At 42.2% G+C, this 101,180-nt stretch overlaps 13 protein-coding genes across 13 annotated transcripts; 2 read left to right on the plus strand and 11 right to left on the minus strand.

Moving 5' to 3' along the window:
* Positions 1–7,171: 7,171 nt before the first annotated feature.
* On the minus strand, positions 7,172–8,776 carry LOC122613490 (solute carrier family 25 member 46). Its single transcript, XM_043787691.1, has one exon. It carries the CDS (start codon positions 8,646–8,648, stop codon positions 7,296–7,298), a length of 1,353 nt encoding a protein of 450 aa, XP_043643626.1. The 5' UTR covers positions 8,649–8,776; the 3' UTR covers positions 7,172–7,295.
* Positions 8,777–13,023: 4,247 nt separating this feature from the next.
* On the plus strand, positions 13,024–14,669 carry LOC122614246. The gene is made up of 2 exons (XM_043788779.1): positions 13,024–13,992; positions 14,238–14,669. Exons 1-2 carry the CDS (start codon positions 13,223–13,225, stop codon positions 14,593–14,595), a joined length of 1,128 nt encoding a protein of 375 aa, XP_043644714.1. The 5' UTR covers positions 13,024–13,222; the 3' UTR covers positions 14,596–14,669.
* A 4,273-nt stretch (positions 14,670–18,942) lies between these two features.
* LOC122613968 (protein croquemort) lies at positions 18,943–21,420 on the minus strand. The gene is made up of 4 exons (XM_043788411.1): positions 20,992–21,420; positions 19,952–20,748; positions 19,633–19,726; positions 18,943–19,577 (listed from the first exon to the last, which is right to left on the minus strand). The coding sequence occupies exons 1-4, from the start codon at positions 21,418–21,420 to the stop codon at positions 19,422–19,424; spliced, it is 1,476 nt and encodes a 491-aa protein (XP_043644346.1). The 3' UTR covers positions 18,943–19,421.
* A 1,259-nt stretch (positions 21,421–22,679) lies between these two features.
* Positions 22,680–24,620, minus strand: LOC122613654 (protein croquemort). The gene is made up of 5 exons (XM_043787936.1): positions 24,455–24,620; positions 24,093–24,395; positions 23,225–24,036; positions 23,073–23,163; positions 22,680–23,002 (listed from the first exon to the last, which is right to left on the minus strand). The coding sequence occupies exons 1-5, from the start codon at positions 24,581–24,583 to the stop codon at positions 22,805–22,807; spliced, it is 1,533 nt and encodes a 510-aa protein (XP_043643871.1). The 5' UTR covers positions 24,584–24,620; the 3' UTR covers positions 22,680–22,804.
* A 1,587-nt stretch (positions 24,621–26,207) lies between these two features.
* On the minus strand, positions 26,208–28,431 carry LOC122614220 (phosrestin-2). Its single transcript, XM_043788749.1, has 4 exons — positions 28,323–28,431; positions 26,598–27,405; positions 26,316–26,445; positions 26,208–26,255 (listed from the first exon to the last, which is right to left on the minus strand). The coding sequence occupies exons 1-4, from the start codon at positions 28,429–28,431 to the stop codon at positions 26,208–26,210; spliced, it is 1,095 nt and encodes a 364-aa protein (XP_043644684.1).
* Positions 28,432–36,498: 8,067 nt separating this feature from the next.
* On the minus strand, positions 36,499–86,842 carry LOC122613140 (insulin-like growth factor-binding protein complex acid labile subunit). Its single transcript, XM_043787170.1, has 15 exons — positions 86,172–86,842; positions 72,322–72,368; positions 65,204–65,224; positions 46,113–46,245; positions 44,256–44,456; positions 42,861–42,988; positions 41,978–42,121; positions 41,786–41,890; positions 41,589–41,715; positions 41,288–41,484; positions 41,015–41,170; positions 39,817–39,963; positions 39,512–39,674; positions 38,925–39,056; positions 36,499–37,951 (listed from the first exon to the last, which is right to left on the minus strand). Exons 4-15 carry the CDS (start codon positions 46,243–46,245, stop codon positions 37,347–37,349), a joined length of 2,238 nt encoding a protein of 745 aa, XP_043643105.1. The 5' UTR covers positions 65,204–65,224; positions 72,322–72,368; positions 86,172–86,842; the 3' UTR covers positions 36,499–37,346.
* On the minus strand, positions 48,183–48,738 carry LOC122614409. The gene is made up of 2 exons (XM_043788977.1): positions 48,654–48,738; positions 48,183–48,591 (listed from the first exon to the last, which is right to left on the minus strand). Exons 1-2 carry the CDS (start codon positions 48,680–48,682, stop codon positions 48,183–48,185), a joined length of 438 nt encoding a protein of 145 aa, XP_043644912.1. The 5' UTR covers positions 48,683–48,738.
* A 1,887-nt stretch (positions 86,843–88,729) lies between the features above and the next one.
* LOC122612702 (LON peptidase N-terminal domain and RING finger protein 3) lies at positions 88,730–90,930 on the plus strand. Its single transcript, XM_043786483.1, has 4 exons — positions 88,730–88,970; positions 89,031–89,144; positions 89,232–89,306; positions 89,377–90,930. Exons 1-4 carry the CDS (start codon positions 88,860–88,862, stop codon positions 89,782–89,784), a joined length of 708 nt encoding a protein of 235 aa, XP_043642418.1. The 5' UTR covers positions 88,730–88,859; the 3' UTR covers positions 89,785–90,930.
* On the minus strand, positions 90,593–91,004 carry LOC122612707 (male-specific sperm protein Mst84Dd). Its single transcript, XM_043786487.1, is given in 1 exon segment — positions 90,593–91,004. A coding segment is annotated over 1 exon segment (177 nt). The 3' UTR covers positions 90,593–90,827.
* Positions 91,005–91,246: 242 nt separating this feature from the next.
* On the minus strand, positions 91,247–91,905 carry LOC122612703. The gene has a single exon (XM_043786484.1). The coding sequence runs from the start codon at positions 91,766–91,768 to the stop codon at positions 91,370–91,372; it is 399 nt and encodes a 132-aa protein (XP_043642419.1). The 5' UTR covers positions 91,769–91,905; the 3' UTR covers positions 91,247–91,369.
* Positions 91,858–92,206, minus strand: LOC122612705. The gene has a single exon (XM_043786485.1). It carries the CDS (start codon positions 92,200–92,202, stop codon positions 91,858–91,860), a length of 345 nt encoding a protein of 114 aa, XP_043642420.1. The 5' UTR covers positions 92,203–92,206.
* A 145-nt stretch (positions 92,207–92,351) lies between these two features.
* On the minus strand, positions 92,352–92,861 carry LOC122612708. The gene is made up of 2 exons (XM_043786489.1): positions 92,720–92,861; positions 92,352–92,665 (listed from the first exon to the last, which is right to left on the minus strand). Exon 2 carries the CDS (start codon positions 92,643–92,645, stop codon positions 92,496–92,498), a length of 150 nt encoding a protein of 49 aa, XP_043642424.1. The 5' UTR covers positions 92,646–92,665; positions 92,720–92,861; the 3' UTR covers positions 92,352–92,495.
* LOC122612706 lies at positions 92,828–93,448 on the minus strand. The gene is made up of 2 exons (XM_043786486.1): positions 93,055–93,448; positions 92,828–92,944 (listed from the first exon to the last, which is right to left on the minus strand). Exon 1 carries the CDS (start codon positions 93,299–93,301, stop codon positions 93,083–93,085), a length of 219 nt encoding a protein of 72 aa, XP_043642421.1. The 5' UTR covers positions 93,302–93,448; the 3' UTR covers positions 92,828–92,944; positions 93,055–93,082.
* Between the last annotated feature and the right edge of the window lie 7,732 nt (positions 93,449–101,180).

A 101,180-nucleotide genomic window follows, 5' to 3' on the forward strand; every position in this document is an offset into this window, starting at 1 on the left:
TTTGTTGAATACATTAAATTAAAATATTAAATATTAATATGAAAATATATATGAAATACAGTCTAATAAGATTAAATTGTAATTCTACAACCATATAAATAATAAAGAATAAGTTGCAAAGTATTGTTAATATTTAATTTATCTGAGACTCACCAAAGAATCTTTCTTTTAACTCTGAATGGAGCAAACATATATATATTAATTTTTTTGCAGCATTAAGAGATTCCTTTTGTCTTTTTCCAGTGCAAAGCCGCTAGTAGTGTGTTTCTAAAGAGTGAGACAGGAAGACAGCTTTTAATTGCGAGCGCTTTGGCAAATGCACTGCAGGTCGCAGGTTAAATGTAGCACGTTGCAGGTTGCAGGTTGCTGGTTGGCGGATACCCACCGAAACCCGGTGACTGATTCAAAGTTTTATTTGGCAGCAAGTGCTGCGCTTAACCAACCCGAAAGCAAACCCCAGCAGCGGTGCCGAGCATTAAAGCCAAGTGCAAACATGACAATGACAGGCAACAGGCGACGACGGCAGCAGGGGAGGGGAGGGGAGGGGATCAAGGATGCCGGGGATCCTGTGAAGGAGGCGACAAGCGGCAACAGCCAAAGATTATTCCTGGTGCTTAAATTTGAACGTCAGGCTGGCTGGAGACGTGAGTGAGATGCGTGTCATGCTCTAATGCTCATTGCGCAATCAGTTGGCCTGAGCTTCTTAACTTGGCTTGGAGCGATGCGAGCGTGACACACAAACACGCCTTGATTCGAGGCTATTGGTTTAGGCAAAATCTGTTGATTGCGGTGGGTGGGAATGGGGGTGGTAACCTTATTTGCCACCAAATAAATACATTGCACAATATTTAATCTTAATTTGACTGTGTAATTTAACATTCCTTTTTAGGAGAAATATTTCCTTTACATTAACTGTAATAAGAATTAGTATTTTATTAGCCCCTTTCTTGATGGAACATGCTTGTTTATTTACATAAAATGGATAACATTAGATAATTATAATTGAATTGAAAACTTAGTAAGCCTTATCACAATCTATTACAATTTTCTTACCCCTGCTCCAAGTCGCATTCGATGCCTGCAGTTGCAACTCGATATCAAAACAATTAACAAACTTTACAAACATCGAAGTGATAACTTATTGAGATTTAAGTGATAGATTAGATGGTTATATTTATGCCACTTTCTGCGTAATCATAGTAAGTGCTTGCAAAGTGCAAAACACGTATAAGTAGGTCATAATTGTGCCTAAAACTGAACTGTTCTGTCTGAAAGCACCGAAGTGGCTATGCCCCAGCTTTAAGCCAGCCTCGCAATCAATCATGGCACACGAAATCAATGCCACGTGCAATAATTTTGCATGCGATGAGGCAAGATGTGTGCTCGAAATTATTTGTGGTAATTGTGGGTATGTGGGTTTGTTGGGTGAAAAGAGTTCTGCCAGTTTTAGGTAACATTAATGCGCATTTAGCATTCGTTTTGGCCTGGCATAAATGCTGATTTGTTGGCACCGGGGGCGGTAAAGTCGTTGATGCTCGTCTAACGTGCCTGGAAATTTGAATGAGCGAATATAAATATTTGGGCGGCATTGAAAATCAGTTTCGTGTTCAACACATGTTTAGAATATTAGGGCTTAAAGCAAAACGAAAGTCAAATTACATATGAACTTTTTGGAAAATGCGATGAGTTGTTACGTTGGCCGAAACATATTTAACATCGTTAAAATGGGTATTTCTCTTATCATTCTATATTAATTATTTTCTGATTTTTTATTTAGGAAGGAAAAGTACTCTCATTAGGGTCAATCATTAGGATCAACATAACTGATCTGAACATGATAATCGCAATATTTAATTCGTAGATTTGTATATATTTTAATATAATTTGAATTTAATCATAGAGAAGCTTATGAATATGGTATCTACTTGATGCATCCTATAGTTTGGCTAACCTTTTCTAGACACATACGGCACTAACGAAGGCTTCAATTCAGCGTCTTATTAGCATGAAAATGTATCTAAATGGCAGTTGATTATTATTCATTGTCTGCTCATTTTGGCTGACTTTATTCCCTTTATATTTCTGGATTCTCTACCTCCAGCAAACCGAGCACGGGGCGTCAATTATGCTAACAACCTCAAACACTCATAATCACTCCACAGGCAATCGTTTAGATAAGAGCGCGCCCGTCGCGTTAAGTAAACGCTGCGGGATATGCGATGGCATTAGGGAAAAACTCCGGTCGGAAAAGCGGGAAAAGTCTAGGCGCAGCATTGGGAAACAAAAGCACGATAAGTGCCATAAACAAGGGCGAAACTTTCGCCAAAGGAGGAAAAGAGGCAAAAGTCCAATAAAAGTCACGCAGTCCACGATACAGAAGAGTCAGCAGAAAAGTCGGACAAGTCCGATTCGCCGGACAGGAGTTTATAAAATAAAATGTAGCAGCAAAACTGCGTGATACAATAATTGCTTCAAGGAAACCCTTGCGTACAATTTGCAACTAGGTGGCAACACCAAGTCGCTTTTCCAGCTTTTCCTGTTTTTTCCCGCTCCGTCCGTTTTGCTCAACCGGTAACAACTCTCTGAGGACGAGATTTATGCGATTGCCGATAAGGACACTCGGCCAAGGAGTCGTCGAGTCAAGTCCTTTGTCGTGTAATGGCATTCGTAAGCGTTCCCAGCGGCAGCTCCTTGAGGCAATCGCATTGTCCTTATTACTCCTTATTACACTCCCCGATTTTCCATTGTACCGCTTGGCTAGTTGCAAAATTTCCATTGCCATGGCGAGTTTTTCCTCAAATTTATTGTTGCTTAAGTGCTGATTTTAATTAACATTAACATTGAAAAGCAAACAAAAACTCGTGTTTATATTAATTATTCAGTAACAGTCTCGACAGACCAGCCCAGTACACTGCTTTTTGTTTTCGCACTTACAGAGTAGCTTTTTAATTGGCCTATTTCGATTGTTTTTTCCAGTAACATATTTATGATAATGTCCTTAGTCGCGTATAAAAAAGGAGGCATAAATTGTGGGGCGTGAGAAGTGGACGTCTGTACGCGGCGAAAATACATATTTATGAAAGTTTAAGTTTACGAGTTGCCATGATATTAGCTTTTATCGATAAAGTTATTTTTGACATTGTCTAGACAAGGATATTTTTGCATTGATTTGCATTGCATTAACTTAAGTAAAATTCTATACGGTGAGCTCTACACTTTTGCGTTATAAATGAGAGGGAATTCTTTGCAAAATCTGTATTCGTTTATCTGGGTCATTTATAATATAGCTGAAAATCGCTCAAAAAAGCGATTGGTTGAAAAGTTTCTCGCATAATTCACAACTATGCTCTACTTAGCATTCCCATTAAGATCTCGCAGCCAACCTGTGCTGACCCGTGGTAGCGAGTAGGGAAACTTCACGGTGCCCAAGTTAATGCGGCTACAAATTCGCGCTATCATCGCGAAGTGCTATCGGCGTCATTCATCATGCGCTGCCAAACAATTGACAACAAGGACGAAGACGACGAAGAAACCGAAGAGGACGGAGAGCCGCCGGGACACTAAAATCCTCCGAGTAAATCCAGCATTTACCTGCAAATGAAACTTTTGAATTTTGATTGCGTTGGCGTTCGTATCGCGTCGGTGCTGGAGTTCATTGTTATGTTAAAGTGCTCTCTTTTTATCTGCTGCTCTGCTGGGCCAACTCGAACTGGGTCGACAGCTGTGATGGAAAAGGTTACTGCTAAATCAGTATACAAAATGTTCTATGGAACCTAGGGAAGTGGTCTGTATGGCCTTCAACGGCAGTATACTTGTATATATTTAGAAAATAATTTATGTTCAGGAATCGTAATTGACTAGCTTGTCAAGCTGAAAAATAAAATGTATATTAGTGATTTTTATTTTCTAAAACTCATTTTTTAAAATGAAAAGTACAACTTTTAGTGGAACGAATTAACGAATTCTTAACATGTCCTCAAAACTTTCATCTCCAATAGTCAGTGGGACAGGGGGTGAGCTGTCAGCTCAGGCACTTCATATGCAAAGTATGATCCACCTAATGCGATTTATAGCACTACTTCTTCGTTTAAGCTGGCTCGGAAGGGGTGCAAGTAAATATATATTGGGCAAAGAGTGCTGAGTAAACGAGATGGGAGTGGGTCTGCAACAGCTGCGAGCCGGGTACGTCTCCATATACGTCGGGCTCGTTTGTTCCGCCTGTCATGCCCATCATCTCCGGGCATCCAGCCATACTACCATCCTACCATCCTACTATCCTACTATCCTACTATCCTGCCATCCTGTCAAGCGTCAACGCTGTCGCCCCCGTCCTTTGCCTTCGATGATGCTGCGCTTTCGGTTGGGGCGATTATGCCGAGTATGCCATTGTTGCCGCAGCCTCGGGAAATCCATTTGGAATCCCCAGTTTAGTGTGAATATATACGAAGAAAATTCGCTGTTCTGTGTTTGTCTCTGTTTTTTTATCTGCTTCAGCTGCCCTTTTTATGCTCTTGCTTACCTCATAAAGTCGCTATATTTCGCTGTTTAATTTAACGCCAGAGGAAGAGAGCTGGTGGAGTTGAAAATCACCTTCTTCGAATATTCCCCATTTCCCTATTTTTACCGCCGCCATTGTAACATAATTGTGCAGGAAAGCTTCCATTTAAAGCAGATTTCCCTTTTTTCGGACCTCAATTCGATGGCTGAAGCCCTGGACGACGGCCAAAGCAAACTCGGGCACCCGTGTCGTATGCGTAATATTGTTAGCCATTGTTCCTCGCTCCTGTATTCCCCATCCCCGGAGAGTTTTTACTGACGAGTGACGAGTCCTTCCGCGGAGGGAAAAAGTGATGAAGAATGGCTGCGTTATGCAAGCATATTTAAACACGAGTGCCGGCAAATGCTCTGCAGTTCGAGCGCGGAATAAACATTAAACATTTTTAGGTTTAACTATTAAAGCCATTATTATCTGTCCTTAGCTATGCTTTACTTTATTATTGTGCACTTAGAATGAGCAGTCCAATTAATAAAGCAATCCAGCTGTCGTCAGAATGTCTTTACAATTTAGAGAAAAAGATCTGATTCAAGTATGAAACTAAGCGTTGGCGTAAGAAAATGGTCTCTTCAAAGTTGGCCGCCTGCAAGTTAGCGACTCATTAGCAGCTACTTAAAAACTACTCAAGTAACAGCTGTCAGGTATTCGCACTCACACTCGCGATTCAACCCTTGCCACATTCTCAACTCGAGAAAATTGGCTGCCTGGTTATATTCAGAATGTCGCATGACGGTGCCAACATGTCAACCGAACTCCATCCAGGTAAACTGACAACTTGGGTCTCCGGGGTCCAACAACTCGGCTTCCCGGTTCTCTGGCGGTTAATTAAAAAATGGAATACTGCCTGGGCGCACACATAGGGAAAAGTGTTGAGGTCTCACTGCTGGGAATAGCGAGATTTTTGCTTAAAGCTGATGATAAATATGGCATGTGCTTTGCTTTAGTGGAGACATACACTTCATTTAGTCCTGGCTCACTTCGCTTTCTTGCTCAGCAGTTCTGCACCTGTCAATGAGCTCATTAAATTGCCAGAAGATGGTGTAGAGGAAATGGAGCTTGTGCTCGCTGATTACCAGCCAGTGCTTAAAGTACCTACTTTTATTTTTCTTTCGCTTCCAAAGCGAAGTTGAACTGCATTTATAATTAAATGTGCCTGAAGTTTCACTTACTTTACGGTTCTGACACTTTTTGTAGATTATTTTTTTAAGTCTGGGGAATTATTTCTGTGAAATGGTTAACTGATTATGGTGATAGGAACGTGGTCTGTAATAGATAAGAAGTTGGCAAACTTTTTAATTTAAATACAGTTGCAATTCCATTAGGAAATGGTGTGATATGATACTAATTGTGAAAGGTAGTTCGAAAAGAGTGGATTATATGTATACTTCAGGTTTTAATAATTATAGACGAATTAATATTGGTGCAGAACGTTGAAATGAGTATGGAAAAACAGCTTTAAATTGGTGAAAAACTCTTCAAATTTTCAGTTGAAGTCCAGCATTTAAAAAGCAATATTCATTCTCTTTCGTTTCTGATATATAATTTCCTGACAGACCAATAAAATTGTCACATTTCGCAACGTGTCCCTGACAGTTGTTTGTGGCCAGAAGCTTCGTCTCCATCTTCTTCTGAGCCCGGCTCAAACTGTTTGGTGGGTTTTGGCCTTATTGTTTGGCGGGACGGGTGGGCACCGCCCGGTCGATGTTGTTTTTGGGGTGCATCATGCATCATTGAAATATGTTTTTCGTTTACAGCTGCTGCAGAACAAGCCGAGGCCGACTGCAAAAATATTTTAGCAGCAGGGGCAACGGCATCATTCTGCGGTCCAACCACCATACCGCAGCAGGCGGCCGAGCCGAAACCAAACATTCATAAAAAAGGCGAACACCAGAGGCAAAACCTTCATTAATCTTATTCAATGTCCGGCACATACTTTAACCCATTCCGGCCAGCATACTATACATACATACATACATATATGTTGTGTGTTTTTCGGCCGCAGAGGGGTCGCAGAATAAACAATTTGCACATTTTAAGTTGATTTCTTTGGCATCCTTCGACTCACATCCTTGGATCCTGGCAGCAGTCACGCGTTGCATACGTGTGTATTAAGTATACGCCGTGTGGTGTCCTGCGAATTGGCTTTACGGCTTCTGGGGCACGAAGCAGCAACTTTATGTGCATTACGTGCACACAAACAACACATAAAAACGCAATCCTAGCGATTTCGAGTATCTGCAGCACATCATTGCAAATTGTAATTTTAAATTATCGTGGCAAGTTCTACTGCCCTTCTGAGTGTGGGCCAAACAACAAACAATCGGAGCATTTTGGGAAATCCAATTGTCCAGGACATATACGTAGATAAATAATAGTTGAAAGCCTCTCGGAGTCAATAGTGCAGTGGCTGCACATAAATTAGCATAGGTGAGGCCTCAATACGCCTTCAAAGTATTTTGCCAATATTGACATTTGCATACCAAGTGCGGACCAGCTGCGTGAGCTTAGATTGGCCGGGAAATACTCACAATGATTTAATAAACCGAAGTTAGTTTAATAGCAAATGACTACTTAATCTTGTTTAGTTTTCAACTTTGTTTAAATGGCAAATACCAATCACTTGAGAAATTGTAAATTTAATTAGCCATCATTTCAAAGGTGTTTCTTATGGTTTATCGCACAGTTTGCTAGTAAACAATATAAGTGATTAAAAATATTTTTCAAAATTACAAACAGAGGTTTACTCATCTAGTGAATACTTTCCTAGGCTCGTCAGATCTACATCAATGCTGGAAATGCTGGGCGATAATGTTGTAGAGCTCTTGTTGCAGGAAAGGCCATCGAAACTATAGGGCTGTACTGTGCGGCACGTTGGACGATTCAATATACCAGCAGATATTTGATCTGCAGTCCACTTGGCCAGTTTAATTATAGCAACTTGGGCCACGAATTGCAGGATCATAGCTCCGAAGCCTTTGTACAGTCCAGCAGCTCCCTCTGAAATCACTGTTACCGTGTAGCAATCGAAAACTCCACGATAGTCTGTCAAAACCGGGACAACCGAATTTCCAGTATCGAGATTATCTATTATTGTCCGGGTACCCTGCAATTCTAGGCGATGCAGTATGGTTTCGAGGGGGAAGAATACGACCTCAGTGGTAAGCGTGGCTATAAGTCCCGCATAAGTTTCTGCATTTTGGTGTTCCAGCTTAATGTCGCAGTTCTTTTTATACCGATTCTCTTGCACTCTCCTCTGCATCATTCGAGTGGAAACGCCATGTATTAGCAAGTTGAAGAGATACTTTGTGATGCCAATCGAAACACTAGGACCGATTAATGCCCAAGTCGGTAGCATTCGAGTATTTTGTGGGGACCTCCACGAGAACAGACGAGCCCCTCCTTCCCGAAGGACATCAAGAAGTCCTGTTTTTTCGCTGGCGATTTCGCTTTGCACTGCCTTCACCAAGGAAACGGCGCGGAAGGGTGAAACCAGAGCGATGCTTACACATTTCAGAAGGACATGCTGGCCAAATCGCTTTAAGGTCGTTCGACTATCCAATTCCTTGGGCCAACTGCTGAGTTTCGATATTACATCGTCAATGGCGCAGGACATTCCACGCACAAGCAGGCAACTGCCCATTCCCTTCCACAGTGTCGTTAGTCCCTGGCGTCTGTGCAAGTGGACAATACAGGGCAGCAGGGTGAAAGGATGCAAGTGGTAACACTTGGAGGCATTATAAACCTGACACTGCCAACGCAATACCAGAAACGGATGGCTCAGCACATGTTCCGAAAGCAGGGAAACCCAATGAACTCCGACGACCAGATACTTGCGAAGTGATGCATCCTGCTCCTGATTATGTAAATACTTATCCAGCTTGGCGTGTTCTAAACTGAGATATTGGATTTTGGCAATGGCGTCTTGGTCTGCATTTATGTTTTCCACAATTGACTTCTCGCGGCAATCGATGATGTTTTCCAAGGGATTTCTAGGGCTCCAAGATGGGGATAGCTTGGATGTTTGCTGTTCCTTTTCAATTTCCTTATCTATTTGTTCATTATCCGTATCGAGTCTTTGGTCCTTGCCTTCCATTTTATTAAGGATTAAGTATTTATGTATATATTATCTTCTGGGTAAGGCTGATGTACGTGTTAGACATACTTAAATATAAAGCACAATTTTTGTTTGAAATTGAGTGTGTAATGACAGATGATGGTGAGACTTCTACTTCCCTTTTATATTAATCAGCTAGTAAAAAGGGATGTGCAGCAAAACATAAAAGTAGTGAAGAGTTGGAAATGCATGCTCCTTTAAAAGGCTACACATAGAAGAACCCTAATTCTGTGTGCATCATATTTCATCTCTTCTGGAGGCACCCGCGCGGAATTTAAATCATTCCCCCTTAAAGCGGTGTGTATTGCTTTCAAATCATCCTCAATCTTGTGGCTTGCGGTTGGCTTTTAGTCTGCGGAAATCAAAGGACACATTGTGCGCCGCCTGGCATCAAGTGCATCATGTGGCAAGCAAAGCCGGCAACAATGTCATTGTCTCCACCAGGGACTAAGGGGAATGAGTAGGGGGGCAAGATTGTCATGCACATTATGCGGGTGTAGGGCTTCGAATGAGGGGGAAGGAGCTGGGTTGGCGCCCAACTCCGAAGTCGCAAAGTCAATTCATTGCTTCTGCAGACGACGCACATAAATAAGCCAGGCCGAGCAAAGTTGGCCCAGAAAAAGGCTTTGACGAATGGGTGGCTGGCAAAAGTGGTTTTTGGTGGCGCAGTCCGCTAGTTGATTGCGCATTAATTTGCGAGCCACGCTCTGGAATCCCTTAACCATTACCTCTAGGTTGTCTGACTTATTATTTGCTTAAAGTTTCCTCCACCCAGCTGGGAAATGCACAAACGCAGAGACTTCGAGATGCACTGAGAGCGGGGGGAAACTTTGAAAAGTAATAACAATGGCCAACAGACAGAAAGTTTAATACAATGATGATGTTGATGGCTGCCTTGCATTAAATTAAATATAAAGGAAAAGAAAGCAATTCGAATCAACAACGAGCGTTGCTTTCGCCTGCTTTATTTGCATGCAGTTTCTAGTTTGTTTTCCGGCTCTTGTCAACATCATCCGGCAACACTGATATATATAAAGCGAGTTCTAAGCGTGTTCCCCAGTACGCATTTTCCATTGCGGGAAATCAAACTGGTTTCAAATGAGCAGAATATTTCGAAATAAAATAAAGGTAGCTACTGAGTAGCCTCATACTATTTTCCTCCTCTATTTAAAGTACAGAGCTTTCGATTAAAGTACATATGTGGTATGTGGTTTGGGGCAAGTTCAAGTTCAGATGCCATCGCGCCCCATAAAGTGCGCAACATAAATTTCCAAGACCCGAAATTCCTTCCCAGAACGTATCCTTTCGTTTGTTGCGCTCTTAATGCGATTGCATTTAAATTTATAGCGCCACCAACAAAAGTGATGCATACTCCTGCATATTTTTTCAGTTTTTCCCTCTTTTTGGCACTGCAATCAGAATCAGAAGTGTTTGAGTGCCGGAAACAACTCGTTTTTCTTGACGGCAGCAGGGAGCAACACGTCGCTGTTTCGCTGCCTATCTGCGCGGCATGTTGATACTGTGTGCTGCTGTTGTTGTGTTGCAATTGTTGTTGCCGTTGCAAGTTGCATGCATTTGCACTTGATAAGCAAACACGAAGAAGCGGGCTGGCAAGAAAAATCAACACGGTCCGGGAAATATGCATGTTCTTGTTACCGGTAGATTTCCATTTTAGATGGCAAAGTCGTCGCCGTGGCGTTGTTTATATTTATGATTGGGGCGTGGCCAGCCCTTCTGCCAGGGATGACGAGTTTCCGTGCCGGCTGCGCATTATGCAAGCCAATCGAATGTCACTTAATTGGCTTTTTATGCGGCATATTTTAGTGATAGATCAGGCGGTGGCACAAAAACTGCAAATGCACTTTGCAGTTGCAAGGACATTGTCACAATAGTTGTATGCCACCGCCATTAAACTAAAAAGTCAACAGCAATAAAACGAGGAAGGAACTTGTTTCTCTGACTCTGTCGGAAACTCTGTCGAAACAAACATTCAAATGCAGGGGAAATAATATAAAATGGCTTTGAATTGATAGTAAATATTCAAAATAAATATAAACTCACGTCGGCACTTGTAGTTTAATGTCGTTTGCGACTCCAGCCCACTTCTGCAATTTCCCCATACATCTTGAGCCCATACAACAAAACAAGTTGTTGATCACATAAAGCTGGCTTCAGTCGAGAACAGAGCACGGAAACAAGGAGCTGAGCCAAGAGCCTCAGCCCGAACCGAAACTGAACAGGCGTCACATCTTGTTTTTGTGCCGGGGGCTCAAAGGTAACGCAAATGGGCACGACATGCAACCAGGGGCGGATAGGGGCGAGCAGGGAGGCGTGGTTGTGGGTCGAAGGTGGCCAGGACCGGCAGGACCGCCAGGCCGCCAACAACTAAAACAAAACATTGACATAAATACGTGAGCGCTGCTGTGGCTGCGGTTACAACAAAAGTTTGTGTTTTCCTTGCTTTTTTCCTCTTTTTTGGCTGGCGAAATGCCCTTGGAAAGTAGGTATTACAAATTGCTGATGAAGTCTGCCGGGAATATATGGCTGAGTGAGTGGGTATGCAGGATTGGAGTGAAGTTTTTCTGGTGTCCTCGGGTACGGTTATAAAACTTATTTAAGTGTTTTGGGGTCGGTGGGTGAAATGGTCTAGATTTTCGAGAAAACTTTTTCAGAAATTATTGGAATAAACTTTTGATTTTATTTTAAATGATTTGTTGCAAGAACATACAATTCCGCTCAAATTTGGTTGCTTAAAATATCCGACAACAAAATTTCACAAAATATATGTTTTCGAAAAGAAGCTTGAAAAATAGCAGCACCCTTTTATATGAAAAAAAATTAACTAAAGGCTAATTCATAAAAACCGCAGCTTATCGAAATAATATTAACTTAACAGATGAGAAAAACTACGAAAAAGTTAAACCAAAAATAAACAAGAAGTTTGATAAATATTAAGTAAAGAGCACACCCTGTTCAGGAATAACCCTGGTAACTTTTCGTCTTTTATATTTTCCATTTTCCTTTCCGCAAACTACGTTAGTTTGCTCACTTTTTCCACATTGTTTTTGCTTATTAGTACATAGTTTTCATTTTTATGCGACGGCTGCACGAGCTTTTTTGTATTTTCATATTTATTTCTTTTGAAGGTTGCCTGCCGGCTGGCTTTGTTTTAAACTGGGCTTGTACTTGGGCCATACATTTTTAAAACTTGATCGCGAATGTGTGCCATGGTGGGCATTGTTGCTGTTCTTGCCGCACTCGCAGGCCTAGAAATGCAGAGCTGAAAACTCGCTGCGAACCATTTTCCCGGTGTTTTATGATATTTTTTGTCGCTGTTGATATGTTAATCGCGCTGTGCATGCAATTTTAGTATTACCTGGCCATTTGTTTAATTTTAACGCCACCTCGGCAGTATTTTTTGTCACATGATATGCGTAAAGCATTAAAGCAAATTTAATAGATTTTGCAGGAGCCTTTGAATTATATAATAATTATAGGGCGGGTAGAAAAAATGGTATCCTATGGCGCAATTATGTATGATGTAAATTGGTAGCTGGGGGCAGCACCACACATGCTCCCCACCTCTTTAACACAATCAAAGGTATGCTCATATAAATGCCTCGAATTTTATTGTTTTACGTGCGCTGAGGTCCTTTTCGTTGCGTGAGTGTGGGTGTGAGACCTCATAAGTGTTGTAGGGGGCCATAAACGCCTCTCGACCTTTATCATAAAATGTGCGTAAAACTTCCTTGTGGCATTTATTGATAAAACGTTTGGGCAATGAATTCCTATTTGAAAAGAAGGCTTAAAGCCGAAGAGAATAAATGTTATCTGCTTGAGGGTGAGGGTATAACTGGAAGATTGCATGCATACCTGGCATGCCTTGCCGCGCAGTATTTATTCGATAATTATTACCTATTTGGTGGGGGAAAATAAAATGGGTTGAGGGGAAAAGTCCTTGGAGAGGGGTAAATATAATTTAAGATATACAAGATAATATACATTAATAATAAATTAAAAATTAAAATAAAAGTCAAGCTCAACTTGATTAACTTTAATTTGTACGAATTTACAAAAGTGTGGCCCAGTTTGTAACTGCATCTTCTGTCATTAGACCGACGGACACGGCTTAATTCATGGAATCTTCTATACCTTTCTACTCTACGAGTACGCCTTTATAAGTTGTTGATTCAATTCCTTTGTTAACTATATTCCAAATACAGACGGTACATTTAGTTAAAATATTTAGAAGAAGAAGTATTACTAAGTTGCTTAGTAATGAAGTTCGAGATATTTTTAGCTCTTTACGCTGAAACAGCGTAGTTTGCGCTGCTTTCGTTCACCAAAAATTTCATAACCACGACATGGAACTGCCAGGGACGCATCGCTGTCCAAATACTTTATCGCCGGCAAACATCTTTGGGGTCTTATCGGCGAGTGTCAATGGCAGTTATCTGCCGATGGATACAATTGCTCTCAGAAACTGATATAAAAGCGCTGTTCAGCGAAAATTTCCCAATCGAAGCGCGTACCCCCCATCGAATTGGACCGAAATGGATTTTCCCCTGCTGGTGATTGCACTCGTGCTTGCACCAGTTTTTACACCTGTCCACTGCCAGGTGGCCTGCAATGCGAGGAGCGGCCCCGTCCGCCAGAAACGCATCGTTCTCAGCAGCCCGGGAACAGGTGCGCTGGCCGAGTTGGACACTTGCCAGTACCGCGTGGCGCCGTGGAGCGGCCAGGTGTGTCAGGTGCGCGTTGATTTCGAGCGCTTGGAGCTGCCGCAGCCGCAGCTGAATGCCAATTCCGGAGTGCTGGAGTGCGTCGATTTTCTGCAGATACAGCGTTTCCGGCTGTGCGGTCGCAACAGTGGTCAGCACTTGTACTTCCCCATTCGGCAGGGTCAGGAGCTGAAACTTCTCTTCCGACTGGCCACGTCCCTCGGCAGGCAGTCCACCTGGCAGGTGACTCTCACCCAACTGGAGTGCCCCGCGGACTCCGCCAGAGATGTAAGTAGAAGGCAGCTGGAGGTGCAGACACCAACCGTGCGACCGATTATGCCCTTTTTGGGCAACTTCCTGCCGCGGACCATCTTCGGTGGACCATCTGGAATCGGCTCGGGCTCCGGTCCCGCTGCCCAGCTCATCCAATCCCTCACATCGCCTTCCATTGCGGATCTGGAGATGCTGGCTCCGCTGGGCTGTGATCAGTACTACAGGACCGCCACTGGCGGCATAGTGAGCTTCAATTTCGCAGGTGGCGTCTACATGCCCAACATGAAATACTCAATTTGTGTCAAGGGAGCGCCAGACAACGAGATAAGGTGAGTGAGTCAGGCCACCTCAAGTATATTGTGGGTATTTCACACGGTATTCATTGTGTTCTAGTCAACATGTTTTATAATTGGTGTTTATTGCTGAGTACCAATGGTTTTTGCATTTAAAATGTTTCACCAAATGTGAGTAATTTTACATCAATATTGAACTGGTATTTGCACGCGAGAAATTCTTATTAATATCTAAATAAATTATATAAGCGTTGCCTAACAAAACTTTGACCCCCAAACAGCTACAAGATCGCTCACTTCGAGCTCTCCAAGGCGAACTCCGAGCAGCCAGGACCCGCCTATGACACCGATTGCCGGAGTACAGTGCTGACCCCGTTGCGCGTATCCGACTACGTGAGCATTCCCGATGCGTACATGGTCGGCAGGCCGGAGCTGCAGGCCACCTACTACTGTGGCAATGGATTGGCTGACCAGGAGCTCGTGGCCCGGCCGCCTTTTGTCCTGCGATTCGCCAGTGATTCGCAGTCCAGTGGATCTGAAACGGGCTTCCAGCTGACCTACACGGTCCGCCGGTCACAGGATTCCCCAGTGTCCACAGATCTGTTAATTGGCATAAATAAAGCCGGCAGTCTTAACTAAATCAACGCACACGAGTCAGTTGGAATTGACATTATTAAATGCAGCAGTGATACTGTGAGGCTGGCACTGTGAACCAGGACATTCCCTGGCCACGGATTTGCCTTAATTAAATGCCCGGCTCCGGCATTAAGTCACATGTATCTATATATGCAAATAAATTATGGAAAGCCCAGTGGCATAAATGGCATGTGGTTGACAATTATGGCAAAGTGTGTACGGCAAACGGGTTCAATGGAATGCGGATAGAATTTCATAGTTGATTATTTTGAGATATGCTTAACAATGCGAAGCTGGAGCAATTCATTGTTCTGCTCTCGAGCTGTGTAAGAGAAAATAATGCGGAATGGATATTGTCTTGGCGCAGGGCTCGAATTGCATGAATGTGTGCAGATATTTAATTGAGAAATTTAATGGGCGTGCCATTTGACGAGTATCTGATATGTTGCTATTTGTAACATAATTCCTATATAACTTTCCAGCTTGTCAGTTTTAACGAAATTTAAATGGAATGTCGCTGCTTTAATAGAGGGTTTTATTAGATAGTAAGATGAGTAAGATGCTTTTATTAGTAAGATATTCTTATAGCTTAGGTATTGTGCAGCAACATATCAAACATAGCTGTTTGAAAACTAAGGTTTACATTCCCAACACTCTTCGAAATATTTCTGGATCTCCTTTGGAAACTTTAAATAAAATAGCACCGACAACCACACGGATATTTACATTTATAATTGCAAACCGGTGTAACTTGCTTGGATATTCCGGTGGAGGGACAGCCATTCGCCACCCCCTCAAACTTTTTGCACACGGCTGCAGATGCACGGATGCAAAAGCTGTTCGGGGGAATGGGCTCCGGAACGCAGTGACATTTTGATGCCGACACAGCTGCCACAATTGCCAGTCCATGTATTTTTAATGAAAATTTAACAAAATTTCTGCGGTTTAAGTGCGAAAATTGTCGAAAGCGCGCAGAGCAGGTGGCTGATCGATACGCATATACGAGTATGCATATATATTCGGCGGAAACGAACGCGGAAGTGCGAATTTTTGCGATTCAGTGGATGGAACACATATGCAAGCTGCTGCAAAATGTTGAGCAAATAGGGCCTTAGGCCAAACGGATATGAAAGGGATAAATTCAGCATTAAAGGGGGGACATTGTTAAGTGTCTGGTAAACAGAATGAAATTGCATTTGCATCGATGACCAGAACACTGGGGAAATTGCCTTTCAAATATGCATAGTCATATGCTCCGACACGATGCCAAACAATGTGAGCCAGCTCTTTTGGACCGACATCGACGTCGACATCGACATCGACATCGCCTTCGACTACTTTCCCTCTCGAATTTATGTAGTCTCCTTTGCTCTGGCCAACACTTTTGCTCGCTTAACGTTTCTATCCTGGGGCAAATTGTTTTTACCCGACCGACCAGTCGACAAAGATGCTGCAGCATCTTGGACCATCTTCCTTGGGGCCACCTTTTGCCCCTGGCTTTCTGCCAGCTAAAGAGTGAACTTTAAGCCTGGCCATAACCCAAACTGAAAAACTGAAAAGCCAGCTGGGGAATGGAGCCTCCGTTTCATATGGCACTCGGGCTTAATGGTCACTTCATAAATGCAGGCAATTTGGACGCTCGGCACACACTGCGTATGCGTACTGAAACTTTGTTGATGCAAAAAGCCATGATTGTTGGCCAGGCGTAGTTTTAATTGCGGAATTTTTAGAAGGCAGTGAATAACTGCGAAATTTCATTATAAATTGGCTTCTAGCTAAGTAGCCGCATATTTGATTACATGCTGTTTTTCAATTAACACACATCTGCTATCAGTTTACAAACTTTATATTTATTTTAAAACTGAACTAGTTGGTTCTTTTTCACGTTCGGATATGTTAGCCCACGGAAAACTATAAGCATAAATTGTTTGGTTGCCACGCCAACCATGGCCAATTTTGGGAACACGGGGAGGGAGGTAAATTCCAGAATGTTTTTTAGATTGAATTTTTAAATTTTTTCCCCCAGCACACATTCAGACATTTTTTCTCTGTTGTTTTGGTGTTAGCCCGAAATGGTCTATGTTTATTTAAGCATTTTCTCACTGCAGATTTCCCCCTCTGATGCTGTCAACTTTGTAACATCTGACCCAACGCCGAAGGCCCAATGCAATTTACGCTGCTAACAAAACATAAAAAAGAACACAATTCGTGGCACATGGCATAGAAAATTGTAACAAACATTCCCCAAAATAAAAATGCCAGATGCGGTTTCAACATTGTAGTTACAATGTCACAAATTATTAATTGCTAACGAATTTATTTATTGGTGGGCTGGCAGCTAAATTTAACATACATTTTTCACAATGCTTTCATAAACTACTTTGGGGCTTGCGAAGCTCTATGAAAACGGAGCCATATTTTATGCAGTCACTTCTATAGCAATAAGCTGTGAATATTTGATGCAATTGTGTACTGATTACTTAAAGAATATTTAAAAAGGGTCAAATATTAATTTAATGTTTGCCTCATTGCGGCTTGAAACGCAAGCATTTTCACAAACTTAAATGCCAATTAAGTAACATTAAATTGTGCGAAAAACGAACGACACAGAACACGTCCTTGAGCCGAGAGAGACTGTCAACAATGAAAAAGGAAAAAATTAAGCAGCTAAACAGGGTTTTATGGACGGCCGGCAGAAATAAACAAACAAGTCGCTGCCAATGGAAGCTCCGGAAAATCTGTAAGCCACGGCAACATGACACTGGCCAGCTCACACCCTAAAACACACTTGGACTTGTCCCTCATACAAAGGACCATGCCCAAGCCCAAGCCCAAGCCAAAGCCAGAGCCAACAACATAATCTACGGGTTGTCAGCAGCCCAAAAGACCATAAAGGCAAGGCAAACGAGCTGAAGGTCGCCGGACGGGAGGGGGAACAGTCAACCCACCCAAGTGGGTGGAAGGGGAGGAACAAACAAATTAGTATGCAAGTCAGGCAGCCGATTAGGACACCGAAGTTTTCGCGACATAAACGGACGGCAGGCCACAATGGAAACATCCCATTCCATCCCATCCCATCACTTCATGCCTTTCAAGTTATTTTTTTTGGTTTTTCGGACTTGGCCAAAATAATGAAGTCGGTCACTGACGCGATCTGTTGCTTGTTATGCCTAGAGAAAAACCGCAGAAGCATTAAAAATGTTATGGCCAACACAGGTGAGTTTTGAATTTATGATACCCAAGTCCCCAATCTCCACAAAGTATTCCTAGTACATTTTTGTTATTATAGTTTAAAATACAATTAATTTATTTTTACAGTAAAATAATACATTGATGATTGCTGATAACATGACGTTATCAAAAATAAAACTCCCAAGGAACGCTTATTATACCGTAGGTATCATAGGCATTAAAAAAGTATTAAAATGTCAGAAAGTCTGCGCACCTTGACAACCAATTTCCAAAATTAAATGTTCTTGTTGCTGGTCACCATTTCTTTAGCTGAAAGACTGCCCTTTTTTTGTGTTATTTCGGGTTCTCTGTCGCTTTTGGGCGTTGGTTAAATATTTCATTAAAAATTCCACGCACAATTGCACATTGCTGTGGTTTCTTGACCAAGCATAGAACAACCAAAGTGGAATTAGTCCTTATTCAACCTTTAAAATGACTGCGGCCAGAGAATGTTACTGAATTTAAACGGAATTACTGCCAGAATATGGCAACTGTATGGCATTCAATGTCAAAAGAAAATGTTCATACGAAGAATGTAGTTTATTGGGTAAAAGTTTCACACTTGCGTAGATAAATAATAAACGACACAAGCTTAGCTGTAAATCAAATGCTTAACAACAATTTAAAATAGATAATCTAATAGAATGGCACATTCTAAGGCCGAGAACAGAATTGATATGCTACGTTTGCTGTACAGTAAATTTTAATAAAAATGCTGTGAATCCTTTCATTTAACCTCTGTCAATTTGTCAACACATTTTTAAATTAAAATGCGCACGCATTTCAAAATGTTTTATTACTAAAAAGAAAGTATGTTGTGCGAGCATAAATTTCACTTAAAAGGTAATTCTTACTTGTGCTCAATGTACAGATATTAGAAAAGAGTAAGGATAATTTATTGAATTAATTTAAGGTAATTTTATTGATATGATGCTGGATAAGATATGCCATATAAGCACTTAAAACAAATTTCAAATGTTTGTTTTGGTTTTTATATTATCATGGAAGCAGTCATATTGAAGCACGCTCTTTATTACCTTCTTGCCCCGACTGAGATTTTGTTAAAGTTATGGCCGACACATACTGGCAGTCATATAATTTTCATATTTTCATACATTGTTTAACTTGTTCCTTCGCCCTCTTCGTGGGCCACAAACAATGTGTGTGCAAAACGTAAGTTTGCGTGCTTGGTGCATATAAATTAGTCGCTTATAATATTCTTTTGGCATTTTTCAAATTTCCAGTTCGGTATTTGCCGGCTCTGCCTGGTGAAAGAGTTCGTACGCCATAAAGTATGCAGCTTACGTGCTCAAGGATTTCTCCCTTCCCGCCTTCTTTGCATAGCATGAAGGAACAGCAAAAAACAATTATTAACATATTAATAAATTTTAGCATATTTGAAAGGCCATAATTTAGTGTAATTCTAGATGCCTGCAGCTGGGCAACACCTGGGGGAAATTGGATAATCCTGCCGAGCACGTAATTTGCATTTTTTATGACCAGGCCTTAAAGAGCCCTGACTGATTATGGCCTTAAACAATGCCAACATTTTCGTAGTGATTAGCGAATTTATTGCTTTGTTAGCCTCAACAGTCTTATCAGGTTTGAGTGCACTGGACTTGTTTGTCGGGCCTTTGTTCGTTGTGCCATTTGTTATTTTTTGTGATGAATATGCCAATTACGACTATCAAAATTCCTAAAAGAACTAAGCCAATTCCTGTATACATTCCTATATTGGCAGCATTCAGCGCAAGCTATTGAATAGGGTATTTAATTTTGTTATTCATAGATACTTTCCAGCCATCCTACCTTCAAAAGTCTTGTGAGCCCTTCGTCTAATTCCGCATGCATTCTCATTGTGAAAAGGGGTGCATAATGATCGAAGGCCACGTCCTTGAACAAGCTAGAAAAGAAAAATTACATATTATTAAAAGATATTTGATATTTAATACTTCGCTATACATTGTTATCACTGATTTCTTTGTCTTTAACCTGATACCAAATTAACCTAGAGAAAGTTACATAGGTACAAGAAGGTACATATTTACTGACAGTTCCTTTAAAAGCTAAACTATTTGTGATGCTACAATTGCTTTTGAGACTCTGCAGCGTCGAATAAAAAACTCACTCAATTGCCTCGTCGCGCACAACTTTGGTGCTAATCATGAGCTGCCCCCTGAGGCTCAGTGGAATTCCAAGAGTGGGCTCCATTATCACATACATGCCGTGCTGGGACTCCACGGGTTGCAGGCCGGTGGTGTTCTCCCTGTACAGTGGATCTGTGAGGTAAAAGTGCGGATGCGACATGTAGAACGGGCCATTGAAGGCGGGAGGACCGTAATCCAGGACTCCGTTGCGCGGACACTCGCGATTCTCGAGGCAAAAGCACTCAGTGTCCGGCGACAACTGGCCATTGTCGAGGGTATGATTGGTGGACTCAAAGCGCCACACATCTATGCCGTCGATGGTGAGGTTTTCCTTGGGAAACAGGTTCAAGTACCGCGAAGCATCTGGCAGGAAAATGGTGGTTGGCTGATCCCACGTCCTGTACGGCGACCAGAGCTCCCCCGTGCTGCCATTCACCTTGCCGCATTCGCCGGGATAAAAGCCGGTGGTGTTCCTTCCATTCCACAGGAGCAGATCTCCCAGCTGGCTGAGATCCCCACGGCCAGTGTGCACTGTGAAGTTTCCCTCCGCCGTCTTGGAGTTGTTCCTCTCATAGAACCAGCCAAAGGTGTTGCTGTAAACCGGGAGCAGAGGCGAATGCAGCTGCTCCACGAAGTCAAGCAGATGGTCGTAGTAGCCATCGAAGAGCCATTGGCCAGCTGTGTGGGTCATGTGGGTGGCGCCGCCCTCGCGATTGAGGGTAAAGTTCATGACCTTGCGCAGGGTGCGGCGCAAGTGGCGCGAGTACAAAGCAGCTGTCTAAAGCGGATAGCGGGATTAGCGGGGATTACTGGATGTGGCGACAGATATTCGGTCAGAGATTCGGAATGAAACAACAGGATTCCTTTCAAGCAGAACAGCAACATTTCGTTAAAAGAGGTGATGACAACATTATTCCTTGACTCCAAATAGAATGGAGGATTATTTGTCAATTATTCACATAAATAATTGAGTTAGAGTTTATTTTGTGGAATGTCATATTTTATTTTTATTCAGACTTACCAAAGATGGAAAGTGTGGGGCTATAACTACATCCTCCAGCGATCCATTTGACTTATCCGGCAGAAAGTGCCAGGTGCGTTTGCCGAAATAGGTCACCTGTGGCTGATTCCACTCCAAATCCTCCTTGACCTTAAAGTCGCTGAAAGTGTAAGGCCCCAGCTGCTCAAAGTGCGGCTTAACGCCCTCTGTGTTCAAGTCCTCCGGATTAGTCCAGTTGAAGAGGAAAACGGTGCTATATAGCGGCATGGGCGTGGTCACCCAGCGATTGTAGATAAAGGAGTTGGGAGCCAAGGGCAAAAGACTACGAATCCATTGCCGAGATATCGCGGGCCAGGCTGAGGCCAGAAAAATCCCAACAGCCAGGATCAGGCCCCCCATGGAGAAAACCCAGATCTTCTGCTGGCGCACACTGCAACAACCACAACACATCGCCCCCGCTCGATTTTGCTACTGGTACTTCAAGAAATGTAAAAGGTCGTATTTATAGGCGAGCCCACTGTTGGGATACATTGATGTTCAATAATGGAAATGCAAGATTAGATTTCAAGACCAAACTGTATTTAGACCGTAAGTATACTAGATTCGTTGAAAGTATGTAACAGCAGAAGAAGCGTTCCGACATATAAAGTATATATTCTTGATCAGGATCAGTAGCCGAGTCGATTTGGCCATGTCCGTCTGTCCGTCCGTCTGTCTGTCTGTCTGTCCGTCTGTCCGTCTGTCTGTCCGTCCGTATGAACGTCGAGATCTCAGGAACTACAAAAGCTAGAAAGTTGAGATTAAACATACGGACTCCAGAGACATAGACGCAGCGCAAGTTTGTTGATTCATGTTGCCACGCCCACTCTAACGCCCACAAACCGCATAAAACTGCCACGCCCACACTTTTGAAAAATGTTTTTAATTTTTTCATTTTTGTATTAGTCTTGTAAATTTCTATCGATTTGCCAAAAAACTTTTTGCCACGCCCACTCTAACGCCCACAAACCGCCCAAAACTGCCACGCCCACAATTTTGAAAAATGTTTTGATATTTTTTCATTTTTGTATTTGATTTGTAAATTTCTATCGATGTGCCAAAAAACTTTTTGCCACGCCCACTCTAACGCCCTCAAACCGAAGAAAACTGTCAGTGTTGAAGACTCGCCTTCGCACTTCCACTAGCTGAGTAACGGGTATCAGATAGTCGGGGAACACGACTATAGCGTTCTCTCTTGTTTTATATTTGTTTTGAAATGTCCACTTGGAACGCTCCTGATAGGCTAATCTGCAAAGCTTTTCACAATACGCTTTCAAGAGGCTTGTTTTAGGAGCTGAGTTAAATATTAATGAGTATTTTAGTTTTCTCATTACTTTTCGTTTCACTCATTTGATACACTGTAGAAAAGGAAGTACAATATATACTTTCCTTAATATAACTGAATTACGAATTCGTTTTTATTACACTATAAATAGTATACTAAACAATTTTGTTATTTTTGAAAGTCAATTATAAATTTGAATTAAATAAAACTTTTACCTAGAGTTCTTCAAATTTTCTTTTTATTTTGTGAATAATTTTGTATGAAAACTTTGTAACTTAATAATAAAACCCACATAGAAAAATATAAACGGCTAATTAATACTGGTGAACATTTCATTATTATAAAATCAAGACATACATTTTATTTTAGGGTTCATGTTTTATTTATTTTTTATTTATTTTTAAGATTTATTATATTTTAAAGCTAGAACAAAAAGATATGTACATTTTATCACATAACGGTTTTTGAAAAATTGTGTGCTGCCCATCAGTGAAAAATGTAATTAATATATTACAAGTTTCGTCCAACCACATTGGCAGCTATTTCCGGAGTTTCCTCGTTGTCCTTGAGGGCCAGTTTGTCCATCTCTGCCTGACCATACCACTTCCTTTTGATGGTCAGTAACACGCCAACTGCTATAAGAATGCAGCCCAGGCACAGGAATCCCACTCCAGTATATCTCCCTATAGCGGGCAGATTCAGTGCCAACTAAAAAGGTACATTAAATATTTAAAATTAAAATGACAGTGGTTCAACAATGATGTGCTTGAAAACATACCCTGAGTTCTGAGGCGAGGGCTTCGTCGATTTCGGCTCGACTAGCAGTGGTGAAAAGGGGAGCATAGAAACTCGGAAGGCCCTTCAGTATGCTAAGGGAAAATAAATAAAATTTCTTAAATACTGTATACAACGATTATTGAAAGTTATTACTCTATAATGCTGTCTGGCTGTATGTACAAGGTAATCATCACGTTGGCATTGACCTTCAGCGGCACTCCCATCTTGCGCTCCATGATCATATAAAAGTTATTCTGATCATAATTGGGATTGAAGCCGTTAATCGTGCTGCCATAGCTCTCGTCCGCGTACATGAAGTGATCCGCAGATAGGTACATGGGAACTCCACTGGCACAGGGTCCTAGGTCAGTGGCTCCGCTGGCAGGGCAATTATCTGGCTGGCTTTCCAAAGGACACCAGCACTTCGCGTTGCCATCGAGCTGTCCATTGTCGAAAGTGCTCGGTGTTATCTCGTACTTCCAGCCCGTGATGCCCTGGATCGTTTCGCTCTGGCCTGTAAACTCGAGATTTATGATCCGACAAGTGTCCGGGATGAAGATGGTCAAAGCCTTCTCCTTGGGCTCATCGGGCACAAAAAGGTCTGTTGTGCTGCCATTGAGACGTCCACATTCTCCTTCGTACCAGCCCGTGTGGTTCTGCCCCTTCCAATACTTAATCTCGCCCATCTCCTTGATGTCACCCACTCCGGTGTGAACGGTGAAGGGACCCTCGAAGTCCTTTGACCCATTACGGTTGAGGAACCAGGCAAACTCGTTCGACTCGATTTCTGGGGCCAATGGGTTATTCAGATTCATGGAGTAATTCAGAAACTCGTCGAAGAAACCTTCGAACAGCCATTCAGATGCCGTGTGGGTCACAAAGAGATGTCCCCCATTCGCGTTTAGAGCCTCGTTGAACATGACTTTCAGGAAGACGTTGCTATTCCGCATTTGGTTTGAAGCAGCCTGTGAAAATTTAAAATACATAAGCAAATTATTTTTAAAAACTATTTATTGCTTACCAATGAAGGCAAGTGCGGGGCCGTAATTAAATCTGTTGGTTTTCCGCCGGAGAGCTCCTCCTCCCAGAACCAAGTTCTCCTGGGGTTAAAGGTCACTGTTCCATTGTCGTGCCACTCAAGATCCATCTTCTTTCTCTCCTCTCGATAGACATAGGGTCCTAGTTGCGCGAAAGTAGGCTTAACTCCATTAGCCTGCACATCTGCGGCATTGGTCCAGTTCCAAAGATACATGTAGACATACACCGGAATGGGCAGCTCCTCCCATTTTTCAAACGTCTTTGAGGTGGGTGTCAACGGCAAGGCCTTTTTAATAAATCGATTAGTACTCCTTAGTTATTTTATTATTACACACCGCCTCTCACCTTCATAATCTCCGAGTCTATAAAGCCCGGCCAGCATATTATTGCCAGGAGACCGAAGACCGCGAAAAAGGTTCCCAGGCCGAAGACCCAGACCTTTTGTTGGGTCACCCCACAGCAGCTGCAGCACATATTGAGACGACACAAAGGCTTTCGAGCGACTGCGAAGTGGAAAAATAGCACCAGTGTTTATATTCATGCACCGCCTAATAGATTATCCACTAGTAAATAAAGCAGCGGCTAATCAGCATGTTTATTCTAGTAGTTAGCTTGGTTCGCTTTGCTCAACTGATAGGGAATTAAGTGTGTGTTTGGAGTACCGAAAATCCTGATAAATGCAAAACGCTGCACTTAGTTTATTATTCTAGCTATTGGGTCTAGCTAATCAGCCAGACTAACGGTAGTAGCTACTTCAGGCTGCCACATACTTGGTATATATCACCTGGTAACTAAATCAGATTTAGAGATACATGGTACAAGGTGTTAAGGAGTATCCAAAATCTAATATCCGAACTTCAATGAAGACTTTTAGATAAATTAATTACATTTTTCTTGTATTTTAGAGATTAAGTTTAGTAAATGAGTTTATAAGTATTTAATGGAATTACAGAGTGTGTTACTTAATTCGCCCTATAAATTACTTTAAACTAGCTTATTGAAGCGTTTAAATAATCATTTTTATTTTAGAGATTAAGTTTAGTTAATGAGTTTATAAGTATTTAGTGGAATTACAGAGTGCCGTTTAATTCGCCCTATAAATTACTTGAAACTAGCTGATTAAACTATTAAAGCGGTCAACTATTTTTCCGTTGACTCTCGCCATCTTATCGGTTATATAGCATGTATGCTTAAGTAGCAATGCAATTTTATTGTCAACCACTATAAAAGATCAGTTCCCAAGACGGCAATCTAATCTGCCTACATAAAGTTCGATTAATCCCCATACTCAACACCATTTTGACTAATCAACCATCTGGTGTTCTGAAATGTTGTCAGCGTGATTAGCACACAAAATTTACCCTGACTCTTGCAAAATAGCGAATGGCGTTATCGTAAATATTAGCGCCTAATTAAAAGTGTCACAAAGCATTTGACTGCAAAAATGACCAAATTAAATGGTGGCTGCTCAAGTGTGTTTGCTTAAATTTAACACTCTCAAAATCCAGCCAATAACTCACCATATTATATCAAATTGTCCATTTTGCCCACTCGAGTTTAGTTCACTAGGCTTCCTCCAGCATAGTTGCCAAGTATTAATTAGTCTGCTTCTCGGCTTCTCAGCAATAATTGGAATTACTAAGCCACAAAAGCAAGACCCACTATTAGTAATTGAATAGATTGCACTGGCTTCTGTTGATTTCCCCATTGCACTTCGAAGTACATAATCAGCAGACATTGCCAGATATCAAATAGTAGGAAATGCCTTGGTAAGCACATTATTAAATATTTAGTGCGCATTCCAGCCAAACTTTCAATGCACCAAGGTTTTGAGCTGGAACATTTCAAATATGCCGTGCTAAATGCAATACAATACTCAAAAATACATACATAAACTCTGTTCATATTTAATTGTTAGTTGAGTTATAAATATAGTACACATACACACATATATGAATATTGGATTTGCTATATAGGAAAAGTACGACGACTGCAGTTCAGAACATTTCAGCAACATCAGCATTTTTTAAGATCTACAAAATTCGGTTGGACTTGTAGAAATACGCCATTTTTTCGTTGGTTGAGGTAGCCTTTCAGTTTAGGCCTCAATGGAGCCCTCGGCTTCCAGTTGGGCCTTGCGACTTGGCTGCAAAGGATTGAAAGCCTTTCATTAATGTCTCAAATATTTGGACAGACCTCTTATTACCTTCGGGTGCATCAGAATAAATGGCAGCTCGGCACAGAGCTCGCCGCCCAAGGCGCCCAGGAAAAGCTTGACCTTCACAGCATATGAAACAATTATGCCAAAGGCGTCCCTCGCGTCCTGACTGGCAATACTGAAATGAATTCAAAAATATTCATTTTTCCCTCATTATTCGTGTTGTGATGTATAGGAAATTGAACACAACTTTAGCTAACGAATTGTTAGTCAATATATAGTAGTGATAGTAAATAGAATATCAATTTATTGCTTTTCTATACTACTCACAGTGTGGTCGAGGCCAGAGCCGTGTCCTTGCGCTTAATATCCCCCTCAACGGCGATGCCCGCGCGATCACAATTGGCCACCAGAGTGGGCACCAGGTACATGACCTTCTGCAGGCTGGATCCCGGGTTCAGTGGACATCCCTCGCTCGTCTCCATGAAGGCGATCGTGTTGCGGAACTGGCCGTTCTGGAACAGGACCACATCGACGCCCTGCTGCACCATGGCCTTGATCTTCTTGACCACCTTGTTGGAGTTGTTGCGCACGCAGATGTTCACCGAGATCTTCTCGCCGTGGTGGTACAGCTGCTTGTCGAGGGTGACCTCCAGTTCGAGCTCCCCGGGCGACAGAAGGAAGTCCTTGCGGACGACGGTGCAGGGCTGGATGCCCTGCTTGGTGGGTGCATACTGCACCTTGCGGATACCCAGGTTAATGGTGCTCCTGCGATGCGATCGGTCGCAGTCACTGTCCCCGGTGAAGATCTTGACGAAGTACTGGACTCCGCAGGGCTGGCTCTCGTCACTGGCCTTCTGCTGGAGAACCACCGAGGCCGGCGAGCTGGGCGGCATCTGCATCACGAAAGGATAGGCATTGGAGCCGAGCTTCTTCAGCAGGCGCTCCTGCATCTTGGTCAGCTGGATGTCCTGCTTCTGGGGCGGGCACACCTGCTGCGAGACCAGGGTCAGTTCCTTCTGGAACCGCAGGCCGATCATCTCGTCGTCCTCGCGTCCGTAGCGGAAATTGCAGACCAACTGTACGAAGATCTTGCGGTTCTGGCGCACGTACTCATCGTCCAGCACAACAATTCCATCTGCAAGAGGATGCTAATTAATTGGAGATTATTGTACACAAATGCCCAGCCTCGTGGATGGTTTGCTCACGTAACCGATACACCTGATTAGCTGCTAGTGCAGCCGACTTACGCTGCTTAAATTGCACCTGAATTCAATATCCAAAGGAAGTGTAGTTTTTATACCCGTTACTCGTAAAGCAAAATGGTATACTAGATACGTTGAAGAGTATGTAACAGGTGGAAGGTATGTAACATATAATGTACTTATATTCTTGCTCAGGATTAGCAGCGGAGTCGATTTGGACATATCCCGCTGTCCGTCCGTTTGTCCGTCCGTATAAGCGGCGAGTTCTCTAGTTTCCCAGATTAGATAAGCATTCCATATTCCAGAGACATACGAGTAGACGCGGCGCAAGTTTGTTTTCTGATGTTGCCATGTACACTTTAAAGCCCACAAACCGCCCAAAACTGTCTCGACCAAACTTTTAAAAAGTGCGCTGAATTTTTTAATTTTAATTTTTGTCTTTCCAGTTTCAATTGATCTGCAAAATATTGTTGCCACGTCTATTCTATCGCCAAAAAACCGCCCAAAGCTCCCACGCCCACACTTTTGAACACACACACTTTTCTATCTAGATACTATTTTAGAGTTGATTTGATTTCACTTTCTAGACCATGTTTAAAGAAATGTTTCAGAAAATGTCTTCAGGTTAAAATTAAAATGGGTTTTCAACAAAATCAGTTTTCCTCAGTCTTTTAACTTTCGTGTCACTATTTAAATCCAATTTAATAAGTTGGAACTGATGTTACACAACATTTCCAAGCTGTAAGATAGTTCAATCCAATTTTGGTGTTTCCTATGCGAATTACTTCTTTGAATGGACTTCCTCCTTCGTAAATCCCATTCCACAAGGGTTTCGATCTGTGACACCTACCAATGGGCTCCACCTGAGTCACGGAATCCACAAAATCACGCCTGTTCATGTAGAGCGTGATCATGTTGTTCGGAGAACACTTCTTGAACACCTTGAAGTTGACCACCATTTTGAAGCTGTTTATCTGAAGCTGTCCGGAAATAGTTTAAATTTTAGATGTGACTTTAACGTTTCGCGCTCGTTCTCGATGGGATACGCCGCGTTGCGTGGTCCACTAGGCTATTAATTAGCGCTCTTTGGCAATCCGGCATTTATACCTGGCATTGTGGCACCTGCCGCCCCTCTAAATTCAATTAGCCGCACAGCAGAAATTCAGCAAATGCACGGCGGAAACTGCTACGGCTTCTGCAACCTTGCTGTGCGCAGTGTCTTTGATATTGACATTGTAGCACGACATCGACATCGATGGCTCAAACATTAAATAACGAGCGAGCAACACGGCGTATTAGCAATGCAGGACAGGCAAAAGTTCAGAAATAGCTCGAGAAATCGATTTGGTGTGCGTATTTTGGTTTGTTGTTTTCCGCTTAGGATGACGTATATGAACACAAATATTACGTGGTGTGTTTTCCTCTTCCATTTACGTAATTGTTTTTAATTTAATTGAGTCTTAAGACATCCACGGCTTAGTACTGCTAACTGGGTCTTTTTTATGGCATTTACAATAGCTTTATTTTGAATAGACAACTACGAGTTAAAAAAGCGCTTTAATATATATATGTATACCCTTTACAGAAACCAAAAATGTATATAAAGGTTTATTTGCTTTGAGGCTGTTCTAAATAATCATCTGCTTTAATTTATCAAAGCGTACAATATATATTAAAATAGTATTAACAGAGTACGTTGAATCATAAATATATAAACAAATCTTTGCCAAACAAATCTAGACGTTATGTGTATATAATGACACATAAGCACTTAAACTTCACCAGTAAATGTCAGTTGAAAGACCTGCACATTCAATTATGGAAAAATATTCTATGCAAAGCTGCTGGCCCTCTCACCATTTGCCGTTTCCATTTTATGCTATGAAATCACATTAGCATAAAGTAGCCTACTTAACAAAGTCAATGAACGTAATAATTATACTCCTGACATTAAAAATATGAACAAAGTTGTGTGAAATATATTGTTCTTTATTGTGTGGTTGGGGGCCGGACAGTCGGGAAAAAGGGGCAGAGTTTTCCCAAACTACACTCCCCCTATTCGTGTGTGAAAATGTGGAAAGTGCGGGAAAGTCCCGGAAAGTGCGGGAGAGTGCCGGCGGACAGTCGCCAAGGGTCCAACAAAACCGACAATGAGGCCCTTAATAATAGCAAAACTTTCGCACTCACGACGTGTGAGCCAGCAGGAAAACGGCGCTGGTTATGGGCTTGTGTCTCATTTAAATACATTACAAGTGAACTTTCCGGGCGGCATGGACACGGTGTTGTCCTGAAGAACTGGCAATATGTTGTTAAATGAGTAGTGCTTAAGATTCTGTTAGAAAAGCGTTAGGAGCTTTAAAATTCAATCAACCAGTAGCGTCAGAATTAAACCAGGAATCTTTGAGCACTTGTCTTGCAACGTAAATTATGGAAAAATCAAGTAAAACAATGTTGCACGTATTTAATCCAAAACCTGATTACTCGGACACTTTGGAAACCCATCACTATCTAAAAATCCATCTGTGGTCTGTAGAAGCATACTTTATATGTCAGGTTATAGCCATGCAATACAATTGCTAACGACCGCCAAAGGTTGGCTTTATTATTTGTGCGCAATTGAGCTAGCTGCGGGTGGTATTGACCCATTTTCAAAAGAGTGCCTTTCAGACCTCCACACTTTCCGAATTCTCCTTAAAGCCGGAGCGATTTAAACAGCCACGGAAGCAGTTTGCCACCATTCTTCTCTCTCGGCCCACTCGAGAGCTAATTTGGGCAATTCAATTGCCTGACCAAGGCGAGACAAAGTCGTCGTCCAAATTGCATTGCACAATCAGCGCGATTGCCACGGTCCAAACTGCGGAGTTTGGCCAAGAGCCCAGAACAGGCATAGAATCCAGTGCAATTGTCGTTTGGCAAAATCGACGGCCAACTGGAGCCAGACTTTTGGCCAGAGTCAGACTGCAAGAAAAGCGACCAACTAGAAAGCATTCTAAACTTTAGAAAATATATTTTCCCAAAAAGCGAAACAAGCAAGTATTAAGGTAACTTAATATACATATACTTACAGATCCTACATATCGCATGTGAATGCATTCTACTGGCAATAAAGGACGCAAAATCTTTCTTACTGTGTCGCATTCTGAAACGAAAAGCTAAGCCAACAACTTCAGGTGGTAACTTGGCCCGCACCACCTTGATGCATGGCCGACATCTGCCATTGAAACGTGCGCTCGGGTAGCCACAAAGTTTTAGGCCAACTGTGGGTGGCGGCAAGTGCTGGGTGACTCATCAACCCGATCAGGTCCAATAGCACGGAAAATTGCAGCGAAACCGAAATTGTTGTCTTATGAAAAGTAAAAGCAAACAGAATTGGCGCCCAGCCTTGGCGCGAGTTGCTGCCATTTCCAGTTACCATTAGCCGGAGGAAGGACATGTCGCACCCCCTGCGAGGGCGTGCAAAAAGCGTAGGAAAAACTGGAGAAATACACAGGTCCTGTGCTGCATGAGCGGACTTGGCAGCGATGTCGTCGCCGTCTGACGATGTGCAAACTGGCGAAGTGACAGCAAATGGCGCGGAAACAGTGTGTGCGCCAACGTCAACTAATCGTGGGTGAACGAATTTTTGTATATACCGCCGTACCCATATATAGATATACCCATGGAGTCAGAGGACTTCGATACCTGGGCTCCCGGACAGGTAGCCGTTGTTGTTGACGCCACTAGATTGCAGGTGCCCCGCCTGTGGGTATTCAGTACGGCGCACCCTGATTTGCTTTGACATCTGCATCGGCGATGTGTTTAGTGCAATAGTGACTCCGCCAAATGGCAACAGTTTTATTTAATTGGGTGAGAACTAAGATGATAGATAGCTGTTTTGATCCGCATTAATCACTGGACTATATATTTATGTATATATCAATGTCGTAAATTGATTTTAGCTTAAACGAATTTATTTGAAGAGACCCAAGGGATAATATAAAAATTTATATTTGCTTTATTTATTTATCTTGTTTTATTTCTTTTGCACACTAGATATTAAGTATCAAACTCTTGTGAATTGTTTTCAAACTAAAATAGGTATTAAAGCAATAATAAAGCCGCTAGGGAGAAGTAAACCGCACCAATTTGGGAGTACCAAGCCACCAAAGCCCCGAGGTGTATCACCCGCCCACCATAAGTGCAATGGCAAGACATTCGAGTGCATCGGATGCAAAGAAAGTGGTCGGAAAGTGCGAAAATATGCTTTCCAGCGGGCCAATTCGTTCCGAATGTTCGTTCCATAAGCTCTGCTGTTGGCGTTGTCCGAAAAATACCACTATTGCCGGCTAATTTCCCAGGTGCATGCTTGCTTGTTAAATTGATGTATAGCTTATGGCATATAGCGCCGTAGCAGGCCAAGTCCGAACCCAAGTCCATGTCAGGGGCGTGCGGCAAGAGGGGCGGCAGAGGGGCAGACAGGCAACGTGGCAAAAAGGGTGTTGTAAAGGGGGGTCGGGAGGGTAGGAGCATAACTGAAAATATTGTGAAAACGGCATTGGCCTCCGCACACAACAATGGCTGCCATGGAGGCACCTGTACAGGTCCCCTCCTCAGGACCAACATCCAGGTCCTGTATTTGCGGTCGGGTTTTTGACACAAATTTTGCCGATGACATGTTCAATACACAAAGCTGCGTGCTTAAGTTCGCTCATCCGTATTGTTGTACCATGGAGCCCCGACAGCATGTAGTCCTCGATATTTGCAGCCAGCACGTGTTTAGGGTTGCCACAGCGCCGTTGTACTCTGTGTGCGAGCTGGTGGCGTGGGAGTGGGAGTGGGTTGCCTACTTGTCTGCTTGTGAGCCAACAGTGGGAATGCTTTCTATATTTTTGTGAAGTGGGAGCCTTTCAATTTTAAAGTTCAAAACTCAATTTTATTATGTGTGTATGGTGAGGGTTCAATTGGTAATGCTAATATTAATCTTATATATAATGATGATATTTGAGTTAAAATACTCTTAGTATTGTGGCAATGGTGTAGCAATGCAGAATGACTTATCTAAGCTAACGACGAGGAGGAGGAAGTTACTACGAGGCATGCCTGGAAAGACGAAAAAACGATAGAGAGGTTGTCCCATGAGAAAGTAGAAGACTTCCACCATATTTTACAATATTTGCAATTATATTGCATTATTTATTTATAAAACTATTTATACTGATTTGACCAAGATTTGCAGGCACTGTTGTGACTACTCTGTGCACAGAGCTCTCAACTTCATTAATCACGTTCAGAGCAATGAAACAAAAGCCTCACTTTTCCGATGCTGTCTCCTCCATTTAAAGTACTCTGGGCGGTTTAAACTTGCGTTTCAGGCTGTCAGCGGGTGTCAAATAAATTTGAGAATATACACTTTTTCCCATTGCCTATTTCCGTAAGCCACATTATCCTATTAAGGGATTTAATGGAGTCACACACGCGCGCAACTTTGTCTCATCATAAATCTGAGAAGCCAGCACAGCGGGTAATTCTCCCTGAAGCGTGAAAAATGCCGGAGGACAGAAGGACAGAGGGACAGAGGAGAAGATGGAAGCCACAGCATTGTTTGATATATTTACCTCATATCGGATATTTATGCCTTTCACTTACCAGGTAGCGTATGGATTTATGCCACAGCGATTATGGCCAATGGCCAAAGTTGCCACACAGCCAACTTACCAAAATCCCTCAAATTAGCCGAAAGCTTAAGGAGCGCTCGGGCTATACGTATGGCGTTTAAATTATTTTATCTGCACCGCAAAAATTTATGAATTTGCAAAACTTTGTAATAACACCCAAGGGACCGCTTTTGGCCGCGCTGCCAGTGAAAATATATTGCCGGCCATTCGGCAAACAAACTGTTTTGCCTCCTCGAGCCATCCAAATATTGACGTCTCATCGTGTTTGGGCTCCTCTAGAAATGAATTGGCCTAAAGTAGAGTTTTGTAAGTTTTATGTTTTTTTTCTGAGTAAGAAAGTTGGCTCCTATATCGGTGGGAATCGAGCGGCCATCAGACTTTGCGTAACTCCTATTTAAGTCGGCTCGAACTTCAACCACTTGAGACGCTTTAATTGGTTGTGCCACAGTTGCTGTCTCTTCTCTCCATTTAACCCCCGACTCCTTAACCCCTTAATACATCCCAGGGCCATCACATTCCATAGCCACCATCCTTTTTCTGTTCGGCTTGCTGTGCATAGTTTTGCATGTCGGCTCACCGCAAAAAAGTCTTTTCGATTTCGAATTTTAGTTTTCTTTTCCCTGGAGTGCTAAAACACAGCGAAAAAAATGTGGATCGTTCATAAAAACTTATTTTAAAGAGCATAACAAAATGGATTTTATGAACTAAAACAGTAAACGCTTTTTGTTAATCATTACCGATATATATTCGTGTTATTCAGCAATATAAGGCCCGTTGTTTGCTATAAGATAATATAATTCGGCATCTGCCCTTGTGTTCATGCCACATCCATTTCCTCTGCATAGCAGCAACAGTTCTGCCATAATAAAATTCGTGTTCTGACATTTCTCAGCAGGCCTGTCACACGTGTCGAAGCGTTGCAGAAATCTCGGCACCCCTCTGGTTCTATTTCCCCTTTTTTATGCCGAGCCCCGTGGACAATTCAAATTGTTCATTTGCGCTCTCTATGCAAGCGGCGTCCTCCTCGTTTTTATTCCAGGCTGTCAGAGGTTAAAGCCTAATGGTTTTTGCTTTGAAACTTTTGCAAATGCTTTGAAAAGCAATTAGTACTGACAAATGCGAGCCTTGACATTGCTGAACTGAAGACAGTGCCTGTCAATGCGTTCAAACGATTTGTCATGACAGAGAGGCAAAAGTTTAATAGCCGGACAAAGTAGTGATTGATGGGCTTCAGAGCAAACGACTGACAAATAGTTTAAACAGATTAATTGTGGAAAAATAATCAGATTATTTATATTTGATTTAAAAGTTATACATTCTAAGAAATCTAAGTCTGATTACATTGGAGAAGAAGCATTTACCAAGCCACAGAAATTATTTTGCCACGCTGATCATGTTGTCAGCTAAGAAGGGCTGGTTAACCTGGCTGAAATTTAATTTAATTTCGACGTTTTTGCGCACTCAAGCTAAGTAAACCAATAAAGCGAGAGGCAGGTGAGAAGGAGCCGGCTGAGACAGAGGCGCAGGATCCAAGGATCCAAAGGTTCCCCTTCTCCTTGCTGCACTGCACCAAAGTTGAGTACGCTGACTGATTAAATTTACACATCGAACCGCAACTGTTGCACACTGGCATACGAAAAAGTAATAAAAAAGCAAGGAGCCGGAACAAATTTTATATCCCCGCCAGCAGCGGGGAACAAAGCTGAGGAAGTCGAGTCTGGGCTTCTGTGCATTAAAGTAGGAAATCAATTGATGGTTGCCGAGCAGATGGGAGCCGTTTTCCTTCGCCAATTGCTTGTAAGTGGGTGGTTGTAAAAGTTTTTATATCCCAGCCGGAGTGCACACTGCGTATGAGCAATGCCAGCTGCTTCGGGCTTAAGGGCCCCCGATGCACCGAATTAAGAAAGATTGAAAATGGTCAAACTTCATAGCGTCCAAATCGAATATCTCCAGTGGCAATTTAGGATTTTTCTATGGCCTATCCAAAGGAGGATCGCTCACTTCAAATGTTAATCAGAACCGGACAGGACCCTTCTCCTGCGTCCTCTTACATCCCCTCTCAATGTGTCAAGTGTAGCAATATTGATGTGCAATCTCGAGAGCTGCAACCGCACTGCTCAATTTGCATGCGCCTGGCCACTCGACTGCTGTGCAATTTGAAATGCATTTTCAATGCTCCAGCCGCCCTTCCGAGTGGCCGAGTGGGAACTCCGGTTGCCGGAGTGGAATGGAGGGGCTTTTACAAGCCCTATGCATAAATTCAAATGTTTTCCCGGCCAATATATGGAAGCGGACTCGCCCTGGACATTGTCTCTAAGATATATGAATCGGCAAACAAATGGCAAGCAATTTTTCACAGCGCCGCATAATGCATCGAGTGGTTTGCGATCAATAAGCTCAGTTTGCATCTTGGCTGAGCGCATTGGATGTGGCACATACTGTGCAAAGAGTTTATTAAAGTAATCCTAAATTGAATATTGACAAGGCCCTTTGAATTAGTCGATCAATTCTAATAAATAACTTAAATTAATCATTTTGTAGATTTAATAACCTTTAACATTGCTTTCCGTAATAACAAGAATTAATTGGGAAAATAAAGAAAATATTCTTTAGAAAATTCTTCATTTGTCGGTGCTATAAATTTTTACACTTCGATCTCTTTAAATTCTCTTAAAATTATCTAGCAACAAAAGAAAAATCGAATTTCTACCCATGCTTCCTATTGCCATTCCACATTTTTAACTCTAAGCCGTGACTCTAATACAGCGACTGAATTTACCAAATGCATTCATGTTATGCCAAAAATTGGACTAAATTAATCGATTTTAGTGCCACTTCAATTACTTTTAAAGGGATCTACACATCCAACCCCCAACCCCCGACCCCTTCGGCCAAATCAGGGTAAACTGATGCAGCGGCAGCTTGTTCACAATGCAATCAGCAACAATAGCAATCCGAGTGCCGTATCCTAGCCACCGCGGAAACGGAAGCAATTTTCATTTGCGTTGAGTTTGGTTTTAGCCTGGTGTCGTCCTTGCGGTCGCTTAGGAAGCGCTGCTCCGTCTCGGCGGAAAATGGAGGGGCGGAAAATGGGCGGAGATGGTCGGGTGGGGTCGGAAAAGCCAGCACATGCTCGGCGACATGTTACCAACATAATTTCAGATGCCACACAATGGGATAAGATAGATGGGGTGGCGCAGGGCCAAGAACGGAAAACCGCAAATGATGCAAGTGTGCAGTGCAGTAAATGTGAATTTTTATTAAATAAATTGCTCGCAGGAAGACCTTACCATTTTTGCGGATTCCGTTTTCGGTTTCAAGAATGACACGTATCTCCTTTGGTTTCATAAACAGTCACACTTTATTATGGATTACGGTTATTGCTGTGTAAAATAAATACAATTTTCCGACTTAAGGATACGTGAAAATGCCAAGTTCTGTTATTGATTCGAGGGGAGAACCGAAAATCGTTTGGGCTTCTAGTTGGGTTTCATTCAAATGATTGCCGACCTTTGCTTCTTTTGCTTCTTCTGCTGTTGGGTTTGAACAATATACTTTGACATGCCTTACGTTCTAGTTCTATATAGGTTTTGTATGTGTCTTGGAAATCTATGCCACTAACTACGTGCTATATTAATGTTTACTTTTAAATTCTCAAACAGCGGCTGCTCAATTTTGAATCGCATTGGCCAAATATACAAGTTGTCTTATGTCTTTTATCGCTTACAGATTTTACACTTAGTTTTTACGGTTCGCTTGCCTTAATACTTATTTACAGAATACGCTCGGTTTTATCACATTTGAAATGTGTCGAAATGAATCGTGTGTTATACTTTACCTAAATTTAGATTTAAATTTAGACCAATTTTATATACAGATGCGCATATAAAAACATTAAAAGTAAGTTACAAGTATCTTAGTGAAACACTGGTAAAGTTCGTTAATTGTGAAAATGGCAGTATGGAATATTGGCGTGTTCCTTTGGGGAAAGGCCGAATTTGATGATGATCGTCTGGAGTGATTAATGAACTTAATTGCGAACTCAAATCCTAATTACTGCACTTCAATGTGACCCCGCATGGCCATTAATTATACGCCCCGTCGACCGTTGCAAACTGCAAATCCAACTCTCCGGCGGCTTACGTCGGTGTCGTGCCAACTGTTTGCTGGGCAAACTTCGTGGCTGATGAGGACGCGGTGGCTCCCGATGGGCCCCTGGGTCAGTTAACGCTGACCAGCGGCTCCAGCGTGCTGCTCAGATGGACCAGCTGCTGCTGCACCTCCCGCAAGCTGGCCAGGCTGCCGTCCATCTGGTGGTGGTGCTGTTGTGGTGGCAGCGGTGGCGGGGGCAGGACCACAACCACAGCCTCGGCGGGAGTGGGAATGGGTGTGGGCGTGGGCATGGGCGAGTGGGAGTGGGAGGGGGCTCCTGGCGGGGTAACAGTCGCCGCCGCCGCCCCAGCTGCCAGGGTTGTAGCCGAGCTCGGCGAGTGGGACACACTGTACATCAGGCTGCCCATGCTGGGATGCGGATGCTGCTGCGGAGGTGGTGGTGGAGGTGGCAGCAGCTCGTCAATGGTGCAGACGCGATCGTCCACGGGAAAGGTGAAGTTGATTTCCTTGCCCTGGTCCTCGGGGATTCCGTGAACGGGCGTGCTGCCGTTGGCAGGACTTAAGCTCAGACCCTGTCCATTCGTCTTCGGACCATTTGGTGCCGCCGGGGAGGCGGCCAGGGTCAGCGTGGTCGTCGTGGTGGGCGAGTTGCCATTGCCCAGCGTTGTAATCGTGGTCGCCTCCAGATTTTTTTCCAGGCACTTGCTCTCGCCTGGGGAAGGAAGAGTAAAGGGAAACGGAGGAGAAACAAATGAGAACCAGCTATGGAATGTCGGTTCCTATCCAGATGCACTTCAAAAGCAAAATTGCTACATATATAATTATCAAAGTTCCTATATACTCGATCAAATTTTAAAAGGTATTACCCATTAGTATATTGAATCACACTTTTTTAAAATTTTCATAAAGTTTAGTAATATTTTAGTTTCAACAACCAATGATTTTTATTAATTTTTTTGCAGTGCCAGTGTGCAAACTAGGACAGCGAGAGGCTCCGGCGGCGTCATAGTTTGCACATTTTTCTGAATTCTGAGGACTCCACGGGATGTATGGGTAGGGCTAGGAGTTTTTGTCAGCTACCAGCTGAAATTTTTGACTATTTTTTCCCTGTTTTGCCTGCCCGTTTATCGTGGGAATCGAATTTTTGTGTGCGGCAAAAAGTTTTCGTTGTGGCTGGGCGACTGGCTCTAAGGCCATTTTATTGTTTGTGCAGATATGCTACAATTGCGTAAACTCAGAAGTTGGGCTTTGTTTTCTTTTTGCCGGCCCTCTGGTCCTCTTGCCCCTTTATTTCGGTAAGGTATCCCTCGAGTGCGTTCTGCTGAATGGCGGATGCCCGAAGGCCAACTTCAGAACTTCAGGTGAGCACAAACATTAGCGCGGGCGGAACTTGGTCAGTGTGAAATTTATTTATTCCCCCATTACGCTGGGGGGAGTGGAAAGCATGGGTCTCGGCATAATGAAGCACGTCCTTGTAATTAATTAAGTGCGGCGACTTTTTCCTTTGTTTTTAATTTGGTGAATCATGCGCGTGCCAGTATCCGGCACATAAATTTCCGGATGTCGTTTTTCCCATTTTTACTTCTGCGCCTGTACTTGGCAATTTTCCCGGAGTTCGGGGCTTAAGACACCTCATCCTCGCGAACTGCAATTAAATTTAAATTCAGGTACTAATCTGTACTTACTGCCATTCAGGTGGTCCTCCCTCGTGTAGTAGCGAGCCCGGTTTTTCGAAAAGCAGGCAACCAAGGACAGGATAATGACGGCAATTAGCACAAAGATGATGCCACCCAGAATGGCCAGAGTATTGAGACCACCTGTCGGTTAATTAACAGAGATTTAAATGTTAACGTAACTGCGTCTGCATTTTGAATACTCTTTTTAATTGTAATAAAGACAACAAGAGGGAACGCTGAAGTCGACTATCAGATACCTGTATCTGATACCCGCACTCCCTGCTGGGGAGATGGAGATACGCAAATCCACTGTTTCTGAGAATGAACAAAAACTCCACCTGGCGGAGGTAATTGAATTGCTTTCAACTGTTTTACAAATGGATAGTGATGCATTTGCCAGTAACGGATATAAGTAACACTCACGACGAGATATTATTTAAGAAATTAATCTACTTTTTGGTAGCAAGACCTTTTCAAATTTCTATCTCGATTATTTACATATTTACTTCTAGGTGCTTTGTGAAAGTGTTTTATTTTGGTACTTGCACCAAATTAATTTTATACCATGAAATATGTACTCTGTACTATGACCTTACCGTGCTCAAGAAAGTTATATGATGTGCTGGCTGCGTTCTGCTCCTCGTCGGTGATGAAAGTCAAGCACGTGTGCAGCCCGTTGATGTCCAAATTATTTATTTCTGCGCCTCGTAGGCTCTTCGGCAGGAAGCAAATGGGGTAGGTATCCCACTTCCACTGCAGCTGCAAGGATGAAAACGAAAGGGATTGAACTCATGGTGGTGTTTTAAGGCGTCATCAATCAGCAACTACTTCGAAAACTAATTGAAATTGAATTTTCCCTGCCGAAGGCATTTATTTTGTTTGCAACTGCATTCTCACTTACTTGGCGCACGACATCTATTAATTTCCCCATGTGACACTCGTCGCATATCAAAGGATTGTTGTCGAGCCGCACGTTGCGTATGCCTTGGATCCTGAGGGCCGTGTCCTCGCTGATGCCGTGTAATTGATTCCGAGATAAGTCCAAAAACTGTTGGCGAACAGGGCCGGGAAAATGGCCAGAAAAGTTCAATTAAAAGTGCATTTCATGTGGATGGACAGAGGGGAGTGGTTGGTAAACAAAAGTTTAATTTTTATTGGAAAACTCTTCTGTTCAAATGACAATTAGCTTAGGAACACGTATGGCAACACTCAGAGATTAAGCCTGCAGCTAATTTTCATTTTTGTATACCAATTGCATATTAATAATTATTAAGATCTCTAGAAACTAATTGTATTTTAATACCGTCATCTTTAAGCTCTTAAAAAATCCATTTTTAAATTTAAACTAGTTCACCCAATGCGAGAAATTATTTATTCGTGTGTAGAAGACTCTGAGAATCAAGCAAAACAATTTGGAAATTTTTGGCCAGCCACAATAACAGTACCCAAATGGCTTGAGTGAAGTGTATACACAATTAAATTCAATTAAAATGAAAGGCTTAATGGCTATAAAATGATTGTTGTTGCCCGGGCTGTTGATGCTCCTGCAGCTTTTGTTGTTGCCCAATACATTGCCATAGAAAACGGCAACAATAACAGAAAATTCGATGGCAGCAGGACTGTGGCAACAATGGATCCCCAGCACGGCACCGAAAACAATCCGCAAGCAGAGTGCAAGGACACCACCAGTTGGTTGGATATAAATTGGGGTGTAAAAAAGGAGCTAAAGAAGAGGGGCTGACTGACTGACATGGGGCACGTACAAAAACCAGGGTGACACACAGACGGATGGGGCATGATCCTCCTGGCTGGTAAACGGAATAAGGCCACGGCTTTGGCCCGTTGTCAGAAATGTATAAACAGAAACGGCAAACGCTAACGAAAACTGCAAATATCTCTTTCACCACCCTCCATTCCAGAGACGGTACCTGGCTGCACGAGCTTCCCTCAATGCTTTACAATGAAATATTCTACAAATTGGCCAGAAGGAATCAACAGTCCAGGATGCAGGACAATAGATCTCGGGGACAAATGTGTGCGGCATTCCGGGCTGAATTATTACCTAGGTCCAGGTCCTGCAACTCCTGTGACTGACTTACCTCCAGTTCTCGACACGGATCGATGACCTCCAATGCCGTGTTGTTCAAGGAATTGCCGGAGATATTGAGATATCTCAGCTGCTTGAAGGGATGCAGCAGGCCAACGGGCATTGTGCCCATGTCCGCAATCGCCAGGTGAGTTAGCTGGGGAATGAGCTGGAAAAATAGTTTGGAGCAGGTATAGAAAATAATAAATCAATTGCCTATGCATGGAATCTTTCCGGACTATGAAATAAATATTTTAATCTGTAACCACTTGAAAGGCCACCTCACCTCAAAGGTCTCCCTCATCTCCCTGAGATCCATCAGCACATTGCCACTTATGTTGAGCGTCAGTAGGTTGCTCAGACTTCTAATGGACTGCGGCTCCAGCCGAACCAGTTTGTTGTAGGACAAGTCCAGGAAGGTCAAGTTGGTCAGCTGCAGGAACGAGTCATTGGGTACTTTGGCCAACCGATTGTACGACAAATCTAAAGTGGTTTAAGCAAAGGAACCCAAGAAAAAAAGGCAAATAGAAAGCAATTTAGAGTTTTTAAAAGACCGTCGCGGAGGAAGTATGATGTCAATGACGCACCCAAATGATTAAGACTCTTCTGCATGCGAAAGAGTTGGTCCACCACCACGGACAATTGATTGCCGTCCAGCAAAACTTTGGTCAGTCGCTTCACATCACGGAATTCATCCTTGTCGAGAAACTTGAACTGCGTGAAAGGAAAAAATAATTGGAAAAACTCTTTTGCGAGGGAAAAAATAAATGTGGCCGAGACAAACCTCGTTGCGTCCCAAGTCCAATTCGCTTAAAAGCGGCAATAAATTGTACATCTGCGGATTGATTTTTTTCAACTGGCAATTGCGACACTTGAGCATTTTGAGTTCCTGCGACAAAACAAATCATCAAAACAAATCATCAAGTTTCGCTGCCATAACAAAAGACTCAAACATTTGTATTTGCAGACAACTCACCGGCACATCGCGAAACACATCCGGCTGTAAATCCTGCAGCGGATTTCCGCTAAGGTCCAGATACTTGAGTCTGCTCAGCATAAAGAAGTTGCGCTGCACGAGCTCCACAATCGAGTTGTCGGCCAAATTAAGGCGACGCAGATCCTTTTCGGTTAAGAGAAGCAATTTCGCAAGTTTATTACGGCACGCACTGAATTAATAATGTTTTATGATCAGGCACTGCAGCTACGGCTAATAATTCATAAATCAGGCAAATATTACCGGGTCCCGGAAACTGCCAAAAAAGTTAAAAACACAGTTGCTGCACTGGCTTTTCCGGGCATGGGGCGGTGTGGGAAAGCGGAAAGTGGAAAAGGGAAAAGGCGGGAGAGGAAGTAGCCAGGGCGCAGTGCGCAGTGCAAAACAAAATCGAAAGCACATTGAAGACAACGAAACTAACTTCTGTGCACTTGCACTTCCGCCGGCTGCCGGGAAAATTGGGAAAAGTGGACCAGGAGAACTTGAATTCAAGCACGTAGAACTTTCTTCTCTTTCGCCCCGAAAAGTAGTCAACAAATTTGCAGCTGCAACAAGGCTATTAAAAATGCCACACAATTTATTACACGAAGGCCAAATGCAATCAGCTTCGAGACTAAGACTGACAAACTATTGCTTATCGGAAATTTACGACTCATTCATAAAATCGGAGATGGCTATTGCTTCCTCCTTTCGTGCACAAAAATTCCTTACTGAATCACCAATCTCCCTGTTATCCCTGGGTGTAATTAAACAACTATATGAGTAACATAATGATATTCAATTTTAAGCACCGCACAAAAGCGACAGATGCAAACAAAAGGCTATCAATCTATCAATCAAAAGTTATGTACTGTTATGTACTTACTGTCAAATGGCGAAACGTTGAACTGGCCATGCGTAAAACTTTATTTTTTGACAAGTCCAGTTCCAGTAGGTTATCCTGTCCTCGAAAGTTATTCTCTGTGATGTTGGTTATATTGTTCTTGGACAGGTCTGCAACAGAAATTAATAGTGGCATGTATTTTATTGGCAGTTTTCAACCAAAATCATTGCGTCAGAACAATATGAATAAGCAATATGAAAAACTACGAATGCGAAAAGGCCTTTAACCCGCTTTTCTAGATAAAAAGTGTTTAAACAGCTCAGTACTCCCTTGGTTTTGACGCAGCTTAAACAACGCAAAACACATTACACATACGCCCCATTGTCTAGCAAAAAGCCGTGGCAACAACGCCCCCTTAAACATTCTGCAAAATTAATTTAAATAGAAATAGGAAAAGGAAGAGCCAAGCCAAAAGAAATGCCAGTTGTTCCGCGCTGCTCTTTGCTGGCAGCCCGGAAAAAATCCTTAACTGCAGTGCAACTCTGTTTTTGTAGCTCGTGAAACTCCTGACAAGCGAATGAAACACCAATGGCTGAGGGGCCGAGCCGAAAAAATAAGATCCGAGCATGTAAATAATTGGAGGGCAGTACCGTGGCTGTAAACCGCCAGCAGGGGGCGCTACGGCACACATAAAGCACAAATAAACAAGTTTAAAGCCCCAACGATATCGAGCATTGCTTTCGTTGGCTTTACACTTGCTTTCCGCCGCCGCCAGTTCAATCCTCTTCTTTTTTTATTTTTCGGGCGCTTTCTGCTGTTTGGCGCATCAATTTCAATTTTATTGACAAGACTACAAGCGTTTGGCAGGCTGAAAGCGAAGTTTCATTACTCTTTTATGTAGATCCCGTACAATCTTTGCGAGCCCGAGTTCCCTATACAACGGATTCTCTACTATAAGTCTGCTGATTAAGTGTATTAAAGTTAATTAACTCTTATCGAGTGAAAATAAGAATGGAGTTAAAGCTGTTAGTTAATATGCTTTTAGTCAATAAAAGTCAATTTTAAAGTGATTTGTAAACAAAAACTTTGACTCAAACATGAGAACTGATGAAAAATGTGAGAGACCCAGCCGAAAATTTCGAATCAGCGTTATCCTGCGCTGTCCTTCCTCGGCCTGCTCATTTAACGTTTGCGACGCGTCCGCTCCTTTATTTGCCTTTTCGTTTGCGTTTCGCATTTTACGAGGCTGCAGGACAACCGCATCGCTGTTATGCCACCCGCTCCTTTTTCTTCCGATTGCTTCGTGTTATTTGCATATCAGCGAGTGGGGTTTTAAGAGCGCGCAGCTGCTTAAATTGAAATCGCTGCCCCTTTGGAAATTATATGTTCGGGCTGAATTTAAGAGCCGCCGCGCTCGTAAAGGCATTGATTACTCACCTAATATCCGCAGATATTTGAGGCCCCAAAACGACTCCGCGCCTATTGCCGGCAGATTGGAGTCGGTGATGCGGAGGATCTCCAGTTTCATGAACTGCCTCAGGGCTGGTCCGATTGTGATGGAGTTCCGGGGTCCTCGGATGATAATAACCTTAACATCGGCGTCCAACTCATTGGGCGACAGCAGTGAATTCAGGCCTCCTGTAAAACAAACAATAAAACCACAACAGTTAAAAGTAGTTGAGGTCAAGTAGTTGTGTCGAGGACACTTGAACTAATTATATGCAGCTCACGGTTGTTGGGCTGTGCTCGGCTTTTGATTTTAAATTGAGAAATATATACATTAAATTTATCAACGCCTACGGATTTTCCTATTACGTACCTCTAACTATTTTTTGAAAATATGAATTACTCTTTATGGGACTATTATTAACTTTTCAATGTTCCTGTCCCGGCCAACAAGATCATTAATTGCATCCCCAGGGGAGTCCACCTTGTATTTTGTATTTTTGTATGCCAACAATGTCGGCCATCTATTTAGAATTCGCCGAGTAACTGCGAGTGGAATACAACCAGCCAAACGGATCCCAGTCACCATTAACATCGCATTTGTATGCAGCACAATTTTTACTCCTCGCCCAGTTTCATTGTGTTTTTCGGCGGGGCTTCGGATCTGAGCTTTATGCACTTTGCATTTTCCGTGGCCGTGCTCCATGGGCATGTGAATGTCTAAGGGGCGAAGTTTCACTATAATGCCCCCATTGTATTCATATTCGACGGGGTTGGCGGTTGGGGGTTGGGGTTGGGGAATGGGATCTTGTTGCTGCAGCGGTTTTATGTTGGCTGAGCACGCTGCGGGAATTTTCATAAAAATGCTGAGCATTAACACTGATTGTAACATATTTTAACGCGCGCACCCAGTTCTATTTTGTTGTCCTCATTCTGTTTTTATTTTTCCTCATTTTTGTTCACGAGCTTTTTGTTGGGCTAAGAGATAAGGGTTGCTCATTAGCTTAGCCGCGGAAATTCTAACAAATTGCAGCTTAGAGCAAATTAGTCGAATTTATTATCGAGGTTTGTGTAGCATTTATTTAATCCTATTAGAATACCACTTTATACAATACAATATTTTAACCATGTACCTCGACTTCAATCTAAAAACTTACGTCATAAGTTCCCACGTTTCTCATTGATTTCAAGCTGGCTCTTCTAGTTGTAAACTTGAGGACTTTAGATTGCCAAATGTATGCAAACACTTGAAGCTTTTTTCCATGGCTTTATTTCAACACGATTAAATATAAATTTCGTTTCCCAATTCCATTTCTGGTGCTAGATCTAATCCAGTGCAATTATTAAAAGCCCAACAGTTTTTGAAACGAAATTAAAACGACGGAGGCATCACATTCAAAGCAATTCGAGGACTTACTATATGTGAGTGCTGTCCAAACAAGCGTTAAATTGAAATTATAGATTTTTGGGGGGCGAAAACCAGAGGAGCAGATGAGCAGATGAGCTGGTGGGGGAATCGAAGTAAAAAATTCCCCAGCCCCAGCGACGACGGCAAATGACAGTTGAACAAATTGAAATTGTCAGACATTTAAGGGAAATAAATGGCGAGCTTTAAAAGTAATGTCCGGGGAAATCCCCACATCCGTAGATTGCGTGTGAGCGGGGCATTTTCGCATCACTGCTGGATGTGTAATTATGATAGTATCCAGCGGAGAACACCTTATCGGTGCTCAAGACAACCTCCCCTCTTTCTTGCATAATTTGCGAGCATTAAGTGGGGTTTTTCCACCTCTCCACCTTTCCCTCACCTGAATCGGTTCCGCCTTTTGCATTTATTGCGCCACTTACCTTTTGTGCAGATGGCCTGATAACGATCCAAGTCGTCCATGCTGCATTGGCATTCAGTGGGGCATTTCCTCCTCGTATTGCTGAACATGGCCGGCATTATGCACAGGCTGAACAGGAGCCACTTCAGGAGCATCTGTCAAGGACGAGCCGCACAATGGAAAGGGAGAAAAATAAAGGAGTTAGTTTAGCATCTCAGTCGGTGGTTAGTGAATGCAATTAGTGGTGGCCTGTTATGCTAAAAGCTAGGGAGTTCAGCCACATTTTATGGAGATGGGATTTAAATGTTAAAGTTATTGCTTAAAACGCTTTTGCACTCGATTTGGGGTTTCCTTTTTTCAAACCTCAAGCCGCAACGAATGCTAAAACATTCCTCTAATTATCCCTAATTCAATTGCATTGCTCGACGATTGAACGACTTGCTGAACTAGTTTACGGTGTCTCCTCTGCCCTTTCTGCTTTCCATTGCCGCAGCTGCTAATCTATATATAAAACCACGCAGCCACATTCTCCACCTAACAGCCACCGCAGACCCATTCAAATTGAAATCAACGTGGTGTCACATGTTGACATGGTTTCAGCTGCTCCGCCAGTTGTTTTTGCACCATACTATATTTTTTTGTTTTTTGGTTTTAAGTTCAGTGGTTTTGTTACATACTTTCGTTTTGTTTGGCTCGGTGTGTGAGTGGGTTTGGTTAGGGTGTGTTGGGTTGTTGCGTTGCGTATACGCCGTGTTGACCTCGGTGATTTGTGGTCGCCAGCAGCAGGACACTAGGACACAAGCGCGCCGTGGCCAGCGATAAACTGTGGCGCTGGTCCCGTGGTCCCGATGCAGTCTAACAGGCCAACGTGCTGCATAAATTAGCCGCAGCACATTGTGGTTGCAAAACAACAGAAAAAACAAACTGAAAATCAAAGATTACTGTGAGAAATGCGTCGAGGAGCTACACAGAAACAAAAGCAAAGACGCTTTGTTTTGTTCAAAAAGACATTAAACGGTACAGTAATATACAATTAACATTTTATAAATAAATGAAAAACTTGACTCTTTTCTCTAGATTTGTTTCTTTAAATAATATCTATTTAGATATTGAAATGATATTTCAGGAGTCAACACTTATTTAGGTTACCCATCATTCAATATATTGTACTATTAGAAGAGATAACTTTCTTTCTGTGTGCCGTGTAAAGCATTTCCAATTTGCCTAAAGGCCACGTCCGGCGAATGCATTGGAAAATTAAATTTCAGCTTAGGGAATTTTTGGCTTGGACGCGGCGGCTTTTCCTTGCAGACGTTTGCCGGGAACACGCGAAAGCACAAGGATTTATGCGCAGCATACTTTTCATTTTACATATTTGCCAGGATCGCAGGATGCGGGCTGCGATGGAGGAACGCAAGAAGGCAAAGAAAGAGTTGTCTGGCAACCGGCAAGCGGCAACTTGACAGTTGCCGGCTCATAGTCGGCACCTTATGCATTGTGCTGGCCGGATTTGTTGTCAGGATATTGCCTCTGGGCCCGGCTGAGTAATATTCCGCAAAGTTGGTGCGGTAAAAGTGAAAAATTGCGACAGCCTCCGCCGCAACTTCGGCGTCAGGACAGTTTTTTGCACTCAAGTCGGCGAAATGTTCCAAAGGAGCACACTCTGGGCTCTTTATTCGCACACTCACACCCAATTTAACATGGCACATTACTCACAATAAAGTTCCCAAAAATGCATTCAAAAATGTAGAAGTTTCGTGAAATACGCAGTGCAAGTGGCACCCTAGCCGAATATAAATTCCTTTTGCTTGCGAGTTCCTCAAGGCGGAAATTTAAATTCAAATTGGGTGTCACACCTGGGAAATAATGTTGTGGATTTAGGGATAACAAATAAAAACTTAATCGCATTCCCGTGTTCTATGGCTTTTTAGTCCATAAAGTTTGCCGAGCGATAGACAGAGAAGAAATTAAATTATAAAATGGAATATATATTTTTAAATATATATAACTTGATTTTAGAACTTACTAGGCAACCAGGCAGCAGCAGCATACTTGGAAAGCCATAATCCCAAGCATTAGAAGAAGTTCACATTTAATGCAGAGCAAAGCTCCCCACAGCCTTAAACCAAAACTTAATCACTCTGTTCTCGGTAAACCGGATTCGTTTGAAGATGGATGGCCAGAAATCAGCATCTGTCTGAATCGTTGGCCCACGAACTGGCAGGCGGATGGGGCCACACACTCGGGAGTAGAGCAACAAATACCCTGAAAGCAGCTGACGCCCTACACGCTCCACTAGGACTTTTGGCCAACTTTGCGCCGACTGCAGATGGCGCACGCGAAGTGGTCGAGTGGCGAAAAGTTGTGGTTCGCGGAGGCGGAATGCTGAGTAGATGTTGATATCGGCTTTCAGCGGGGAAAACTGTTTGTTATTTAAACATTGGCAAATTTGTTTGGCACGCTGCCCACTTCGGAGCCCACTTCGGAGGACAAACAGAAGGCTGGAAGAAGAGGCACAGATGGATCAAATTGGAAAAGGGCTGGGCACAAAACAAACTCATACGCCTCTTGGAACAGCGCCGGATGTGGCATTTAATACGTTCGCTACTTTTGTAATTGAATATGATAAATCAAAGGCAACTCAGCCCAGAGCCGAACTGAACTGAACTGAACTGAACTGAGCTTAAGCCAAAACGGAAGTGGTTGGAGCATTCCTTTCTCTCGAATTACACACACAATAAACTCTCATTTGCCGGCCAACTGAACGGTATTAAATTTACTCAAATGCAGGGGGGTTGAGCCAAAAAGCCGGTTCGGTTCAAAACCAAATAAATCTCAATTCTGGCCAAGGGAGCGAAATCAAATTACGTTAAATTCCCGACAAGAGGCCAAGGTCCCCATGAAACGAAACCAAAAATCACAAGCATCTGGCATAACATTATGAATTATGCCCGAGCGCGGGCGTGGCCGATTTGCGCCTTTCGCTGACCGACGAGGGCAACATTAAAATTCATGAACACATTTATTGCCAATTACTGCAAGGACCCGGACACGTTTCCTGCATATACATACGCGTACTCTATACACGAACAGGACCGCCGAGCTGGCAATGAAGGCCAAAAATCGCAGGTCACAGCCACAAACAAAATAAATTTCGGACTCCGTTTGGCGGGGTTTTTGTCGGCTGGCCTTGCCAAACGCTTTTTTACTCCCCGCACACATAAATTGATAAATTAGATTTACGCTCGAGAAATTATATTACAATATAATATATATTTCCGACCGAAGATTTGTTTTTTATTATTTTGTTTTGGCCAGACCTTTTGTTCAACGCGCCACCAAATTATTTTAAAGCCCGCTTGTATTTTACGCATCAGTTTCTGATATTTCGACCTGACATTTAATTTATGGCTCCATACGTTCATTCATTTCTTTTTTATTGGCGGCGGCTTTTAAATTATGACTATCATTTGCGCGGGCCAAAGTGGAATTGCTGGGTGATTTACAAATCAAAAAACTGTTGATTTGGCCAAATTTTTACGGCTGCCATTTGTTGCCATACTTTGGATATTTATTTCACTTTAAAAGCATTTCGCGCACAAACGCGACTTAAGCAAGGGTTAAAAGAACATTTCAAGCTCGGTTAATACTAATAGTACTCCACTTGAATATTAAGCACTTTCGTTTTGCTCGGCAAATTAAGCCATTTGGAATCCTTACGTGTGGCGAATGGAACAAACATTCTTATCAATTTCCAGCCGCAAATTCGAGGTTCGCGACTACCAAGTAAGCTGCCGGGATTGAGCAAAGTGGCGATGGCGATGCGTGATTATGTCCAGCCGGAATACACTTAGCAAAATTGTTCAATGAAGTGCACTTTAAGTTAAAGCCAAAAAATATTAGTATTCTTGTACGCATATATGAGTATTATTTTAGGCTTGATCCGAGAACCCGTAATTTAAATCTAAAGATTCATCATAGATTCATCTTTCTGCGGAGTGTAGCAGGCCAGGGAGGAGCAGCTCCACCACGATGATAGACACAATGCTGCATGGTCACGAAAGTGTTCCTGGCTGTCTGCCTCCTGCCAGCCTGCCGAGGGCATGAAGGACCTGAGCGATTAGTTGCAGGACGTGCGGTGCATGAGAGCGAGGAGTGTGCCGTGTCCTTGGAGAGTGATCAGGCGCAGGAGCTGGAACAGGACCTGGACTTGGAATTGGCCACGTGCTGTATGTTGGCCAAGCACATCGCATGCCGCCCGCCCATAAAGCTAAGCCCAGAAAACCGCTGAAGAGCTTTAAGCCACGTCGACCGCTTGGTGACCTTCCAGGGGATTTACATGAGAAAACCAAATTGCCGTTTATGGATACACTGGGATACATCTGTATCTGGGCGATATTGGAATGGACAGAGGGAATGAGACAGAGCCCCACCTCTCACACGTGTAATTGTTCTTTACAAGCCGATGGCACGTCCTCCGCGTCCTCGGTCTTGGGTGGCACTTTCCTACAAAAATAGCGTATTTTCCTTGATTTATTTTCACACTCAAATGTGAGAATTTTCATGTAATTGCCCGTGTGTGGACACCAGCAAATTCATATAAAATTGCCAGGATAACCTCTGGGTGTGTGCAATCAGCTGCAGATTTTGTCGCTTGTTTTTTGGGTCATTTGGTCAATGCGATTAGTTTCGGCCACACCCACAGAGCCCACAGACGGTGTTTCTTTGTGTGCATGTGTGAGTTCATGTATCGGTGTGTGTCTGCGTGCTCCAGGCGGAAGTGCGGAGCAAACGAAGTGAGGGGTGGAAGCAGGGGGGCAGGAAGCCAAAGCGGAGGGGGATGGCAGTAAGCTGACATTGGCCAATTAGGCACGGCAAATGAGCAGCAATCTTTTGAGGCAATGATGCCTAAAACAGGGATTAGTGTCCCCTTACTCTTGCACAACCACACCCAAACCCTCACCCACAAACACGCACACACCTTGACCACCGATATTGACAGCAGAAAAATGCACTTTACAAAAAAATCTCGATTGCACAACCGCAATTCAATTAGGCTTAATGAAATCATTGGTTTTGCTTAATTTTGTTACGCACATGTATAACTTTAACTATTGTGTTTTGACAACTGATTGAATGCAGAATATTATTTAATTCAAAGATTAATTCATTTGGAACGCTTCTAAGAGGAGCTAACTCATTTATATTTGTAGTACCAACTCGTATTTAAATTAGCCTATGGTACTTTTTTCCAGTGCAACCCTTTCAGCTTCCCTCCCTAAGATATTGATGCCAATTAGTTCTTCGCCCGTATTGATCTTCAGCGGCATTAAAGGGCATTTCCGATGATTCCATTTACCTTTCACCTGCCCGCAATTCAGCAGCTGCGTGTGGCCAGCTTCTCTCAGCCGTCTTTGCACAACTTGGGACTTTAAGAACCCTTCACTTCCACTTACGGATACACTGTGTTATGTTTCACTTGGCCGAGCGTGGCAAGATATTAACTTTCAGCGCTGCCAAGCGACGTCGTCATCGTCTTGGCCGCGGTTTTCTTTCAGGCGGACGCAAAAAGACAACAAATTACTAAAAGTGGGGCCAGTGGATACAGAGTGGTGGCACCTGTCCGGCTTTAGTTGGTAGCTGAAGTCTGGTCATGGTCACAGTTACGGCTCCTTTTGTGCGCTTTGTTTGCCCTCTGATTGCATTTTTAACGCTTCACGCCGCGTGAGTGCATTGTTTTTGGCCCGCTTTCAGCCTCACCTTAATTGAATTGCAAATGCTGAAGAATGCTGCAGAAATGCTGAGGAAGTACGCAGTGCGCGAGGCACAGGATTATGGCGTACTAATAGCGCGCTGATTGAATTAAGGGATCTCCTCAAATGTTCTTCCTTCAGCCCGTTTAACTTTTAATTATCCAGCCACCTGGGCTCACAACTCACTGATTTTAATGCACTTTATGTGCGGCGGGAGGAGCATTAATTGAAAATGCACTTTAATTCCACTTAAGCTGACAGCGAACGCAACACGGAATTTATTTTTATTCAATTGCCAGCGGGCCGAATGAGTTTTAACAGGTAATTCCGTAAATGGTATAAATATTCGTTTGCGGTGGAGAAAATGTCATTGGATTTCGGCAAACCCGAATGCTGAATGCTGAAACTTTCCCTTTTTCCTGCACAACAAACTAAAGTTGGACCTTTGGCGAAAGTTTTTGATTTGTCAGCTTTGGGCAACTGGGCAAAGGCGCCAATTTGTCGATTACAAAGGAGTTCCAATCCCTAGATATTTCCCTGTTCTGTGTGAGTTTCCGTGGAGAAACTTTTCGCTGGCCTTAAATTTCGCCCAGTATGTTTTCAATTAAGCTGCGGAGCCCGGATTCTTGAAGAGCACTCGAGACTGTCTGCGGATGCACAAAAGCCGTGGGGCAACGGCAGCCCAGGCAGAAGATGTTTCCATTTAAATTTATCATTTTTTAATGAGACTCTTAATTACGGACCGGGAAACCGGGGGGAGAGATTCCCAAAAGGCACGTTACAAATAATGCTACAACGCTAATTGTTTCCGCTTGTTCATTTGGCCACCGCTCCCCACAAAACAACACTCACACACACGAACACACACACACAAGCTCATTGTGGCAGGTCCTGCAGAAGGACACAAAAGGAGCTCGCTTGTGTGGCTGGTCCACAGGCTAAGTCCTCTATCTCTTTGCAGCACATGCGACAGCCTCTTCATTAGATTCGTCTAATTTAACTGATTTGAGTCACTCCAATTAAATCACTGACTTTAAGTTGGATGGCTTTTGATGATCTGGAAACCGACATCGAGACTTCTGGCTCTTAACGATTGAGTCAAATGGCTTTCGATTCGTGGGTGGAAGCTCATTCTTTGCTCGAAGGACAATTGAGAATGTCAAACATGGTATGCCTTTCACTGTCATTTCTAATACTGAGGCATTTGGGACAAAAATAAACCAGTTAGTGCCAAGGCCGAATCCGAAGCTAAAATGCTAATGAATATTGATAGTTGACCCTGGGAATTATATTTAAAAGTTGACATGTATACCAGATGATTTTCAGGGATAATAGGAATAGGAAAACTGAAGTATTACTAAATAGTTTTAAAACAGATGAAAAAGTGAAAAGTTAGTTAAAAAGTTTTTTTTTGATTGGACATTGAGTTTTGGTTGAATTTATACACTACAAAATGTTAGGAATGTATAAGTAGTATAAACGTATTTATTTAATATAAACGATTTGAAATGCTAGGCTAAGTTAATAAAATAAATACAAACTCAAAAAAGAAAATAAGGGGTTTTACAGGTGTTATTAAGAAATCTAAAAATATCTCCGCACTCCCTCCCTTTAAAGCATAAGCCGTTGTTAAAAAAGCCGATTTCTTTACACCAAATTGCCTGCCAATTTCAATCGGTGACTCTTAATGGAATTGACTTGTTTAAACTCCATCAAATCAGGGCCTATCTTGACCCATCCTGCGACCCACTCAGAGCAAATGAAGCTGTTCCATTTCATCGCCACACGTTTCAATATTTATTATTGCCTATTGACACTGAACAGGTCGATTGGCGTGAGTTGATGGCTCCTGGATGCCGAATGAAATGGAGACCACGAGTTCTCAAAAGCAGAGCAAACACATGCGGAATTTTGCGATGCGGAGGCCAGCGGTTGGGAGAGCCGAGAGCAAACATATTATTGACATTTTATGGTTGGAAATTCATGGAAAAACAATCAAAAGGGGTGAAGGGCGGCCCCACCGCTCAGCCCACGCACGACTGAGATCCTGTGAAGGGAGTGCCCACTCCTGGCAATGGGCCACAAGTCGATTAACAGTTTGATTGAGTTTTCCTATATATCCGATGCGGTATTTGCGGTTGATGTGCTTAAAAGTCAATACAATGCGACACACCCACATCCACACACGGAAAACGGCACGGAAAAAGGGGCAAATGGTAACGAAAAATCTTAATGGAAAAATGCCTCGTAAAAATGTTATGCGGCAAATATTTGAGCGGCAAGAAAGCGAGTTGAGGTCCTGGCAATCGGAAAATGTAATTAAAAAGCCGCCCAGAGACGTACCCCTTTGGCAGAAGTTAAATGCGTCCGAGTGGCCTTCAGCTTTTGTTATAAATATTAAACGACGACACAGTCCAAGGACCTCCGTGGCCTCCTTTTTGCGCTCGGAAACGGGCCAAGTACTGCTTACCATTGCAAAATGTTTGCCAGTGATAAATTAACGCAGGCATTTGCGGGAGCCACTGGGAACTGGAGACGAGAAAACATATTTTCCTTTCACGTCAATTCGAACAAAATGCCAAACGCATGGCCAAGGGCAGTGGGATGACAGAAAGCAGGTCATCATCGGTTCACTGAATCTGCTTCGGTTATTTGCCCTGCTTTCGGTCCATCCTTCCGCAATTGATTGAAATAATAAGCCAGGACAGCGAGTGGGGTAGTAAATTGATGAATGCAAATTTAAGGAACATTTCCCCGATACACTCGATATTACTTGCTTAGTTTTTAGGTGCGGGGTGCCACCCAGAGTTCAATGAATTAATAACCACTTTGACAAGCACTCGCGACTGAACCGAATTGTGACAGACCGAGAATAAAGAGCAGGCCCCCTGCGTCATTTATGGCATTTAAGATGAATAAATTAACGCCAACAAAATGATTAATGGGCTCACTTCAACGGGAAAGTGGACAAAATACCATTTCAATAGCATTCACAAGGGCTTGAAAATTTCTGTAGATGGCTCAATTAAGTTTCTTTTAATTACTAATTATTCTATTTATTTTATAAATATGTATTTAAGTCTTGCTGTACAAAATATTCATTAGATATTTTATATTACGTTCTATTTGAGCTTTTGTACATTTTTATTTAGATGACTAATTATCACGCGACAAGTGTTTTCCGTATTACTCATTTGCACCGCACTATTGAAAAAATGATTCAACTATATGCTGGCAGGCGTAATGCGGACTTCAGGAAAATCGTATTAATTAATGCTAGGTTATGATTAAGCGCAGGACCCTTTCTTCCGCATCCGCTGGCTTTGATAACTAATTTACACACATTTATTAGTCGTTGTGCAGCTGGACAGATAAGCCGGGCCCGAAGGCCTGGTGAATGGTAAATGGTAAATGGCGAACGGCGAATGGCGAATGGTAAATGGAAAATGGCGGATGGCAGCGCGTTGCTCATACGCCATGTGGTGCCTGCGGTGTGCCAATAATGCTGGTGTCTGCTCTTCTACGTTGTCCCCACTGCGAGCGTGTGTCTGTGTCAAAGTGCGCATTTAAAGCTTTTGAGCTTAGATGGGAAATCCCCGCCGCCATTGTTCATCTCGCTTTTGGCTACTGCAATCTCAGATGCGCGACCGAATGGCAACAACCGCACCCCGGGATTCTCAATCCCTCCCCATTTCATCTACCCTCCAGTACCAGTTAAAGCGTCTTTAAAGCGCTCAGTCGCCTAAGCTGGTTGCTCAAAGAATATCTCAGAAACTGGGGGAGAAAGTGTTAACAGCACTGGCTGTAAACTGGCCCATTAACTAGCTGCTCGTTTTAATTAAAAACTACATTTCTAGTCTTTGCCGCCGTTTTTTCCTCCACTTTCGCTGTGCAGATTCCTTGAGCCAAAATGCTCTGATATATGCGTGTAATTTCGTTTTATGGCTCACTCGCACACACTCTCGCTTTATGAGCGATGGTGTTGCTGTTCGCATAATGATTAAAAATTCAATTTAGTCGACGCCCGAAATGAAATTATTTATGAGATGCTTGGCACACGAATGCGGGTCAGTGTGGGAGTATGTGATAAATGTGGCAGAGTTTAAAAATGGCAAATGCCTGGAGAGATAATAAAGGACCACGACAACCCCATCGATACCAAATAAAGCAAATTATTTATCCTTTTTATACCCGTTACTCGTAGAGTAAAAGGGTATACTAGATTCGTTGAAAAGTATGTAACAGGCAGAAGGAAGCGTTTCCGACCATATAAAGTATATATATTCTTGATCAGGATCAATAGCCGAGTCGATCTGGCCATGTCCGTCTGTCCGTCCGTCTGTCCGTCTGTCCGTCTGTCCGTCCGTCCGTCTGTCCGTCTGTCCGTCTGTCTGTCCGTATGAACGTCGAGATCACAGGAACTACAAAAGGTAGAAAGTTGAGATTAAGCATACTGACTCCTGAGACATGGACGCAGCGCAAGTTTGTCGATTCATGTTGCCACGCCCACTCTAACGCCCACAAACCGCGCAAAACTGCCACGCCCACACTTTTGAAAAATGATTTGATATTTTTTCATTTTTGTATTAGTCTTATAAATTTCTATCGATTTGCCAAAAAACTTTTTGCCACGCCCACTCTAGCGCCCACAAACCGCCCAAAGCTGCTACGCCCACACTTTTGAAAAATGTTTTGATATTTTTTCATTTTTGTATTAGTCTTCTAAATTTCTATCGATTTGCCAAAAAACTTTTGGCCACGCCCACTCTAGCGCCCACAAACCGCCAAAAACTGTCAGTGCTGAAGACTCCTTCGCACTTTCACTAGCTGAGTAACGGGTATCAGATAGTCGGGGAACTCGACTATAGCGTTCTCTCTTGTTACTATTTAGGAAATGAGTGTTTTTTTGTCATTGATTCACTATAGCCACGGTATTGTATGTATTTTGTGCGAAAAACTTTTTCAAATGTGTTTTGCATTCATTTGTATACAAGCTCATTAAAAAATAAATTAAAACCGTTGCAAATTAATTACTTTACTCTGCAAAATCTGTATTACCCTCTAAATTTCTTGCTGAGCTTCAACTGACTCATTTTTCACCTGAAAAGCTACCGGCCAATATTTTCTAATTAGCAAAAAGGGATGCCAGAGTCTTGGAACTAAAAACACGTGAGGAATCCTTGACGGAGGACTCGCTCGCTGTCTCTATCTCCATCTCCATCTCCAAGGATGGGATGAGCCCTGTCTCTCTGCCCCTGTCACTGCTCATTTTCCGCTCACCAGTTTTCCGAGCCGTACCCCCCTTTTCCTCTTTTAACGGCATTGTTTGCATGCTTTTCTTGCTTTCCAGCGTCGACGTAAACTCATATACTCAGAGTCTTACACTCGGGGGCCTGCACTTCAGCTCATTCATCAGTCATTCAACGGCCACGGGAACACTGGCAGCCCAAACACAATCAAGGAGCCTCTCGCTCACGCCAAGGATGGCAACATGTTTTTGCAATTTACCGATTTGCGCTGTAACCGAGGCAGACAGGACTTTTTTCGTGCTCCATTTCCATTTCCCGCTTTTCCCCCCCGCCAACCCCCTTTTCAAGTTTTTCTTAGCCCAGCACAGAGTTCTGCTGCGTCTCCCCGATTTCCACTACTATTCTCGTTCGTTGTCATCATCAGTGCGCAATTCAAGCGGAATTTCGCAAAATTTACTTTGACGTCTGTGCATTGCGCATACGCCTCGTGGGCCATTCTATTCGCTCGAGCAAAATGCAACGAGGTTGCAGGTCCTTATCGTTGGTCCCATATTTGATTAGACATTAAAAGCCACTTGTCAGACAATCAAAATAATGTGTCAATTGCGCTTTGATAAACAAATGCATGGGAACGTTCCAGTTTTATAAGTAAACGTAAATCATTACTGTAATAAATTATATAACTTGGACGGCAGTAAGCGTAGTGACGAAGCGCAACACGAAAGTGTGCGACGGCGAATACTGTATACACAAAGTAATGAAAATATGCACAAATCGCAGAGTTGCAAAAAACTGAAGGAATACAAAATTAAATTTTCTTGGGGATCTTGTGCAGAACCAATAAATAATTTGATGAGGAGTGCTGAATGAGTATCAGAATGACATCCGTGCCTAATTATGTTGCAGAGATGTATTGGTTTGATAATATCTACAACAACGCTACAAGGTCGGCAATTTAGACCTTTAAAGCAGACAAAAAAAACATTGGTCCAACTGTTTGTTTTGGCAAACCGTCAAAGCAAAGTAACGCATATTTGATTAGATATAAGAAGCCGCCACTTGCCAGCCTAAATAATCTGCCAAGTGTGTATGATTGGATGTGTCCTCCGTTTTAATTGTGTAAGGAAAACCACAAAGTCCTTGGAGCGGACTTCGGCTGTGGTCTTATGAGTCCCTCAATCAATTAGCTTTGAGAGCATTAGCGATTCCATTCCGTCAAATATTGGATATCCTTATTGGGCTTCCTTTTGATGTTGTCACATCCTAAACCATTTACGCTCAGAGACATTTTCGCCCACACGCACGGGTGAGCTGTGGCAGAAGCTGATTTTGTCATCTGGTAATTGAAAGTTAATATTTGTGAGTTGATAGAGCAAAAAATCGGCTAAGTGCGGTATCGATAATTTTAATGTCAGCACAAACTCGATTGCCAGACTGAACGACACACGACACATGTCCAGACTGCTTCAAATTAATACGCCTAATGCAGTGTTCCTTGGAACCAAAATCAAGTAGCGAGAATTCGTCTATCCGGCCAACGCAACAGTTTCGAAACTGTAGGCTGTCAAGATACTTCTTCCGCCCGCTTTGCCTCACTATCACTGAAAGAAAAGCCTACCCAAAAGCAATATACAGAAAAATGTTGACGGCCCTCAAAACTAATTTTGAAATTTAAATTAATATTTTTATATTACCCTTATTTTTAATTTTTTTTTGTAAGCTAAAAGGTTGTTATTGTAGTAATATACTTTGGGGTCATAACTTCGTTCTTTTTGATACATTTGGCTGCAATGATGCGAATTGGCCAGGGCTATTTTTCCTCTGTGCCGACACACGCATATGTGGGAGTTGGTTTTTTACAGATTAGCCGCTGGCCATGTTGGCCATAACAAGGAGCCCCATAAAGGCACACACCACCGTGCGTTTCCAGGACTAAAAGCTGCCAGATTCTCAAGCTCAGCCGACGACTCAATGTTTAAATGTTTCGAATTGCCGACAAGGGATTTGGCATCATGGCATTCACGCCCAGATAAGCGCCACTAGTGGGCCTTATCTTTAAGGATACTCGCATTTTTCCGCCTGGCCCCGTTTTCCGTGAGTGGAGGCCGAGATTTATTACAAGCCATTTCTCTCGCACAGGACCGGGATCGGGATCCCACAATTAAAGCCCGTTTTTGCTTTTATTTTTCCGCCTCCGCCACTCAAATAGTTAGTGAAATACTTTCGAGTTGTTAGCCGTCGGGTTGGGTATGCAAATTATTTGCCTTTAATGTGTGCTGAGAACTCTGGCAAAGTTGCTCTCAATTTAGTCATTAGGCTTTGGGCCAAAACTTTTGCTTTCGCTTTCTCTGCGAGTGTTGGGGAAAAACCATTTTTATTTTCCATTTCCTCTTTACTCTGCGAGTATTAATGTAAGCAGTCAACTTAAAATATAATTAAGTCGAGCTTGAGCCTCGGATGACAAAGCAAACACATGGCCAAAGGAAAATGCCTCAGAGTGCAAGAAAATTCGCATAGTATGCGAAAGTGGAAAGAAAATAAAAGAGCCCGAGTACAAAGGAACTTGCAGCATGTGAAAGCAGGAAAAACAGCAGAGGAAGTGGGGTCGACTTTTAGATACTGAGTGCAATAGTTTTACATCTAATTCGAGGCTACCGATTGCTTAAATTGTTCTTTTAATGCATAAAAGTGTGCCAATTTCAATTAATTTGATTGTGTGTGCCTCATCCTTGGCACCCATCCTTGAGCTTATCCGACAAGCAAAGTGCGAAGAATAAACGATGCCAAAGCCAGGCGCGGAAAAACTTTGCAGTTTAGTGAAGTTCGCGCCATGAGAGACATAATTATGCGTTTAACACTTTAGTGCTGGCAAAGTGGAACGACCAGGCCTGCGGCAGCCTCGTCCTGGTCTTCGTCCAAGTCCACGTCCACGTCCGCGGCGTCGTCATCTCATCAAGCTCATCCTTGCTGGCTGCCCGAGAACAAAAGGAAGCTGATGCCAACAAGAAAAGGAAATTTGCGCTGGAAGTGCACTTCCAGTAAAAGTGAGATGCGGATAACAGGGGCGACCACAACGCGATTTAATGAAGCTGCAAGCTACAAGTAAATCCTGGGCTGTGGGGTGAGAAATTGGAGAGTGGGCCCGCCCAATGCAAACTGATTGCAGAAAATGGCTCATTTGCCGGGAAATCAAATCGCTTCATTTCTAAGTGGATAAACACACAAATGATGGCAAATAGCCATGAATGCATACCATCGCCAGCAGCCGACGGAAAGGCACTCCGGTGACCTGGTCCAAACGCTGAACGAATGAGCGAAATTGAATGAAAATTATGCTGCCACTCGACTCACTGGGCAGCTGGGCCTTGTCCGTGCCTTCAGCTAGATGAAAAATAATTTTATAAAATAACTTGGCCCTTTTTTGCAGATCACTGAGCTTTCTGAGCGTTCTGCCTCCCAAAAAGCAGGGGAGCAAAATTTCTTTGCTAAACAAAATTGAATTGTATTCCAACTGACGGCGGCCCTCGGGGCCCTATTTTGTTCACGTTCTTTTTATTTTCGGCAACCAAATAAAATGGACGCATTTCAAACGGAATTTTTAAACAGCTCTTTAAGTTTTCATGGTTTACCTTCCACGGAAGGCGGTAGATTACTTTTAAGTTTACTCTTTCTAATTCAATGTGATGTCCATTTAATTGTATTCGAGGCGTAAAAAAGTTGAAAATCAATTGAAATATTTTTATAAAGTTTAAAGACATCCCAAGAACACAATAAAATGGTAATTCGATATAAACAAACTTTTACACTCACACAAAAATAATGCTTTATATCGAGGATACGTTGAAAAAAGAGGAAAGGACTCGAAATGCTTACAAATTTTCATCGGCCAACCAGAATCACCGCAGGCATCGTAAAAATGAACATTTGAAGAGCCGAAAGATGTCGAAATGTGCAAACATAAAACTGCCACCAATTGATTGAGATGTAATCAAAAAGGCGACCCAAACAAAAAGCAAAGGGATGAGAGATTTCGCTTCGCTTTTTTTAAAAGCGACAAATGTGTAAGGGCATAAAAATCATTGCCGAATCGGAAAAGGAACGAAAAATCAAATTACGCATACGCAGTGCAGGCCAAAAGGGAATGCCCATGCTGGGTTATCCAGCACAAGCCTCATTCCGTTATGGAAATTCGCCGGGAAAGCATATGGGGCAACTACTAATGCTAACTGGGGATAAATGTGACTGCCTCTGGGCCACATACATCAACGCAAACATAAATTACTCGCCATATATGCGCATGACTAATTTGCGACTCATGTCTGGCCTTTGATGCTGCCGCCCGCAAAGTTTTAGCATTCATATTTTATTAGCCACAAGTCAGTAAGTTTGTGTTCTAAACAATTTATTAATCAAATGGTCCAGCAAACTATGCTCCGACCAAAAAACCGGGCCAGAGTAACGTCACCAGAACTGAGTGCGAATCTGAAGCCGAAACCGAAACCGAAACTGAAACCAAAACCAAAAGTCCAGTCATCTCCGACTATACATCGTGTGTATATTTAATTTATGTGCCCTGTATGTGTGACAAATTGTGTGCCGGAGGCCAAGTTTCGGATTTCGTTGTTTGCCTTTCGGATCTCACAGGGATATTGCCGCCAAATAGAGTTGTCATTGCTGGGATGCAAATGTAGCTGAAAAGATTACAGCACTTCAACGAAATCCAACGAAAATAATATATCGATACATTTTCCTACACTTCTATAGAACTTCACTAAACTTAAACAATTTTCTCTATTTAAATCTAGCTTTTAATATTCAATTTAAAAATAAACATGCCAAATGTAATAAAAAATATAATAATGTAAATACAATAAAATACAAAAATACAATGCAATGTATAATAATGTAATACAAAAAATACACACCTTTGACCTATAATCGTGATGATAATGTCTCGAAACGCAATTCGAAAAATCTTTATTTATAAAGCTTAAGCTCCTGAAAAAGAAAGGAGAAGTAAAAGTCTTTGGCGACTTTTCAAGATTTTAATTTGTCTAAAATGACACCCAAAACTACATCACTGTCGTCTGCTGGCACTTTCCCTTGTCCTTTCCCGACGCCTCCTTCCACAACACTGCTCGTCATCTTGTCTGGATCCCCGCAAAAGTGTTACAAATTTATGACATTCTCCTTTTGCATTCGTCGACCCTTTAAAGCAGCTCGCAGCCAATGGCTAAATCCAAAGCCAAACAGCTTCGAAAAAGGTCAACAGAATGCTCGAGGTTAGAGACGCTGGCCAAAAAGCAAAAAAAAAGTAAAAGGAAGTAGTAAAAATGTTGTTTTCTCCTTCGTTTTACGGTTTTGGGTTGGACATTTACAAAAAATCCTAAAAAACTGTGGAGATGCTGGAAAACTGTAATGGGAGGGAACGAAACCAAGACACTAATGTCGCTCATCTTTTATTAATATTTCTTTGAGATTTTTATGCTGCTGTTTTCTTGCCGCAGGGCGAGCCGAAACTTGCGGTCTAGCAGACAGTTGAATGAACTACTAGAAATATAAATCCAGCCAATATTTTCTCAAATTAGATCGAATAAACAAATATCATGTTTCTGTAGCTAGCGAACTTTTGAATGAACTTAATACATCCACGAAAATGCCTTTCTTTCGCATATTTCCAGCGTTTCAGAACGCTGAAAATCAATGGCCTTTCTACTGCGCCTTCAAGTGGCATAAAGCATTCGCTAAACCGGAGGAGTATGAACCCCGTGGCACTTGATTTGTTACATAAGGCGGGTGGCTTACTTTTACCGTCATACTCTCTCTTACGCTGCAAAATTTCATCACAGGAAAATTCTTCTCAAGTCAGGTCTGCGATGACTTCCTCCCTGTTCCTTCCTGCTTGCCGAGAAAGTGATTTAGCGGAAATTGTTTTTTAATGTGGCAGACATTCCTAAACTATTTAACCTGAAGTGGCAGAGTCACTCTCGCCGAGGCAAAAAATGTCAACCATTTATCAATGGATAATCAATAGACTTTAAACCATTTGTTCGTTCTGGGCTGGGTCGGTGCCGAAGGTTACATTTTATAGTTTAGTAGGCAGAAATTCAGTGTTGTGCCCGAAATAACTGCGTGGCATGCGATAAGGCTCAGGTACATATATGTATATGTATATCCTCTTTGGGGAGAGGAACACCCTTTTCCCACGAGCTCACCCATGTCCGCACATTTGCCTAAACATCCGCTGCAGCATTTCGACATTGCGGATTACAATAAAAGCGGTTTTATTCGTTTCCATGACTGGCAGACGATCCGAGAGTGACTGACAGATAGGTGAAAGTTGAAAGGGGACGGGACGATACGTACATTGTTCGTATATAGTGCCTGACATTCATTAGCAACTGGCATGATGTCGTTACGTGTCAACTTCCCGTTTAACCCCAGTATTGATTTTGTAGCCAAATACTGTTTGTTTTTAGCTGCATTCGCTTGGCTTCCAAATAGTTTTATACCCTAAATACTCATCAAAATTTAAGCTAAGCTTCAAAATGTTCCAAAGCGCCGCTGCCAGCGGCATTTCAATGTAAATTTAATTTGCCGAGTGGAGATTATTAATTTGTGCACATGGCCCGGGTGCGTATAAAATCCTTTGCGCTTGCACAGCCATAAACTCGGGCAAATAACTTAGTAATCATCATCAGCAGCACTTGCAGGATCATCAGCATTTTGCCAGGGCATTATAATTACATAAGAATGCGCCTTTTGTGGCTGTGTGTGTGCCTCTGCTCATTACAAAGGAATAAAAAAATACTAAAAACAGGACTCGTCGGCAGTGAAAACGCGCAGACAGCTTACCTTTTCGTCCTGTTTATGACAGCTCCCAGTCAGCACACACCGAACACTTGCAAGTTTTACGATTTTCAAATGATGTACGTACAAATTCATAGAATTTTATATTGCACAGCGCCCAAAAGCAGTCAGAAGCCACTCCATCTGCGTGTAACTCGATTTTTGTTGTTTAGTTGCTTTCAGAGAAAACTCTGTTTTTGTGGCAGGCAGTCATATTTCATTATTTGCCGCTCAGTTTTCCGCACACTCGCATTAATCAAACATTGCGAGCGGAATAGCCTGCAAACGAACAGCTGAAATATATGACACGGCCATACATCCTTTCGGATGTGGGCATTAAAAACTGTTGCACAACTCATTTGGGACTCATGAATATGGCTGTGTTTTGGCTGCCATTATGGTAGAAAAATATTAGATTCGCATTTCCTCCTTGCCAGGTCGTGAACCAGCATGACAAGCTCATTATAATCGAATGCCGATGCCCCGAAAAACTTTTTAATTTAGTTGGGAAAGAAAATAATATACAAAGTAAAAGCCATCATCATCATCTTCGGCAGAAGTCTTTTCCAGCTGGCTGCCAATGTATTCGTGTAGGAAAAACTTTTTCCTGCCTACTTTTCCGCACATTTATTCGCCCACTAAATGCAAATTTGTATAATTTGATTTTGTTACATTCGCAGGAGCCACGAGAAGGCGCTACCTTTTTGATCCGTTTTTATTTCTCCGAAGGAAATTCCTTTATAGCCGCAAAATTAATCAAGTAAAAACACAGAGAGCGAAAAATGGATTTTTAGAAAATGTTTTCTTAAATGGCATATTTCCATTTCACAACGAAATTCATGCGGAGCAGGCGGTATTTATGGAATTTTATGTTCCGTTTTATGGGGCCATCAAAAAGTGCGTTCAATTTCAAAAATTGAATAATAATTGCGACGAAAGTGGATCAGAGAGGCAAAGGCGGGCAAAAATCTTTGCTGATTATTGACACTAATTGGTCTTTGGCTTGAAGAGCCAGAAGCTCAATTAGCTTCTAATTAAACGGGATGAAAATTGCGTAAATTAGAGCATAAATTCTTAGTAAAGATGCCATCAAATTATAGCCACGATAATACAAAATAAAAAAAGGAATAAAGCGATTAGGGCTATAGGAGGACTATAGTCTTAATATACTTATGTGGTAAGTGCTAATCAGCTGAAAGTTATATTACACTAATTTCTCTTCTTACCACAACATTTGTATTAATTCATATCCAATTACTCACCTTTGCTATAGTAACGATGTCCTGCAAAGAAAAAGAATAGCTCTCATTAATATACTTGTTTTCCCTGTTTCAATTAGCAAGAGCGTAGAAAACATTTTTATATTCCTAAGTGAGCCCTCTTGACCAATGTTCAAGTGCAGCTTGAGGGATCTTGGCACATACATGTATAGCATACACCATATACATTCTGCTCATTCTCATTGAGCAGTTTTACCTTGACAACGCCTTAGATTCAATGGCAAATGTCAATCTTTTCAGCCGTGTAACCTTTACTAAATATAGTACAGCTTAAACTGCCTGCGGGCAGTGTCATTGAGTGAGTGGCACATGTAACATGTATGTATAAAAGAAACATTAATTCCCATGGCATACGAGCTACGGAAGAATTTGTTTGCAAAGGCTTTTTGGGATTATTTCCAAACTCGGCATACTTGTTACATAGAGTAAATTTTCCGCTGTAAAATGTAAATCCCTTTTTCCATCTTTTTTAAAAACTACTCAATATTTTTTTTTTTTAATATTTTTTAAAATATTTTTTTTTAGATACCTTTAGATGAAAATGGTTATTTTTAGGGAAAGCATACTACTACCATCTAGGCAACTTAATCTGATGAGAAATTATATTGTTACTACGTGGAATGCCGTACACAGTAAAATGGAAGATGTGAGATACTTTTGGGCAGTTCTTGTATCACACTTTCGGTAAAAACGACCGTAAAACTTTACATTTTTAAAAAAGGGTCGCAGAGCTGAAATTATAACCGGGTAGTAAGCATATTATCTCAACTGATTAATTTCCTCTAACTCAAAAAAAAACACAATTTATACATATCTTGAAAACACCTTTGCAAATTTCGTATATTGGATGTCCTGTAGAATGTCCTCTCTTGTGTTCATATAAATTCGCATAATTGCTTATACATTTTTAATTATAAAGCCATTTTTTAAAGCACAAGGTTTTCTTCCATTTTAAAAGCCCTGACATGTGTTTCAAAGCGCCGCTATTTTTCATGGGAAAATTGCAGAATTAGTCGAGCGACTAACTGGCTGGCCAGTTTGTTTATCCCATTGTGGGCGTGGCTTCATTTGGCATAGCCGCCAGGGGGCGTGCCAGTATAAATGGCCTGCACTAAAACTAGAACCAAACTAAAACGCAGGGTTCAAATGGCATCACAACGACATTGACGCACCAAGCGAGAGTCCTTGGCCATAGTATCCACACGAAGGATTTAAGAGCGAGCTAGATGAAGGCTAGATGTGGGCGTGGCTGGCTATAAAGATTTATGTTGACACTTTAGGCTAGGGTCACCACTTTGGGCTAAGGTCCGTCGGACGAACTGCAATTGGGCTTTAATGCAACTGCAAATGCAGCAGGCATTCCATTAAAATTATAACAGTCATCAAAATGCCGCCGCTGCACAAACTATCGTTAAGCAGAAGGGGGGATGCGAGTTTAATTTTTATTGGACGCTGCACTGCGCTCGCAAAATTCAATTAGGAAGCCAGTATTCTAGGCTAAGGACTCCGGGCCAAGAGCCCGAGCAGAGAATCAAGCCAAGCTGCCGAGAGTTAATCAGTTTTGCTAACTTCATTTGAGCAACTAACGGCAGGCAACTTTTGTGCAAGGTGGGTGGCATCCTGCTGCTGAAGTTGGTCTTAAAGCTCACTCTCTGCCAGCCAATTACACGCACTGCAATCATTTACAAAACTTTCCCACCACTACACTGGAAAATAGATTTAACTGACTAAAGCTAAATTAATCATTTGATGTAGATGGAGCGGAATTTAGTTAATTTGAAACTACTATATTTATATTCTAATTGCCAATGAATTTAAATAAAAGTCTAAAACATGCCACACATGTTGGCTTGCCATAATTCCAAATAAAATTAAAAAATCGTTGAAATGATTTCGTTCAAACGAATAAATATTAGACAAGATCTGCGTAGTCATCAAATTACGGACCCACCAGGTTACTGTAATAAGCAGTCAAAGTGATAACACTGAACCATTTCCCCGACTGGTAGGCTAAAAGTTGGCTAGACAAATGTTGCACTTGCATTTCCTGCCCGTTGGAGAGGAGATTTATGGCCGGGACAAAAGAGGAATTAAAAGTCCAACTCTGAAGCACACATTAACCCACATTTCGCTGGGGATTTATGGCCAGCCAAATAGGTCTGAAAATAATGCAGAGTGAAACGTATGCCCGATTAGCTTTCAGAGATATGCATGCATAACTAACTTAGTGTATTATCCGATTACCACGCGCGTATATGTCAGAAAACAAATATTTATCCACTGCACATTTAATGTGCTTCTGCCTTTGTCTATTGTATTCAACTTCGAGTTCCGCGTCGACATTGCGTCAGGTGTTTGAAACATTTATGAGCCCCGTTTTTGGGTCACTTACTGGCCATCAATCAGAGACGGGTACTTGACCACCAATCAATTCGCCCATAAATCAGGGCTCTGTGTAAAGTCTAAACAATTACAAAACAATTAAATTGTCACACCGAACTGTGAAGAGCAAGCCAAGCTAAGGTTAGGGACGAGGGGAAAGCAGTGCTCGAAGGAAAAGCGCTATCTTTTTGGCTCCTTCCCACGGCGCTTTTCCTTTTTCTTCTGGACATCCGACTGCTGCTCAGTCGACACGTTTCCGGACCAGTGTCCGTACACTTTCACAAATTATTTGCTATTCATTTCGAAGAAATTTACTCTACTTTTATGTGCTTAGTATTTTACATTTTAACGTAGAGTAGTTGGAGTAGTTATGCTCGTATAAAATCAAAGACGAACCACGTTTAAAAATGTATATATGAGCTACTATCGATTTCAGCAATAAAAAACAGTTTTTTTTGTGCTTTTATCCAATGTAAACTTTTCCCTCAGTGAAGCCACTGGGACAGGAGGAGGAAATGGAAAAAGTGCACAACTCAAACACAATATAAACTTCATTGGGCGCCAAGGCCAAATCGAACTGGCCAGCTCGACGTCTGTTTTTATTATTTATTTGCAGCAAATTAAGCCCGGCCCCTCGAATAAAAAAGGGCGAGCAAACAAACAGCGAGAGGAAGAGCCGAACTAGCAGGGCAAGTCAAGTCAAGTGTCAGCATAAATGAAATTTCCCACCACAAACTTCCGGGAAAGCGAGGAGCTGGGTGGTGGTCGGTGGATTCATCCCTCTGTTAACAATGCATGTGCATAACAAAGGGCAAATGTCGGACTGAACTTTTCACGGTTTCACTTTTCCATTTTCCCTTTCCCTTTCCCTGCGAGGTCCCTGAATTTGGACCTCGGACATCGACACACTTGGCTGGCGCCATTAAGGTGCAACAAAATGTGCATACGGGAAGTGCTTCCAGCAGGTTTACTTTACACTCGACCCCTGTTATTTCGCACAATTCAATTGCACAGTCATTTCCGGTTTCGGCGAACACCCCCAGAAAAGCCATTCGGAGCCACTTGGATTGGGGTTACTCCGTGTGAGACGATTTCCGTACTGCGGGGTAAGTAGCGCGTTCCTTGTGAAGGTGTTCCCACAATTGGTAAATGAACAGGATATTGCATTGATAGCCGCCTTTATGATGTGCAACCGGGATAAGCTCGGTGCATTTCGATAGCGGAATGTATATTGTAACAGCGTTTCAAAATGGTATTGTTTGATTTCGGATAGAATCCAATGAAGTTTTGAATCCCTGCCCTGTGCTAATTCTAGTATGGGAAGTGGAACTAAGTGCTCCAAAAAGTCAACTCCTTTGACTAGTGACTTAATTTAGAACCCCTTATTATCCGAGAAAGAGTTCTTCTAATTGGAAGCGTTTACCAGCTGTCCTCCCCCTAATCACTGCATTTGTGCCACATCCTCAGTGCCACCACCATGTTGTGGTCGCACACAAATGAGCCGCATCATTTCCGCTGCTCCCCTTGGCTTTGAAGGTGGGCAAAATGCTGAAACATTCAGGGAGTACTGCAGATAACAGAGTATAGTCGGGGTAGGAAAAAACTACAATTTTGCCAAGTTCTGGTGAAGCGTTACATTTGTGGGGTTCCGTTCGCTTGAGCTTCAATCGCCGGGTTTTTGCCTTTTTTCTGCTGCTTTGTGCTAACTTTTTTAATTAACTTGTCGATGTTGCGTGAGTACGTTGCTGTTCTTGCTGATTTTATTGTACTTGCTGAATGTTTTTCGCATTTTTTGCTGCCGCTGCCGGTTGTCTGTCAAATGATTTGCTCAAGTGCGGAGGGATGTTCAGTGCGTTTAAATGGCTTTTGAACTCGAACACTTGGCACTTAATTAGAGCCAGCAATTGCACATCTTAATTAATGTGCTGCAGCGAAACTAAGTCAAGGTTAATTTCCATGAAATTAATAGATTATCGGTGACGTAAGAAGATAAAGAGTCCGCCATTCCCCACATTGCATTCACTTCCAATAATGCGGGACAGTCAACTATGTATTTCACTCTTATTTTAATTTAATATTTATTTTATGTATATATATTTTATGCCGCCACTAAAATGGGAGTTGGGTTTTAGGGTGTAAGTTGAGTAAACTTCAAGTAATTCGCAGCTTGCAGTATTTTGCAGCTGTTCCACATCTTTCAGCCTTAGCATTAATTCATCCAATGAGTGGATGGCACACCGCTGTAAAGTCGTGAAATATGCAACACACTTTGGGCCTTACATTTTTGGCGGCACAAGAAGCACCCCTCCCTCGACTACCAACGACTGGGTTATGAATAATTAATTAAAATTTAATTAAAACTGTCTAACTCGGCGCAGGTCTCCCCTCCGTCGTAAAAACTAATGCGGCCTGCGAGCTGCCAAGTCGGGCTAATAAATCAAGAGCGCGTTAACGAAACTGATATGCCATCTCCGCTAAAAAAGAACACAAAACAAGTACGTTGGAGATGAAAGTCCCCTGATGAGAGGGTAAGCCAAAACTTGGTGGCCAGCCAGGCGTTAAAAGCGCAGGCGACGGGCCAACTGGAAATGTAACAATTAATGTCATCAGCTTGCAATATCAACAACGGCAACAGCAGTCAAATAAACAATGGCCACGAGTGGTTAACAATGCCAAACAACGTGGCCAACTACAAAATGGTCCAGTGGTCACCCAGCTTGGCCAAATAGCAGATAGAGGCACATCGGGGGCGGAATAGTGGCTTCTGTGGCATGTGTGCTGTTGTTGCACGTTGTTTGACCAGGGCGGCAATGCAGGCTGCATAATCGTTGACTTGTTCTGACTAATTGTCAGGCGAGAGGGAGTATCAGAGGCAAATAAAATCAAGCTGAATAAGCCAGGAGAGTCAATCAATCCGCTGGAGGAAAAGTAAATAAGTGTTTGTGCAGAACAACCATGGTAGTCCCAAGGAAGGGTTCATATGTTACTATGCACTCAATTGGGCTACTCTATTAGCTAACTGAAGGCAATGCTGTCCATCAAAGTTCTTTCAATTCCAGAAGGGCATCGAGAGTATATAAACGGCATTCCACAGCATAAATAACTGACCCAACTTATTGTTTCCCAAGCATTCCACGCAGAGACCCAAAATACCCGAGTTAAATGACCGAAAACTGTGCCACATTTTCTACTCATTTTGCCGAGCAACTGGCATATAAAAACGAGGCTAACTCTTAGCACTAATTAAGTCAAAACCTTAGCATTTACCTTGGGGCACGTGCTTGTGGACCAAAAGGGGATTCATCTTGGGAGCTGTGAGAAGGATGTGTATTAATAGGAAACCCTTGTTGCGAAGGCTTCGGGGCACATAAAAATGTCATATGTCAACTACAGGTTGCCTTGTCAGCACTCATTAAGCTCTTAACCTCATTCGAGCTAACGCACACAGCCGCACTTCGCCTTCTCACACGGACTCAGACATACAGCCCCACTCACACTCACACACCCACACACACACGGGGGCACTCAACATCCTGGACAAATGCAAGTGAGCGCTTTATTACCAATGTCGACACGGCTGCACGGAAGAAGGCAAACTGGCAGGACAACAGAGTTTTCAGGACTGTTGTCCCGCTTGAAAACCGGGTTCATTGACCGGGTCGGGTATCAGCACTCATTTTGCTGGGAAATTATGAATACGCAGGACTCGCGTAATTGGTTTTTTTCTTCCGCTGCCTTTCAAATAATTAAACTCGCTCTGTGCTGGCCCCTTCGCATTTCCTTGGCCCGAATGTATGAAATCAAATTAATTACGGAGACGACGAGAGCTGATAGAAAAGGACTCGGAAGGATACGCCGCTTCCTTATGCACATGCATGAAATTTTCTTTTAATAATTAATGCCTCTGCTTCCATCTTCTCCCTTCTCCCGTTCGCCAGTGCCATTCATTTCAAGGCAACTCCCAGGCGAATCTTATCTGGCCTCTTTATCATTATCAACTTCATCACTTAGTTAGGTACTCGTAGTGGGCAAAGCCAAGATGGGTAAACACCTCGAATAGGGCATATTAGTAGGAATATGCGTCATTCATAGGATATTTAATACAATGTACTCATACAATTCTTAGCAGCAACGTTATATTTACTAAACCATCTCAATATTTTTGAGGAAAAAACCTAAAGCACACTACCTACTTCAATTTTGGGTCTTATATTTTCTTTCCCGCTTCTGTGCATATGTCTCCAGAATTCTTTATGGAAACTAATGTTTGCCCGGTCATAATTTGATTTCTCCGCCTCTCTTTGATTAAGAATGTCTAACACACTCCCTAAACCCACCCACACATTCAGGGAGAATACGTTGGCAGTCGTAGTTTTAGCTTGCAGTCATTTTGGGCTTGGATATTGGATTTCAGTTCGCATTTCCTTCATTCCTCCACATATCGAATTTTCCGCCTTTGAAACATGGTCAGCATATTGTTAAACAAGCTTCTATTGGACCGTCGACATCCTTGCCGTCGTGCTTTCGGCAGTTTTGAGGGACCGATATATTTGTCAGCCTTCATTACAATTACTTTCCCCCAACGAACACAGTTGCATTGAAGTTTTCATGGACTGTGAAATGAATTTATGATTGAGCGCAACTGTCAAAGCACAGAAATCTGTCACTGAAAGTGAAATCAAGTTCGGGAAAATCAAATATTTGCGAGAGAAACTTACCCTCTGCTGTGTGGGTTTATTGAACTTTCAACTCAGTTGTCGTCTGTCTGCAATATAGAGTTGAATATATGTTGATTAATATGCATTAATCAAGGCGAATTAGGCGTATTTAATGTTGACAAAATCTTAATCAGAGCCAAGTTATCTCTCTACTTAATTAAGCAAGTAGCAATTCAATTAGTTGTGCTGGCAAAGTTAAACCGAAATCACGTGGGAAGAGGATCGGCGTGTAACCAGTACACAGGTGTGCTAATAAAGACACACATACATATCTACATATATACTCGGGAATTCCAGGTGGGGTCATGGTGAGCCGCAAAATCAGAAATGTTAATTAAAATCACTGAGCGTTGAGGCTAGGCGACAGGCATGCTAAGCAGGCCCAAATGTCTGCAGGGAGCAGGACGGTGTCTCTGGGGAAAAGGGAGCGGAAAAGCCGGAAAACCCCTGACCACAGCGGTGGGGGAAAGATAAATGCTGCAGATAGCAATCTGCCTGGGTTTATTAAATGTGGTGTAAAGATGCCAAATGCAAACAAATTAATTTGGCAAAAGGTGAGGAATAAAATGGGAGAGAGGATCAATGCTCATGTAAAATATTGATAATATACATTTTTGGCCTTAGACGAAACCAATTTCATTTCAGCAAATACCCATACGCCTCGTTTTTACAGATATTTACCAAATATTGCAAACCATATTTTTCCACTTTCAGCATTTATTTAAAATGACACTGGAAATTGTTCTAGGAAACTTTTGTTTTGATTTTTAAAAATTAATTTTAAATAATCGAACCAATTTGTCTGAAAACGTTAGTTTTATTCATCTCTTTAGAACCTCAAAGCTGCAAAATACCGCGCCCCGTTGCCAAAAATGGAAGACAAAAAGACACGGGGCCACAACGAAACAGAATTGCATTTAAAATTCGTAATGGACGTACCGGAAATACAGAATTCCGATCAGGAAGCTCGGGGGTCAGGAAATGAAGTAAAAAAGTGCCGCAAAAAGCACGAAAACCCAAAGCCAAAGCAAAGCTCACAGCTCGCAAAAAAAGGTAGCAGAGGTTGCAAAATAAACAAAAGAGCTGAATATAAGTATTGTATATTGAAAAAACGCAGTGCAAAGGACGCGAAAAGAATGGTCGACCTTCTCTTTGATCATAAATTGGGAATAATAAATTCGAAAGCAATATAAAGGCAACTGCGGCCTCCTCAGGGCCAAAACAATTAATGTGGAAAGCCGGCCTAATGCACCTGCGAAATGCCTTTAAGTTGGTCTGGGTGAAATTGTTCGATTATTTGAGATCCGGTCTCGGCCACATGACTCCCGACAACAAGTTGCATTTAAGCGTATGCTAACTTTCATTAAAAGCCACTTAACTAGTGCCGGGACAACGGAGACCACACCATGGCACCATGGCACCATAGCACCATCAGAACAAGGCAGCATGGGAGAATAGGACCCCCCACTGCCCTCCACTTGACCAACTAACCACTTGACCCACATGACCCACTGTGGCAGCAACAAAAGCAGGCGATGGCACGTGGATACTGCGAGTCCGCCCTCCAGGATTCCTGTTAGTTGGCTTAGAGGACTTAGAAGTGGGGCGTGTCTGCCGCCCCTGAAAGGGGGCGTGGCCTACTCCAGCACATCGTTAGTCAAATATATTTTTTTTCACCAGGCAGTGCAAACTTTTTGGCAAACAGGAAGCCGGGAAAGAGATATTTTTAATTAAATTAAATAACAGTGCGTACTGGGCGAGCGAATGAGGGGCGACTTGTGGTCTCTGGGACGAAATGCAAAAGTCAAAACTGCTGCATACTTATGTGGTCAAAAGTTTTAGCCAGATTAGAGATTTTGTTTAAAATCTTAAAAGCAAAACGCACGAAGGGACTGTGCCACAGAAAGTTCGTGCAAATATCGTAGTACTACGGGGATTACTTCAGCAAATTGAAAGCTTTGCTTTATTAAAAATATTCCTCCATTTCAAATACTTTTGTGACTAATTGACGTGCAGTTTAAAAGTTTCTGCCGTCAAAGTTCCAGTCTCCACGATTAAACATACTTTTTAAAGCACATTGACATGTGAATTTCGGTTTTCGGTGTCAACGTTCTCTTATTTCTACTTCATTAGCTGCTATTTTCCTTTAATTTTTTTCCGCCAAACAAACAAACAAAGAAACCACAAAAAAGCAGTCAAAGTTGAAAAATGGCAGCGCCGGGAAAAACTGAAAAAGGCCAGGAGCAAAATAAACGAATGGGGGCACTGCAGACAAAACTTGAAAACTTTGGCGATTCTTTTTATTTTTGGGCCAACTGTTTTCTTTTAATGCCGAGGCGTGAAAACAAAACTTTTTTTGCCTTTCAATAGGCACTTTCAATCGGTGACGCTAATAGTCTGAAATTGAAATGGATTTTCGAGCTGTGCAAATATGTTGTGGACTTAAAAACAAACAAAATCGAAAAAGTTCACCGAAGAGAAGCGTATGCATTATTAGTTGGAATAAGCAATATATTTTATCCAAACGGATAAACGGAATTGGGTCAAATGAATCTTAGCTATTAAAAGTGAAATTTTTAGTCTTTTCAATTAGAACTTAGAAACTAGCATTAAATGAATAATTTTGACATTCTTAGTTGAAAAAGGAAATAATTTACCTTTATAAAATATTTAGATTATTCTGCACTATACCTTTTATAAATAAGTTTATAGAATCTCAAAACAATTATTTGTGCAACAACGATATGCAAATTGAGTGACAGCCAAAAGATAATGCTGTTTAATAAACCATTTTCCTTGTTTGTTTTATTCGACAAATAAATATTTTTACAATCTATGCGGTATTTAATTACTATGCGCTTTCAAGCTTTATAAAAAACTAAAACTGTTGAATTGAGCGAGTGCCAGGAAAATATGCAAATCAAATGCTAATCAGCGACTTGCAATGAAATTCAATTTTGATATGTGGTATCTATTACAAATGACTCCCAAACCAATTTGCCTGCTTGTTTGTGTGACCCAAATAGAAGTTTCCCCAAAATTCAGCGCTCAATTTCCGCAAACAAACAATCGAACAAAAGCTATCTGTGAATGTGAATATGTACCACAGAGCTTTGCGAGCCAGAAATTTTGTGCATTTCGTGCCGTTCTTGTACAACGCAGTGCAATTTCACCCGCGGCTGGGATAATTAAAATTAGTAATTTAAAAGGTCCGACGAATACACGGCGGAGGGGAACTTTACACCTTGCTGACCTCCAAAGCCCCGGGAAATCTATCAATCTCACTTGCCTGCGCTTCAAATTCAATTTTCCGCAGCAAAAAGTTGCTAATATTTAGCAGAGCCCTTCGATCGATGCGGGTTGTGGATTACTCCGCAGCCAGACAGCTGAAGCCTTAAACAGAAATTGATTGCGTATTTCAACTGTTGCGAAAACGTTAGCACATCTCGGCCACAACTCACTTTCCATAAATTTAATTCAATATTTTTGTCATTCTATGCAGATTTTTGCCAGCATCTCCGGTTGCCAGAAAAAGCAGTCGGAGGGAAAATATCAACGAGATCGAGCCAAAAAGTGTCTGGGTATTTGGGTCAGAAATTAATTAGAATGTGATAACTAACGGAAATGAATGGCTTCAATGCGATTTGGTCTGCATAAATATTGTACCAAAGTTTGTCTGCCGGTAAACTTTTGTGGTCAACGCTTCGGCTAATCGATATTATGTTCAGCTCGAAAGAAAGAAAATCCGAGTCCGACGTAACATCAAAAATACGTATATCTTTGATTTTGGTCTCCGCAGCGCCAAAGAGTTTCAGCATTAATTGAATTCAGTTCCTGGCAAATTCTGTTTTCCTTCCGTACGGGTTCCTTGGAAATTTAGCACTTGTGGTGAGTGCGGTGAGCAAACAACGCGGCCAAAAATGTCCAAAGAATTAAATTTTTGAAGTGCTGCCAAGGACTCAAGGACAGCGATGCCGCAAAATGATTTAGTGCTCGCCGATATTTGGCACAGAAATAATTAAAAAATTAAAATGCCATTTCATAAAAAAATTTAAAATAAGAAAGTAAGAGGAATCTGACATGTGAATTGTTAGCTTGAGGACCGACGATTTTAATTTGTGAGTAGCTTAAGAAGAATTTCTTGAAATTAGGAAACATTTTTTTGCTATTTTTTCAGCAAAAGTATGAAACTCTCTCAGCCGAAATTCGTAGACTAGTCTGGCCTACTGCAGTGCCTAATTCGCATTAGCTTTAGTATAGCGCAGTTTCATTTTCCTGGGCGAAATGTTCCTGCTTTGCTGCTGTGCACTCGTGCACTTTGTCGGCTGCCTCATAAATCTTGAGTGAAAATTTTCGTTTGGACCATAAAAAATTAACAATGCGTAAAGGAGCAGGCCGAAGTTAGGAGGCGGACTACTGTGAGGTTTTAGCTTAGCCACGATTCCTGGGAAGGCTAGCCAAGTATGTCCCTGCTGCACTTAAGAGCCACAGGCAACCATACACACCCAGAGCCACATGCACACACCCATTGCACCCGCACACTTCGGTATGCCAGTGTGTGTATGGACAGCCATAAAGGTTTTGTGGCCCAGTTGGGCAGACTCCTTGGATGACAGCCCCTCATATACGCCTCATCGCCCTCAGAAGTGCACAGAAATAAGTCCTCTACTGGCGAGAGGAGTTGATTTCTGAAATCCAACTCATTAAAATGCATAGCTTCTCAGCCTAAACGTCAAACATATCATTTATCAAAACTTGTTTTGCACTGTATTTTATTTAAATTGTTTAAAAACTGAATGAGTTCCTCCGAAAATATTATATATAAGTAACACATAACGATAGGCGTACTTGGATATAAGACATATTAATTTACATTTAATTAAATTTACTTTTATTAAACATGGTTTCTTCCGGTGTCCTATCGGTATTGGGTCCGATATTTGCGGTCAGTTCTTCGCCTCTGCATTAAGGAAGCTGGAACATGAGATTTTCCTCCACTCGTGTTTAATTTTGTATGAACTGGCAGTGGAGTGAATTGGATCCTGGGACTCCGCCTTTGAGTGTCTATCTGGATGTCAGTCAGTCCATTGCTCGTAAGTGCATTGGGGAGCCTCACTTGTGCACTCCGCAAGAAGGCCTTAATTGTGAATATGTGTTAATGTATTCCCTTTAGCACGTTAACATTTTATTTTGCCATTTTAAATACTCCCAATCTGGCTTTAATGCCAGTACAAGAGGAAGAATGGGAAAGGACCCCTGTCCAACGTGACACTGAACACGTTTTAACGTTGAGCAGCTTCTGGCCCCAGTCTTCATAGCTTATGCCCATAGATAAGCGACGGCAGGACCTCCTTCAGTGCTCCCTTCTTTCGTCCTTGCGGTTGCTTCGGACGTTTTTGTGTTTTTCCTTTTTTCCTGCGGTTCGTTGGAGGAATTTTTTGCTGGCGGGATGGCAGTATCCCCTCTTAATGCTGCTGGCCATTTAAGCAAATTATGAAATTTTCATAATTCTGTATTGTAATTGCTTAAAGCTTAGGCGGAATTAAAAGCCGAAAGTTTTCGAAAGAAAATTGTTAATGCAAATTAATAATGTATCTGAATAGCGAGCGGTGCCCTTGACTTTGTATTTACTTTATTTCAGAGTTTTTGCTCTTAAATCTCTGAGTGGACTCTTAGTGGGAAAGCCTAGTTTCAGTCAATTTCCCATCAATCTGGACCTAATCTCCTGGGCAAACCACAGCAATGAAATAGCTCTGTGATGGCAAAAGCCTTTTGTTTGATAACCGCAATCGGGGCTCCACACATTGCGACCGACCAGGCTTTATTTATATTTAATTGTGCTGACCACATTGTTGGCACGTTACACCTCAAATTGTAATTATATCCTTGATGGACTCGGCCACTCAGTGCACGTGCCATTAATTATGAAAATATTGCAGAAACACTTCTGGGTGAAAAGACGCTTTTCCAGCTACCTCTCTCTGCCTCTCTTTATCCATTTCCTCACACCTCAGTAAACAAATACAACCAGGAGCTGGCTTTTCCTCTTGCCGGCACTTGCATTAAATTTAAAGTATTTACCACAATATTTTCGCTACACTTGCCTCAAATTGTATTTTCAGTTCGCCATTTGTTACAATGCGCACTCACACAGACACATATCAAGGATGCCTGGGACTGTGTGTGCGAGTGTGTACTTTATAAAATGTATTGTGTTTTTCGAGTTTTCGTCTGGGCTGGAAAACTCTGCTTTAGGTCCTTTGTGGCCTTCTCCGGGTTTTTGTATGGTACATTTTTGTGGGATTTCACGGTAGCCGAAGTGTGATTTTTACTGGATTCCAAAGGTCTATTAGTTACATGATTATAAGTCCCTAAAGAATAAGCTTAAAAAGGTAATGAAAGTTGTCACTGTATAGAAATTTTTGTGGAAAAATATCCTAACGAAATACAGGAATACTAGAACCCTGGGTACCATACAAAAAGTAATTTAATTCTTTTCTAATATTAAATATTTCTTAAATATCGCAGTGCGTGTATAATTGACCACGTAAACTCGCATTTAAATATTTCACAGACACGTACATTTGATAGATACACGTCCTCATTTTCCAAGTAAATAATTCAATCCCAGCACTAATTTACTCTACTTATTCTCCTTTCCAGTCAAGTGCATGCAACATTTACTGAACCAAATTAGGGACATGAAAAATTCTTGCCAAATTTAGCACGAGGCGGGATGGAAACTGAAATTGAATAACTTCGAGGGTGGTTAGTGGGTGAAAAATGTCTTAATGAAAATTAGGTAGCCAGACGATATTTTCGTGGGCCAACTGGCAAACTGATTCGGGTTTGACTTCTTAAGACGCCAGGACACGTAGGCAGCGGCAGCCGCAGGACATTTAAGGCAGTTAAATTTTTGGCCACCGAATAGGCCGCCAAGAACGTGCAATTATTCAAAGTAAGGAAAGAGTTTTTGCATTAAACGTGTAACTTTGCCGGAATGTGGAACGGGGTCCAAGAAAATTGTTCATAAGTTGGAGACAACTTTGCGTTCACTTCTTGCGGCTGAAACGAGCCAAAGGAAACAATTTCATTTCCATTCCAGTCAGCATCTAATTTATTGCCGCAATTTGCCTAGCTGCCGTTGTTTCTGCATATTAATTCAACATAAACGGCTCACAACCATCACCAAATTGCCTCCAAAATGATTACACGACACTCAGCCTTGTTGTCCCTAATATCCTTGCTGAATTTCCGACGATGTTCTGGATTTGGCAACGCGCCGCTGAAGATCAACATCAAATTACCCTAATCAAATTGTCATTACGCATATTTTAAGTTAATGAGTGCGTGAATTTAGATCAAATTAGCAGGCGTTGGCAACTGGCTGACATTCAATTTACATGTGACTTTCGGGGGTACATTTTTTACGAGCTTCTTAAACAGGAAAGCTAATGTGGCTCATTTATTTTATATTTACAGACGAAGGCAAAATGTCGTTGCAACTGAAAAAGTATTTGTTTTATTAAATAACATTTATAAGTTCCAAAGCTGAATATATTTATTTATAATTATTCTTTTATATTTTTTCGGACCAAAATGGTTTTTTAACAGAAATATAATCCAGTTCCTGTCATGGCATGAAGATTAAAGTTCAACAAAAACACGATCCCAATGTACGTATGCCAAGTTAATTATTTTTCCTGCCACAAGTGCTCCCTACACCCTGCACAGAAACACGCGGTGAAATATATCCTTCACTGCCAACTTCCAACTTCCGCAAACAAAGCCCAGTTTTGTTGAGTACTGGAAATTAATCAGGAACGGGTTAACCGCTGGGCTGTGGAGGTGCTTAAAGGCTTCCCCCACTGGGATGGTCGGCAAACAAAATAAAGCTTAGTTAGCAAGCAGTTTAGAAAAGTTGCGAGGAAAAAATAAGTAAATATAGAGCGGAGCATATAAAACTACTAACAAGACATAAATGGACGAAGAATAAGCAAGGATAACTGAAAAGTTTCTTCTATGGAGAGGGAGCTTTGTGGAATAGCAGCGCATGCAGAGAACAAAAAGTTCTGGCAAAACACCTCAAGAATCGCAGAGATGGGTTGAACTTTCCACTGAACTGAAGCTGAACTTTTATTTGTTTGACTCGTGAGCAACAAACTTTGCCTCCGTCTTCCTTTTGCCCGTCTAGTCTTTTTTCTTTATATGTATCTGTAAGACATCGCAGTCAGTGATGCTAAATGTTACATTTTAAGAAAGCAAAAGCAGCTTCGTTCGCAATGGAAGTATATAAACCTTTTTGATTTATGTCTTGGTGTTTTAGCTTATAATAATATTTCATGAACTTTTAGAGTATCTCCCCTGAAAATGTGTTGTAAATACTTTTAGTTTTATAATTGAAAATAGCTAGAGTGGGATAAAAAATCGCCAAGTCCGCAAAACTGAACAAGGGGCAACCCCAAGTGGAACCGAAACGAGCAGAGGAACCGCTCGCCAAGTGCACTCCAAATTACTCGAATGATACTTGATGGTTGCAATCAGCAAAGAACCCCAACCGGCAAGCAGACTTCATTATTTTGATAGCAATTAGCAAATTGAGTTCTATAATATTTCTGTTGTCCACTGCACAGCTCTCCCTTTGAGTTGTTTTAATTTTATTGTTGTCTCATGTGTGGCGAAATGTTGTCAAGCAATTAGTGCAGCACGACTGGGTTTTCCCAGCTCGCCGGCGAACACGCTGCGTATGCTTGATATAGGAGCAACCACGTAGGTGAATCCTTTTGGGGTCTCGCTTTTTGTGCTGGCACTTGGCATTTGTAATTAACTTGGTGCATTCCAAAAATGTCTGACCCCAGTGAAAATGCAGCAAACGACTCTTTTTAGTTGAATCCCGAGCAGCTGGTGAAACACGGATTCGCTGACAACACAAACAGCTGTCGGGAGTGAAAACATTTAGCATAAAACCACTTCCAAATATGCGAAAATAAAAATATGTGAAATGCATTTAGTATGCAAGTATTAAATAGTTCATAATATGTATTTTGTAATCTGAATAAAGGAAAATGCCTTAAAAAACTATTCATAATATTGCTTATGACTGAATGAAAGTCACCCACATATAGTCTTCATTCCTAGCATCAATGCAATGGCTTATAGAGTTTACAGAAACTCAAAAATGGAAATATGCATTTCTTCCGACAAATTATATTTAAATTGGATAGTTTCGGTGGCAAAATACATAGGTGAGAGTTTGTTACAATTCGCAACCAGCCGTGGGGTTGTGCAAAGTTAGCTTACATATGGCAGCGTTTAAGCGCGATTTAGCTAAGCCGATGCCATTTGCCCATCTACACCCTCTTTAACGGCTCAATTATGTCTGCAATTGTTATGTTCCTGATCCATTTAACCTCATCGCCGGCGAACGAAGCCAAATGAACTGGAAACACAATTTCTGAGCGCCTGATTTGTCGCCTCGTTGTTTCGCACACACACTCACCAGCGAATCCAGGCGATAATCCAGATGATAACATTATGAATATGAGGGAGAATATGATACTTTAAGCTACGATACATTGTGTTTTATGTTTATTTGGCAACGGTTACACAACCAGGCTACAAACCCATGACAAAGCCAGTTGAAAGTTTGGCACCGCATTGATCCATGTTCACAATTTTTGGCGGGTCGCGGAGTATAAATAAAAATGCCAAGCTATTCGCATACTTTTACACTCGGTTGCTCATCGCGTCGTATTGTGTGGTCCCAAGTACCAAGTTCCAAGGACTGGGTACTGGGGAAAGGAGATTTGTTTTCGGATTCGTTGCCGAAGCAGTTTATTTTTATTGCCGCCCGGCGCGACTTCGATGCCATATCGATGGCGATGCCGCCCGGCAAAAGGCAAATGCACCCATTTGTCATTTGGACAACGAGCTGACAACAGTTCAGTGCCACTTGTCACAGCTGAGCCGCGGAAAAAAGCCCGGACAGCAGAAATCCCACTGGCAGTGGCTCTTTAAAATACACACAAACAAAAAGGAAACGAGATGGCAAGCACCCCTTTCATCAAATTATGAAACCTTTTTTTGCGTAATGGACCGAACACACAAAGTGCTTTTAATTAAGCATCGATATGTGCTTAAATGTGAAACGCCCTTACATATTTAATTAAAAGGAAATGGTATCCCACTGCCATCTTCAAAGAGACTTTGTCCCCGTTTTTAATTGCGCATTTCATGCATTTTAATGCGACTGGCCACATAAAAGATAGCTCCCATAACCCGAAAGAAAATGTAATGAGCTCAAAACCAAAAAGAGAAATTTACACAAGCCAAGCGAAAATAAATAATATAAAAATGCAAACAAATTAAAAGCAAGGCAAACACATAAATTTTATATGGTTTTCCGCCGAAAAGAGCTTTCTGGCAGCACATTGATATGGAATTAAACTCTCGGGCTGCTAATCAAATGTAAGCACATTTAATGTTTAAATAAACAGAAATGAGTTGATCTGGCGCAAATAGAACAGACGCCATGAAAAGGACTAGAGCCTGAAAGGACCAAAGCTGGCCTAAGCCTCCGTCCCAACATTTTTCTTTGATTAAGTCCCGCATAAATATTTATGTGCAGGAGCAACAAAAATGCGCATTCATGCCGGCCAAAGTGGTATTTAATTGAGAAGTAAAATATAAGAAGCACGTGGCGGCAACGGAATAAAGACTATGATTTCCATTCGAATGCGAGATATCCTAGGTAAAATTACTTATTCCCGAATATTTCTGAAATTTAAAAAATACCTAAAGGAAATTAATTTTGATTGAAATGCGACTGGCAATAAAACCGAATAACAGAGTACGATGTGATGGTGGCGTTATTAAACCTGTTTCAATCATCAACTCTTTAATTCGCCTTTTTTCCATGATCATAAAACTGTAAAATAAACTTCAATATGAGAGCAAACACAAGCGATGTGAGATGCTTCTGTTCCCGACGAGGACGCCACTTGAAAAAATACCATAAATTGTGTTATTGAGTTAGCAGTGGGGCTCTCATCACCGAAAAAGCTGAAACAAAACACAAATACGGACCACGAGAGCCACTTTCAGACTTGGCAAACAAAACAAAGTCACCGAAGACTGAGAATTTGTGGGTATTTTGGTGGGGATATGTTTGTGCCTCCGTTTTATTTCTTTTGAAGTGCCACCCAGCCAAAAAGAAGCGCACAGTTTGGAGTATCTCTGCTTCTTTCCTTCTTTCTGCTTCCCTTTAAGAACTTTAACGATTTTTAAATAATTTTTTATTGTCAAGAAATTCGCTGGGGTATGATTGGCATTCAAGAAGTTTTAAGTGCCAGCATCGCGACTGTGCCCAGAAACTTTATTTGCGTCTTAGTTTAATTTCTGAGTTTATTCGGATTCTTTGCAAAGTTGAATAAACGGTTGTGCCCATAAAGCGAACTCTATGAGGCCAACGACAAAACAATTCATTTGCCATCATTAAATTAGCGACATAATTCCATTAAAGCCAGAGTTGCGGCAATATTGGCAATTTAGCCTGTAAATACACGTGCAAAAAACATGGACTTCAAGGACACTCGCGACCTTTTTGTCAAGTTAATCCCATTGTTCGCCAATATTGCATGGCAATATTTTTAAGCCGCATTTATGCGTTCGCTTATATTTAATTTGCATTCATAAATTTGCATAGGTCACCATTTCACTTCGACAAAAAGCAAAGGGAAATAAACTTTTGCGTTTGTTTTGCAACATTGAAAACTGAAGCACTGAAAACCCAGCGAAGTAAATGGCGCTAGGCAAATAAACTGGAACTGGGATTGAATTGTCGCAGCTGCAATTTTTCAAATGTCAAATCAAAACAGAAAACCAATTACTTTCGATGATTAATTACCACGTTCTGAGGAACAAATGCTGCAGACCGCAGAATGATTTTGATTGCGAACTGGGCTAACAATTCGTTTGATTTATGATGCGATCAACCCTTTGCTGACAAGTCCCCGAAGTGACGTGGCACTCATCCCAAATCCCCAAAGGACCCGCATCCCAAAGTTTCCTGAACTTGCTCCTGCGACATGGAAATCACCTTAAAATTCATAAGTTACTTCGGAACGGGGACGAGAGGAGAAATTTACTAAGGGTTTCTGGGGGCGACAGGTAGTAACCGCAAGTAAAACAGCAGCTGCATATCATTAAATATATGGGCACCCGGCGTAATCCTCGCCACTTGGCGCCGCGCAACATGGCGGATGCGTAATGCGACCAACTTTTCAGCGCTTCATTTCTCGAGCATTTAGAACACCCAATTTTTGGAGCATGTGACACCTTTCCGCCGACACTGCGTTTTATTTAACATTTTTGCCTATTTTTTGCCATCAAAGCTGCAGATTATGCGCACAAAAAGCGACAGTTTATGTATGAAATTATGCAAACCCGACCAGCAGACGATAATGATGGTGGTTAGGAGTCCTGCGGCTGATGATGATTATTTCCCACAGCCAGGACTCTTTAACCCCGTCAAGGCCGTCGCGAAAGTATAAAAAGTAGCTTTGTTCGAAATGAAAGTGTTTTTTTTTGCGATTTAATGATTCAAATTAAGAGTGAATTGTTATATGGCTGCAAGGAAAGTGCATATTTTAATTACAATTTGCTTCGGCCGTAAGTGACCCAAATGTAAATGTACTTGTATAAAGGAAGAAAGGGTTCTTTTTAACCCTTTGGCAACCGACGGTGTCCTCAGCTGCATGCTTGGTTGCATAATTATGACGCCAAACTGGTTCGCTGACCAGCAAGAAAGACCCTGAAGGAGAGAAAAAACCCTAAAAGTCGAAAACCCAAGTTACTTGAGCATGACGAATGGCTTTGTTGAGTTTACCACTTTTTCAGGAGATTTTATTAAAAATTCTTCAGACACAGGTGCTGTTTGTAAAAGTTTTCAATTCGCCTTCTGCCAAATAATGGGATGGGTGCTTTAAGTACTCCTCATCCTAAACGCAGGCGAAACCTGTTGTCGAGGATTAAATATTAATGGCTCCCATTAATATCATCTACGGCCATGCGAAACCAATAAAATTTTCCTAATGTCGCGATATTTATTGACGCTGATTTATGCTCGAGAGAAAGGAGCCTAAAATCGACAGCACCACTGTAATTATTCAACAATTTATTCTACTCATCCATTGAAGTTTAATTTTTTCGAGGAAGACGTTCAAGGCGAAACCCTCTAAGAGCGGAAGTATACGAGATCTGATATGTTCGCGAGTCCACAGGTAGTGTTTGTCTTGCGGTTTCTGATTGTCAAGACATCTGAGCAGGTGTAAACCAATCTCAGCTCTGAGGTAACTACTCGTGTGCCTTGGAAAGTAGAAACAAACAACATTATTCGTGGCCTAACGGAACGCTTTTAAATCAATTTATAAAAAGCCTTTAGTAGTTATACCTCGAGATTAGCAAAATTAGGCCATTTATCATTATTCATTACAATATAATTGTGTTAGTCATTATTAATTACCATCTGTATGTCGTCATAGGATCATATTTCTATAACTTTAAATATGAAAAATAGCCACAGGATAAAAGTAAATTTATTGATTATGAGCAAATAAATCTTGTTATCCTTCAGTAGTTTTTTAGCCTGATACTTGGAAATTTAAAAATAAATCATATTTTATATATAATTTTATATTTTATTGTATTTTTGTGGGATATTATTAAGGTACAGAATGAAGTTTGACCTCTTTCTCCTCTTATTCGTAGCAATAAATTACGCATAAAATTAACTCCAGGTAATGGCATACAAACAAAGTAAATAAAATCCGGGGAGCCTTCGTCAAACTTACCCAATGCACAACGGCATGTAAATCGAAAATTACCAGAAATTGTCACTTTACATCACGCCTGCTGCAGGACCTATGTACATATATACTCGTATGAGGCTGCACACACACTTTTACACTGGCGACACAGGAGCCGCAATCTGGTCTAGTATTTTGGCAGCGCAGATCCTTTCGTGTGTGAGTGTGCGAGTGAATATTCAAATCAGTTGCTGGCTGCCAATAACTGAAACTTGCCACACATCTCACTCACTGAGCGCACACGCACAAGCACACAGTGCCCACACACACTCTTAAATTGAGTCGGGAAATTCGAATGGTCGGTCCCGTGTATTTAGCAAATGAACCGTACTTTCAGTCTATTTTCCCGGCTTGTTTTACTTTTTGGCAGCCCGCACTAACCAACTGTTTCAGACTTTGCACGGCAATGCGATCGGCGAACGGGAATCAAGCTAAATGCCAGATGAATGGCACCGTCATTACGACTTCCGCAACTCTCGGCCCGCCAATTAACTCGCCCGAAAATTGAATTAGGACTGGAGCCTCCAGGATTTGGCTCCTGACGTGTTGCCAAGACCTATCTGCCAGATCTGCGGCGCAGCAGATGAATTCAGTCCTACGTATGGATTACGCCAAAAGCACTGTGAGGATTAAGCCGAATCGAACTGCAACCGCACTCTGCGCTACCCAAACGTACACTGAAGTCGGCCGAAAGCGCGCTGAAAGTTAAATCGGAAGTCGAGAACGCGGCTCGAGCTTCCAACGGCTCGAGGCAATCCGAGCGGCACTTGCAACATGTTGCAAGTTCGTTGCTGACTTCGGGAATTCTATGTTGTTGGCTTCGGACTTTCGATCTTTGAATTTCACTCTTAGCAGGGAGTTACTTTTTTCTTTAGAAATTATACAACCTTATGTTACGATACCATTAAATTTGGGGAACAAAAAAATTACTGATAATCGATTTGCTTTATTGTACTATAGAAGTGCTTTGTGGAACTTCGAAATAGGGAGGAGAAATTTCAGAACTGGTCAAGCGGAGCCAGTCTCTTGTTCCTGACCATTCTACTAGGTTCCGGGATCAATTAAGATAAGCCAATAAAAGCAGGGAAGGTGACAACAAAATTTTTAATGAGGGAAGAGAGCAATCAGTTTTAAAAGAAAACAACAAGATCTTTTTAAAACGGGCAAGGAAATAGCAACTCACACTCCCCGGAAAAGGAAAGCAGAATATGTCCAGCCAATATTTTATACCTACACTTTTGACAAATAGTAATTAATTAAGAAATTGCTCTAATACTTAAACTTGTTACTAGGAGAATTAAAGTACATACCAATTTTTGTATTTAATAGCTAGACGTAAGCATTTTCGATTTTAATAAGAAGTATTATTCTTGATCAGGATCACTAACCGAGTCGATCTGGCCGTGTCTGTCAGTCCATCTGCCCATCCGTCGGTCTGTCCGTCTGTTTGTCAGTCTGTCAGTCAGCCTGTCTGTCCGTATGAACGTCTAGATCCCTGGAACTATGAAAGTTATAGGGTTGGGACTTAATTATAATAATAATTATAGAGTTATCTCTTGCTTTTTTGGGCGTGGGTGCCTGTACAGTGAAGATTGAGGAAAATATATAATACTAATTAAAATCCATTTTTTTGTCAAAAAAGATAGTAATGATCGCTTTAGAGCGGCGGAAGTCAGGATTAGAGATAATGTGATAAAGTCTATTACTCATAGTTAGATCTACAGTGATTTAACATTAGGGGTACGTAGTTTCTAGAGAATCTACTTGGAACCGGGAAGTTTAGACGACTAATCATGTCGGGACAATCAAATTCACCACGTATAAGATTACAGATAAAGACTGATCCAAGCATCGTTCTACGGTTCGATAGAGAGGGTAAATGAATTAACATTAACTACTAGAATAAGAATGTAGTATAAGGCATGCATCCCTGCTTAGGCCGAAAAGCAAACAGTAAAACGTTTTTAACATATTTAATAAGATCCGAGTGAACTTCACAGTTGAGTGATCCATTCTCGAGATGAACGAGATGAACAGGGTTTTAGTCATGCAAGGATCGTCAAATGCCACCTTTTTATAACACCAAGCGCACCCCTGGATCTATTAACTAATGACGATATATGATGTAAAAATTTATGTTTGGGGTCCAGAAGAACACCAAGATCATGAACCTGTGATATTCTTCCCAAATGCACACACTTAGAGGGTATCTCCCATTAATTGGGTTGATACGACTAAAAGTCATTACTGTACGCTGAAAGCGATTTAAGTTTAGTAAGTTATCACGGCACATTATTTATAAGCTAGCATAATTTAACATAGTCTGCGTACATAAGTACGAATGTTTTTTTTACCAAGGGAAGGTCATTATTAACTACCTCTAAAGGACAAAACTTAGAAATAACAACTTTGGAAGTATTGGGAATAAGACAATGTTTTTTGCGTTTGAAGAAAGTACTTTTTATGGCAGTGTGACCGTAGAGAAACAAAATACTGGTATTGCAAACTGGTACTTTCGAGATTTTTTGACGCGTGTTCTGACAGCTTTCCCGGCAACTTGTGAATAAAACTATAAAGCAAACGGAGTCAAACGGATTTTGTAAAAACCTCTTCGAAAGCCGAGTTTATTGGTAATATTGACAGTATAATATTCAAACACAAGTGCGATATCAGATGGAGGACTTCAGCGACTCAGACTGTTCTAGTGAATCGGAGCAGTTCCCTAGGATCATTTCCGTACCCGTGTTCAGGCTCCACTCGAACTTCAGCGCACACAGTTCCGTGGTAAGTTCATGTCCCCCAGCTCCAGATCCTGATCCATTGGCTATACACTTCTTTTGACAGGAGGAACTGGCTATGGAGAACCGCCGCACCTCGAACAATTACAGGGTATCAGAGCGCAGCCACAGCACCATCTCCGTGTTCGCGGCCAGTTCCACTGCAGACAGCGGTTCCCCTGTAAGTATTAGTTAGCCAGCTCGTGCGGGATCATAAAATCTATGCCAGAGTAACATACGAGTTACATATTACCTCTTGATTGAATAGGGGCAACCTCCAAACGAGTATTCCGGCGACTCGGACAGTTCTAGCAGCTCCCGTTCCAGCGCCAGCCGCGCCTGTGTAAGTTCCCGTCCCGTAGTTGCCAAGTGGGTACAGAATCCATGTGTTATAATAGGACTTCATCGTACAGGTGCGGGGTGCAATGGCGTATTCCAGCGACTCGGAGCCGTCCAGCATCAGTTCCAATGAAACCTCTTCTTCGTCCAGCAACAGCTCCAGCCTGAGCTCCAACTTGAGCTCCGACATGGCCTCAACTTCAATGGGGAGACGTAGACAGTATGAACCGAAGCCGAATGAGCAGGACTCTGATTCTAGCGAGGATGTTCCTCCGAACAAACGGATGAGATCCGATTCCGGGGATTCCTACGTGCCCTACAACTGCCCCGTGTGCCTGGAAGACGTCCGGGAGAGGGAACCAGTGTCCACTAATTGTGGCCACGTTTTCTGCAAAGACTGCATTGAGCGAGCTGTCGCCACTGGGAGGATGTGCCCATTGTGCGGACTTGATGAACCTGAATTTCATCGAATTTTCTTGTAAGACGTGATATAGAAATATCCAAGTATCGTAGTATGATAGAAATCATACTACGTTTTATTTTATTCAGTAATACGGGTTGTGCTTAACACGTAAAACTGTGCAATCTTGCTAAAATATAATCTCACCTGAAGAAACTGTTGCTCTATCATAGCACTTATGGAAGGTAACATCCCCCAGAAACACAATGCAATCGCAAACTAAAACTAAAATATAAGAAGGCAGACAACTTTTGCCATAAAACATGGCGCAAGGACACACTTATACTCGCAGAGAACCCCAGAAAAATGGAAGCACTTCTACAGGGGGCAACATTGGCAAAGCAATGAAAATTCCGACCTACCGCAATAAATTCCGCGGGAAAAACAAAGCGAGCGATGCCAAAATGAGAGTGAAACGGCCAGCTCAAACACACACACACGCACATGAATTTAGAGAACTGGAATCACCACCTTAGACACGGCGCTGTAAATCGCGCTTATCCAAAACACAACATGGCATCAGGAGGCAATGGAGATTCAGTTTCAGTTTCATTCAAAGATTGAATAGGCAAAGGGGGGCGTTCGTTCCTCCCCTACATCAACAACCTTTGACCTGACACAATGCTCTACATTCTATGTTTTTGTTCGAGTTGCGAGTTCGAATCGCGACTGCGCAATGATCCTGAAGACCGAACAGCTGTTCTACGCAAGACCCTTACCTAGGACAACATGTGCATCCTTATGGGCGTCTGGTCCTTGCAGCCTCAACCCCGAATAGCTGAGGCAGGCCATCCATGTTTTCATACGTAATCCGCCTGCCAGGTTGGATATATTCTGTTAATTTTGTATTTTAATTCATTTTATTACTGAACACCCATAATAATAAAATTCTTTATGTATACGAGAGCTTGGGAGTTTTAGCCCCTGCCAAGGAAAAGGGATTTCTAAGAACATATACCTCCAGCAGTCTTTGAAAGAAGCTTGATCTCGGAAGAGGCTTATTACTGCATGCTGCCTTAGTAATGCCTATGATAGCGGTTTCAGACAATTTTTCCAGTGGGCGCTTCACCAACCGCAGGGACACGAGCTGCAGCCACCACAAGGACCGCAGCAAGGACTACAGCAACCTCCACAGGGACCGCATCCGCAATAGGGAGTTCCTCCCATCGAAGGAGCCAGGCAGCCGGGTGGTCAGGGTCCCACGTAGAAGGGATCGAAGCTGCAGCAAAGCATCAGAACCATCTTGAAAGTTTTGGATTTTTGGATTTGGCCAAGAACACTCGCGAATCACTTCTGGAATCTGCAGATCTGCAGGCTCAAATTAAAATTCTAAATTCGTAGCCAAGGACTAACTTCAACTTGAAGTTAGTCCTTGGCTACGAATTTAGAATTTTAGTTCAATTTTGCATATTATTTTGTTGTGTTCTATTTTAGGAAAGAGATGTGTTCAGTCCAAGCTGTTCAAAATGAATGAGTTCGTCCGGTTTCGAATCACACAAAGCCCACAACAAAAGTGAAGTTTATTTCCAAGGCCGACTAGAGAATACTAAAAATTTTCTTTTACATTCTGATAGCCTCCTCCATTCGACATCGTTGCTGAATAGATCCTACTCCTCTTCCGATAAATCTGCCGGAGGCGGAGCTTCCTGTTTTACTACCACCTGCTCCGGGTCCGTTTTATCTTTTTCGTCTTCCTTCGAGGAACCCTCGGAAGTCCGTTCAGCCGGAAACTTTGGTAGCAATGGCCCTATCAAGGCACACGCCTTGCCGCCAATGCTTTGTACCACGGAGCAGGCGCCATCCATGCGGTCGCCCTCCACCAGCGGAGTTTCCCCCTCGACGGCGGACAGCTGATCCGCCACTGGACCACCGCGGCTCACAAGGTCAGCAATCGGATCACGGGATTGGTTAAACACCATGCCAGCTACTTGAGTTACCGATCGGGTCACCACCCAGAACATGGCCACTATGCCCGCAACACCGATGGCCGTGTGCACCGTTTCCATGTCTTCGGCGAAGGAGCAGGATCTTCTGGGGGATCAGGAGGGTCGATGTGGGATTTTTGGCTCGTCCACGATGACAACTAATTCTGGGGCTACTCTCCAGCCATCGCCGAGATGGTATCGTAGGTGGAACGGGCCAGATTTCGGATACTTCGCGAAATTCCATTCATCAGGACGTTGATGTCATCCGAATTGACCACCGGCTCCTGGTCGACATAGTGCTCCGGCGCTGGATCGTTCACAATCAAGACTATTTTACGAACGGGCTGAATCAAGCCGGATACATCGATCACGGGCTCCGTCTCCTGGTGGCCAACCTGAAATGCCTGATGCATGATGATCACCAGTTGGCGGATAACTGGCACCACGCAATCGAGGACGCTGATTGCCATTGGGGCCAGTACGTGGTGTACCACGTGATCCACAGACGATGGCATGACCAGTGTCGACGGTCAATCCAAGACACTTGAATTTTGAATTTCGAATTTGGAAAACTATTTTCAAACAAATTGTGATGCGAATTCGAATTTGAAATCTAAGTCATTTCGATTGGATTACGTATCATTTCCCCCGCAATTTTCCACAGTTGATGGTGAATCAATTTTATTTTTGTTGTACATATCTGTATGAGGGGTGAATTGTTGTGCGGTGTCGAAGTTTATTCAGATTTGTTCCCGAAATTATTCTTGCTTTTTCTTGCATTTTCGTGCATTTATGTAGGTACTCGTCGTCAATAGCTGCTATAGCAACGACTATGCCAGCCACCGGGGGTGTATCCTTTATAGATGTCGAAGTTACAGGGACAAACTGCGCATCTCGGGTAGGGGCCAATGTAGAAGGGGTTTATGGCGGGGGTCCAAGGATGACTTAGGTAAACCATTTTAAGCACTCGAAAGATGTCTGCAGAGCTTATTTTTAAAATATATTTCTACATTTTCTCTTCCAACAACTCACCAGAAATGCAAGAAAAATACGGGAAATTAAAACAAATGTTTGGCCAGAACAACACGTTTGGTGTTTGAATTTTGAATAAAGAAATGGAAATAGTGTTTTTGTGTTATTTTGTTGACACTTAAATCCAGAGTGCTGCAAACTTATTTATCTTTATTTAGGTAGACCACATATGTATATAATAAAAAAGTAGGCCACTCATTTTGATTGCTTTTATTGTTCATTTGCTGATTAGACATTTTTGCTTATTACTATTTTTTTTTTTTTTTTTTTTTTTAATAATTTTTTCAATATAATTTGAATCAATGTTTATATTGCTCAAGTTGTCTATTTTTGGAAGTTCTTTGCAGCACTGCCTTTTCTCCACTATTGCTGCCCCTGGGGCTTCGGTTTTTTTTCGGCCTTCTGTTTCAGTGGCTGCCTCGCCGTGTCCTTGTTGGGTTGTGGGGCGGGATTGCATCGGGGTAGCTGGGACTCCGGGCAAACTCCGCACTCCGGAACCGTGCAGTGGCCCTCCTCCAGGCAATCCGGGTCACAGCAGGGTGGATCGGGTCCAATGTAGCCAGGATTAAATATGCAAGGCATGCTGCAGCACCTCCACTTCCAAAACGAAGGTCGAGGCAGATGGCAGTGGCAGTGGCAAATTGGGTCCTACTTTATAGATTTTGTGAATTTACATAGATGCTAACTGGGTGCAGTTTTCGGGCCGAGTGTGGCTCATAAATGTTCTCATTTCCATGGGTTTTAGAACACAATGGCACGGGTAACTAGATGCCCGAGTGGCGCAAATCTCTGAACAAAGCTAGTTAAATTCGTCCGAACATCGATGCAAATAACTCCCACATTGAACTCTGCCACCCAAAATCCGAATTAAAGCCCAATCGCCCCGTAAATCACCGGTTAGTGCGTGCAAAACGCTTATAATTATTTCATAATCGGGCAACACTTCAGTTTTATGGTGACAAAAGCCTGCGGAAAGACAACTGCAACTGCGGGCCATCGAAACTGGGGCACCGAAGCTGAAATGGCTGCAGGCACAAATATGAAATTTAAGTTGAAATTAATGAATAATTAAGCTGCTTTGGGCAGACACTCGCAGCGGAAGTACAACATTTGCATAGCTAACACAATGAACTACATACGGCCGGCCGGACAAGACTTGCCCGTTCATAAATTAGATATGCAAATGCCAATGTGAATGCGAATGCGAATGGAAAACTAACGGCAATTCCTTTGTCAATTAATCAATCAATCAACGCAGCCGCTCGCTGCGATCCAGAAAGCGATGCGGAAATCACTTGTCCCACATATCTCCGCCCCCGCCCAGGAACTCCATCCATCCCAGGCATTCCCCCTGGCCTTCATCTGGCTGCATCCCGCTGCATCTCGCTGCATCTCCATTCATCTACATCACGCATGCCAATTTGCTGCAGCACGGTTTTTGATTGCCCGCTAAGTTGGGAGCGCTGTGAGCCCCCATCGAAGCTTATCCCCCGGTTTAAGGCGATGGCAGAGTCATTAGCATCAAAGGGCCACGGTGACATGACCAGCGCTCCTGGCAGCTCATCTGCACAGTGGTCTCTTGAGGGTCCAATGTGATTATTCAAAACTAGTTAGGTTAATAGGTGTGTTTTCAGCTCGGAAAATATACACATCTAATAAACAAAAAGGGGCCAACATTTTTATCAAATGGTTTGTTACATAGAAATTCATTTTGTTTTCACCCAAACCCCCAAATGTTTGAAACAAAATATAAGTCTTATTTTGCATTCGCCCCACTGTGCAGCGTGGCGGCGTTCAATGTCGCCGGCTGCAGCCATCAAAGTCGTGTGCACTATTTGTGTAATTTATATTCAAAGCGTAACGTGGTGCGGCGAGTGCGTGTGCGGGTGGGTGGGGCAGCGGGTGGTCAGTGGGCGTTGGGGCGGAGTGCCAGGGGGACGGTCCGCTTGGTGGCTTTGGGACCGGTCACTCCGAGCGAAAGAGCTCTCCCTTGGGCACCTTGGCTGCTTCCAGTGCCACTGAACTAAGTGCAGTCGCGCGAACTGCTTTTAAGTGGCGTTGACGATGTTGGTCGCTGGCAAGCGATGAAGTGTGGGGGGAAGTATTTGGTTTCTCGGGTCAAGTAGAAGAACCCACTCCCTCTACCAACTATGAACTTAAATATTGATGTTTGCTCATTTATTACTCATTCTTAAATTTCTATTATTGAACCCACTCCCTCTATCACCTATGAACTTAAATATTTATTCTACAATTGATATACAATCTAAGGGATCTATAACCAATGTGGCATAGAATATCACGCTCCTTTTGCAATACATTTCTCTCGGTGTAGCCCTTAGATGGCACCCATCCACGCTTCGACATTGTCTATCCGACTTCCGTTGGTCGGACGTAGTTCTATTACTTCTCGGACTCCGTTTCTGGTTTTAATAACTCAAGTTCGAGCCCAAGTAGGCACACGCGCTGGAGCCACTTGTGCCGTCGTAACTGTTTGAGAAATGTATGGGAGGCCTGACAAAGTGACCGGAAGATGATACTGCAATAAAAAATGAGCACCCGCACAGCGACAGGGAACACCATCTAATGTTTGGCTTGGAAATAGAAAACCAAGTGCTGGAAACGAACATGACCCGTGTTTTATATGCTCTGCGAGTTGTTGGATTTTCACTACTAGTAGTTTTTTTTGTCTTTTTTGTTAGCCATTTATTTACAAATGAACAATATTTATGGCCTCTTTTTGAAAGAGTTGCGCGCACATATATCTGTGTATATAGTTTGGGTTCCTATGCGATGGGGTCAGACTTCCGTCACAGCCAAAACATGGAAACGATCTCTTCATACTCGTACATAGTAGTGTCTATTATTTTGTGGTTTTATTTCGGTTTTATACGCGCCGCATACCAACCATCGATTATGAATTACAAACTCTGCACGGATGGCAATCAGAATGGGTTTTGTTGAATAAATAATTCTAATTTGCCGGCAATTATGGACTGTCAAATACGATTGTCCACTGATATGTTTTCGATGGTCGCGGAAAGTGTGAACTGAAGAACAATTAATTTATTTATAGTTTTGTGGTTTCCAAATGGAGTATAAATAAATGTCATTTTAGGTTCGGTTGACGTATTTGTCTAAGCCCATTACAATTTAAATTTGCTTACGTATGCCACCCAAAAATAAAATGTTCAAACTTTATTGTATACTTTTGTGTAGAAAGAAATCATTTTTTCTTCAGAGAGCCCTGCATGCGTATGAATTCATCAATGTTAATCAGGCAAAATACTCATGGATAAGAAATCTAGATCTGTGAAAGCCAATTGGATTTATTGCTGCATAAGTAGCTGAAATTATTCCCAGCCTCTTATTACTGCCAGCAAGTTGCAATTAGTGTTGTCATGGGAAGAATTTATGAGGAGCAATTGCAGAGGCCAGAACAGGAACCCTAAACGGCGGCACTTAGGCGATCATAACTTTACCCGTGATAAATCGAACTGGAATAGCCTGCAGAGATTCCGGATTCTGGCCATGCAAAGCAACTGGCCAAGAGCACAAAGGCGGTAACAAAGGGGACGGCGGCCAAAGAACTTGGAGCAGCTGCTGCCGCTGAAAGGCGAGACCGCTGAATGAATTGGGCTGTCGTTGTCTTGGCAATCAGCGCTACCGGGCATAGAAAGTTAACACACCCGAAACCGGCTTCGGTTTCAGTCGATGCAGCCAGTTGAATTTGCCAGTTGCCACACTGCAAAAATGATTAGACTCTCTAATAAGTAAAACTTCTATAGATAAAAGCCATGTAAGACAAAGCTGCACAGTTTTAAATGGTATTTGAGGAATTAAAAATAAAATAAATTAAATTAAAAAAAAAACAATTAATTAGTTGTGAAGCACTCGTGTTCTCAGTGCTGAAAAGTTGCTGCTTGCTAGTCGCAAGTGGCAGGTTGCCAGTTGTCGCTGCCGCAAGAAACTGCAGCGGATGTGTGTTCCTGGGGATCAAGGAGGAGCAAGTGGTGGAGAGGGCCTCTAAGCGTTTAGCTTGGCTTTTGCCTCGGTTCGCTGGCCCCGCGGAGCGCATCCAACTTCGAATTGCCGCAATTGCGTGTCGACCACAATCTTAACCAGCTGAAGAAGCGGCCGAAGGAGGCGAAAAACTTTGAGCCAACGAGGGTACACTGAAAGACATATATTCGAAATAAATATTGCGCACGATTTGCGACTTAAGGAATATCGCCATTGAGGAGAACTATTGTCTTATAACCAATTACTGTTTATTTTCATTGGGTTATCAAAAATGTTGTATCACTTAAGTTGTCTTTTTTTAAGGCCTGAGTGTGAGCTTTCAGTGTCCACTTGAGACTTTGTGGAAAACGGGGTGTTGGCTGAGGTTCCGTCCCCACTTGAAGCTGTTTTCTATATTCTCCTGCCTGTCCCTGTCTGCTTCCTTTTTGCTTTTAATGAATAAGTTGGAACACCTGCTCGTCGTTCGTCTCCTGTCGAGATCTGGTTCTGCTCCTCAAGTGTGACGGCGCTTATGTGTTCTATCTCTGGATCGGACTTGGTCATTGTTAATACCCCTTGACTCAGGCAGAGTGCATTCGGCTAACAAGTAAACTGAAAACTGAAAAAACTTAGTATATCTCTGCTTTATTGGGATACAAAATATTGTTCATTTATTATAGTTTTATTTCAAATAGATTGGGAAACAGCGAAATATTGTAAACTAGATACATAATAATTGTCAGAGTTAAAGCGACAAAAATTACAGTCATCATGACTTCGTTTTGTTGCCACACCAACACCAGATAGTGTTTCTAGTGACTCGTAAGAATCGTAACTTTATTATCCCGTTCGATAAGCTACCGCGGAACTGGCTTGTCTGCATCTGATGCTTTAATTATCCAGTTGTTTGCCGAGAAAAGCAAATAGAGTCAGCCAAAGCTAAAGCTAAAGCTGCAACCGAAGACTCAAGGCTTAAGTCAATAAATAACCTGTTTGAATATCATTACGCATAAATCTGAGCCAACGCATAACCCCTGCAATCTTCATTCATTAAATCGGACTCACCTGAAATCGAGAGCCGAGACATTGACACCGGAGGAAAAGGAAATGTGGAGGGAACGGAGATCGGGGGACGGGAGTCAATGCCACGACAAGTGCCGGCCACGTCAAGTGCCAGAATTAAAACCAATTTCCCAGAGACTCTGCCGTATCACTTGCTCATCAGGAAGAAATAAGAGCACCAAGAGGCGAAGAGTCCTCCACACACGAGTGCTGCAGTGACGTCGGAGGGGAAACAATGCGAAAGGAGGCCCAAGAGCACAACGAGATAATTGTAATAAAGAAATTCGCAGCATAATTGATGGAGGAGGGGCTCCGTAATTCGGAGTGGCCGGGCAAGTTCACATACTTGAGCACTGGTGATGCATCGACAGTCGTGTAAGCCCATCACCCCATCACCAGCCCATGAACCCATAGTCCCATATCCCCATAGCCCCATCATACACAGACACGCCCACATTTTCAGCCGCCCTGAATGCAAATTGCATTTCTCGTTCGAGAGCTAAAAGTAATTTCGATTGCAATTCTTTCTTTGCCACTGGCTGCCGTTGTAAGTGAATTTCATATGAAGGTGGCTCGATTTATATGGCATTACGTAAGATTCAATTTGCCAAAGCTCGTGCAGTGAGAAAAAATTAAAGGCTAATGGACACACATTCCCGATTTAATTGCCGCGAAACACCGTTTCTATAAACATTAATTACGCTGTGCACACAAATATGAGAAAATAAATTTAGCCATAACAAATAATCAGTTTGGCTTTTAAGTTTTGTTTAACAAATAAACAAGCTGATAGGTTCTATAATACACCACATTAAATATTTGTTATTTGCTTTAAAAAGTGTGAGATTAATTAAGTTTGATATTTTTTTTGTTTTTTATGCGCATAGGCAGTGCTGCAATTCCCACATGATAATAAGCTTTCCAAGATATTTAGTAATTGAAGGATGTGCCAGTGGTAATTAAAGAGGCGTGCAGTCGATTCAAAGTCGGAAATCAAAGCACTTTTCCTGTCGCACTCTCCTTGGACAATTATGTGGCACGACATGCACTCTCGGCTCAGCAAGTTTTGTGGCAAATAATTTTCTTCTGCCTGCAGTTTTCATCAGTCTTTCTCATATATATAAGTATTTATATAAGTATTTTGAGTTCCTTTTTGCTGCCACTGCAGACATTTTTAATAAGTTGCCTGGCAGCCGTTGCACGTCTCACTTCGGCAACAACAAACAGTGCAGCTGCCAAGTTGAAAATGAAATTCGTGGCACGAATAGATTTCCAAACATATATGAGAACGACAGAGAGAGCACGTCGGCAATGACAGAAATTCGAAAATGAAGCAATTTACTTGTATATTTGATACAATCCCCCGCCCTCGGACAGTTGTCAGCGATCTGGGAACTCGACTAGGAATGGGAAAGTGGGAAATGGGGCGGCACTGGCCGGTTGGCCAGTTGGCCAGTTGGCGGGCTTATTAAGTGGTTTCCCCAGCCGGACAACCACCCTTCGTGGTTGGATAATTGGCAAAGCCCTCTCTGGATTCCAGCTTAAATACCAGCTTTAATGGCCTGCAAACTGAGTTCAATTAGTGTTTGCTGGCTATAGTTGCATGCATGCAGGAGAAAGTTCAGTAATCAGTAATCAGTAATAGATTATAATCATCACTTATTTATCAGCACATCAGTGGACGCTATTTTATATTTTCCGCAAAGAGCGAAATTCAATTAAACTATCTTCAGTACAATTAGAGAGCAATTTATGCAGGGTTCGGGATTTTATGATTCCTATCCAATAAACCAAAACGATAGAACACGGTTGCCCCCACGCCGCTAAAACTAACCTAGCATGTTGGTCCTTTCCCATTCGGCGACTATTAAAGTTGATGGCATCCAGTCGAAAATTTTGTCACTAAGAGAACAGAAGTGAACCCTTTAGACCGCCACGAGCCAAACTTGTTGAAAGTTTCGGCTGCATGGCCCAAGAAACCAATAAAGAAAACTAAGGCAAAAGTGCCGCAAAAGCTGCCATAGACCTACTGCCACGAGTATATACATCTGCACCACATACAGTGTATATACCTTGGGCAATATGGCAGAAGGTTGGCTTAATGGCTCGATGCTGGAGACCGGGCCTTAAAGGATGGCACAAATAATGAAAGCGCGGCGCTAATACTACGTGCAAAATGGTTCTGGCTGCACACGCTGCGTATACGTTACGTTGGCGGGCTTATGCAATGCAATTTTCATTTACATAAATTTTGATGTTGTCTCTGCGAATTGCTTGGCGTGCGGGCGTGTCGGTCCCCGAAAAATTAAACAACACAAGTTCAGCAGGCAAACTTTTACCCCGCTCACAGTCTTCTATGTCAATTTGCTGGGAAATTACCTTTTTGTTAATAGTGGAAGACGCGAACTTTCCGGCGGAGCAAACATTAAAACTAATTCAAACGTTGGAGCGCCACAAACGCTGCAAGCAGCTTAGTGTAGAACAACAATAAATGCTTATTTAACTAATTCTGCAACACGTATGCAAATATTTACAACGCAACAGCTGCATGTCTAGAGAGGGCCGCTTTCAACATTTTTTCCAGACAACTTTTGAAAAGATAATAGATTCCCGAACATTTTCAAAATTATAATTATAAATTATATATAAAAGTATATAAAGAAAAGAGAAAACAGATTCCTCTTTTGTCACCTAGTTTGAGTGCGAGAAAGAATTTACATTTATAAATATCGATATCAATTGGCAAGAATGCTAGAAGTATATCCATATTGTGTAGCCTTTATAGTTCCAGAGATCGCGACGATCATACGGACAGATAAAAATGGACAAAATGAACCCTGATCAATAAGATATAGTATAAGGGGTGAAATGGTGAAACAAGAATGTTTCACCACAGTTATTAAAGTTGTTTATTCGTTAATGGTTAATAAGCCCTTTAAGCAGTATAGTAAACCACTTATCCCACAGGCAACCCTCGCTTTTGTGGCTCGCCTGGTAAGTTGGGATGTCTGGCAAACGACTGCCATTAAAGTCTTTTGTTTAGTTTTTAGCTACTTCCCACGTGAGTTTCCCATTTCCACAGCGCCCACCTCGACGGAAGCCGGAAAACCGCGTGTCGGCTGCGGGTGTGAAAAATAAGAAGAAACTGGTGGGTGATGGGGAAAACTTTGCGTCTGACACTTGGGGTAACACTTAAACGTTTTGCTTTTATGGACACTTTTCAGCTGATTAATTGCCAGCTTCGACTTAATGCCTAATTAGCGTTTGTTTGTCCGCCGATCAACTGAAGACCCGCCATCAACACCTGACATGGGCGCGAAATTTCACACTTTCAATGGGAAAATGCAAACAGCGAACGAGGCACTTAATTAATCCTTGCTTACTCACAGAAGAAAAT

This window comes from Drosophila teissieri, chromosome 2R (genome assembly GCF_016746235.2).
Source record: "Drosophila teissieri strain GT53w chromosome 2R, Prin_Dtei_1.1, whole genome shotgun sequence".
Taxonomy (NCBI): Eukaryota; Metazoa; Arthropoda; class Insecta; order Diptera; family Drosophilidae; genus Drosophila; species Drosophila teissieri.

Excerpts from the sequence above, each read along its gene's own strand:
- LOC122613490 (XM_043787691.1), bottom strand. The coding sequence starts at position 8,648 with ATGGAAGGCAAGGACCAAAGACTCGATACGGATAATGAACAAATAGAT.
- LOC122614246 (XM_043788779.1), top strand. The coding sequence starts at position 13,223 with ATGGATTTTCCCCTGCTGGTGATTGCACTCGTGCTTGCACCAGTTTTT. Across the intron at positions 13,993-14,237 it reads GCGCCAGACAACGAGATAAG|CTACAAGATCGCTCACTTCG; the intron begins GTGAGTGAGTCA and ends ACCCCCAAACAG.
- LOC122613968 (XM_043788411.1), bottom strand. The coding sequence starts at position 21,420 with ATGTGTTGTGGTTGTTGCAGTGTGCGCCAGCAGAAGATCTGGGTTTTC. Across the intron at positions 19,727-19,951 it reads GTGCGCGACGAGGCAATTGA|CTTGTTCAAGGACGTGGCCT; the intron begins GTGAGTTTTTTA and ends TTTCTTTTCTAG. Across the intron at positions 19,578-19,632 it reads GGCTCACAAGACTTTTGAAG|CTTGCGCTGAATGCTGCCAA; the intron begins GTAGGATGGCTG and ends CCTATTCAATAG.
- LOC122613654 (XM_043787936.1), bottom strand. The coding sequence starts at position 24,583 with ATGTGCTGCAGCTGCTGTGGGGTGACCCAACAAAAGGTCTGGGTCTTC. Across the intron at positions 24,037-24,092 it reads CCCCGCACTTGCCTTCATTG|GCTGCTTCAAACCAAATGCG; the intron begins GTAAGCAATAAA and ends AAATTTTCACAG. Across the intron at positions 23,164-23,224 it reads CAGCCAGACAGCATTATAGA|CATACTGAAGGGCCTTCCGA; the intron begins GTAATAACTTTC and ends ATTTTCCCTTAG.
- LOC122614220 (XM_043788749.1), bottom strand. The coding sequence starts at position 28,431 with ATGGTGGTCAACTTCAAGGTGTTCAAGAAGTGTTCTCCGAACAACATG. Across the intron at positions 26,446-26,597 it reads GCTCTGGCCTCGACCACACT|TATTGCCAGTCAGGACGCGA; the intron begins GTGAGTAGTATA and ends AATTCATTTCAG. Across the intron at positions 26,256-26,315 it reads TTATTCTGATGCACCCGAAG|CCAAGTCGCAAGGCCCAACT; the intron begins GTAATAAGAGGT and ends AATCCTTTGCAG.
- LOC122613140 (XM_043787170.1), bottom strand. The coding sequence starts at position 46,245 with ATGCTCCTGAAGTGGCTCCTGTTCAGCCTGTGCATAATGCCGGCCATG. Across the intron at positions 42,989-44,255 it reads CAAATATCTGCGGATATTAG|ACCTGTCCAAGAACAATATA; the intron begins GTGAGTAATCAA and ends TTTCTGTTGCAG. Across the intron at positions 41,891-41,977 it reads ATGTGTTTCGCGATGTGCCG|GAACTCAAAATGCTCAAGTG; the intron begins GTGAGTTGTCTG and ends GTTTTGTCGCAG.
- LOC122614409 (XM_043788977.1), bottom strand. The coding sequence starts at position 48,682 with ATGCCACATCCGGCGCTGTTCCAAGAGGC. Across the intron at positions 48,592-48,653 it reads CCGGCGCTGTTCCAAGAGGC|CCTTCTGTTTGTCCTCCGAA; the intron begins GTATGAGTTTGT and ends CTCTTCTTCCAG.
- LOC122612702 (XM_043786483.1), top strand. The coding sequence starts at position 88,860 with ATGGAGGACTTCAGCGACTCAGACTGTTCTAGTGAATCGGAGCAGTTC. Across the intron at positions 88,971-89,030 it reads TCAGCGCACACAGTTCCGTG|GAGGAACTGGCTATGGAGAA; the intron begins GTAAGTTCATGT and ends TTCTTTTGACAG. Across the intron at positions 89,145-89,231 it reads CTGCAGACAGCGGTTCCCCT|GGGCAACCTCCAAACGAGTA; the intron begins GTAAGTATTAGT and ends TTGATTGAATAG.
- LOC122612703 (XM_043786484.1), bottom strand. The coding sequence starts at position 91,768 with ATGGAAACGGTGCACACGGCCATCGGTGTTGCGGGCATAGTGGCCATG.
- LOC122612705 (XM_043786485.1), bottom strand. The coding sequence starts at position 92,202 with ATGCCATCGTCTGTGGATCACGTGGTACACCACGTACTGGCCCCAATG.
- LOC122612708 (XM_043786489.1), bottom strand. The coding sequence starts at position 92,645 with ATGGTTTACCTAAGTCATCCTTGGACCCCCGCCATAAACCCCTTCTAC.
- LOC122612706 (XM_043786486.1), bottom strand. The coding sequence starts at position 93,301 with ATGCCTTGCATATTTAATCCTGGCTACATTGGACCCGATCCACCCTGC.